This window comes from Triturus cristatus, chromosome 10, assembly GCF_964204655.1.
Source record: "Triturus cristatus chromosome 10, aTriCri1.1, whole genome shotgun sequence".
Lineage (NCBI taxonomy): Eukaryota > Metazoa > Chordata > Amphibia > Caudata > Salamandridae > Triturus > Triturus cristatus.
The window spans coordinates 398,426,230-398,570,408 of NC_140593.1; positions in this window are offsets into that span (position 1 = coordinate 398,426,230).

Consider the following 144,179-nt stretch of genomic DNA (forward strand, 5'->3'; position numbering starts at 1 on the left):
GTTAATAAAGTTTGTGGTGCAGTGTGTTTAGTTAACGGTTGCATGCTGAAAAATAAAGACATGCAAACCAGAGCTCCGTGTGTGGTGTGGTCTGTTGCATGCTCCTGGACTGAGGAAGATGCTACAACTGGCAACGGGATAGGGGATACGTGCCCCTCCGACAGTAGAAGACTGCTCTCCCTGAGAGTTTGCAGTGGCCCAGCAAACTGCTTTTATGTGCCTCGTGCACCTCAAGAAGTGGCCAACAGTTTGCGCATGTGGAGTCATAGCGCAACTCCAGCTTTTCAGAGGCCCTCGAAGTGAAGGTCCTACAGAGGAGCATAGTCAGTAAGTCTGCCAAACAAAAATCTACTGGCAAGACCGAAAGAAGAGATACCGTACCACAGCATAACACAGATCCAGCACCAATACAAAATGGACACACTAAAGACAGTGATAAACAGGTACGAAGAAGTGCTAATGACAGCGACAGCCAGGTCAAAGTAAGAGCTAGATGCAGAGACAACTGGGTGCAAACAAATGCTAAAGGCAGTGAAAACCATGTATAGAAAGTACAAATGTACTTGCCAGCACAAGCCAGGGAAGTGCCCCACAACCTCAAATTGGGTGTGACGACCCAGGCCGGTTGAGCCGCTGATGCGTACAAAGTGGCAAGTAGCATCTAATACACCGAAAGGCCCTCGGAATAGTGGAATTTTTCAATGGCTGCAGAGAAAAGCACCAAATACGGCACAGCCACATTCCTGAAACCACCACTGCCTTTCGATACCGCCAAAAAGCAGAATATTGGCACCAGATCGGCTGCCTGGATTGAAACATTCAATGACTTAATAAATGCTATAGAAGAAGCCGATGGCAAAAAGATCATCAAAAACTTAAAGAACCACGTTGTAGGTGACAGAGTAAGAGGTGATAAGGAAGATATCACAAGCTGGTGAAATATCATACCATCAAATCAAGGAGACATTAGAGGTCCAGTTCAATCCAATGCCGAATGTCGACTATGAAAGGTACACTTTCAACCGAACAAGACAGCAACCTGGTGAGACGATTGATATGTTTGTTTGGAGACTTGATACGCTTATAAAGCACTGCAAGTTCAATGAATTCAATGATGAAAACGCCATGTGTCTTACAGTTATTGATTGTTGCCTCTCCGACTCATTCCGACAATGCATGCTGAGAGAAACACTCAGTTTTGAGAAAGTGCTCATGGCTGCAAGAGCGGAGGAATGTGCCAATCGGCAAGCTGCTGATATAGTATCTGGAACAACCCAAAATGAATCAGCATTGATCATGAAAAGTAAGCAAAAATACAAGGAAGAGGCTCACCGAGTGATGTCACAGAAGAAAAAGAAATTGTGTTTTCACTGTGGATTCTCCTTTCCACATGAAGGTAAATGTCCTGCTAAAAGACAAATATGCAAAGGCTGTAGGAAGGAAAGGCATTTTATACCGGTTTGCAAAACAAAAGAGAAACTAAGTGCATCACGAAGAGATGAGAATATGAACGCCAGAAAGTTCCAGAACCACTCTAGCCACTCCCACAAGGCCAAACTCAGCATCAACTAAGGCAAGTGGAATAAAATACGAACTTGATCGTTATCAAATACATCATCCAATGGGTCGTTGTTGTTATCATCGAGGGACGATGAAGAAAATGGATGTGTGATGGTGATGTCAGTTTCAGAAGATCGCTTGTAAGAAAAAAACACATGTCTGAAAAGAATTACCACTTGAAGCTACAAATTCCTTCGGACATATTTCTAAAATTGTGCTCAGGGCAAATGGGTGCCTAACAACTTTCATAATAGACAGTGGTACCTCGATAAACATTATCCCGGGAGAAAAGTACAAAGAACTATCTCCAATACCACCTCTCACACTGTCAAGAGCAAAGGTGTACATTTGGGAAGGTTCTACACCCTTAAGGAGTAAAGAATTCTTTGTTGGGACCATACGGCACACAAAAACGACAGTGCAAACACAGATTCACATCCTCCCAGGTACTTTGTCGAGTGCGTGCTTATTAACTTTCGATACTGCTACTGACATGGGACTGATCTGTTAGGTACAACTTGAATGCCCATTCTGAAATAGTGAATCAATTACCAAAATTGTTTCATGGACTTGGGAAACCTAAGACGATGAAGGTATAGATTTACATTAATGAATATATTCACCCTCTTGTACAGCGACACTGTTGAATTGCTTTTCACTTACAGGAAGCCGCTGAGAAAGAACTAGACACCCTGATAACGCATGACATCATTGAGCGCTCTACTGGCCTAACATCGTGGGTTTCACTCATTGTGGTGGTGCTGAAAAAGGACAGTGGAGGTTCAGTATGCCTTTTGTATTGATATGCGACAGGCCAACAAAGCAATCATAAAAGAAAGACAGCCAGGTCCACACATTGCGACATTATCACACAGCTGAATGGTGCCAAAGTCTTCACCCGCCTTGATCTGAAAAAAGGTTACCATCAACTTTAATTGGAAGAAAACTGTCAGTACATTACTACTTTTTCAATGCATGTTGGTTTGTTCAGATATAAAAGATACAGTTGGGGTGTCGTCAGCTGCAGAAATCTTTCAAGATGTCATTCGTCGAGTAATTCTGCCTGCCACACATGCTTTTAACTCAGTGATGATATACTAATTTTTGGGGCTACATGAAAGGAACATAACAAAGTACTCACACAAGTATGCCGTTTGCTTGTTGATGCAGGTCTCACACTAAATGCTGAGAAGCTTGAATTTCACAAAAATAGACTTAGAATTAATCCATCACATCATACAAGTATACATTACAGATGGTGACCAATTCACATTAAAGGGCGGGACAACCCATCTCATATAATCTAGTCTTTCTGTTGGTTCCATAGATATGTTGAGAAAGGTTCCCAGATATCTTTGGGTCGTGAGGCCTGAGGGAGCTCCTCAGCTTAATATTCTAATTGGTCCGGACAGTAACCAGGTTGAGTATCCAGCGTTCGTGTTTGGGGCTTCCTTTCCCTCTCCAGTGAATCAAAACCCTCCTTTTGGCCAGTAGCAGGGCAATCGCCGTAAGTTTGCGGCTGATACGTTGGATGTCTTTGGTTAGACCAAGGAGGCATACCCCCGAGGAGCATTCCACCACCTCTCCCACCATTTCTGATATTGTGTGCGTAACCTGTATCCATTAATGGTGTATCTTTGAGCAGACCCACTCTAACTGCATAAATTCAGCGTCCAGTGCTCTACATTCTCTCTGAGGCCATATCTGTTTAGTCTTAGTGGGGTATAATACATTTGGTGTAGGATTTTAAAATGTATGATCCTCAAGTTGCACACTGGTGTAAGTTGGCTGGTGAGTGCGCAGCATGCATGCCAATCTTCCGTTGTGATTGGTATACAGAGTATTTCATTACATTTAGTGAATGAGGTGTCTTGTGTTGAAAAGGCATCTGTCTGGGACGCATTATATAATCATGTGACTAAGTGCTTACGAGTGTCGGTCGTCAGAAGCAGCTGGATACTTCTAGCGCAGGCGGTTCCGCAGGGAACTGTGAATACGAATTGTAGTCCACAGCTCTAAGCCTGCAGTATAGGAAAGTGAGCATGGGGGATCTATCTCCCTCGCAATGTAGGTCAGTCAGATTTATGAAATTCACTCCTCGATATGCGTCTCCCAGCCTGTGTTTCCCTGCTCCACCTAGGGTAGCAAGTAAGCCCGCCTCTGGCAACACCGATATCCTCGGATGATGGGCAAGTGGTGAAGCCGGTGCAAAGATTGGTGCTACCTGTGCTCTTTGTCCAAGGACTTTCCAGGCTTGCGTGGTACAGTATATCATGTTTATTTCACCTTTTATAACCTGCTTGCATTCATATGGGATCATATCCCGAGCTGTAATGGATACACAGCATCTGCTTCAACTGCTACATGTGGCAGATATTTTGGGGCTTGTAGCCAATAGTGCGCGTAATGCGCCTGGGCGCATAGATAATGGAGTTTTAGATCCAGTGCTGTAAATCCTGCCTGTGTGTAAGGTAGTGTTAAAGTATCCCATTTTAATCTGGGTTGCTTCCCTGCCATTGCCAACCTGATCAGGTGTGAGCGTAAGGTTGTGAAGAATGTTTGGGGTAGGAATATTGAGATATTTGTGAACAGGTAAAAAAAAATCTGGAGTATTATCATTTTCATTAACGCTATTCTGTCCACTATGGACAAAGGAAGGTGCATCCACTTCGATACCTGCTCTTCAAGCCGGGACACCATGCTTCCATAGTTATACTGTAAAACTAAGCTCACGTCTCTATGGATCCATATACTGCGGGTACTTAATCGGCTCATCACACCACTCCAGGGGAAATTCCAGTGGCACTGGAGTCGTGCACTTTGTTAGAGGGAGTATAGTTGATTTCGACCAGCTTATCCCCAAGCCTGAGTGTCTTTCGTAGCATATATATTTCCTAATTAAGCATTCCAGATTAGCCCCGGGGTCCCTCACATATAGCACCATGTGAAATCACTAGGGGGCGTTGGTGAAATCTCAAGGCAGTTACCGCATGTCGTTATCGCAGAATGCATGCCAGGGGTTCTAATGCAATAGTAAACAGCAACTGCGACAGCAGGCAATTCTGTCTTGTGCCCCTGCGTATCGCAAAGGCTTCAGATGTGTGGCCATTCACATGTACTCAAGCAGTTGGTTCTTTATATAGCCACTGTATCCAGCGCGTGAAGGTCGTGGGAACTCCCATACGGTGGAGTATTGTGAATAGAAAGCGCCATTGGATGTAGTCAAAGGCCTTAGCGGCGTCCAATAGGACTGCCGCAGCAGGCAGTGCTGGGTCCAGCTGGTGTAGGACTGCAAACAGAGTTTGCAGGTTATGTGCGGTAGAGCGCTCTGTTAGGAAGCCAGTTTGGTCAGGGAGAATCATGACCGGCAGTAGGAGTTTAAGTTGTGCAGCCAAGGCGCGTGCAAGAATTGTTGCATCTGTGTTTATGAGGGATAGCTGCTGGTATGCTTCGCACAGTTGAGCCGGCTTATCAGGTATTTAACAGCGTGACTAAAAGGGCCTCACGGAGTGTCAGTGGTAGGATTTGTTTTTGATATGCTTCTTCATACATTGCATAAAGATGTGGGGCTAATAAATGTGCATACACATTAGAAAATTGGCAGTTTGTTTATTGACTCTTTTATTTCATCAATGGTAAGTGGTTGTGACAGAAATTCCCTTTGCCCCTGGGAGATCCATACCAGTGCGATATCCTCTAGGTAAGTTTGTGTTCCAGTTTCCTTGGCAGAGGCACAGTCAGCATGCATATGCTCATAGTACTTAACAAAGGTTTTCAGAATATTTTGCATGTCATGACAAGAGGTGCCCTCATCCCTTACCAAATCCACAATATAGGTTCTCGCCCAGGGCTACACTATCTTCTTTGCTAGTGCATGGCCCAGCCTACCTCCCTCACCGTAATTCAGCACTGTCCATCTGTGCTACATATGTTTAACCTCCTGTTCTGCTGTCTCATCATTTTCGGTAATCCCATTGCGTATCTGCGCTAGCACACTAGGAACGGGGGTGTATTCGTACGACCTTTCCAGATTTGAGAGCGTCGATTCAATCATTTTCAAGCGGTGACATATTGACTTCAGAACCCCAGCCTGGAGCCCCATACATGCCCCTTGGATTGTTACTTTGAACGCCTCACATAGGGTGGCCGCACTTTTGACTGAGCCTATATTAGTATTGAAGTATCTGATTATAGATTCTTGGATCTCTTCATGGAAGACCTGGTCCAGCAAAGCAGATGAGTGCAGTCTCCACTGGAATTACAGTAGGTCCTGCCCAAGGATATCTATCGAATATAGCACGTTACAACGCATGCTTTTACTCCGCGGTATGTAACAACGCGGTTGTTACAATGACCACGTTGTTACAACGCGATGCCATTACTACGCAAGTCATTACATCGACTTGCAGTAGATGGCGCCGTAACATTAGGAATGTATAATTTACTATTCCAACTCCAGCCCACGCAACAGTAGGGATGGTGTTGGAATAGTAAATTATACTATTCCTTATGTTAGAGCACCATCTACTGCAAGTCGATGTAATGACTTGCGTAATAATGGCATCGCATTGTAACAATGAGGTTGTTGTAACAACCGCGTTGTAAAGGCACTGCGGTCTAATGACCGCGATGTAAAGGTTGTTTCCCCTAACTAGTGTATTAAAGTTCAATATAATAAAAAAAAATCCACTATCACCAACAGTTTTATTTTTGCTATTTAGTAAATTTATTCAAAATTTGTTTTACTAATGTAATTTTTGTAAATAAAAGTTTGAAAGTATTTAATGCTTTTTAAATACAATATTAAATTATAAAATAGAATATGTAACTCTTAATTTAGCATATTTTAACGCAAAAAAATATTTACTTTAAAAGTCAAAATAGTTTAATTCTTTTAACTTTATCTCATCTACAGTATTTTTTCGCCTCCTTCGAATATTTTCTGTGGGAGTTTGTGAGTGGCCATGTGTAGTGCTGTACACACTCCAAGGATGGTCTGGAGTACATATATATGTTTTCTGACCAGTTATGTACCCCAATCTAGGCCTAAGTAGCTAGACAATCTTTCACCTGCATAGGTCCTACCTTGCTCTGCATAACAGTTCTAGCACTGACCTTTTACCCAGTTATGTGCTGAATAAATGTTGATCAGTTTTGTTGAAACTGGCCTCATTTATTATGCATGAGGATTCTTAGAAAAGTCCCCTACACATGAGGTACATAACAGGAATAACATACTCTGTATATATGACATGGTCATCTTCATCCTAGGGTGAAAGAACTATTTTGCATAATTGCAGGTTTTTAATTTTGGGCTCATTTACATAATTGTACTCACAACATATCGATTGTGTAAGGAACCTCGAGGCTATCTTTATGGTATAATAGAACCATACCTTCCTCAGATAGACAGAAGAGAACCTTCCATGCTAACACAAGACGCTGAGGCCCTGCATGGAGAAGCTTCAGCATGCAGTGGTCTGACATATCTTGCAGGCTGTCCAACTCGAGACCAAGACGGGGTCCTTCAATCTCTCCCATCACATAATGGGGTTGGCTCTTTCCTGGGGGATTCTTGGCTTCACACCCACAAATATGCTAGGTACACTTAAGTACACTTGGGCAGGCTCAGCATTGTAGGAGTATGCTTGACTATGGTCATGTTTATATGCCTGCATATATTTACTGTTTTAGCACCATGGTAGAATTCTACATTTGATTTACTCTGCTGGTAATCTTTTACATTTGCTTCTGTCTAATAATTATCGCAGCAAACATGTTTTATACTAGAATGATGCTGGTTCAATAAATGCTTATTGAAAACGTCCTCATTGTTTATTCTGTATATCTCTCTGAGACACAGTGAGCAAGAGTGACTGAGCGAAAAATACAGTACTGTTTCCACGATCCCTGAAGGTTCAAGGGTTGTCATGTTTGATAGCTGCTAGAAACTATTCGCTCCTTGGTAAGGTTAGGGAGCTTATGGTGGCACTGTGAGCTAGCTGGTCTAAAGGCTAACATATCCTTCAGGGGTGTCTGGAATCAGTCTAGGCACCAATCCCTTGGTTTATATTGTCCCTCTGTCTAGGTCCACTCTCTCCCCGCAGCTCCGGTGTGCTGTCTCTTGCCTCCTGACCCCCATCTCGTCCTTGGGAAGTTCGAGGTTGCTGCCTGCTCCTGCGCCTGCCGCCCACTCCAACTGGGACCAGACTGCCTGCAGCCACTGTAACCGTTCTCGGACATTTTTTTTCTTAATTTTTCCCTGTTGTGCCACTGTTATTGTGCCCATCTGTGTCTTGTTCTAATTCCCCACTGTTTTTCTTTTCTCGTACCTGCCTTTAGCCGCTGCTGCCCCTGCGGCCCCTCCCCCCCGTAAAACCCCGCCCCCGCCTCCCAGCCTCTCCTCCCTCCTGACTCTCCTACTTAATGGCGGCTATTGTGCAGTCGCACCGCTGGCACGCCAAAGGCAAGCCCATCTGCGCCCGTCCCCGGCCCGACCGCGGCCAGCGCCAGAAACCCTGGCTCTCAGACCATTCATCGCTACGACACCACCATCCTCCTCGCACTCCACCCCGGAAGACTTAGGGAATGCCAACATGCCTCGCCGAACACGACCCACGGCCAGTTCTCCTGCCTCCACTGCCGCCGGGACTCCAACACCGTAAGGGGGCATTCCCCAGGTAAAAACAGGGAGAAATAACTTAAAATTAAACAAAAATAGAAAAAACGGGTAACGATTAAAATATAGAGGAAAATGCACAGCACGCCTACACCACAACGCTTAGTGCAATGGCACACTAGTAATCATAGGTACCTTGTCCAGCTGACCCCCCTTGATGCACCGCCTTAAATAGGGCGTCCGCGAGTGATCAGCACCACTGGGACACTCAAGATGGCGCCCAAACTGTGTCACCCAGTCCACTCACAATATGGCGGCCAATTCCCTCCCAAACTTCCTGAAACCCCGGGACCGGACCCGCTAAGCAGCGGTGTTACAACAAATTACAGTGCAGGTAAGGGGGCATTCCCCAGGTAAAAACAGGGAGAAATAACTTAAAATTAAACAAAAATAGAAAAAAAGGGTAACGATTAAAATATAGAGGAAAATGCACAGCACGCCTACACCACAGCGCTTAGTGCAATGGCACACTAGTAATCATAGGTACCTTGTCCAGCTGACCCCCTTGATGCACCGCCTTAAATAGGGCGTCCGCGAGTGATCAGCACCACTGGGACACTCAAGATGGCGCCCAAACTGTGTCACCCAGTCCACTCACAATATGGCGGCCAATTCCCTCCCAAACTTCCTGAAAACCCGGGACCGGACCCGCTAAGCAGCGGTGTTACAACAAATTACAGTGCAGGTAAGGGGGCATTCCCCAGGTAAAAACAGGGAGAAATAACTTAAAATTAAACAAAAATAGAAAAAACGGGTAACGATTAAAATATAGAGGAAAATGCACAGCACGCCTACACCACAGCGCTTAGTGCAATGGCACACTAGTAATCATAGGTACCTTGTCCACCTGACAACCACACCTGAACATCCGACGCAAACGACACAGCCAGAGAACTCCACACATGGCTCTCCAACTGCGCAGACGAGCTCGCCCCACAACGCAACCCCGACACACAGCGCCCCAGGAAAGTCACCTGGTTCACCACCGCTCTCCAAGAAGCCAGGTGCACCTGCAGACGCCTGGAGAAGAACTGGAGAAACACCAAGACAACTGATAACCACACCACCTACAAGGATGCCATGACGGACTACCACAACCAAGTCAGAGCCACCAACAGGAACTTTATCCACAACAAAATCCTGGCCAACTCCACCAACTCCAAGGAAATTTTTTGTGTCATTCAAGAATTCACCAACCCACGCAGCGAAGCCACAGACATCACCCCATCCCACAACCTCTGCAAGAAGCTTGTAGAATTCTACCATGGTGCTAAAACAGTAAATATATGCAGGCATATAAACATGACCGTAATCAAGCATACTCCTACAATGCTGAGCCTGCCCAAGTGTACTTAAGTGTACCTAGCATATATGTCGGTGTGAAGCCAAGAATCCCCCAGGAAACAGCCAACAATTATGTTTCGTAACATAAAAGGGGAGGCAGCAGCCGTGGCCATACGACAATGATTGAGGGAAGTCACTCCTGCACAACAGAAGAGAGTACATGCCCCGATTATCGAAGAAACCTATGCTTGGCTGGGTAGAGATAACTTGGGAGCTAGACCTGGAAAACCACAAATAACGAGCAATCCTGAAAAGGATACCTCAAAGTAAGCACTTGATTCTTCTAAAAAGAAATTAGATAACAAACAAACAAAACAACAATAAGCAGAATTCATCACAATCACGTGGTGGGTCTCCTCAACAGGAGCCCTCTGATAGAAAATACAACCTTAGAAATAGTGATAATATTTAAAAAACTGACCGATATCAGAATACTGATGCTCGTTCCTTCCAGGGTTCATCAAAAAACTCATAGAGGAAAGGACGGTGAGAACACAGATCAGAAGAGCAAGCCAAGCCAGGCCTTGCAGGGTTTCCAGACCAGCGAAAGAGTGGATCCGAGCAGCCCGAGGCGTAACGGGAGGCTGATGGTGGAAAAAACAGCCCTACCGGAGAGGCAGTTGCGGACCCGCGCAGAAGGGGCACGACGGTGCACGTAGGCGTCCACCCCGGTAGTGGCGAAGAAGACGAGGGGGAACTGCATGTCGGATCAGCGATCGCTCCTGAATCCTCTGAACAAGTGAGTGCGAGGCCCGCTCCAATTCTGAAGCCAACAACCCCCGGGGGATAGAGCACACGGTCAGATGAAGGACAAAAGGGAGGGGTCTGTACTGCGGGAGGCCCAGTGAACGAGGAGGCTGGTAATCAATTGCACCAGGGCTGCTGGAAGACCGCCGGACACCGCTCGGAGGTGCTCTGGGAGAAGGCGATCTGCTGACCCGCATGAGTTGGTCTCAAGACCAGCACCGAAGACTGATTCAGCCTGCAACAACACGCGGTGACGAAAGGTCCCGCTGAAATCACCGAAGGTTTGGTCTGGGCCCGCTTCACGGCATACTCACTGCGTGTGGTTCTTCTTCTCCTCCTCCCCACCTTCCATTGCGGGGCACTGTGAGGCAACCAAAGACAAATATTGAGACGGCCCCTCAGATTTAGCCATACATTGAGTAAGACAAGTGGCCGCACATAGACTTTTGAAACTCCACTGCGACAGGGGTATAGGCACACCCTCCCGCCAACTGTATTGCGACGCCGAGAGGAGAGTCGGCAGGAAACCCGAGAGGCCGCGTGCAAAGGAAACTCGCACAGCAGGCGACAGCGACTACTGCCCTCATCCGTGACTGTGGTGGTGCTTCTGGCAAGTGGGATAAGATGGGGGCAGGGGCCCAAGAAGTCAACCAACCGCCAGACTGGATAAATACCCATACAATAAGGAATCGTCGGAGTCCTCACAGATGGATGCTGCCAGGGCAGCCGCCCCAGCAGCACATAAATCAGATTAGATGAGGTCACATTGAAAGATGTAATAGCCGCCTTGCAAACAGTCCAATCCTCCATTGGCACGATCTCCACAGATATCTCCCTAATACGGGCGGATTTAAAAAAAATGATGGAAATATTGGTGGAGGTCGAAACCACGGCGGCTGCGCTCTCCTCAGACACGGCTATCCTACAGCGACAAGTGAAACACCTAGAAGCAGATAATAAACTAATCTTGGATAAACTGGACGATCAGGAAGGCCACTCCCGACGCAATAATGTGCGCCTCGTTGGCAAACCGGAAGATGCAGGTGGACCAGCCCTAGACCTCTTTGTGGAGGACCTAATTAAGAACCAATTGCAACCCCGGGCCTGTCCAGTTTCTTCTCTGTGGAGATGGCGCATCGCATACCAGGTGGCAGACCACACCCAGGGCCCCCCCCAGACCAATTTTGGCACGCATATTCAATTTTCGGGATCGCAACGCAATTCTCCAGGCGGCAAGAATAGCCCCAAAACCCCCCCACCCCCCCGATTTGGATCGACAACTGTGCTGTCACACTCTATCCCGACTACACGGCTGCGGTCACCAAACAGAGGTGAAACTTTTTAGAAGTGAAGAAAGAGATGCGCGCCAGAGAACTTAAGTACTTGATGCTTTTCCCGGCAAAACTGAGAGTGGAGGCGGAGGGGAAGATCTGGTTCTTCGCAACACCATAGGAGGCACAGGAGTGGCTGGAGAGATGGCGCCCGGCTACAGGTTCCAGGACACCAGGGAAACATCAGCAACACCGAGTGAATGAATTGCAATTATCCAAGACGAGAGAGCACAGTGAATCGGAAGACTGATCGTACTATGACGAACAGACCCACAGTTGATGCTACAGTCCCTAACGTTAGCACCTGACAGATGAAGGGGACGGCTGTCGCAGCCATGGGCCACAGAACAAGGTTGTTTCATTTGGCAAGAACTCAATGTCTGGGCTTGATCTATCCAGAACACTGGGGCGTGGGCGGACGCTCCTTACAGGAATGAGCAGGCTATATATAATAATCGCCGTGGCAAGCTGTACATTCCAAGGGGAAACTTTTAAGGGTTATCGGAAGACTCACCGCCACTTACCATGGTACAAGTTATGGGATTAAAGCACTCTGCTCAGTTGGGGTGGCGGGCAGTTTTAGATCCGCCGGGCAGGGAGGCAGGGAGGGGGGAGGCAGTTGGGACACAGTTTGAGGGTTTATGTTTGTTTTTGTTGTTTCAGATCCACTAATTATTAGACGGTACAGTCTATTATGTAATGTTGCTTTACATGCTGCACATCCCATTGCACTGGTCGACTACAGCGCTTGCACATGGCACACACATTGACACGACCTGACGAGACGGGCACCCACTTGCTGACGCCGGAGGCACCGGGCCCCTCTCTGCCTATCATATCCTGGAACGTTATTAGCCTGGGTAACAAGATAAAGAGAGGGTTGGTCCTCCAACATCTGAAACGCAAGGCCCCAGCGGTGGCACTGATTCAAGAGTCTCACTGGATGGGATCAGCCTGTAAAGCTCTGGATTGTTGGGGATTTAAGATGGTAGCCCACTCTGCATTCACTTCTGTCTCCCAGGGAGTGGGGATACTGATACATAAAAGCTTTCCTCTGATTGTCAACGGATCATGGACTGAAAATCAGTGCCGTTTTACAGCAGTTTCATGTCAGTGGGAGGAAAGAACTTATAATTTAGTCTCGGTTTACATTCCACCCACACTCCACCAAACGACCTTTCACGCTTTGGGAAAATTTCTTTTGGCCCTCCCACAGGGAGAACTGATCGTGGGGGGTGATTTCAATGCCACTATGGACGGTACCATAGATCATAAACCCCCAGGAATCCCACCAGCACCAGTCATGCACTGAAGGAGTTTATAGACGCGCTGGGACTCGTTGATGTCTGGTGCACCAGATACCCCCTCGAACGACAATACACTTTCCACTCAGGAGGCCATAATAGTCTCTCGAGGATAGATTATATTTTCACACTCGCGGCGACCCCGGGGAGACTACTTGAGCTAATACATTTACCCAGAGGCATCTCGGACCACTCACCGGTTCAAATTACATACACGTCACATATCCCAGGTCGGAGACAAATCTTTCCACTCTACCCCGGGTATCTCAAGGTTCCCATGATCGGTAAGGGACTTTTAAAGGCCACAGGGCAATATTTGAGTGAAAATGAACACTCGGTAGTGTCCCCGACCACCTTATGGGAGGCATACAAACCAGTGATTCATGGACAAGCTCTCTCGTTAATCACCAGGCATAAGCGGGAACACCGACAACACCTGGACACCCTGGAGCAGGGAGTATTTCGGGCTGAAATTGCCCACTCTTCCAACACTAATGACACCACGGCACTTGATTTAACTCTAGCTCACCAGGAATATAGGACATACGCATAGGAGGCGGCCGAAGCTCGAAACACTGCAACACAACATACGATATATGAAATAGGGGACAAGACAGGTAGGCTTCTGGCTTGGTTAGAAAGATGGGAGAGGGCCAGCCGCTGGGTTTCCCAACTAGACTTGGACGATGGTACTACTACAGCGGACCCACAACGAATAGTTGACACGCTTGCAGCCCACTATGAACAAGTTTACACACCCACAGCCACTGCTACCATAGATGATAACCTAGCCTTTCTCCATGACATTCGATTACCTACACTATCACACACAGCGATGCAAGACTTGGAGATTGCTCTGACGTCTGACGAATTGGCGTTAGCGCTGGGCGCACTCCACACAGGGAAAGTGATGGGGCCCAATGGATTATCAGTAGAATTTTACAAAAAGGCGGCCATATCTCTCATGCCCCATCTGCTTAACATGTACAACGATAGTCTAGACCATGGGTACTCACAACCGTTCTCTCGGGGGCCAAATTTACAGTGTGGTTTGTGGCCGAGGGCTGCAATGGTGGGGGCGGGGTCAGAGGGGGAGGGGCGGGGCTAAAGCAAAAAAAAATTGTGACCATGAGGTTGAACACAGGTCCCTGCAGCAGACGCCTTCGTCCACTGAGCCACCAGACCCGGCATACACACATCTCTCTCTCTCTCTCTCTCTCTCTCTCTCTCTCTCTGTCTCTCTCTCTCTCTCCCTCCCTCCCTCCCTTCCCTCTCCCTCTCCCTCCCCCTGCCCTCTACCTCCCCTCCCTCTCCCTCTCTCCCCCTCTCTCCCCCTCCCTCCCTCCCCCTCCCTCTCCCCCAGTCTCTCTCTCCCCGTCTCTCTCTCTCTCCCCGTCTCTCTCTCTCTCTCCGTCTCTCTCTCCCCGTCTCTCTCCCTGTCTCTCTCCCTGTCACCCTCCCTCTGTCGCCCTCCCTCTCTCTCCCTCCACCCTCTGTCTCCCTCCTCCCTCTGTCTCCCTCCTCCCTCTCTGTCTCCCTCCTCCCTCTCTGTCTCCATCCCAGTCTCTCTCCCTCCCTCTGTTTCCCTCCCTCTCCCTCTGTCTCTCTCCCTCTGTCTCCCTCCCTCTCCCTCTGTCTTCCTCCATGTCTCCCTCTCTGTCTCCCTCTGTCTCTCTCCCTCTGTCTCTCTCCCGCTCCCTCCCTCTCCCTCCGTCTCCCTCCCTCCATCAGTCTCCCTCCATCTCCCTCCCTCCCTCTGTCTCCCTCCCTGTCTCCCTCCCTCCCCATCTCCCTCCCTCCCTCTCTCTCCCTCCCTCTGTCTCCCTCCCTCCCTCTGTCTCCCTCCCTCCCTCTGTCTCCCTCCCTCTGTCTCCCTCCCTCTGTCTCCCTCCCTCTGTCTCCCTCCCTCTCTGTCTCTCTCCCTCTGTCTCTCTCCCTCTGTCTCCCTCCCTCCCTGTCTCCCTCCATCTCCCTCCCTGTCTCCCTCCCTCTCCCTCGGTCTCCCTCTGTCTCCCTCCATCTCCCTCCCTCCGTCTCCCTCCATCTCCCTCCCTCCGTCTCCCTCCATCTCCCTCCCTCTGTCTCCCTCTGTCTCCCTCCGTCTCCCTCCCTCTCCCTCCCTCCATCTCCCTCCGTCTCCCTCCCTCCGTCTCCCTCCCTTTCCCTCCCTCCCTCTCCCTCCGTCCGTCTCCCTCCCTCCGTCACCCTGCCTCCGTCTCCCTCCCTCCGTCTCTCTCTCTGTCTCTCTCCCTGTCTCTCTCCCTCCTTCTGTCTCCCTCCCTCTCCCTGTCTCTCTCCGTCTCCCTCCCTGTCTACCTCTCCCTCCCTCTGTCTCCCTCCCTCCCTCCCTCTCTCACCCTCCGTCTCCCTCCCTGTCTCCCTCCCTCTCCCTCTGTCTCTCTCTCTCCCTCCGTCTCCCTCTGTCTCCCTCCATCTACCTCCATCTCCCTCCCCCTCCCTCTCCCTCCCTCCATCTCCCTCCCTCCGTCACCCTCCCTCTGTCTCCCTCCCTCCGTCTCTCTCTCTCTGTCTCTCTCTGTCTCCCTCCCTCTCTCTCCCTGTCTCTCTCCCTGTCTCTCTGCCTGTCTCTCTCTCTCTCCCTGTCTCTCTCCCTTCCTCTCCCTCTGTCTCCCTCCCTGACTCCCTCTGTCTCCCTCCCTCCCTCTGTCACCCTCTGTCTCCCTCCCTGTCTCCCTCCCTCTCCCTCTGTCTCTTTCTCTCCATCTCCCTCCCTCTCCCTCTGTCTCTCTCTCTCCGTCTCCCTCCCTCTCCCTCTCTCTCTCTCTCCATTTCCCTCCCTCCGTCTTCCTCCCTCTGTCTCCCTCCCTCCGTCTCTGTCTCTCTCTCTGTCTCCCTCCCTCTATCTCTCCCTGTCTCTCTCCCTCCCTCTGTCTCCCTCCCTCCATCTCCGCCTCCCTGTCTCTGTCTCTCTCTGTCTCCCTTTCTCTCCTTCCCTATGTCTCCCTCCCTCTGTCTCCCCCAGACTGTGCCTCTCTGTCTCCCACTCTCTGTCACCCTCTGTCAACCTCTGTCTCCCTCCCTCTCCCTCTGTCTTCCTCTCCCTCCCTCCATCACCCTCTGTCATCTCACCCCCTGTGTGTGTGTCAGCCCTCGGCCCGGGGCTGAGACAGCTTCCCAGCGCACACACACAGCCCCACTGAGACAGCTTCCCAGCGCACACACAGCTGCACCCGAGTACTTCACAGGTCTTTAAAAGACCATTTACATGTTAATAAAGCTTTGTTGTATTTCACCTCTTAGGCCCCTGCATCTCCACTTTGACAATCACTGGAATCCCCCGGCCCCACAGAGCAGAGTCTCAGAGTCCGGGCTGCTGCATCCGGCAGTGTTTGCAAATTCTTTTTTTTTTTAACACAGCCAGGTAGGATGTCTGCAAGGTCCGCGGGCCGCCAAGGAAGGCTTGCCGGGCCGCTAGCGGCCCGCGGGCCGTTCTATGAGTAAATGTGGTCTAGACAAAGGAATACTGCCGAGAGACCAACGGTTAGCCACGATTGTAGCAATACACAAACTAGGTAAACCACCGCAGAATTGCTCATCATATCGTCCGATCTCCTTAATAAACGTGGAAGCTAAAATATTGGCAAAAACGCTAGCACTCCGTCTGCAACCGCACCTTACCACACTGATCCACCCTGACCAATCGGGCTTTATGCCGGGCCATAATAGAGCCCTCAATCTAAGGCGCTTGAATGGAGTAATGACCCGCATACCTACCATACGAGAAGATGCGGCGATCCTTTCCTTAGACGCGCGTATGGCGTTTGACCTTGTGGAATGCCCATTTTTATTTGTGGTCCTCCAGAGAATGGGTATTGGCCCCAAGTTTTGTGCATGGATTCAACTGTTGTACACCAAACCCCTGGCACAGGTGGTGGCGAACAGACGAATCTCTAGAGACTTTTCACTGGGCAGGGGTACGAAGCAGGGTTGCTCCTTGTCGCCGCTCCTCTTTGCATAAATATTAGAGCCCCTGGCGGCATGGATAAGACAGGACCAGATGAACCGTGGGATGAGGTGGGAAATGGGATGGAAAGACCGCATCTCGCTCTATGCGGATGACGTATTGCTATACCTGATGTCCCCGGCACGTTCAATTGTTTGTCTACTGGACATCTGTACCGCATACGGAAAGGTCTCCAGGTACACTATAAACTGGGCGAAGTCACTCCAATACGTCCTATACGGCCCCACCCCAAGGCTACCGCAGGGCTGTCAGCTGCAAGTTGCAACCAGGCGATTCAAATATTTAGGGATATATATCACGCCCCAACCAACACATTTCATTGAGGAAAACCTCATAAAACCACTAACGAAGTTTTGCCGCGACGTGAAACACTGGAGGTCTTTACCACTGACGTTGCTGGGCAGAGCCTCCCTCTTTAAAATGATTGTAAAGGAATGGGCAGACCCAATAAACCCTTGAAGGCTTGGGCAATAAAATCAAAAATAAGTTGAGAGGTGCCTACAAGGGATTTAGTTAACAGTCTTAGTCAAAAAATTGTTTACAACGTAATCATTTCTGTTCAAACTTGTCAGTGATGAACTTGTGATTAAACACACCAAAGGGAAATTTCTTTGTTAATAAGTAAACCAATTATCGTGCAGATTTCAATTATATAACAACGGAGCAAACTTTTCTTCAGACAACATAAATGTAATATATACAAAATTGAAAACAAGGGAATTGCATTTGGAATCAACCAAACATAATGTTCAAGGTATTACAATTTAACCTACAGAACAAATATGTCAACATCTATTCCAAAACTTAAACAAGGTAAACGATCTGAAAAAACAGAAAACGGTTCCTTGAAATTAGCAAATGTAAAAGGAATTAGATGTGTTGTCGACATTTCGGTCTGTGTTGCCAATGAGACCATCAGACCATCTTCAGGACGCGAAGTTAATCGAAAAAAAACAAAAGATACCCTTCTGGGATTTCATATATCTTTTAAAGAGTAGTAGCTTCAATGAAGTCAAGGCAAGTGGAAGCGTTTTTCCATATAAAAAAGACTATCTGTAGCCAAGTTGTTTACGTTGTCAAGCAAGTGTTCAGTTAAAACTTGCAGACATCGACTGCCAAGTACATTGACTTATAAGGCGTCTTAAAAGAATCTAATCAGTGATCCGTACGCTCTCGAGATGCACAATCTACCGGTATGGAGTTTGCAAAAAAATGATGGCGTTGCCTAGGTTCCTGTATGCCCTGCAAAACAATCCATTCCCAGTTCCCCCTGCTTACTTCAAAGCAATTAACGCGGAAGTCACTACTTTACTCTGGGATGGGAAACCCTCGTGTATAGCAATGCACAAACTAGTTTGGAGCTGGTATGATGGGGGATCGCGTTACCCAACATAAAAATGTATTATTGGGCCTCACAACTTATGATTATAAACCACTGGCTGCATGCCTCGCAGGAAGAGCCTGCTTTTCGAATGGACAGATATATCCTTCCAACTGATCCCATTCTGAGAGCCCTATACACTACTACATGGAAGAACGCCCTCACGGGTCCGACAGCGCATACGGTCAAAATATGGCACACTGCGCAGCGGGCACTGGGGTGGGATGGTATATTAACGCAGGCTACACCACTCTGGGAAAGCCAGCGGCTGGGCAAACTATACAACACAAAGGGGTTCAAAAATTGGGACCTCGTTGGTATCACCAAAATAGGAGACCTTTGGGTAAAAGGGGTGGGTCATCTCCTTTGCTCAACTACGAGACTCATACGGCATGACGCCGACCGAATTGTTCAGATACACACAAATCAGACACGCACTGATGAGCGCCATTCCACCAGACACATACCGGAGGCCTCACCATTGGAAGACAGACTCCTTACTGACCACATGAGTGCAAAGGCCATCTCCCAAACTTATCGCAATATTATATACAACCAACCAGACCCCACAGCGACCCTACGGGAACGCTGGCAGACAGATGTAGGGGATATGGACAATTTGGACTGGCAGGAGGCATTAGCATCTCCACGAGAGTTGGCAATCTCCTCCAAACTCAAACTAATTCAGCTCAAAATCCTCCATCGCATGTATTACACACGCATTACTATGCATAGACTAGGACGAGCGCCCGACCCCCTATGCTTACGACAATGTGGACTACCAGGCACATTCTATCACATCATATGGCAATGTCCTCTGCTCGAACCCTACTGGAAAAAAGTTATGGATGTGATCTCGCGGGTGGGGGACGCGGTTGTCCCCACCAGATCCAAAAGGTGCCTCCTCAATATCTGGGAGCCTACGGATCTGAACCTAAGGATGCAGGACTGGGCAGCGCTGGGGATGACGATTGCAAAATGTAACATAGCCCGGAACTGGGGTTCCGGGCTGCCCCCCACATATCGACAATGGAGAAACAAAATGGATAGCGCAATGGTGGCAGAAAAAGCGGTATATACACACAGAGGATGCCCCAAGAAATGGTCTAGGATATGGGGTAAATGGAATGCATTTAGAGGAAACATATGCGAACCCCCACAGGCAGAATCAATCTCGGATGTCAGTACATAATGGGTGTCTCAGAATATTCTATCTATATTTGTGTTTTGCTATGCTGCTATACGCTATGTTGGAAATGAAACAAGGTCAAATGATTTGTAAGTGCATGTACGAGCGACAAAGACTGATATTGTACTATATAATAAGAGATAAATACGCTTTAATATGTGATGTTCACGTACAACAAGTGGTTTATATTTGGTTATGGTTTCAAAATTCAATAAAATATTATTTTTTTTAAAAGAAGAAGGTAGTTGGCCTTAAAAAAAGAAATGTCCAGACTACTGAGGATGCTACTACTGAACGGGAAATGGGCTCTGACAATGTTAGACAGCGCAGCAGAACTAACAATAGCTCACCAGAACCTGATGGAATTTCTGGTGACGGCAGCGTTGAATGAACATATCACAGTGGAAACACCAGATACAAGGATAAGTGTCCCACATCGTTTACACAAAATTAAGCTCCAAATGGAGCGGGACATACCCAGGAAAGTGAAAGGTCTCTTTTGTGAGAACCTGACATATGGATACCATATCCTTTTGGCTACAAAAGATTGGCCGCCTAAGTTCATTATGGAGTGCTCAAAGGGGGAAAATGTAGTTTTACCGTCTTCTCCGACCTCATTCCAGAGTCACTAAAACATTCATACTTATAGGAGTGGGTGTTAGCTCTAGCTCCCACTCTTTACGCAATAATGTAGGGTGGGATGCTGAGTCACCTCACCATAAAATCCCATTAAAAACTACTCCTAGTCCACAGAGACAGTACCCAATAAAACATGACGCAAAGAAGCAAGTAAGGGAGATCTTAGATCAACTTGAACACCAAGGTGTGATTGAAAATTACACCTCGTCCAAGAATAATCCTTTGTTTGCCATAATGAAACCGGATAATGCATACCGTCTAGTTTTACACTACAGGCATTAGAACACATGCACATGAACATTTGCAATACAAAATGCACACAGTGCCACACTAATGAATAAATTGTGTGGAAGAAATACAAAACAGCACTAAATATGTCAAATTGATTCTTCTGTCAGAATATAGGTATAAGAATAGCCCTGGTTGTTCTCAGCAAGAGTAACAGAGTTACTTCAAAACTGTGATGAGGAGGCATTGCTCTACTTAGGTGATATTTATCTGATGGACGATGAATTATTGGAACACTTAAAAAGGGCGAACAACATCATTTTGAGGTTCTCCACTGTGGGTTACAAATTTAACTTTAAAAAATCAAAAATTGCCCACCTCAATGTCCTATTTTTGGGATATGAACTAACAAGTGAAGGAAAAAGCCTGGCAGCTATTTGTTTTAGGAAAATGTGCACTGCTCCGACCTCCAAAAACTCTGAAAGGCTTACAGTCTATTTTAGGATACCTACATTTTGACAGAACATGCATTTTAGATTACACATAAAGGGTAAAACCTTTCTACGACCTGATCAGATCTGATTTTTCAGTCCAACATTGGGCACAGGAACACGCAGAAATTCTCTGTTCCATACAAGCTGAAATGATAGCTTCCAAACACTTACACACACGCGTAAATACCACTAATTTGGTGATCCGTGTAGTCCCGGCTAAACCAGGGTACACCAACCTCACCTTCAATGAAGGCAAAACGGTACCCATAGCATACAAATCACAGTTGTACACAAATGCTGAAATGCGTTTTGCATCCACAGTAAAAATACTGACAGTACTGCTGTAGTGAGAGAAAGAGCACTGGCACAGGGGAAATAATTGTCGTGACTCCAGACCAACCTTAGAGGATGTTACCAAAGCAAACGTTCAAAACACAAAAGCACTGCGTCCGTGATGGATACAATGGGCTAATTCTCTTACTGCAACAGATGTAGACCACAAATTTGACTCTAGATTAAAAACACAAGCATTTCTGCAGTACGATCCAGAATATCCATTCCTGAATGAAATAATGCCTTTAGATCAGTATGAATACATAATTTACACTGACGGGTCTGCCCAGCCTGCCGTAGGAAGTAAACAGCAATACAGAGCAGCATGTGTGATTATGAAGGGACATATGCGGGACAGCAAGTTCCATCCTAGAAATACACAGACGCAGTCTCTAGGAGATTGCACGGCACAGCTGGCAGAACTAAAAGCCCTGATATTGGCACTAAAGAATACGGATCAGGAATTCCCCACACTCATTGTGTGTGAATCATTTCACTGCTTCCAGTGATACAATGAATATCTTCACTATTGTGGACAAAAACGGTTTAGAGATTCCAAAGGTTGAACAATAAAGCTCAAAATGCTTTGGGAACAAGTGGCAGAGCTGAAAAAAGGGCTGCCACAGGTTCATGAAATTCACACATTGAGTCATCAGAGTGTTGGCATGCACGTTGAAGGGAATTCACTAGCTGATGAAGGCGACAGTGCAAACTGCTGCCGTTGCTGCAATCACTTGTTCTAGTAAGAGGATAGACAGACAGATAATGTTAACTGTGAACGCTACGCGCAACAACAGCTCAGCCAGGTTTTCTACTCAAGTACTCTTACAAGTTAGATGCAATTACATTCTCACCGTGGCCCTGCATTTAGCTCACGGGCTTACGTAGAAGCCATGGGAAGTTTAGATGTAGCCTTGTGTTACTCCTCTCCGTATCATTCTGAGAGACATTCTATTGTAAAGAAGAAGAACCAGGACTTAAAGCAATCTTTAACAGCTAGGGTATTAGGCTTCGATGGCAGTTGGGTCAATCACATATATGAGGTCCAGAGGGCACTTAACAACATGCCAAGAAGTTCCCTGGGGGGCCTACTCCATATGAAATACTGTTTGGGATTAGAATGTGGGTAACTGACCTCTACTGTGGCAGCACAGTGGCAGATGAAAAACCATTTGACATCAATAATCGTTTGGCTGTTTTACAGGAACTCAATGAATTCTGGGCATTTCAAACGCATCACCTCAGGAGAAGTGAAAGCTGTTCTGGCAAGACCTGCCTGGGTCCCAAAGATTGGAGACCTAATCAGAGAAAAGATTGTGGACAAAAAAGAATTTGGGCCATCCTACAGAGCGCCTGTACCTGTCCTAGCTGTCGAAGGAATAAAAACAGTACTTCATCCGCCCCTTGCTGGCAAGAAAGAAGACAAATTTGTCTCAATTGATCTGATCAAACCACTATGTGGCCGATACTGAATAGTAGGCCGTGTGGGCTCCTGGGTAGCACCAGATCTCCTCTCACTAACATACAGGAAGTTCAGATGGAAAGATTAATTAAGTTTGAAGATTCTACTCCACGACGTAAAGGAGTAACCAACAGCGGAATGCAACTTATACCTGTTGAAATTGAACAACATCAAACTACAAATGAAACACAGATCTCAATTTGGCCTAACACTAACATCTGTGTGAATATGTCTCAAACTGAGGCATCTGCCAGTTCCACAAAACTTGCTGAGCTACCAAAGGTAGATCAAACTGCGTCTGGTTACTTCATCGATTTTGATACTTTCTCATTGGATCCAAGTGAACCAGAGTTACTACCACCACCTGATTCCCACAAACAATGAATTTTTTATTTCTACCTTTGGCTGAAAAATACTTACTTTGTTTTCCCTGGCTACAGCTCTGGATTGCAATTGGCCTTCTGTTCCTAGTTCTTTTGATTGGTATAGTGTCTTCTTCCTGCTCCTGAATGGACATTACCTCCCAGAACACTCTGCAGCACAACATGTGAACTGTGTCCTGAAACCCCAAGCATCATCCCACCGTGAACAGAGAAACCTGTCCTTAGTGAACATTGCAGCAGTTCCAGTTCCCGAAGGAAGATTTCAAGCAGAGTTTCCTATGATGTAAATGGCCCTACTGAATTATTAAGAATACCACACTTGTTTAAAATTTCTCTTAGTGATATCATCACCTCTAGCATCTCTCTGATGACTGGGACATTGAAACTGTACATATTATGCTATCTGGTTTAGAACAATCTGCTGCATTTTCATATGATGACTTGTTTGATAGTATATCTAACTTTGACACCATGTTTTGTTACCAACACTATGGTCACCATATTTTGCACAAAACAAGTATCGCACGTAATGTTTTCACTTACCATCAATGGGACCATTGCCCAACACCACCAAAAGGTAGTTCAACATAATTTGCACAAATGTTTGCTTATTTCTCTGAATTTAACACTTCAGACCCGACAACTTATTAAAATATGTTTTCACCTACATCTGCACCTGCAAAACAAATATGCTCACTAAGCTGACATACTCTGCTTCCTTTATTTACCAACTGTCTTTACAAGTTTTGATTTTTTGGAGGGACACTATATACATAAAATTGGTCTGTGGGACTAAAGATTGGCAAGTTCAGGGAACTGAGGCCTTATTTAGAGCATGCCTCATACCACATCAAATGCTTTTCCTGAATGACACAGTGCAACAGACTTCCTGTCTTGGGCTGGCCAAGATCAAGGACTTGAAAACACCTCGGATTCTCTCACTTAAACAATCTGAGGATGGCAAAATTACACACAACTGAGTGAGGATACATTAGATGCCATGCTGCACAATGGTTCGTACAATTCATCTGACCCCCAATTGGAAGGGATGGTTGGTAAGGCCTATCAACACAAATAGGTGGCAGTCAAGATTCAGGGGTACCACCGAAGGGTATAGTATCCATAGGCCTGGCCAGCGCTATGTACACTCAGAGCACTCTGAGGTGACGACATCTTACAGTGTTGGGGAGTTATGCCTAGAGTGGCTAAAGACCTCCACACTGTTCCAGGTGAAACAACACTTATCTGTTCTCCCAGATAACATGGATCTTAGGGATTTTTGATAGGTCCCCAGAAACCTAGTTCCAAGAACTTTTATATGCTATTTACAACGAGCTATGGAAAATCTCTCAACAGAAGGCTGCTGAGAGACTACGTAAGGTTGATCGGGTTAACCTAGACAAGGCTTTGGCTGTGGTTGTCAATGGAATGACCACACTATCGTCCAGGATTTCTTCACTGGGCAACATTGTGTCTTCTGCTATAGATATAATGGAGCAGGATTTGTCCATTCTACAACAAGGACCATCGCAACTGCGATCCATTCTATTATTGAGCTGGACGCTACAATCATTGCATTCTGGTCACGTGCCCTGGCGTTACATTAACAGTGGGACTCTGTTTTCTGCATACAATCTAATGAAAAGACAGATGGTTATGGCACACAAAGCTGCAAAATATACAATGTTGCAAATTGAAAAATTTTACCAATTACCTTTCACCTTGACTGAGTCACCTTCCACTGAATGGTTAATCCATGGCTATATTACACTGCTGGTCACGATATTCCAATTTCAATACTGTCTACAATATCACAGAGTAGGCAGAGATGGATACTTACATGAGTACTGGGAATTACCGTACAGATCTAGATGTAGGAATGGGGGCACTGAAGTTTTTCTCAGCGGTTCAAATGTGAAAGTGCTTTAAGTGGATCTCTAGTGTGCAAAGACATTTCGCTTTATGGAGCCTGTAATGCTTCAGTTGCTAACTTGTCATGTCACTTGAAGGGTTCCCCAGCTGCCGTGATTCATCCGGTGTTCGAGTTGCTCTCAAATGGGAGCTATTTGATGCTGAATGATCAAGGCAGTTGTGGGATGGTACCAGGCATTGCCTATCAAGTTCCAGTAAGATCCAGGGTTACTTGTTGTATGCAAGTATTGTTTCCATCGACCCACGCAGTTAGGGAGGCAATGCTATGGCCTTCATTGAATGTTTACTTATACGGTTTGATTCTCTGAGCAGACTGAAAGCCATTCTTTTGCAGAAAGATGTGTCCTTAACCATAGCCCAAGAGACATTTGATCTCCGCGTTGCAAGGTCTTCATTTGAGATACAGCCACTAGTCCGTACGATATTCTCGCTTTATTTTGGGGAAATGGTTCATTGTATCTTTAACATGTCTGATACGAGGGGTGTTGTGCACCTATTTAAAAGCATAGGTTCTGGACTATTGAGCACCTTTCAGACAATCTTCGGAGTTATTCCGGTATTTATACACTCCGTATTGGGAAGCGTTTTGGAGGGCTTCAGCTGGTCCTAATACATGTAGTGGGTATCCTGGTTTTAATTTTCCTGCTACACAATGGACAGCCCAGTTCCTCGAGAGATGGAAAAAGCACTACTGGTGCGACGTTGCCGTGAACGTATGGTACGACATCTGGGCACACCTCGGCTTCAAGAGCTTAGCGAGCATTGGTTCCTATTGTTCAGATCAGTCTGGGTTGACTGCATCTTGCCTGTACTCCGCTGCCTATTCAGCAGATACAAATGAGTGTTGGACATATGTCTGACTCTTCCATCGGTTGCGCCACCGGACATAGACGTACTACTGAACCCCTTAAAGGCCCACATGTTACAGTGCCCTCAGCATATTCCCATGTTGATGATAGCATTCCTGGAGCCTCCACTGGATGCCTCAGCTCCTGTCAGAACAGATAACGGCTGTACAACAGGCTAACTGGTATCGAGTGTACCCCCAGTGGCTGCTGTGGTAACTGAAGATAATCACCTGTGCTCCATTGACCTGATACAAGAGGTGTTACAGGGACCGTCGTCAGCGAATGCAGGTGGCAGTGATGTTGCGTGCCCACATAGGACACATAAACATCTGGCTCTCCGTGTGATGGGAACGATTCTGCCCTTTTTTCAAAACAAACAAAATTGGAATGTGAAACATTGCTTTGTTTTATTTCTTCTGCTCTCACTGAGCAATATGGCTTTCAATGTGCTCAGTTGGTCTTACAGTATATTGACTATTTATCAGACTTATGGAGCATTTTTAAATTTAATAGCAGCATTTTTACATATACCATGTTTTTAGTTGTTTTTAGACATGGTTTTATGACAATGCTTTTATGCTTTTTTCAACAGGCATTTTTAAGCATTATTTGACCTTATCAACCTTCGGATTATGACTGGGTGTTATGTACCCCAATCCAGGCCTAAGTAGCTAAATTACCTTTCACCTACATTGGTTCTACCTTACTCTGCATAACGGTTCTAGCACTGACCTTTTACCCAGTTATGTGCTGAATAAATGTCGATCGGTTTCCTTGAAACTGGCCTCATTTATTATGCATGAGGATTCTTTAAAAAAAAGTCCAATGCACATGACGTACATAACAGGAGTAACTACTTTGCATAATTGCAGGTATTGGTTTAGGCTCATTTACGTAATCGTACTCACAACATATCGACTGTGTTATGAACCTTGAGGCTATCTTTATGGTATAAAAAAACATACCATCATTAGATAGACAAAGGAGAAGCTTCCGCGCTGACACAAGAAGCTGAGGTCCCTGCACGCAGAAGCTGCAGCACACAGTGGTCTGACGTATCTTGCAGGCTGTCCAACTCGAGACCAAGACGGGGTCCTTCGTTCTCTCCCACAAGGTAATGGGGTTGGCTCTTTTCTGGTGGTTTCTTGGCTTTACACCCACATATATGCTAGGTACACTTAAGTACACATGGGTAGGCTCAGCATCAGAGGAGTATGCTTGATTACTGTCATGTTTATATGCCTGCATATATTTACTGTTTTAGCACCATGGTAGAATTCTACCTTCTATTAACCCTGTTGGTGCTTGTAATCTATTACACTTGCTTCTGTCTAATGATTGTAGCAGCAAACAGGTTTTATACTAGAATGGCGCTGGTTCACAAAATGCCTATTGAAAACGTCCTTATGGTTTATTCTGCGTATCTCGCTGAGACTAAGTGAGCATGATTGACTGAGCAGAAAGTTCTGTACTGTTTCCATGATCCCTGAAGGATCAAAGGTTGTCATGTTAGATAGTTGTCAGAAACTATTCGCTCCTTGGTAAGGTTAGGAGCTTATGGTGGCACTGTTAGCTAGCTGGTCTAAAGGCTAACATATCATTTGGGGGTGTCTGCAATCAGTCTAGACACCCATCCCTTGGTTTATGTTGTCTAAACGCGCAGATCCTATGTATTTTTATGAACTACATGGCAGACATTTAGGGCTGTAGTAGTAGTAGAGAATGCAGCTTTTGAATATCAGTAGTCTTAGGGCCTTATTATGACTTTTGGTGGTGCAGGAACAGGTGGAACGCCACCGCCGCACCCCTGTACCGTCAAGAGTCACTGCTGCCCGACCGCCAGAATACAAGAACTTTTGTGGTCTGGTGGTTGGCATGGTGGCACTGCGGCGGTGCTGTTTAATGGCTCATTGTGACCCTTAAACAGTACCGCCCCAGGACCGCCAGTGCACATTCCTGCATGGGAACAAATGCACCATGTCATGCATTCCTTCCCGTGCAGGAACTGGGGGTGCATAACTACAGGGGGTGTCCCCCCTGCATGCACCCCCATGCACAGGGGTAAGAGGGGACCCTGTATGGCACCTTTTGTTGACTCACCACCACCCTTTTCATGGAAGTGCAACCACCATGAAAAGTGCGTGGAGAGGCAACTCAAATTATGCTTGGTGGTGGCGCTGTGGCAGCACCTGCATATTTTGGCCTTGAACTGCGGCCAGACAGCAGCAGGATCCTTGATCCATGGCGGTAGCAGCAGTTCAGTGGTGGTCCGACATCCACACTTATAATACTGTGGGCGGTCCCGCAGCGAGGCTGTGGTCGGACCACCACCACGACTATGCTGGTCTCATGGATCATCGTAGTCATAAGGCCCTTACTCTTTTGTGGGTGTTTATATTAGCGTGTGACTCATCATAAATCTCTCCTTAAAATTCCGCTAAAACTCTCCCATTTCGTAGCTGATATTCTCCATTTTCCTTTCAATCCTCCTTGTCCCTCCCATCTTTACACCTAAATTGCATAATTAAGTGTGAGGATATCTCTGCCACATTGGTGATCTCAACCTAGAAAACAATAAGCAGGGGGTTCTAAGTATGTTAGATCAATGTATACCTTTTGATTCCTGCGTATGAGTAGCATCACAGTAGTGCTATTTGACATACTTCTAAGTGCAGTTTGTGAATAGCCCCCCTGCATTTTTTACTTTTCATAATGCAGTTATATATCACTTCGTTTATTAATGAGAACATTGCACAATTCAGAAAACATATTTGTATTTATTGCCGAAAAACAAGTGTTTTTCTTTCAACTTTTAGGAAAAAGTCAAATAAAATCAAAATGTCCAAAATGGTAATAATGACTGGTAGATTGCTGATGCGCTTTCTTGCTTTCATGGACTCTGGCTCTTTCTCACATATTGAATTACTATCCACAATGTAGATAGGTATCAGTTTCACGTGATCAAGGAAGCTTTTTTGAAGTCAGATTTTGCAACGTAGGTCATTTCTATGTTTTCACCTTGGTCAACAGGAAGTTGCTTCTGAGCTAGTGCTCATGTCCTCTGATTTTAACTCGCAAGGTTATGGGTTCATTCTCAGTGTAGCATGATCCTATCTATTAGTAATGCTCTATTTAATAACCTGCTGTTTCAAAGATTATTCCCAGAAGAGAAAAGTCAATAGATTTCATGAAGCAACGTTAGATCTTTATGTCTATTTATGAGAAAGGTGTTGAATTAAAAAGATAATATTGACAAAACATGCCCCAAAAAAGAACATTACTTTCCATCTCTGCAAATCCTACTGCAGAAAAATCCTGTGTACGTTTAAATGTGTATTCAAATGAATGGTGTTTAAAAGTTTTCTCTAGTAAGTGGCAAGCCAACAGTTTTCATAATCAAAATCTATATACATTAAAAAGAAAGAAGTATAATTAAGAACACCGATCGTTTTGTTGTCACTGAGAAACATTTTTCCATCCATTCTTCTCCAGCAAAACAAAATAAAATTTCCTGTATAAAAAAATAAACTTTGTCTTACTCCCTATATCTCAATTTCTCTTTCATTCGCTCTCTTTGTATTTGTCTCCTAATCTGTGAGCAAGGCCACATGGCCGTTGAGTGTTGCTGCGACACAGAAATATAGACAGTGAATCTCCCTTTATACTATGGATTGAGAATTTATTAAGTATTGAAAACATAGAATAATTGTTGTCCAATTGAACTCAATCAACAGCATTTGCATTTGTTTTTAAGAAATTTAGCAGAGACACTGCAGTTCAAGCTTTTTTTCTGTGTTCTGTGCATTTAGATCACACATTAGAATATACTCATAAAAATAAATACAAATAAATGAGAATCCAGTCCACATTACTTCACGAATTTGGAAAATCAAGTTGTCACACACTGGTGACGGGGATTGTGTGGCTTAGAGCTCTGGGTGAGTGTTTGAGTTTTCTACAGAGAGTATTTAAATACAACAAATAAGAGAATGCCTTCTCACTCACGTCCTATCTCCTGTTTATCCTCTAGCCTCAATATAGTTAGGTGTCAGCTTTCATTTTCCATGAAACCTCATTTATGTCAATTTTTGTGATTTATGTCATTATCTTTCTCCCAGCTTAATCAAGAGCCCCTTGTTGGCAGGTGGTTTGTATCTCTAACTCCAAGGTGGAAGCGTAGGAATAAATCCAATGGTCACATAACGCCTCCAGCACCGCCAGCACGAGCCAGGACAGGGCAGGACCACAGCCCCCAGGCTCCAATGGGACCGGCCGTGCTTGGTCCAAATCCTTCTGCCGGGCCAGGAGGCACTTTAAGCAGCGCTGAACTCCCGCTACGCGGGACGCCTCCAGCACCGCCCAATGAGTCAGGACAGGGCAGGATCAAAGCTCCCAGGCTCCAATGGGACCGGCCACGCTCGGCCTATGTCATTCTGCTGTGCCAGGAGGCGCTTTAAGCAGCACTGAACTCCACTGCGCGGGACGCTGCCAGCACTGCCAGCATGAGCCAGGACCACAACCCCCAGGCTCCAACGGGACCGGCCGCGCTCAGCCCACATCATTCTGCCGTGCCAGGAGGCGCTTTAAGCAGCGCTGTACTCCCGCTGCGCTGGTCGCCTCCAGCACCGCCAGCAAATCAGCACGAGCCAGGACAGGGCAGGACCACAGCCCCACGCTCCAACGGGACTGGCCGCGCTCGGCCCACGTGATTCTGCCGCGTCAGGAGGCGCTATAAGCAGTGCTGAACTCCCGCTGCGTGGGACTTGCACGGGCCACGCCCGGGCAAAGCACGGGCCAAGGGCGGGCCCGTCCTTGCCAGGTCATTGCCAGGAAGAGGCAAGGCAGGGCAGGCCCACCTCTCTTGGGTTCGCATTTACTTTGCTTAACTTATTGGAACCCTTGTCTCCCGGGCCGGACTGGTAACCAAAACCAGCCCTGGCAAAACGCTCGGCCAGCCCCCCTGGGGGGGCTGAGGGGGTGCAGCCGAGCTGTTTGCAATGGCCGGTTTCAGACGATTTTGTTACCGGGGCCGATATTGCAGGCTCAAGGTAACAAAAAAGGTCCCCCAGGGTCCCAAAACCGGCCCTCACCCTGGCGGCCCACCTGGGGAATGTCCGGTGCCCGCCACGGCCAGTCCGGCCCTGCTCGTCTGCCAAGACACAAACTGTGAGTCCTGAACACTTTCCCTTAACCCCACTCCCTTTTTTCCTTACTTTGTTACTGCACCTGGTGTGCTGTTCTGTTTCCACATATTACTAAGTACTCCTTGCACTGTGCACATTTGTAATTGTTTCTAAAGTGTATTGTATGAAGTCTTAATTCTCTTTTTCATTGTAACATTTTAATGCTGGCAGAATGGGGAAAAGGAAGTCCACTGCTAGTGAGGGGGTTGGGAAGTCTGATGGGCCCCGTTTGAAAGCTAGAAGAACAAAAGTTGCCCGTAGATCAGAAGCTAATAACTGTGTGTTAGATCGCATTGATGATCTATTGAATGAGTGCCAATGTATATTGGCCCCTGAACCTATCCCAGTCGCCACTGGTAACTCACACTCTCTTGTCAACACTTCTCCCCACAGTTCATATTCCAAATCTGCCATACGAATTCCTTCTATCTTTACCAAACGCACCACAAGGAGTACAAGGAATAAGCCCACCAGTCACAGCAGCGCTATGCAACCTGTAGCGGTATTCGATGATGTAGAACCAGTGATCTCTAACTCCCCCTCGATCATGGATGACAGTAGTCCAATAGCTGTGGACACTGGCATCACTGATAACAATGACATGTCTATCAACATCCTCCTGGCCAATAGATTCTCTCCCTTACAAGATCTAACTGATGATAATGTGGGGAGGGTGGTTGAAGTAGAGATGGTACCATGTCCATCAAGTCTAGGTATTATCCATGAGGAGCATGAACTAACCAACCATAGAAAAAAGGACCAGCTAGGAGTGTCTAGGGAGGGACACGATTGCGATCATCAATGACCTTAGGCCTGAAGTTCCGTCTGATAGACTGAGTGCTCCTACATTTAGCAGGGGAAGCTGTAAGAGCAGTATCGATTATATAATGGTATTTATCAACTTCTGGCCAAATGTCCATGATCTAATAGTTGAAATTAGAGATGATAGTGATTATTATCCTTTGTGTTTAACAATAGCAGGCTCTCTCTTTTGACTTATGAATTGGAGAGACAATGACAATAACTCAATTTCAACCGAACTCACAGTTAGTAACAACGTAGAGCCTTGAAATGGCCATCAATAGTGGGTAAAGACGAGGTTATGATAAGGATTTATAACACCTTTTCAGATGTCATCTCTCCGTACATCGATCTGCCTGTTGCAGAGATCCCTATAGTATAGATCCACCATATAATGGTAGGCAAATTAAAACAGATCTTGAGTAGGATCCCCGGGAGAATGGAGGGGGGAACAGCTGTTAATAGCTCAGCTAATCAGAGGTACAATAATGAGTGCCGCAAAGTTAAGAGTGAGCTTATTATGGCAGCCAAATCAAATGATGTCAAGACACTAAGAGACAAAAGGTCCGAGAACAAAAGACTATTAGCGCAAACCAAGAAAAATTAGGACGATAGTGTCTGGACGGAATTGATTATTGCAGCCAAAACCAAGGATCACGCAGGCTTTTGGCGATTGATAGCCAAAGGTAACAAATTGGGAAGAAGTAGTAAGGATCTTTTCTCAGACTCAGGTACTTGGGTCAACCATTTTTCTAAACTGCATTCAGGGACCATAACTGATTCAGTAAATAACCAGCTAGGACATATAACAAACCCTGCAATAACTATCAATAGGGAACATACTGAAACCCCGTTTTTTAGTCTAGAGGACACCCTAGCAGTAATCAATACAGTAAAGCCTGGGAAAGCCCCAGGCCCAGACAAACTACCAGGCGACCTGCTGAAGCATGATAAAGCTGTTTGGGGGCCATATATCAATCTTCTCTGTAATGCAGTGGCGGAAGGCGCCCCAGTACCGGAATCATGGAAAGGGGCTGAAATTATTACTATATTTTAAAAAGGTGACCGCCAAGACCCTGCAAATTGCTGGTCTATAAGTTTAATTGATATTTTACAAAAGATTTATGCTAAGCAGATTTTATAAAAATTAAATGACTGAATCGAGGAGAACCATATTTTATCACGATACCAGGCTGGGTTTAGAGCTAGAACCAGTACAATTGACCAGGTCTTTAGACTCTTCTGTATGAGTTGGAAATATACGATTTAAAAAAAAGGCCACTTGTACATAGCTTTTATAGATCTGAAGGCTGCCTTTGACCTCATCCCCAGAGATCAGGTCTGGAGTTCTTTAAAAAATCAAGGTGTACCAGAGGATCTTCTCGTGCAAATAATAAGATTGCCTGAAGATAACTATGCGAAAGTTAGATGGGGTCCAAGGGGAGAGGATCCCCGTAAGGAGGGGTGTAAGACAGGGCTGTGTACTGGCACCCACCCTTATTTCACTATATGTAAATGATGCCCCAAAATATCTTCTGGGGTGTATACATGACTCACCGAAGTTAGGTGAGGTGCCAGTACCAGCTCTTTTATTTGCGGACGACACTATTTTAGTATCTCAAACTCCGAAGGGACTTCAATGTCTATTAGACTCCTTCAGCGATTACAGCGATTTAAAGGGTCTAGAAATAAATTTTAGCAAAACAAAATATATGGCAGTTAAACCACATAAATCATTCAAGAAGAACATAACCGTCCAAAAACAGAAGCTAGAATATGTGTTGAATTTTAATTAATTAGGTATTACACTCGACACTAAAATGACTTGGTACCCACATCTGCACAAAAGCAAGACCATCTTGCTCCACAATTCCTCACCAATACTAAAAAAATTGCGAATAGTATTACTAAGGCAGTGTCCCCTGCACTTGAAGTGTATGAACACAGGGCACAATCGGCAACCCTTTATGGTGCGGAATTATGGGGGGCTACTTGTAGGAACACTTTTGTGGGGGAAGAAAATAAGTTTTTGAGGAAGCTGCTACGTCTCCCTGTGCACACACCTGTCATTCCTATTGTCATGGATTTGAACACAAAATGCATTGACCATCAGGCTACACCGAGACCATTGTTGTTCTGGGTGTGATTGTGGACCAAAACTGAACTAGCAAGTTATAAGGAAGGGCTAGAAGAGAGTCTAAGGTTTGACCAGGGTACTAGCCTCCAGTGGGTCAAGCATGTGCACATATGGTTTTGTAAACTTGGGTTGAAGCATTTCTCGGAAGCACCTACTTTATTGACATCAGCCTCCCAAAAAACATTGAAAACCGCTTTTTGGGCGTATATGCAAAATAGTGTACCCCATAGCCCAGATATTGGTAGATTAACGTCTCAGTTCCTTCTAATAAAACCAACCCCGGTTTTTGAGCAATATCTGGACAAAGTCTAGCCCCAGTTGGCAAACTCTTTGTACATGAGATTTCTCTATGGCGTTTTCCAAATCAATTCAAACACAGCAAAATGGTGTCGAAGATTAGGAGAGAATAACGAGGACTGTTGTGTACTATGCCAATCTAATGCACGAGAAAATGATCTACATTTACTATTCTTCTGCCCAGCATATGCCATGCCAAGGCAAAAATTGATTAAACCCATTTGTCGGAATTTGGGAATTAGGTCTTGTTCTGAGTCGAAAAGAATACTAAAAACTGACACTTCACAGAAAATTGTTTTTAGTGTTGGTAGATATTTATTCGCTGTGGGTATACTAAGAGAAAAAAAGGCTTGAAATGCTAATGTTCTAATCTTATGTGTTGTCTTAACTACTAATATGCACTTACCTGGATTTGCACTTTAGAACTGTCCAGAGATCAGGCATTAAGCATTGCAGTGTACGCTACGTGCTGCTCAAGTTTGCTTATAAGCACTTCTAAAGCACTTGCACTTTTGTTTGCTGTTCAGAATCTATGAGAGAAAGCTTTATTCATTTACATGTACCCTTCTAGTATTTGCACCTTCTTAACCCAACCTGGATTTTATATTCCCTTCAATGTTTTAAATATATCGGACTGTAAGCTTAGCATTTTTATCACACCTTACTTGATATATCGATTGCCGGTATTTTATTCTAAATGTAAATATTTTAGTAACTGCATTTGTCTAAGGCGGCACCAATGGAATATTTTGCATTTTAATTGTTTTTTACCAATATGTATGAATTGTTTATTTTGTATCTTTTATGTTTTTTTTCGTACCGAAATAAAGATTAATGAATGCATGAACTTGTGCATGCTTAAATGTATATTCAATAACACTTTGTTTCACAGTTTGCTGCAATACTGCAGTACAGTGGAAATTCGATAATTTCCATAATGCCACCAAATGTCCAAATGATTTATTAATTTATAATGAATACAATAATTTAATGGGTATCTGAGAAACATATTTTTTCATTTTCCATTTTTTGCCCTAAATAAGAAAATGACTTTCCATTTAAGCTTGCACTCACTCCTCACTTCCACAGTTTCTCTCTTCTTCCTTTTCAGAACATATGTCAATGTTAGCTTCCAGTCCCCTTTGAGCATGTATGTATTTGTTTAATATAGTTTAATAGGGTGTTCCTTGTTGTCTCATGATTAAGGTCTCAGAATCTCGGACATTTATTGGTTCACATCCTGCTACTGCATGATCATGTCTGTGCCTAAAATCTATTCAGATGAATGCTGTTTCAAGGTTTTTGCTGAAAGTTTTCATGATGTGCACTTGATGGGGAGAGAGCTTTGCCCTTTACCTCCGAGCTATTTTCTCCAAGTATCAGCTGCAGTACAAATTGGAAGGCTAATTATGATAGGAGTCTTTCAAAATGCAGTAGGAACTATATGGTCTAGTGGACACTTACCACACACTACCTATGGAACTCCCTGCCCTAAATTCCTGATTAACTAGTACTTTGAAGAACACTTATTGCAAAAACTCCTCACTTCTTAATTCACACTCAAGTAAACTAAGTCAAGTGATACTGGAAACACCTCAAACTCAACCAATTCTCATTAAAAAGAGAGCAATGTGCATGACCTAACCCTAACCTCACAAACATCAAAAATAGATGATCAAACTATGGTCATGAGCGAAATTTCCACAAACATTGTATTAATCAACAGAAGATTGCACGTGATGGAGAAAGCAGTAATGTATTTACTAACGAGTAGACCTACATCAGGCGATCTTGCAAACTGCTTGCAGGTTTAGAAAGACTAAGTGGAGTCCCAGAAGTGATACACTCAATCCTACCAGACTGCAAAAAGAGCTTAAAACACATTGGGCCCAGCAAGCTGGGACTACAGGTTAAGAAGGACTATAACGCTGAAAGCTGCAAACATACCACAAACTGGACTGGTCAAGGTCACGCCATAGAACAGCAGTCTTTTCCCCTCAAATCTGTCACTTCCACTTCCTCTAAAGCAATTTTGATGAATTGACACATGGGTAATGTCCAATGACAGGTGGTAAACCCCATAATGTAGTGGGTGTATTTGGTGTCGGTGTGGTTGTCCTTGTGTGGACTAATCAGTTACTACTACTAGTCCCACATTTAAAAAAGAATGAGGGGAGTGCGCAATTGTTACTAATGGTGTGAAGGATATTCCATTTTTATTAGATTACCTTTTTTACTTTGAGACAATGAAGAAGGTGATTACACAAGTTACCCTGCCTGATTTACCACCTGTCACTTGGCACTAACAATGTTGCAGATGTTCTGTGTCTCCATTCACCAAAGCCTTAAAAGAAATCAACATTGAAACAGATCACCAGTGGGTATTTAAAAATCCCACTAATTGTAATCGTGAAAAATATTAGGTACATGACTACATGTCCATGTGAGCTCAGATATGTGGCTGTGACTTCCCAAAAAGCATAAAAAAGGAGTAATTCAATTCACAATCTTTATCCGATCTGATTAAAAATAGACCATAAAAGCACATAAAATCTCATACAAATCCATGATATATCAGTAGTATAAGAGCAAATTTACGTTAATTTAAAAACAGTTAAAAATATGTTCACATTAGTCTAAGTTATTTTACCAATTTCGCCATACGGACAAGTAAAAAAAGAACATAAGCACAATTTCCATTAAAATGTTTTTAACATCACTACCCACATCACAGTTGGCCAAGATTAAATAGAGATAGTGCTAGAGAGGAGAACAAAAAACACAAATAGGGTCCGCCATGTACTCTTAATAATACAAAGATGAAAAGGGAAGCCTCAGTCTAACTCCACATGTCAAAAGCGGGTTCAATGCGGGTCTTGACTTATTTAGCGTGGACACAAAAGCAAAGAAAAGAAAGAATTCACATAGAGATTGACCAGCTAAATGACCCATGAAATGGTTATAGTTCAAAATGTTAACCTTCTATAGTTTTTCCAGCCCGGATGGCTGCTTTCAAGAAGGTACAGACAAGACAGGTGGTTTCATGTGAGCATAAAAACTGTAAGTGGATCAGAGCTACTCTGCACCGACGAAAACCTAACTTGCATAACAAAGGTTTCAAAAAGCGCTTACATGCTAGAATATAGTCTACAAAAAAGCAAAGTGAAAAAGTGATTGTGTAGATTGTTTATCGCAGGGGCAGATCGATGCTATGTTTCCCTCTAAATCTGGGGAATTATAAAAAACGAGGACCAAAAAATTGATCCTGCCCTAAAACAAAAAAGAAGTGATAGCTCCCGCTTTGTAAGATCTAAAGATAAATACACAACAAGTTCGTCTGAGAGTAAAGATCTACAATAATTTAAAACTGAGTTTTTTGCTAGCTCGGTTTTCATTCTTGTATCTGCACAGTGCTCCATAAATGCTGCTTTCACCTCTGCCTTCGCAATTTTAGAGATACTGTAGGTTCAGTAAAGCAGGCAGATAAAACAAAGATTCTTAGAGTGACCCGAATATAGCATAGCCAATGGATAGAGTGGACCTTATCCAGTGCAAAGCAATCAAGTATAATATCCCTACAAAGCTTTGCCGCTGAGTTCATCCAGACGTTGACCCATAGTAGGAGTGCTGCAGAACAGACCATGTCCGATATGAAACCCTGATTTATCTCTGAGTGAGTAATAAAGCTAGAAGTAGTAGGTGGTAAACTAAGAAACCGCCAGAGGAAACGATTTTCCTCGGTCTGTAAACAATTACATTTATTAAAACCCCAGACACCTGCGCCATAAGTGGCTGTGCTAATAAACTGTGAATTGTACACCTTCAACAGGGGAAGAACATACCCTCTAGTGTCCCCTTTAATCAAGTTACAGACAGTCCATGCGGTTCTACTAAGCTTTGAGCTGGCCCGTGCAAGATGAGGATTCCAGGACACTGACGAGCTAAAAGTGAATCCTAGGTAACAAATGTTGTCAACATTTGTTAAATCCTGCCCCTCTAAACTTATTTTATTCAGCCTTATTTACCTGGTCTACAGAACATCTTGTGCGACTTGATATAGTTTGTTTTCAGATTCAAGTTTCGCATAAAAGAGACAAAGAGGTCAACCTGGAGCCTCAATGTATTCGGGGTAAGGACTAGAAATACTACATCATCAACGCACAGTAACACGGGGATCGGAGAGCCTGCTATTCTTGGTATGCCTGAGGGACAAGAGGTTAAATGGGCCATTAATCTATTTATATATCAAATTAATAATAACGGGGCCAATGTGCACCCTTGTCGTACTCCACTCTGCAAGTGAAAATCAGAAGAAAGCTCACCATAAGAATTTAAACGCACTCTGGCAGAGAGGTCTGAGTTTAATGAGAATAAAAAAAGGGACAGGTGGGTGGTCTACTCCTTGATCCAGCAACATTGGCCATAACTTGATTCTGTCCACTGAATCAAGGGCATTAAAGAGGCAAAGAGCCATAAAAGCAAGGTAGATGGGAGACCGCCTGGCATTGGTGTACTTAGAAATTATCAAAGCCAGGTTCAAACAATGTTCGTTAGTACCTAGGTTTGGACGGAAACCAAATTGAAAGGGGAAAAGAATGTCCTTGTCCACAGCCCAATTAACTAAATGGTCATAGATGCCTATGCCAATGATATTAACCGTACTGTCAATAAGCGAGATGGGGCAGGAACATTTTGGGGACATGCCGTCCCCTTTTTAAGTATTGGCACTATTGTTGCAGTGGCACAGGAAGGGGGGATATTAGTTGGTAAACATGAATTAAATGTGTTGATAATAATAGGATCCCAAATCTTTGGCATGGATTTCAACAAATCCATAGGCACCCAGTCTGGGCCTGGTGCTTTCCCTCCCTTTTCCGTGTTGGATGGCCGATTCTACTTCCTGCAATGTTATTAGAAAGGGTAAGGAGGTCTGTAATCTATTGCATAGTAATAATAGCGTACTAAGATCTTCATCAATAGAATAGATGGAAACAAAATGAGTGACCCAATCTGAGCCTAAGATGTTATTTTGCAGAGATGGGTTGGTAGGGGAATTTCAAGATCCCAAAATGTTTTACTATTCTTCCCCAGGGCTTCATTTTCTAACAGCTTCCAACCCCATTTGTAAAGTTCACTTTTCCAATTTGAAAGCACGGTTTTATACTCTCTGTGTGCCAGAGAGATCTCGCTCCTATCCCTAGGTCATACATTTAGGGCATTCCTCAGCTTTCGATTTGCCTTTGAGCAGGACTCATCAGACAATCTGGGATCCATGTTGCTTGAGAGGATTGGCTTAAGCATAGACTCTCTAATTGTGCCTAATAACCTATGGTAATGCATAGCCATCTATTCTTACCCATACTCAACTAAACAGTTGAGAAAAGTGTGATTTGAGAAGGATTGGTAATGATTCTATGGGTTTTTTCAGGCACCAGACTAGTCTTAAACCATACGAGGAGTGGAGTGTGATGGATACGAAATTGCTATTATGAGCGAGTCCCTTAATCGGTAAAAGCATAAAGAAACACAGAGTGTTATGGCCTCCCCACTCTGTAGGTAGGATCTCCCTTTCATAAAACCAGGGCAAAAAGTTGGAACTTACAAACATATAATCTATTAGTGAGGCCCCCCCCCCTCTAAAAGATGGAACCGTACTGTTGGCACCACCTAATGTGTCATGTAAGTCAACCAGGCCGTGAGAAATGAGGTACGTATGGAGCTCTACCCCTCTTCCAGGTTACAAGAGGCTACATGTGGTTACATGGCCATCTATATGGGTATCTTGAGTCTGTAAGCTCCCACTTAGCTTTGCATTGCATTAAAATCACCACAAATAAAGAAGTATACTAGAGAATATCTATTGTCAGTCTTGTTTGTATATCAGATAAGAAATTAAACAAACTGGTAAAATGTGTACAAATAGCATTGGTGAAGTCATTGTTATAGAAATGTATCAGATCAAAAACTGTATTTGTGTTTGGAAAGCGAATCGTTAGTGACAAAAAAGATGGTGACCCCGAATTAACCTGCAGTACATCTACCTTGAGGCTTAGACTAACCCAGCTAGCTAGCCCACCCATAGCCAGGCCCCAATCGATGGAATAGCATTGCGGGAATAACAGACATAACCCTCAAAATGCAATGTGGTGGTAAGCCAGGTTTCTTGTAGTGCAATTATATCATACTTTGACACAGACGCCCGCCATTCGCTATTGTTACTCTTCCCCTTAAGACCTGACACATTCCAGCTAAGTAAAGAAAGAGATCTGTACTGTGTGGTCAGAGTGAAATAAGTATTTGCTGATGGCTGAGAGATGGTTGGGGCAGTAGGTGTTACTAATAATTTAGCAGCCTGAACTGCAATGGGGGGAGAAGAGGTGTTATAAGACCCTTGTTACCCATACATCAATCCAGGTTAGAAAGTGTGTCAAACCTGTTGGATATAGGTATGATGCACCGGGGACATAATGTATATGGTGCATAAACGTATAAAACATTCATAGAGGATGTACTGACAATGCGTGGGGGATTAGAATTAATTCAACATAATTTATTAGGCCCACGATAAGTAGAGGAGCGCATGTCCAATACGCTCTGTCCATTCTCGAGTAAGAAATTACATGACTGCTGCCATAAAAGAGGAGGAGGTCTATATAATAGTAACCAAGTGGGCCGAAAGTAATGGAACTACTTGGTAGGATGTTACGCCTAGAGTTAAAAAGCATATAATACACCAAATTTAGGGATCTAAAGTTTACCACAATACAGTCTTCTTGAAGTTCTGGGTGTTTTAGCCCTATCCATGCACATCTCCTTGCATGCAAGATATCCCCTGCATGGAAGTGAGTCATACTTCTATGGCGAACCAGCCCATCTAGGGTTTTATTAAAGAGTTCCATGTAGAATTCACGCGGATCATGTCTTAACGAGGTTGCACCCAACAAAACAGCCACATCCGGGCAGGCAGCTGAAGGGCGATTATTAATCCAAAATTGAACAAGTGGCTGCACTGGTGAAATTTGAACCCCTCCCCCCCCCCCCCCCCCGGCTCCCTTTGCGGGGCAATGAAATCCAGGGACTAAGGTTAACGGGAACGGGTGTTCTACGTCTTGCCTAACTAATGTAGGATTATTACTCGATTGTTCTATACCACCTGATGGATTACAGGGGACAAAAGGAGAATAAATTAATGGGCGGGGATCCACCAAACGTGTGAATCTGCTTTGGATATGATGTCCTGCCCATTAGATTTGTTAGTAATACTACCTGATTGGGGTGGTGAGTGACCATTACTAGATAAAAGAAGGGCTAATTTAGATTTTATATTGTCCAAGCGAGAACAGAGGAGAAAGTACTGCACTAAACATTGTATGTAGCGTCTCTGAAAAAGATTCCAGGTGAGTAGCCAGTAGTTTATGAAAGGAATTAGTGACTCAAGTTCTTTCTTGCAATGATAGATTAAGTAAAGGTGTTGGGCTTGGTATTAGAACTGATATATTCTTGGGCTCTTGTGGAGTATCTTGAAGGGAGGGGCTGGGCTGACTGTCTGCTTGCGTCCCTTGCAATGTTTGGCGGTTTCTGATGAGCAGTCTTGATGCCTAACACAGATCTGGGGAGGCTGGAACAATGATATCTATGGAGGGAATTACCTCGCAGTTTACATCGGGACCTTTAATAGGCGAAGAAAAAAAACATTTGTAAGAAGAACAGGGGATGTGTCCAGAAGGGACCGAGAGGAGAGGCTGGATGAACCCCCCACTATCACCGCCTGGGTTTAAAGAGTGTCTCCGCTCTGTACGAGCAGTTTCATCACTGATGACACTGATCCGGTCTATTGGCGTTGGTTTTGTTAGGGGAGTTGTGGCAGAGCTCCCGTCTCCAACTTTTTTTCTTCCCATCTTCAAACAGTAACATTCTTAAATATCAAGTTCCAAAGTAAATGGGATGACTATTCACTCACAGCTCCAGAGTTGAGGAAAAGCCACAATAAAAACGGAGCAATAAAACGAAAACAGAACCTCCACGTAGTAGATCTATTTCTACAGCAATTAGCTTGGTAGCCCGACTTCAGCTGCCTGGATCACCATGCCTGAGAAGTTAAAGGTACAAAATCCAAGGGCTCATAGGGAAGGCCCAGCCTCGGTCGGCTGCGAGCGGGCGCAGATGTGCCTGGTCTTGGCCTGGGCACGACCTGTGTACATCACGCACTACAGGATTCCTCCGATATGCTTAATGCGCTCTGTCGCCCGGGTGCAGCGTGAGCGTCATGTTGTGGCCCAGAATGCTGGGGAGTGTAGTCCCTCTCCACACCACAACTCTCCAGGCAGCAAGGTGAGCAAGGGTCCTTCAGAACTAATGAACACTAGAGTAATATAATGTGGAAGAAAAGATCTACAAAAATAACCAGCCACCATTTAGGGGGCAAACCTTTTAGAGAATAAGGTTAGTTGGGTAATACTGGAGTAGACAGTCACCAACCCACATAAGAACACATTACAGGTTCTGCTCAACAGCATTGGGTAAATCAAAAATATATGCCCACGTCCATGGCCTCAATGATGATATACCTTGTCTACAGGTTTCTCCTTGGCATTTATATGTCAGAGAATAAGCGATAAGGGAAAGCAAATCCAGACAAAATATATTTTATTCCATCTGTACAGTTAAATGTATAAATATAAAGTGCAGATAATATTCACCAAATGCACGACATTACTGTAATGGCGCCGATGCAACAGTGCACAATGACCAAACAGGTCAGGCACTAGGACCGGCCTGAGTGGGGACCAGGGCGGGCGGAAAGGGAGGAGCGGAGGGCTAGGGACGGCAGTTAGATGTTAGCCCTGAAAGAGGATTGACGTAATAAAGGAGCTGACCAGCAAGAACCCTGTGTCCGTGTCTCTTCTTTCCACGGGGATACTACAACTGGCGACGAAGGTTTCGAGTTCTCCACGTGTGCGTGAAGCTATCTCCGAGACACGTCAGCTCGCCCCGCGTGTGGGGCTGAGAGCGCGACGACAGAAGTGCCCACCGGGAGTCCACCCCGGCGGCAACTAATCCGGAGCTCGCCCCGCGTGTGGAGGCTAGAGCGTCAAGCCCAAAGAGCCAACCGGGAGCCCATCCCGGCGGCGACTGGCCCGGAGCTGCTCGCCCTGCGTGTGGGGCTGGAGCGCGATAACTGAAGAGCCTACCGGGAGCCCACCCCGGCAGCAATGGTGAAAAGTGCCCAAGAAAGAAGAAAATAACCTCACCTGGCGTGGTAGTGGTGCCCAAAAGCGGAGCCCCGGTGAGTGAAAGCAAGCGCTGATGAGCGCGGTGTCTCCGGTGATTTAAAAGACAAAATCTCGCTGCACACGAGATTCTCGCGGCGGCCATTTTGAGGTCAGGCGCGAGATTTTGCCCGATCCCCCTGTCAGGGACTATCGGCGGCCATTTTTAAGTCCGGCAGCTGAGCCAAACAGCAAACAAACATTGATAAATGACACGGAAGTAACAAACAAGCATTGGTAAATGCAATAGAAGCAACAAACAAGCATTTGGTAAATGCAACAGAAGTAACAAATAAGCATTGGCAAAGGAAACAGAAGTAACAAACAAACATTGCTAAATGCAACAGAAGCAACAAACAAGCATTGGTAAATGCAATAGAAGTAGCAAACAAGCATTGGCGAATGCAACAGAAGTAACAAATAAGCATCGGCAAAGGAAACAGAAGTAACAAACAAACATTGGTAAATGCAACAGAAGCAACAAACAAGCATTGGTAAATGCAATAGAAGTAGCAAACAAGCATCGGCGAATGCAACAGAAGCAACAAACAAGCACTGGCGAGTGCAACAAAACTAACAAACAAACACTGGCGAGTGTAACGGAGAGCAAACAAAGTCTGTAAAAGCAATCAGCAATAACAGTCGAACAATGCCCGACCCAGCTCCCACAAGCATGTTTAGAGCCTCATTCCTGTACCGCCCTGAGCCTCTCGTTCTTGAATCGGTGGGGGCATGGGTCCGCGATGGCAAGAATGGATAGAAGATTTCAAGGACTTCATGAAAGCGTCCAAGATGACGGACCTTGAAGAACAACTGTTTGCTCTCAAGAACCTGATTGGCAAGGAAGTTGGACGAATCATAAAGGAACTGCCTGCTGAGTCCTCTGGTGCCTATGATAAAGTCCGCGAAGCACTAAATCGCAAGTTCCTACACAAAAGGAACGTTAACTACGAGCGGTACACCTTCAATCTGGCCGCGCAAGAGAAAGGTGAGCAAATGGGGGTGTTCGTCACACGTCTGAGACGACTGGCGAGATACTGTGATTTTGACAAGTTTTAAACCGAAGACGCCCTTCGGCTGAGGGTCATAGAAGGTTGCCTCTCGGAACCACTGAGATGCAAATTGCTCAAGAGATTGAAGAGATGACGAGAGTAGATGAACAAGCCGATGAACATGCGAAGAAAATAGAAGCCGGGAAGGGTGAGAGACGGGAACAAGCATTCAGGATGCAGTCTTGGCAAATGCATGGAAGATCGCCACCACAGGTGCATTCCTCCAGATCCAAGAAACATCACCACCAGTCAAACAAAGGACACAAAGGCAGAACCCGCACCAGGGAACGATCAGACAGACAACTCAAATGCTACAGATGCAGCTATGACTTCCCACATGCCGACGCATGCCCAGCAATAGGACAACAATGCCGGAAGTGTGGTAGAGACAACCACTTTGAAAGCATGTGCGGGGCGATACCCAAAGGTGATTAACAGGGAAGGCACCGGCAACATCAGCCTTCAAGCAGTCGTCACCATGTCAGAGCAGTCCAGGATAGACGAGACTCATCCACTGGGTCGTCACAATCCAGCTGCCACTCTTGCAGGACATATCAATCTCGACGGTCGTCATCAAGAGAATCCCGATCCATATCACCCATCTCTCAAGACCGAAAGGAATATATTTACTGTGTAGCCGACCATGATCGGCTGAAAGAGTACCCGCAATTGGACATCAGAATTGGTGCTCACCCCACAAAGTTCGTGCTAGACAGTGGGGCATCACTAAACTACTTGCCCGTAACGGAATACCAACGAATGAAGTCACCTCCCAAGCTGGATAACGCACATGTACGAGTATACACGTGGATGTCCAAAAAGCCACTAACGTGTCTTGGGAAATTTGCAACCGAACTGTCGTACGAAGATCACACAATATCAGCCTACATCCATGTCATCAAGGGGCCTGAGGCCGACTGCCTCCTGAGCCTGGCCACCGCAGAACGACTGAAACTGGTTGACATCTTATACCGAGTGGCTGACAAACCAGCTATCATCCAAAAATTCCCCAAGCTCTTTCAAGGCCTGGGAAAAATGAAGGACTGCCAAATAAGACTACACATAAACGAACAAGTCACACCGGTAGCACAGCATCACCGTAAAATCCTGTTTCACCTGCAAGAAGCCGTGGAGAAGGAGCTCCAAGATCTACTGGAAGCAGATATCATAGAAAGAACAGACGGTCCAACGCCATGGGTCTCCCCGGTGGTGGTAGTCCTGAGAAAGGGGAAACCAGCCGAGTCCGCCTATGTGTGGATATGAGGGCGCCCAACATGGCGATAGAGAGAGAGAGACATCCTGGCCCTCACATCAGTGACATGATCACGTCACTCAATGGAGCCAAGATATTTTCAAAACTAGACCTCAACAAAGGATACCACCAGCTAGAATTGCATGAAAGGTCAAGATATATCACGACATTCTCGACACACCTCGGGCTATTCAAGTATAAAAGACTAAGTTTCGGAGTGTCATCAGCAGCGGAAATATTCCAAGAGGCAATCAGGAGAACAATACATCACATTCCACATGTCCTAAACTACAGCGATGACATCCTCGTATATGGAGCAGCGACTCAAGAACACGACAAAGCACTAGATCAGGTCTGTCATGCACTCATGGAAGCCAACCTCACACTCAACAGAGACAAGTGTGAATTTCACAAACCGACGCTAACATTTTTCGGCCACATATTCTCTGGAAGTGGCATGAAACCAGACCCAGAAAAGGTAGCAGCGCTAAATGACACACCAAGCCCAGACGACGTGGGTGATGTACGATCGTTCCTAGGCATGGCCAGCTACTGTTCCAGATATATACCTGACTACGCCACGTTAAGTTACCCTCTGAGGATGCTCACCAAGCAAGGACAACCTTTTCAATGGTCCACCCAATGTGAAGGGGCGTTTAGAGAGATCAAAAGAACTGTAGAGTCGGCCAAAAATTTGGCTTACTTCAATCCGAAAAAGAAAACAGAGATAACAGTGGACGCCAGCCCCATAGGACTAGGAGCCATCCTAGCACAATATGAGAGAGAAGAAGATCAGCGACACATAGTAGCGTACGCCAGCAGAAGTCTAACAGACACGGAGAGAGCGTATTCACAGCCAGAAAAAGAAAGCCTGGCCATTGTCTGGGCGTGTGAACACTTTCACATCTTCATCTTTGGGAAACACTTTACACTAGTGACTGACCATCAAGCGTTGACCACAATTTTTGGAAACCCGCGAGCAAAAATGCCACCAAGAATAGAGCGATGGGGCCTCCGACTCCAGGAATACACCTACACCATCATTCACAAGCCAGGAAAAGCTGCAAACCCCGCAGACTACATGTACCGGCACCCCATCAGATCCAGCAAATCAGAACAATCAATCGCGGACGAATACATTCACTTCGTAGTAGACCAAGCGAGACCTCCGGCTGTTCCACTGGAAGCCATTTGTGAAGCGATGCAAACAGATGCCACCCTGCAAGAGGTGAAACGTCGGATTCAAACCAACAGCTGGAGACACATGCAAAGCAGTGAACAAAACGACCAAGAAATGGCGGCATTCAAACATGTCCACGACGAACTGTCAATAGCAACAAATGGTTTCGTTTTACGAGGCACCAGAATAGTGATCCCACGACAACTGAGACAAGGAGTCATCAATTTAGCGCATGAAGGGCACCGGGGCATAGTAGCCACAAAAAGAGCACTCCGTGAAAGAGTCTGGTTTCCAACACTAGACCTGATGGTAGAGACAACCCTGAAAGATTGCCCGCAATGTCAACTGGTGAGCAGTCCGGATCCTCCTGCACCGCTACAAATGTCTCCACTACCGGAGGGTGTCTGGCAACACATTGCCATTGATTTCTTTGGGCCAATAAAATCGGGCCAATATGTCCTGGTCATCATGGACGAGTACTCCAGATTCCCCATCGCACAACTGTGCTCATCCACGAAAGCATCGAGTACCATACCGATACTAGAGGAGGTCTTTGCCGCATGGGGCATTCCCCTAGTGGTGAAGTCAGATAACGGGCCTCCATTCAACAGCCACGACTTTGCTGCTTTTGCTCAACACCTCAACTTCAAGCACCGCAAGATCACACCATTATGGCCTCAGGCCAACGGAATGGTTGAACGCTTCATGTCCACAATCAAGAAAGCCATTCAGCAAGCAGAGCTCACCGGAAAGAGCTTTCAGATGGCACTCAACGAGGTATTGCGAGCATACCGAAACACGCCTCATTCCACCACAGGCAAATGTCCTGCCACTCTCATGCTGGGAAGCCCAGTGCGCACCAGACTACCGATGATGACGATGGCAGCGAACGAACAGTATCCTGACTCTGACCATGAGCAGATGGCAGCCATAGACAAGATAAAGAAAGAAAAGATGAAGGACTATGCGGATGAACGGCGACGTGCTACGTCCCCTCATATACAAGAAGGAGACTGGGTGCTGGCACGACAAGAGCAGCCCCGGAAGACTGATAGCAAGTATCATGAGGTTCCGCTGAAAGTGATCCAACAAAAAGGAACTATGATCACTGCAGAGACCGACGGAAGAAGACTCACCAGGAACGTGACGTATTTTAAAAAGTGCGGACCCAACATTAAGGAACTACTGACTGAACTGAAAATAGAGAAGAGCGAACCAGAGACACTGCCGCACCACAGTCAGGCATTGATGGAAATGGCCGACGAGAACGAGCGTGATAATCCTGAACTCCAGGCACGCCCCAGACGGGTCATCACAAAACCGTCTCGCCTTATTGAGGAACTTTAAAGAGACAGCTGCTGTGTTGGTCATATTCTGTTTTTCTTATTTACAGAGGGGGGAGATGTAATGGCGCCGATGCAACAGTGCACAATGACCAAACAGGTCAGGTACTAGGACCGGCCTGAGTGGGGACCAGGGCGGGCGGAAAGGGAGGAGCGGAGGCCTAGGGACGGCAGTTAGCCGTTAGCCATGAAAGAGGATTGACGTAATAAAGGAGCTGACCAGCAAGAACCCTGTGTCCGTGTCTCTTCTTTCCACGGGGATACTACAATTACATACGTTGTTCTGGAGGTCAGTAATTTGAGATCAGTATGATTTACTCCTTTAGGGTTTTTCTCTGCCATAATAGATGGATAAATGTGTGGCACCTTTAAAAAACTGCTTCTCCAAAACATTTAATGTTGCCTTTATCAAAAGAACTAGCCCATCCTCCCATATTACAAGACGTCATTCAGAAACTATATTTCACAGAAGTATTACAGAAGCACAGCGCTGCAACATCATGACACGAGCGTCTAATGCAACACACAGTATGAAAGGGAAGCCGCTCTGCACCGGACCATCACTAAGAGGAAATGGTGATCTAGGTGCTGCAGCAGTGAGACCTTTGACGAAGTAAGTGGGCAGTCAACATTGCATGTCTTTTATGCTTTTCTCTGGGGTTTCCTTTTACGGTACCTCATGCTAAGTGCTTCAGTATTGGAATTCTTTCTCCACAGAGTGAGACTACAAGGATCCCTTACTTGTACTCCTCCACTAACGCCTGAGGTATTAGCTAGGGTAAATCAGTATGTCTGTATGTATGAGTGCAAAACATCAAGATTGTATTGCATTTTGGCAGGTTTTCCACTTCTTGGCAGTGGACGCCCACTTTTGTCAAGTGATGTGGTACTAGCTGAATACAGCATGTAATGAGAAGCAACAATCTCTTATTGTATTGTAAGTACAGTATGTCTTTTGTCACAGAATCTTATGTGTACAAACTAAACGATTCTCCTCCGTTTATGCACTGCAGGATCTCTAGAATATTGCAGAAATAAACAAATTGATTCCTAGCAGGAATTTATTAATGGGTATAAAATGTATACATACTGGTATATGAATAAACGAATGGTAACAGCAATCTAGAGGAGGAAATTAGTGATCCAGGTCCTGACAAAAGCAGGGACCCTTTCCCATGGCCAACTTTAAGACTTAAACATGTTGACCCATTAGCACTCCGATCTATCACCTATGGTTGTGATTATCTTGCTGCCATTCCAACATCGAAAGGGGAAGGCAACCAGTGATTTTACTTCAAACTGGATCCCCCTCCACACCTCTAGAGAAGTACCCCATGCAAAAACAGAGAAATATTTTGCGAGCGAGGCTGGCCACTGATGAAGCATGCCACCCAGGGTTGTGTGTAAAGCTGTACTTTACACATTTTTGTATTTCCTTGGTCCTTTTATTGAAACATATTTTGACATTTGGATCCAGAACAGAAGGAACCTTGTCATAGTGATACTTAGTCATATTTGCAACTGTATGCTATAGACTGCACAATATATGTATGCATAAAAGAATTGAGGTGGTTTCTGACCTTCATCAACTTAAAAACAGCCTTCTACTTTATCAACAGGCTACTCTAGTGGCAGAGTATGCAAGACCTTTGACTTCCAGAGAAGCTTGTTTCTATCTTGAAGCAACTCCATCAAGAAAACCTAGATACACTGAGATATGGGTCTTTGAGTGAACTTATGCCCAGTTTTGACATATATGCCGGAATCAGGTAAGTCTGTGTTTTACCACTGGCACTAGTTATTCTTTTCAACAACGACATTGGCAAAAGCCTTTCAGCCTTGAATCTGCACATAATCACCATCGGCAGAGACAAAATATCCATATTTTTGTTCAAATTTGCTGCAGTGTTGCCGACCTGCACTAAATTATCCATGCACAGTCTACTCAGAGGATCCGAAAACTATTGCACCATCAAAAACCTCACAATTTACACTGAAAAAAATTAACTTATGATAATAAACACAAGACACAGGCCGAAGAACATAGTTAAAAATCATGGCAGAGCTTTAGACTTTCTGGGCTGTAATTGGCCAAGCAGAAGGCAAAAAATAGAAACCATTCTAAATCCACATGCTAATGTTCTCCAAACAACTATGGTTGTAGATTCATTGAACCTGCCCTACAATCTTATCAAATAAAAGCCTTGACTGTTGGCTGTTATTGGGCTGAACTATGGAGCACAATAAGGCCACCGGAATTGTGAAAATTGAGAACGAATTCCTGCTGCGCCTATAATATCTAGGACCCTATCTAGGACCCTATGGCTGCACTGAGGTTAGTTTTAGACATGAAGACAGTTGAAGCTGTTCTTGCACTCAAACAGATTCTATACTGATTCTGAATCTGAACAAAACCTGAGTTAGCTACCTATCTAACCTTCCTGCACAAAGCAACAATTTGAGCAAACTCACATGCTTTAACATGCTGCAAGCACTATGACTGACATAGGGTGCAGAGAATTCTGGAGCAGCCCCGAGACGATGGCCTCCTCAAGCCTGGAACGAATCAAGGGGAAATAATGGTCCTGCCAGAAAGCTAAGCAGGGAGTTTAATTAATGACAAGATTCTAGGAAATTAAATATTCCGCCCTCTGTGAACATTACACTGACCAGTTATTCCCAGACATAACAAAGAGCACTATATAGAAGGTTCAGGCTAGGTACTCTTCCAGTAATAACTTATACTAACAACTGGTCAAACAAAATCCCATGCTCAACCACCTGCAATTGCAAGCAAGTAGGTGACAAAACTGTTTGAAACTTATGCTGCTTTGCACAATCTCCCTGCAAGCAAGGAGGCTCCACCTCCGGACCTCTTTTTAAGAAACATAAGACAGTGCAAAGCTACGATGTTCTCTATGCCTTGGAACTTATTCCGAAGCGATTATTTATCCTGGTTGCCACCCACATCTATGCCACTTGGAAAGCTACCAGACCTTTTTTTTCATAACTTTATCTTGTTCTTTTAATCTAAGAGTTCTGTCTACTAGGATATGCTGCGATTTAGCAAAGAAGACATTTCTTTTTGTTAATTTAATATTTTTCCAGCAACGGGGACATGAGATGTTTCTGCTTTGTAATCTTATTACACAATTCTAACGAGGGCCAACTGACCCTATAAACTCTTGCACTTTACATAAGACTAAGCGTATTTACACACTATAGGCGGAATAGTCAAGATGCATATGCACCCTAAGCCACATGCTATATACTAACGCAGAGGCCCACGCCTGCAGTATGATTATAGTATTTAGATAGCAAGAAGAGGGATGCACCGCAAAGCAAATTCTAGGCAGTAACTATTGTTGGAAAGCCGCCCTGGGCACGCCCGACTTTTTACTGACTGGTACTGGTGGTAACTGACTCTGACAGGCCCTAAGCTCTGCCTAACCAGGCCCAGGGCCAGTGCTATGCTGAAAGACTTTAAAAAGTAAATTGTGCCCAAACTCGACTTTGGTGTTTGGGGCACTTAAAAATGGATACCTACAATGTTTGGTCATATTAGGTACCCCCAGGGCCTCCCCTAGGTGTCCCAGGGGTGGGGGATCAGGTATTTATAAGGAGGATCCTTATAACATGAGTTTTATATGCCCTGGGTTAAGTGAAATTGTACATTTCTCTCCCCACGTTGTGATACAATACTGCCCAAAATCAACTTTGGTAGTAGGAGCACTGTGGAGGGAGGATCTGCAATATTTGTACATATTCAGAACCCCTAAGGTCTCCCCTCGGTGTTCCTGTGGCAGGGGTCCTGTAGATATATGTAGAGTACTTATAACATATGTTTTATAAGCCCTGGTGCTGGAAAATTGACCCAAGTAATTTTTCCCATTACAAATCCCCTGCCACATAGGTTAACATGGCAGGAAATTATAAACTAATAACTCTTGATAGGAGAAGGCTAAAAGTACCATTCAAAGACTTCCCAGAATGGTATTAATAGACTCAACAATATATTGTTGAATTTCTCCTAAAATGTACATACAAGAAGTTATAAGACTTTCTTGTTTGTAAGCCCAGATTCAGCCTTTCAGTGGTCTGTCCTGATTGTCAGTGTTAAGTGGACTAGCCAGGCTGCTTTAAAGAGGTGATAAAGAGTCCATGGGGTTGATCATCCCTGCTGGGAGGGTAGTGTTCTGTTACACAGGAATGCAAGAGCAGAGGGAGGAGTCGTAAACGTTGGACTTCAAGCAAAGGGGAAGACACCAGTGTCATTTACAACTCCACTCTTTTGACCCCCAGCCAGATGCTAGGATTAAGGAAGGAATGAGCAGATGCAAGGGGGAGAGACTATGGAGATTAGCCATCCTAGGGGTGTGTTAGCTAGCTCTTCTCTGTTGGAAAATCAGCCATTATGAATTTGGCGGAATTGGTGCACTCTGGGACAAAACAGTGCCACACTCTGCAGGAAGTGGTCAGACCTTTGGGTGGTACCCTGCAGCCCATTGGACAGGAGTGACCGCCTGCTTGAACCAGAGAAGTTGGAATAAGTATCTGAGAAGGGCAGAGCCCCTCAGATCTGCTGCTTGAAACTTCAGAAAGCAAGACGGTCCATGCTGGAAGTTTGATGTGCAATTCCTAAGGCCTGAACTCTGAAGATTGCACCTTCTGCACCATCTGAAACTGCAGCCTGTGGATTACCTTGCTGTAAAAGGACTAAAGAGTAGTCTTCCTGCAAGCTACAGGTTAACAGAGCTCACCTGGAACATCACCACCAAGGATCATCAACCTGGAGAACTACCAGTGGATTTGTAAGAGTTTTGACCAAGTGGATTGTGGGAACTGAAGTCCTCAACTTTCAAAGACCATCTTGGAGCTTCCAGACCCTTGGAGTGAGTTTGATACACTTTGTGACCCTTTGGGGAACTTCAGGAAGACGTTCCAGGAGTTTGGAGAACTTTGGAGCAACTTTGAAAAAAACTCCATAAGGGGACCGACTCAACCTGGCCAGCCAAGCCGCCTGGCTTCAACCGCGAGTCGGCCTGCAGTCCAGGTTTGTCCCACTGAAAAGCTCTGTAGGTCCTACTTACAGAGTTTGACCCGGAGTAGGCGAAATCCAAGGCCGGCGAACCCTCACTGAATCCGGCCAGGTGAAGATCATCGACAGACCCCGCGAGAAAAAGCTCAGTAAATGTTTCTAAGTGCAAACGAAGAAAAGGTGACCGGGAGCAACCGTGAAAGCCAAGCCGCCTGCCTTCAACCGCATGTCAGCCTGGATCCTTGGTTTGCTCTGCTTCAAAGCTCCACAGATCGGACTTCCATAAGTTTGACCGGGAGTTCATCGCAAGGCAATCCGGCAAACCCTCACCAAATCTGGACTGGCTGAGAGCTTTGAGACACCCCGGGAAGAAAAGCTCCGGAAAAGTTTATAAGTCAGAAGGTAAAAACTTTGACCGAGACCTACTGTGAGGGGTAGCCGCAGAGGGCTCCATCGTGGTCGGCCTGAAACTTTGACCAGGTCTAACGCGACCAGATGTCCCGATAAGGGGCTATTGGTTCCTATGTGCTATATAGTGCTCAATATTCAAAAATTCATATCTCCAGTTCTCAACATTGGGTTTTTGTCATTTTGCTGTCATTTTAAAGAGGAAAATATTTCCTAGTCTTATAAATTGGTGTTGGGTTTTTATTATGCATCGTGTCTTAATTATTTACTCAAATTGTGTTTTTAAATGCTTTACAGACCTGTCTTTGAAGTTAAGCCTGCCAGCTTGCGGCCAAGCTCCCAAGAGTTGAGCATAGGAAAACATTTCTAAGACCTATTCTGAGCCCATTACTGTGTTAGTGGCCTTATTGCCAGTGGCAGATCTACATTTGCCCCTACCAATAATCCACTTTCCAACAACAATGTACTGCAGTATACTGTAAAATCTAGAGGCCTTACCAAAATCAAGGTTGTATGCACTCTTTTTAGGTACTTCACATATTGTAGAGCCGTGCTCCCACAAGTTTAGAAATTGTACTGTATTTCAATAAAGCTCTTGCGCTATAAAAGCCAACCTTAAGACCAGTATATCTGCATATCAGAAGGAGGAGTGAGAGAGAGGCATTTGCATTTTAAGACGTACTGCTTACATCAGTCGAGGGGCCTACGTCCTTAGTATTTCCATGCAGATCATGACCACCGTAGTTACATAACAAAAGGAAGGTGGTGCCTTGAAATAAATTCTAGACGATGATGCTGCGTTGCAGTAATTATATAATAACCATTGTAAGAAGAGGGAGCCATCTTGAAGTGAATTCTAAGCAATGAGGAAGCATCACAGTATTTATGTAAGAGCTAGAGTCCCTGTTAAGTAGGGCTCTTGACCGGTTTGAGGAATTCATGCAATATTGCACCCAATTCTTTCTAGCCTATGGTCATCATATACATTGAGGAGCCACATTCCTACAAGCTTGGAAATTGTAACAAATTATCGGCCTGTCTAACTGCAAAATTGTTTGTTTTCCATTTGCTCATTTTGAGTAGCATACTGGCACACCAAAGGGAATTGAGTGATATGTACTTGCACTTTAAAACACATGGTCTACAACCATGTAGGAGCCCCCGCTCGTAGTATTCCTGCATTCAATCATAACCACAGTAGTAAGAGGAAGAAAGTGTCTTGAATTAAACCTTAGACAATGATGCTGTCTCGCAGTATTAATGCAATAACTAGAGCCTTCGTTAAATGGGACTGATATCAAGTCCTCGAGGATCCCGCGTCATACTGTAATGGCCCCATCCTAGCTTAAAGTAACACTATACAGAGTTGAGATGCGTTTCCGCAAACTTTGTAATTAAATTGTATTCCCACCAGTCTCAATGATCGTTAGCCTACCAGATATATCATTTTTTTAGACCTAACATCTTCTTAGTTGTAGTCCTATCAAAAAATAGACAGCTGATTTAGAGTTTGGCGGACGGAGTAGGTACCATCGCCATCGAGTACTTCACTCTCGCCATGACGAAGGTACTCCGCCTGCCATATTTAGAGATGTCCGCAGGCCAAAAAGACATCTCTTGCATTTGCAGGAACAGCCATCAGGGCGGTTCCTGCAAATGCACTGAAAGTTTGGCGGACGGTTCTGTCATCGAGCAGGATTTTGTTTTGAAAATAAAAACAAACAATGACCCCCCCCCCCCCCCTCGCCCTAGGAGTTTTCTCCCATTGTGTGGAGGTCATTTTGCAGTTTTCACTGCCCCATGGCGTCAGGTTTTGCCCTGTGGGACGGGACATTGAAAAATTCCCATTTTTTCACCCACTCCAAATAAGGTGGGCAAATGGTAAAACCTGCAACTACTCTTGCTCTGTCATACTGTTGGAAGTATATGTCAGTGACATAGACGGAGTAGGCTCTGCCATTTACATACTGAAGGTCGGTCTAACTCTAAATGAGGTGGATGGACCTTCAGTTTGGCTGAGAGGGTACTCTGTCGTAATGGCGTATCCTCTTCGATACATTCTAAATCAGTCCACAATTGTTTTTCAGTGTATGTTCCTATTAGGAGAAATATAGCTCTATATTGCATAGCATGATCAAGCATGTTGTCTTATGATTTGAACATGTATGCCTGAGGCTGATGCAATTTGTCCATATTCCATGTTTCACCCCTACAAACCAGAGTAATTGACTTACTTACCTGCATCACATTGCAGGATAGTGGGCACAAAATCTGAATGATATAGATTCTTTCCATTGATGAAGAGAATTGCAAGCCACACTGAACTTTTTTACTATTAGCGACATCGTTGAAGACATTTCCAATAACATGAGATGAACAGCACACGTGGATGAGCTATATTGCACATTGTGTATTTTAATGCTTTTATTCTATTTTATGACCTGCATTTTATATTGCATGGCTTACATTTGTATGCTGAAACAATAAATATTTTCATACGGCTGCTATTATGTCAACAATTTTCTTCAGTAGGAAGATTACAATTTAAAAAATAAATTAATATGTATTATTGCAAAGCTACTTTTTCTTTCCACTTTTAAGGAAAACTGCAAATAAAAACTTATTTCAAATAAGAAAATGGCTTCTCACTCATGCTCTTTTTACTATTTACCTATATATCTATATATATATAAATACCCGTGAGTGCGAGTAGATTTCTTTCCGATGGGAATAACGTGTTGAGAAAAAAATATATATATATATATTTTTTTTTTTTGTCAGCTACCAGTCTGCTTTGAAACCTTGATTATATCTATTTTCAGAATGCACATCATTAATGTTTCCACCCTGTTGAATAAGAGAAGTCCTTTCTTTCTGTTTCTATTTCCCAGAATGTTTATAACGCGTGGCTAACCGATGGGCCTCCCAGCACTGGTAATACCCTCCACTCTAGTTGATAAGTGTCTCATAGTCCCTAGACTAGATGGGATTTCAGTAGCTTCCTAAAACAAATTTCTGATTTCTCCTGTCTAAAGTGCCACGGGCACGCATTCCATAGTTTGGGAGCTAAAAAGTGAACGCGCCCCCCTTACTTTCTAAATCTTTGGGACAAGAAGAAGATTCTGAACCTTGAATCATAGAGTATGTTTAGGGGCGTACGGAGTTATGAGGCTTTGGATCAGTTGCGGTCCTTTTCTGTTTAAAGCTCATTGAAGCAGGTAGAGGGATTTAAACTGTATTCTCTTCTGGATTGGCAGCCAATGACGTACTGCCAATGCAGGAGCTGCTGAGGTATGCTTAGGGATTTTAAAGAGCATACGTGCTGCCGTACTCTCCATCACCTGCAATCACTGGATGACATATTTGGGACTGCCTAAGTAAAAGTAGTTCCCGTAGGCCAGGAGCGAGTTGATGAGAACCTGTACTACTACTCCACGCATCTGGAGCAGGAGCCAACTCAAAAGACTTTGTTAGGGTGCAAAGAAGTCCAAAGCAGCATGCCACCAACTTCTTGCCCTTGACTACCGTGGATAGCCTCTCATCTACCCAGAACCCTACGCTCTTGACCGATAGAGCAGGTGTCAGGAGAGATCCTAACCCGGCCAGTTGAGTTCTTTCCAGAGGGAGGGATTATTCCCTACAACCAGAACCTCCGTTTTATCTCCATTTAGTTTTAGATATCTGTCCGACATCCAGTTTGTAACATGCTTAAGGCATGCATTTAACTGTTGTGAGGTTTTCTTGATATCTGTGGAGAGTGAGATGACAATGTTAGTGCCGTCTGAATTCGATACAAGAGCAAGCCCATAAGCTTGTACTATTTCTGCCAGAGGGCCTATGTGAGAAGTTGGCCTGGCATATGCTGGTCACTAGTTATAGTGGCCACCTTGCACCAGTCCAATTCGACTCTTATGGTAGATAGGTTTAAGACAACCTTTTAAAGAAAGCTATCCTAGTGGTAGCTGTGGAGAGCAGCCGTCAGGCTAAGTCTCAGAGGAATGTAAAGCAGCTTGTTTTACCTTATAATCTCTTGAATTACCAAATGAAAGGACACCACACAGGTATATATATCAAATATATATGTATTTATTTCTAGACACACTCTACTAACCTCTTTATGAGATTAGAAGCCAGGAACACATTCAAATATCAACGTTTCACAATAAGTTAAGCACAAATATGGCTGGGGCCCTAGGGGCGTACCAGACCATATACTAAACAAGCATTGGCATAGCCAATAGGTCTCGCTTTTGGGACCTTATAAGTATTTAGTTATGCAGCACAATATCCTTGGTGCAACAACAACTGTTGCATGGCTAAACACTGATAAGGTCCCAAAACCGAGACCTATTGGCTATGCCAATGCTTGTTTAAACGTTTTGACGTCTCCGGGGACCTAAAAGGGCCAGGCTCACCAAGCCCAAAAAACAGATATAAGAATTTTTTAAATCCTGACGGTTACGGGCCAGCAAAGGAACTAGATTGTAGAAGCAGAAACAAAAGAAGGATTAGAGAGAGTTAAGAAGGTACACAGGGTTGAGTGAGGAAAAGAATAGTATGTGATGTAATTTGCATTTGTATAGCGCTGCTCACCATTGTTATAGCATCTCAGCACTTTAATCGTTTGGACGCTCTTAAGGATCTGGAAGTCCATCACTTGAGCTGCAAGAACCATTGTGTGATAGTGTGTGAGGTTTTGTTGGCGTTTGGTTACACCTAGCTCCGGGATGTAGTTGAAGGAGAACAGTGTACAGAATAGGGGCGTTGGGGCAGAATGAAGAGGCAGGACAAAATGGACGGGGTGAAAGTGAAGAGAGGGCAAAGAAGGGAGAATGGATTGAGATGCAGATAGAGAACAGAATAAGGAGGGTGAAAAGAAGGAGAGAAGTAATCCGAATAGGTAGCGGGGAAGAATAAGAGAAAGAGATAGGTTGGGTGGAGGAGATTCAATAGAAAACCCGGGAGAACAAAGAGGGCAGAGTTAGGGGAGAAGGCAACAATGAAACAGAAGAGGAGAGGAAGCGTAACCGAATGGGAGAAGAAATCTGAATAGAGAGCTAAGGCAGAAATCGAATTGGGGTCAGAAAGAAATGGCAGCAATTAAAGAGAGACAGAATACATGGCGAGTGGTGGAAACAGAATGGAGAACTGGGGAGACATCAGGCCTCGAGGCCAAAGAAGACAAAAGGAGAGATGGCAGAAATACAAACTGGGGCAGAATGGAGAGCAAAGGCAGAATGAGAAGGGGAAGAGAGGCTGGGTGGAGGGGTCAGATTGGAAAGAATGGGGGGAGAGAGGCAGGAGGAAGAGAAGGGAGACAGACAGGAGCAAGAGGGGAGAGACTGCAACAACAACGTAGAAAATAGGGACAGCTGGCAGTATACGAGTTGAGGTTAGAATGGAGGAAGGGGATAATGCAGTGGAAAGGGAGAGACTGCGGGGCAAAGACAGAGAGGGAGGAGTAAAGACAGAGAGGGGAGAGAAAAGACAGAGAAGAGGGAAGAGCGAGAAAGGGAAAAAAGGGCCAGAGAAGACAAAGAGACAGACGGGTGAGGTGGCAGAATACGAGCTAGGGTCAGAGTAGAGTCAAATGGCGAGGGAGAGAATTCAAGTTGGATGGAGGGAACAGAATGGGTATAGGACAACAAGGAAGTAAAGCAGTGATTTAAATGGGCAGGCACTGTCCGGTACTCAGTACCCGCACTTCTTTAATTTGAAAGAAGTGCAGGTACTGCATTTCTCAGCACTGCTGCAATACATTTGACGGGAAAGTACCAGCCCTTCTCTGGAGCAAACAGGTATTTTAAATCACAGGTATTTTAAATCGAGAGTAACTGCACGTCTGTATTTCCATTTTAAGCACTGGAGTAAAGGGCAGGCAGATAAATAAGGGAGCGGCTGCACATACTATGGTGAAGACTTGGTACACTGCGAGATTCTGAAGCATCACAAAATAGCAAGAGCATGATCATCTCTGAAAAGGCGAAGGGGAAGGACATGAGCGGTGGTGCCAAGAGCAACAGAGCAGACAACTGCACGCCGAGCTGAGACCCGCAGCAACCCGGGCAGGGAGTTACTATTAGCAATAGACTGCTGTAAAGTGAAAGCAAATTTGTGTGCGCGCTTGGCGGGGGCGGGGGAGCGCATTCCAGGCGGGGGAGCGGACCCTTTGAAGTAAGATGCCAAACGGATTGCATGGCGGCACGATGCATGTGATTGTGCGCGTGCTCGCCATGCAATCCACTGTTGGGAGCACTTTTGGGAGCCCCTTACTAGAGTCTCGCATTGCGATTGCTACGCAATAGCTAGGCGAGACCTAAAAAGAGGTTTAGAAAAATCGACTTCCAGAATGACAAGGCCTAGGGCCTGTAGAATCGCTGGGGCTTCACTACTGCAGTGAAAGCAGGTAAGTAACAGACCCACAGGAGACGCATGCAGTTTGTGAACACAGCCGCGGGTTCCCTACTGATTACAATGGAGCAAGTCGCGGTTTGATTTTTAAAGTTTTAGGGTACTTCGAGGAAGTCTACAAGCAAGCCACTTACAAGATAAGTAATTCGAGGGCCAACACACACTAGGGCACCGGAGTGCACGAGTTACTTCACCCAAGGAAGCCGGGTCTTTTGGTGTCGAGTCGCGTCGCTGTTTTCTATGGAGACCACAGAAGATTTGCTGCTTGCGAAGACTGAAGAAGTGTCCGGTGGAATCCAAGGCTGGATTCTAGATGCATATGACCTACAAATTGAAGGGACAGTGTTCACAGTCACTTGCCAGTGACCCGGGGCCAGGAAGATGGATGCCCACGGATGTCGGGTGATTTCAGGTGATCAAGGGTATTTTGACTCTTCGCTCACGAGGTCCAGGAGAGATTGACGATGATCAGCAGCTGGATTCGGAGTGTCCCATGACGTCTGCAGTTGATGGCGGTATTGGTAATCGGATTGGAGCCAACAAGCATTGGTAACTGCAAGTCTCATAGAAAGTGAATTTAGTCAATGGTGCAGACCAGCAAGGTCTGAGGGACTCAACCAGTGAGGGTGAGTGAGGGCAGGCCTGGAGCAACCAGGGAAGCCCTTTTAGTTGCTAAGAAAGTCTTCAGGGGACCCACAAGCCAATGGGCAAGGGATCGGGAAGACGCCTCTTGAGGAAATGCTTCACACGAGCCCACGGTCACTCAGGACAGGGTAGGCCTCTGGTTTTTGCTGCAAAACCTGATGGAGGCTTGGGCCACAAGCGGTCCAAAGCACAAGTTCGTAGAATGTCGTGAAGAGGTTTCACTTGACAATAGTGGATGGTTCCCAGGTATTGCAGTTCCTCATCACTCGTGGGGTCTACTCGCCTCAGCTCTGCTGAGAACTCACAATGGCTGTCGAGAAGTCAGGAAATCTACTTCTGGGGCTGCAGGGACTTCGGACTCTGCCGGGAGTGGGGAAGTTTGCGACCATTGATTCAAGTTTTGGTGCCTGTCAAGCAGGGGAGTCACTCCTTGACTCCAAGGGAGATTCTTCCGTCTTCCAAAGGTAGTGGAACATCAAAGGACCAGGATTCTTCTTGTAAAGCGTCGTCCAGGGTTATCTACCTTGCAATGGCAAGGTTTCCTATCTTATACTGAAGATAGGGGAGGGACTAGCTCTATGACCACTCCTCTGGGAGGGTCAGGGTAGGGGGTGGTTACACCCACTTCCCTTTGTCCAGTTTCGCGCCAGAGCAGGGACAGGTAGCCCCTGAACCGGTTTGAGCTGGCATATGCACAGAGGAGCCTACTGCTTCCCCAGTGCAGGACTTCAAAGCACTCTAGAAGTGCACCCACCAGCCCCAATACACTAAATCCTGTCGGGAAGGTGGTGACACCTCCCTGTGACAGGATGCCTATTGTTGGGCCTCCTCCACTGCGAGTTTCAGTCAGCAGCAGGAGGGCAGCCCAGTGTCTGTGCTGGTGGCATCCATTTTGTGATGCCAGGGTTCGTTCAGATTTCTACCGTGTTACCACAGTAGGCACATGTCGTCCCCTCTAGAAGGGTGGGATCATGCTCCCACATCATGGACTGATGTGGGGGTATGATTCCAAGTTGTTTGACACCAAACACGACATGTTTTGATGCAGTCATTACAAAGTTAGCATTTATAATGCACTTAAGAGTACATGGTTTAACCGCATCCACAAACAGCCACAAGGAATAGACCCTGCCAGCTGCAGAGGGGCCCTGCTCAGGCGTAGGCACCCCCTCACATTGTTAACCAAGCACCCTGCCCTCGGGATTGATAGGGCCTGCCTTAGGGGTGACTGATAGGTTTATATGTGTGTGTATGGTGAGATATAGGAACCTATACCTCAGTGAGGAGTGCTAACACTACCTCACCCAGGCTGCAGTAGCAGGCCTGTGGTGTCAGATTTTAGTCTGCTTCCCAGGGGTGGCATAATACATGCTTCAGCCCCTGGTAGGCCTGTGAAGTGCCTATGCCCTAGGTACCTAAGGTACCATATACTAGGGGCTCATAAGGTACCACAGTATCCAATCACTAGTGCATCTAGTATGCACTCAAAGTTGTTTAGAGAGAACAGAGAGACTGGGGCCCTTATTAGCAGGGACCCAGCCAGACTATAGCCAGAAACGAGTGTATACATCAGAAAAAAGTGGGCGCAACATAAGTGCAGATCCTACTCTCCTAAAGCCTATATTAAGATTAAAAGAGTGGGACTCAAGGAAGATCCTGAGGTATCCCACAGTTTAAAGCATAGATTGTAGAGAGGAAGGAGTCCTCCTGGACTTGGAAGCTTCTCAGCTCTAGGAAGTTGGATAGCCATTTAATGTCAATTCCATTTATTTCTGGCTCATTTCGTCTATGAATGAGGACTTGCTGAGAAAACTTGTCAAAGGAGGCACTCAGGTCTAGCAAGATCATTGCTGATGAGTTGCCTTGATCCAAAGGCAGCCTAAAGGTTTGAGCCTAATACTCTAAGATGATGGTTAATGGCTCGGTCAAGCTGTCATAAACCCTGTGTATGTGTAAAAGATCCAGTCAATAACATGGATTTTCACAGATCATTCTACTGTGTAAAAATTCAATATTTTTCATAATGGAGCTAAATATTAATTGTGCTGCAAATGAGAAAAGACTACAATAAAATATATTTATTGAGACACATTTAATATTACTATTACCTCAGCATAACTTCAAATAAAACATACTCCAAATAGAAAAATGATATCCCATTCATGTAATTACCCTCTCTTTACTTCCTCTTCCCAAAACATATACTTATCACCTTATAGTCCTTTCTGAAGCTTCCCTAAAGCCCTTTTTAGGTCTCGCCTACGCAACGTGCATGCGCTGCTTAGGAAAAAGACCTTCAGTAATCGGCACAGCTTTTCGTCCAAAAACATGCACACGTTGCATTGCTTCCAGTGGCAACGCATGCACATCTGGCGATTCCCTTGCGGGAGCGAGCTTTTTTGCCATGTGTTATCAATTATCTCTCCTTGCGCCGCTCGCTCCCGCAAGGGAATCGCTTTAACTTTTGCCGCGGCCGCTTTAAGCTGATTTTGTTTATAAATGTTTGCTTTCACTTTTCACGCGGCTTTAAGTTGACTTTGTTTATAAATGTTCGCTTTCACTTTTCCCGCGTCTTTAAGTTGACTTTGTTTATAAATGTTCGCTTTCACTTTTGCCGCATAAATGTTGAAAGCGTGTTTCCCCTTCTTCAGAATCCTGCTTTTCTTTCCATTTTGCCGCGCACTTGTTTGTAATGCTAGGGCTTTAAGCGCAGGTTGGCAATGGGAAAGCAGATTAAATCCCTCAATCGAGATGGCTTAGTTTTCAATGTCGGCAGGACCTTGAACCTTTCCGATCAATTGTGCTCCTATTCCTCTAACACAAGGAGATTCCATTTTCAGAGTCATTGCTTTACTCGACTGCTCTCTGCCTGAACACTTTTCCAAGCACCCAGCACGCTGTCTGCATATGAAGTGTTCATATGACCATCTGGTTTTGTAAGCTTTCTACCAAGATTCCCCGGTAGTGGAAGCTGAGGTGCATATGAAGATGTTTCACCAACACCAATTAAGCACTGTGCCCTGAGCTCGCGCACATTCTAAATTCCCCCCCCCCAAAAAAACAGCGCGTTTTGTCATTCACTCCCCTGCCTCCTGCACTCTCGCTAACTTTAGTGCATATCTGTGACACTTCTCAATAAAACACAGGCAGATACTGGTAAAATGTGCCCCACACCCAGCTCCTCTGTATCCAGCAACAGGCCACGCAAAATGGAACACTTACACCATGGCACACAGTGTTTTAGAAGTGCATGGAGCTCGCGCACAATATGTATTACCCTCCGTTTCTTTGTAAAATACATTGCCATAGAAGCGCATGGAGCTCAAGCACATTTTAAATTATATTTAAAAAAAAATACAGTGCGTCTTTTCGATCACTCCCCTGCCTCCTGCAGTGTCGAGGACTCGAGTGCACATGTTGAACATCTCTTAGCAAAACACAGGCTGATATTGGCAAAATGTGCCCCAAAACCCGCTCCGTTGTAGCCAGCAACGGGCCCCACAAAATGGAACATTTACTTGAACCATGTTACACAGTGTTTTGAAGCTGGTGGTTCACGGTGCTTAGCACTGGCATTTTATAACAGAGGTTGCTTTTATTTACACTGAGGATGGAATGATGTTGTTGAAAACCCTGCAGCATCCACCGCAGAAGTCCTTCCATTCCAGGCGGATTTACTTCGCTCGGGCAGCCTGGGCAGATCGATTGGGAATATTCACCTGCCCATTAAGTGGGGGCAAATGGAACACTTACTTGCACCATGGCACAGAATGTTTTTAAGCGCCTAAAGTGCGCGCACAACATATAATACCAGCACTTAATTGGAGCCGGTGGTTCACAGTGCTTAGCAACGGTATTTAATATTTTACACTGGTGTTGCTACGGCCTTAAGCGCAGGTTCGCAATGGGAAAGCAGATTAAATCCCTCAATCGAAATGGCTTAGTTTTCAATGTCAAAAACAACAGTTGATGGCCAGAATGCAGACTTTCCATGTCGGCAGGACCTTGAACCTTTCCAATCAATTGTGCTCCTATTTCTCTAACATAGGAGATTCCATTTTCAGAGTCATTGCTTTACTCGACTGCTCTTTGCCTCAACACTTTTCCAAGCACCCAGCACGCTGTCTGCATATGAAGGGTTCATATGACCATCTAGTTTTAAATTGGTGATTTTTCACGTGGCAGGTTGTCTGTGTTTGTGACATTTCTGAAAGCAGGACATCTCGAAGTACAGTGCACAGTGGTGCCCGAGACATGTCAGACTGCAGTGCACTGGTTGTACATGTGAGATCTCAGAGTGCAGTGCATTGGTAGTGAGAATGGGGTTGCGGTTAAAGCCTTTTGAATGTGTCAAATTTTATCCTGAGGCAAGCATGTATTCCTGAATCAGGCTCCTCATCCAGTGTGTAGTAATTGTATAAAACTCTCCAGTCCCAGGTGGCACACCACCCAGGATAATGTGCTGCATGGCTAAACACTTATAAGGTCCCAAAAGCAAGACCTATTGGCTATGCCAATGCTTGTTTGGAATGTAGTTTTTAGGTCTCGCCTGACCCAGCGCATGCGCTGGTCTGGCGAGACTTATTGAGGGGGCTCCAAAAAGTGCTACCAGGCCAGCCTAGCGCTACAGTGCATGTGCGCGGGCGCGCGCGCCGCGCTTCAACGCAATTACTTTCGCTTTCGCGGCCGGCCGCACGGCCGCTTTGATGTTTGATCGTGATCCCGCACGGCCGCTTTGCATAGCCAATAGGTCTCGCTTTTGGGACCTTATAAGTATTTAGTTATGCAACTGTTGCATGGCTAAACACTTGTAAGGTCCCAAAGGCGAGACCTATTGGCTATGCCAATGCTTGTTATGTTTTCAGCCAGTTCAACTGGGAGTTCCTCCTTGCCTTGTGGTTAAATTTGCCGATTCTCAGGTGGAAAGTTAATGGTTCAAGTCCTGCAGGTGCGTAATCCTACAGGTGCTTAAAGGTCTGTCCATAGGCAGGATGATTCAAAATTCAGTCTAATTCAACAGTTTTCATAATGAAGTGTATAACCACATTTTCATCAATGAGAAAAAAGTAATTAAAGAAACATTTATATTTATTTTTAAGAATCACATTTTTTCCTTTCAATTTTTTTACAGGAAAAACGTGAATAAAAAAAATCATGTCTGAAACAGGAATATAACTTCTCACCTGTGATCTCCAGAAGGTCTGCTCATTTTCTCTCTTCATGCCGCTACAAAGAATTTGAGAGCAGGCACACATGCTTTAAAAACAAAAGCCTTTTCCAAACTCCCCTTCATAGTCTGGGTATCAATACAAGAGCACTTCCATTGGTACTGAATTAACAAAGCTGAAACTGCAATGGGCCGGACCAGAAATATGCTCCTGACTTACAAATTGTGCATGCAGAACTGCGAGGGATTGTGGAGTCACACAGAAATCCTTATGAACAGTCAGGTAGCTGTGGGTAATTCTTGTGAGGGAAAAGTACTGAGTTTGTGTTATTTGTGGGTGCTTATCTCAGATGACTCACACTTATTTATCCTAAATACCTGGGGTTGCTGCATTTGGAAATGTTGGCAATTGGAGAACATGGTTCTTTTCTTTATTCTACAGTGAATCTTGAACTTTGAATCCTGAGGCTTTAGACTTCTTCCTCACACTCTGTGATGAGCACCAGAACGGCTTTAACAGCTCCTGTTATTCGATGAACGAAAAGAAAGTTCTATCTCACTTCTCTCCACATTAGACCAGCAACTCCAGTACCTGGCTGCCAAGCAGTACCAATCCCAATGTCGACATTTATCTCTGGAGGACTGCAGAAAATAAACTAAAGTCAGTCATTGACTTTAGTTATTTAAAAGGAATCTTAATGACTCTCAGAGCATGCGTGGTGAGGTAATGATGTACGTAACATCATCAGAGCACCTCATCACTAGAAGAAACATAGTGACGAGCACATGACAACATCAGAGCTTCACCTCACCAAGAAGAATACAAGCGGACTTGCACATGTAACAGTACACATCTTCTCACTACACAAATATGTCAAGCTGAGTATTGTTTGCAAGACTCACATTAAGGAACACTGTTCAACAGAGATCTGTTATTTGTTTCCAGTGTACTTGCTGTTAAAAGAGTTGGCATCAACACCAGCAGGTTACGTACACTCACTGTTCACTTGAAGGAAACAAATTATGTGCCTACTACACTTCTCCTTTACAAGGCATGTTAGCCACCACAGTAGAGTCTGTATGTGTTTTCCAAGCCTCTGGTTATAAATTCTCTGTTGTTTTGAATTATATTTAGGAACTCGTTCTAAGCCTCTAACGAGCATTTCCAGTTTGGAAAACAAAAATGCATCTCTTTACATACGTGATAGTTGACAAAGCAGGAAGAAAAAATCAAATAGGCGAAACGTTAATTTACACTTTACCCGCTCTTTTTTTCAGAGTTCATTTAAAGCACCATGTATATGGGGGTAATGGCACCATAGATTTATTATGGCAATTGACAGTCGAATGGTTGATGCTGAAAGGAAACTGGTATTACTTTACACACGTTTGGAGGATGAAAGTCAAACATTATGGGATATTTTTCTGGAAATACCAAATGCTGAGTCAGTTGGAAGATGGGATGAATTTGAAGAGCCAATACAATGTTAAGAAAAACATTTTATAGAACAGTCGTACTGAAAACACTGTTAAAAAAATAAGTCAATTGACAGATGACGCAAATCATGGCATCTTTGAGGATTCTTGCAGCAACACTGGAATTTGAGTTTGTAGCCCAATATTTAAGGGATCAAACTGTTAACAGCTGTTTACACAAGAAAGGCTGTTGTGCTGTAGGAATACATCTTTGAATGAAACAATGACTTTGGCCAAAGGAATAGCGAGATTCTGGTATTCTCCAAACCAGCTTAATGAACCCAATACTGCAGAATACGTAAACACATTACTTATGAAAAGTGAACTTCCAAAGAAGTCTCAGTTAAGGAGTTATACATGTGGGTCAAAATCACTAAGTACATTCAAAGTATTGTCTACTCATTGCCAAACAGTGTACAAAATGCAAAAAGGTTGTCCATTTTTCAAAAGTATGCTGTAACCATATGAAATCTATTTCTGTTAGTACAGTGCACGAGGTCAATGCAGCTACTGTAGCTTTATGAAACATAGAAAGTTGTATTGACGATTAATTGTAAAGGCGTCCCTATATGTAAAATGTCAATATAAAAATTAATCGCGACAGTAGATTTAGGTTCACGCATCAGGATTGCTGAAACTTTTTAACAAAAAATGGTCAAATACTAGGTTGATTACCACGGTTGTAAATACTCTTGCTTTTGGTAAACAAAGCAATACATTTATAACTTGCTGTCCCAGCTGCGGCTGTAACTTTGTCACTGTGATGAATGCTGTGATCAGGCATTAAAGAAGCAACCGTTTTGCCCACATACTGTTAACATCTTCAGCTGATGTATTGCGGGGGATGGGTTGTGGTCTACAGCGGGAAACAAAAACATTCGAACAGGGCTCGAAGAATAATTTCTTCGCTATCTTGAAGTTATAAATTGTTTTGTTTATTCAGACAATTTCATGTTTGTATAACCAACATTGTTCTCAAAACAGCTGTTATTTCATACCCTGTTCTCTGTGTAGAAGATTCTGTGGGGGAACTATAAGCCTGATGAACAAAAGTTTACTGGTTCGCAAACTGATTTGCTGCTGATAAAAGAGATGTTCCCATTGTTCAAACTGCTGTGACAGACAAATAGCTAATATAAATTTCACATTGCTGAGAATATTTTTATAAGTTGCAACTAGTATTGGTGATTCCTTACCTTTAAACTCACAAAAAAGCATTCTAAATGTATTAAGAGGTCAAAAAATGGAATCGTCCAAAACATTTTAAATACATCATCAAAATCACGTCAACTGGAAGCCGGTAATGGCCGGGTGACAAATATAAAAGGGGTCATTGAAAATCACTTGCAGTGGTAGCAGTCCAGTCTCTGGTATGGTGAATATGCCTTCTGGCAGCACAACAGAGAAGAAAGAGAGAGTTAAGGACATTATATGAGCAGACACAAAAGGAAGTATATACAAATCACAAACATAAAAAGCTGGCCATTAAGGCTTTTTAGATGATCTGGAACCCATAACTGAGAGGTCAACTCAGTGAAGCAGACCCTACCGCCTAATACCCAGGTTCTGTCTCTTTAACTCCTTTTCTCGGGTTACTGCCAGGAGCTCAATGCTGTTGCAAGGGTATAGTCTAAAGTGCCCTTCCAAGACTTCATCCAAGGGGGTTGGAAGGTTTCTTAAATCATCAGTGATTCAGTCAGTGCTTAATTTGGAGCTGGTGGGGGCCACATGCACTCATTTTGGGACTATGCATATTTTTCATCTGATATTTCCTGAGAGCGATGAAGGGGAAAAACCCACCAAAGGGAGAGGAAGAAAAGAAAGATGGAAAATCAGTCACCAAGGGAGAAATCAGAAACCTGCAGGAGTGAAATAAACAGGCAGGGAATGTCTAATGGTCAATTACATTTGGCAAATCAAATTCAGCACTGGATTTAGTACCAAAATATCCAGGGAATACCTGTCCCCTTCATGCTTTGCCATTCAGCCCCTTACAACCAGCTAGTGACGGGAGAGCTGGGTTGCTTTTCTGCTAGGTAAATTGTCACACAAGTGACTTGCTGTAATACTATACAGCAGGTTTCATTCCCCCAATGGCCACATAGTTTTTCTACAGGTGAAGGTGAACATGTCATCTACCCTTGGATAATGGAGTGCAGATACAACACCACACATAAGGACATCCACTCTGTGATAGAATGGATGTGTGGGATATTTAAAGGTAGATTACATCTGCACAATATGGAGGGGCATTGGTGTACACCCATAAAACCGGCTATTAAAAAGCAACCTATGGAATGTTACACAGCATAGCTTTGCGAAGAGACCATCCAGAGGGACCTGAAAATAAATCTGATGAAGAGGAAGAAATCCCCTCACTCACCACAACCTGGATAAGATAGTACTAAAAAGCAGAAGACCGGGCATGCCGGAAAAACATAATTACTTCATCGGTGAGAAATATGACATAAAATAATTTTGTGCTTACACCAGTATTGTATGTTTGAACCAAAATCATGTGATAAAAACACTTGAAAAAAGAAATATACTACATTAAATTCCTGTGAAAACTTCTGCAACCAAAAAATAAACACACATTGAAAGTAATCTGTAAGAAATTGAGTTACTGGTAGGGTGGTGAGTGGTAAAACTCTTCTCAAGCAGCAACCACAATCCTTGTCAGGGTAATGCAAATGCCAAATTAACCTGTTTTCAACTCCCTGGTAGTTTGCACAGAGCAGTCCGACTTATCTTAGAAGCAATGTGTAAAGTATTTATGCAAAACTTAGTAAAACGATAAACACATCACACTAAAAAGTCCCACACAAGGCTAAAAAAAATAGAGCAACATTTTATAATTAAAACAAGACCATAATGCAATCAGTATAACTTGTTATGAATTTTTTTAAGACTTTAGTAAAAATAGGGCCAAAAATACCAACGAACCAACTCAGGATATCTGGTGGCCCTGGACCGGTTCAACGTCACAAGTTCAAGCTGACTGCAATGGAGGGCATGTTGGTTACAGTTCAACATAAGTCTCATTGGAGAGAGCGGCGGGCCGCAAGAAGAGTGTTGCAGGCAGTTGTCAGTGCGAAGAGCAGGCCAGGCGGTGCGGAGGAAGTGGGCTGGAGCTTTGCCTCGGCGGTCCCACGCAGACTTTTGATGCTGCTGTGTAGAGAGATAAGCTGGCAGTGGAGAGCACTGGATTTCTGTGCAAGCAGCACAGTCTTGGGGCTAACGGGCCCAGTCAAGAGCCCAAAAGCCTGTGAGCTACACCAAGGGTCCAGGACCGGAGAGTCACCACTTGGGGGGTAAGGAGCTTGCTGCAGCTGGGTCCAGGAGCTGGCTGGGGAGCCTTTTATATCCCTGAGGGTCAGATCAGGAGGACAGTAGAAAAGCCCTTGGAGTCACGCTGAGGTCCAGAGTTCAAGATAAACTTGCAGGTCCAGTTCTTACCCGGGCAAAAAGGCAGTAGACAGCAAGTCAGGGCAGCAGTTCCTTTAGAATAGTAGTCCAGCAGAGTGGCCATCCTTGTAGCAGCACAGCAGTCCTTCTTCTTAGGAGAGTATCCATAGGTCCAGAAGTGCACTGGGAGGTTGGTGACTGAGGTCCAGTATTTATACAGTTGTGCCTTTGAAATGGAGAGAAGCTTCTAGAGACATGCCTTTGAAGTGCGCAGGTGCCCTGCCTTCCCCACTGTGGCTCCAGACTAACTACAGGGGATATGAAGCCCTTTGTGTGGAGGCAGAACACAGCTTATTCAGGTGTAAGTGGGACTGAGCCCAACTCCTCCCTCCCATCCTGCCAGTGAAGGCCCATCTAGGCACACCTGAGCTCCCAATTGTGTGTGGCTGTCTAAAGGGAGTACACAAAGCTCAACTGTCAGCTACACCCAGTCACTTTACCCTATACAGGCTATAGTCACCAAATGACTTAGGCAAGCAAATGCAAACTTTATACAAGTGGCATATTCAGAATGACAATTTTAAATCAGACTTCACCAAAAGTTAGTATTTTAAATTGTGACTCAAGAGACACCAAATGTGAACTGGTTACCTCTTCCCATTTGGAAATTGCACTTATGTAATAAGGCAACTTTAATGTTATCCTATGGGAGAGCTAGGCCTTTCAGGAGTGAAAAACGAATGAGAGTTTTTCACTACCAGGACATGTACAACTTGAAAGTATATGTATGTCCTGCTTTATAAATAAGTTGCACCCTGGCTATTGGGGGGGGGGGGCAGGGCCTACCCTAAGGGTGACATATGGATTACAAAAAGGAAGGTTTGGTTCTGGCAAAGGGTTTACTTTGCCAGGTCGAAATGGCAGGTTAAAACTGCACACACAGGCTCTGCTATGGCAGGCCTGAGACATGTTTAAAGGGCTACTTAAGTGGGTGGCATAATCAGTGCTTCCGAACCACTAGTAGCATTTTAATTTACAGGCCCTGGGTACATGTAGTACCACTTTACTAGGGACTGACGAGTAAATTAAATATGCCAATTGGGTAATTCCACCAGGTTTTAAACAGATAGCACAAGCACTTTAGCACTGGTTGGCAGTGCCACAGAGTACAGAGGCCAACAAAAACAAATTTGGCAAAATGGAGGAGTGAAGGCAAAAATAATGGGGATTACCCTGCAGAAAAGGGCCATGTCCAACAGAATCCAACTTTGTTCATATTTTTCTTTTTTTTCGCTACACGTTTTCTCAGTGGACAGCTGTGTGCTTCATCCTCAATGTTACCACCCCTGCACCTTCTTGGCCTTCCACCAGCAGACTCTGCTGCAGACATGCTTCCCATACTTGATGTCTCACCGGTGGTAGTGCTCCACAAATATAGGTATTAGAGGTCTGAAGTACCTCTAGGGCAAGAGTGACCTGGGTAAGGGTTCTTGGCAAGTTGTTTCAACAGTGATAGTGCTCTGCGAATAGAGGCATTGGAGGCCTAAAATACTTTTTAAGCAAGAGTGACCTGGACAAGGCATCTTGGCAAGTTGCTACTTTGTCTAATCAGATCCACGTGTAGGTTAGTGGCACATCAGCATGTGGTTCTTGAAGAGGCCAGTCGCTCTTCAGACCTGCTAAATACTTGGTGCTGACTTGCATGGTGTTCATCTTGGTGAATAAGGACAAATCTTTCATTTCAGAAGTGCCACAGGTAGCTATTGCCCAAAACATATCATTAACACTGTGCCACTACAGCAAAACCTTCAAATGCGTTTTTGTTTACCCTCCCCAACTCCGATTATTATTTACTCCACACAAGGCCTTGTTTTGGCTTCTTTCTCTCAGAATCTTCGATTCTATTTTTTGAAATTCTGTTGGCGATGGTGTGTCAAAAATTGTGTGACTGTATGCTGATTTTCATTTCAGTAGTACAATTAATCAAAAATGTGGCCTTAAGCACAAGTAGTAATGCTACCCATATGAACAACTCTATCATGTAGTGTTATTTAAGTCGAAGGACTTTATTGCATAGCTTTGCCTAGTGGTGCACAATCACCTTCATACTATGTAGTTGTACCCTGACACATTGCACTAATGGCTACTGGAAAGAATTCAACGGCTCTAGGAGCTGCTTCAGTGTTTTGCTAATCGTTTGAGATATTGGTTGTAAAGCATGTAAGTATAATGTGTGACCTTCCTAAACTCTAAATCCCCTTAACCCCTTCCATGCTGCGCAGATTCCGCCGCTGTGCTGACGGAATCTTGCGCGGGCGTGGTCATGACGGAACGGTTCCGTCATGAGCACAGCTCAACCGTGGCTCATGACGGAACCGTTCCGTCATGAGCACCGAAGGGGTTAACATATATGTCACCAAACCTTTCGCACATTACACTTACCTTCTGATCTTAGTGTTATTGGTGATGTGTCTACTCTGCTAACACTAGTTGCAACTTGTGGCAGGAGAAATGACTCGGCGAGTTCCTCCAGGGGGGTCGGTGAAGGCACCCCATGCCTTCTTCCAGGTAAATTGTTTTTTAGTATACAAAGAGTGTGCCACCATCTGCAAATTCCTCACAAACTCCAGTTAATAACACCAACAGCACTGATAATCCTCTTTTGTACACAGGAACAATCACTGATACAGTGAAACCACGCCACACTCCTCAGAAAATCTCTCATCTCTGAATTTTCTATAATGCTTCCTGCTACCATCACCCCATGGATCTGGCTGCCATGGTGCAGGATGGGCATATGGCAGCGGATGTAATCTGGAGATTTAAAGTGATTTTGAGCCACATGTATCAACATTAGGTACCGCGATTACCTAATTGCGATGTTCTGCAAATCACAATTAGGTAAATCGCTATTCCTAATGTATGAAACTCCAAGAGTTTCATTTAGCGATTCCTAAGGAGTAGCAAATCGACAAACCTCATTAATAAGGTAGGTTGCAATTTGCGACCCCCTATGAATCACTAAAATCATGGGGATGGTGGCCTGTTAGGGCCAGCAGACTAGGTCTGCGATTACTTTTAAATAAAACAACCATTTTTTAATACAGCCTGTTTTCCTTAAAGGACAAAGGGTCGTGTTTAAAAGAAAATAATTAAGTTTTTGCCTCCTCTTAAAAAACACGTTTTCGCCACCATTCCCAGAGGGAAAGCAGTCCCTTGGTGACCCCTTCCCATTTGCGAATGGGTTACCACAAACTTGAAGTTGTTGGTAAAATGTGAATGTTTTGCGACTGCATCCACGGTCACAAAACATTCATACATACCGCTGTGATTCGGTATTTGGAAGGGACGCCCTAAACACGGCCCTTCCAAATATCTAATTGCATACTTATTTTATTGATTCTATAACAGGCCGAATCACAAAATAAGGTTTGATACATGGGAAAGGCCTGTTTGTGAACACAAAATAGATTCATACATGTGGCCCATTATCCCCTGGCCCACCGCACTCCTACAGGCTCATGTGCTAATTCGCTGATGTAACTAAGAGAATGAGCGGCATTTGCCGTTTGCAAAGGATACGGATGCTAATATTGCGACTGGTTAGTTTGAAAAATCAAATTCTAAGGAATTACTATTTCAGGGTTTGTGCCTTTGTACAACACACTTCGGGATTTCTCATTAGGAAATCACTATTTTACTAAGAGTCATTACGATGGAGGACGGACGGATGTCCGTACGCCATCGTGACGGGGCCTGGGTCCATCCGCCTGTATTGTGGCAGTCCCGCAAATCAGATTATGATGTGACCACCATCGTGGCAGTCGTATCGCGTACCTCTGACATTGCAGAGGGTGCTGCTGGCTGCAGCACCCGCTGCAATGTCCAAAATGCACTGTTTGCATTTTCCTGCACTACGTGGCAGGCACCACAGGTTGCCTACCTCCTGGTGCAGGAAAATGTAAGGGGGTACCATAGTGCACACCCACCTCCCCCCAACACAAGGGGGGCCCGCTACAGACACCCAAATGCAATTCCCGCCAGCCTGTGAATGGCAGTTTCACCACCATACACCGGCTGGTAACGATTGCCTCTGGCGGACCCGTGGCATACGGACTTTGCGTCCGCCAGCACACCACCCACTATTGTAATTTGGTGGTGGAGCAGTGCCTAACGATGGCAGTGAAATCACCACAGGCAGGCTGCCGGTGGTGGTTTCACTGCCATCGTAATGACCCTCAAGTCCCAAAATGATTTTTACATCAAGTTGTAGTAGTTAAAAAAAAAAATCACAAACATGTTCCAAACTCCTAAAGTCCCCAATTGTGAGAAATGCTTGTATTGACATTCTTGAATTCTACTGTGCTTTCTCTCATTGTTCCGCTCCCCACGGCTATTGAGCTACAACTTCTTTGTATCATAAAATGTTCTCTACGGTTATGCATGCAGACACTTTTTGGGAAGAGGCGCTTCCATAGACCCTTTATTGTGAACAAAGGGTAGCCCCAAATAGAAAGCAAGTTTTAAAACATAACCAGGATGCTCAGAGCAAAGTCGGCATGCTTTTCTTTATTTTTAAAGAAGCACATACACCAGGCACGTCTGCTGAGGGCCACACGATGATTTACATCAAAGGAACTTAATCTCGGTGGCTGGAAAGGCCATCGCTAATACAACTGTGTTCCTGCAGCTCCAAACATAAAATAATTGAGATGTTTTACCACATGGTTTGCCTTTCTCTTGATGCAGAATTTGGTCCCATGTGCCGCATAATTTCAGTGGCCTGTTATCAGCAATAAAATCAATCACATAATGGTTATTTGAAAGTCATTATTGACAGTACAAGTTCCGCATTCTATTCTTATGAGTAACTATTGGGGGGCATTTGTTAAGAACAAAAATGTTAGTTCACTGATTGCTGCATCTACTAGTGTAGGCACGCTTAAAATATATTTTTGCATCCTAGAATTACAAAAGCCGAATTAAACTGACAAATGCACTAAATGCATGGATAGTGGTTTGGATATTATAGAAGTACAACGCTATTCACATTTTTTTTTTAATCAAAATCCTGCAATATAATGAGTTAAACGTAAATTATTGTTGTGACACGTCTTACAACATTAGCAGAAAAAAATGATGCCACAAATTCTACCCCACCAGAAATTAATGTAAGCCAATTAATGTGTCGCAATGTACAAGATAGTGGGAATAATCGTGTGGTGGACGTACAATGCCCCACAAAAGGAGCCTTGCAAGGTGAAGACACCCATTTATTTTGTGCTTCTTAAGTCTATACTAAATAGACTAGAAACGTAGCTTGCATCAATGAGTGCGTGGTGCTTCTTTGCCAATATCAGTTGTGCTAAAGCAACTGCAGCATCTGCATTTACACTCGATCATGTGATCTGAGTGAGTGATGAAGTCGAAAAGGAGTAAGGGCACAGAGACAGAAAGTGCAGTTTTATGTACCGAGTGCAATGACTGACACACATACATAGTATATCATTACAAACGCCATGACTTACTTAAACAAACGTTGGCAAAGCAAATAGGTCTCGTCTTTTTGTCCATGCTATGTAGCATCACAAAAAAAAACCTTTTAAACTGCAATGAAGTAGTTGCAGCTGGCTGCCACGTCATTTCTTTAGGGGGCACGTGTGTTATGACACATGCGCCATTTGTGGGATTTTTTTTAATTGAACTTAGATGGAGAACGCCGCTTGAATTAGTACAAATAATACATAAATTTACTCGTGCAAAAGCGTGTTGTAGACTGCAGTCTAGCAGCAAATTGTAGCTTTCAGGCCCACCCCAAAAAATATTTATTTTAAACCAAGGACTGAAAGTTTTGGAGCGATCAAGAGAAGGTGGGGGCAGCAACAAGGAACGTGTGTGGGGGGGGGGGGGGATAACAAACACACTAAACGCTGGGGGAAGGAAACAATACAGAATGCATGGGGTTCAGGGCAGCAATTACATTAGAGGCAGCACTTATAAAGAACAAGTGTGGGAAGCAGCATGGACTGTGCAAGAGGGAAGGTACTTTTATGGGGTGGGGTGGGGAGAACAGAACAAGAAACACACAGCCTCATGCAGCGCTGAAATAAAAAAAAGTAGTTCCCTGAATGCAAGCAGTGGAAGGGTACAAGTCAGCCAATCAAAAAGGACGGTGAAGTAAATCTGCTAGGTGGGGCGAGGGGGAGGGGCAAACACAATAAGAGGAAGGCCAGCCAATGAGGGTAAAAGTTATGGGTGCCATTTAAGGGCCATGTAATTTTTTTTGCATGGTGCACAAGAGGATTTCACCCACAGACGGCTAAAAGATCTCTGGTAGGCTGGACCAACACGCGTGACTAAAAGATTAAACATTTATCCACTAGCTACAATACATTTCTCACTACCCTTCTATGACCTAATGACACATTCACTCTCACTCACCCCTTGATCAAGCCACTCATTCACCTATTCATTCAGTCCCTCGCTCGCCTGCTCAGCACTAATGTATCCAGTGTCTCGTTTTTATTACTCACTAACCCAACCAACTAGCTTTGCGACTGTATTACCCTCTGAAACAATGCACGCAGCCTCAAACCATTAGGTAGAAAACACCAAAATGTCATTTTAAAATGTCAGGTAGAAGCGCGTTACAAAAAGGGAAACTGGGTAATATAGTTTGTTACTGTTGACTCACGCAAGCGCTCTGGTGACCTCACGGATGCCAACAGCGACGTCATAGCGGGTCAGTTTGCATAATAAGCCTATATAACTTCAGAATGATGTCGTCAACAGTGACGTATTTTGATAGATCAGTTTGCACAATAGACCTATAACTTGAGACTTATTGAGGTTTTGAACCGTAAATAGAAACGCCCCAACAACTGCCTTTTTGTATTTCTTGTGCAGAAGTTGTATATATCGCCACGACAAACAAATACAAACGTACATGGGGCATTTTGTTTTCTGGCATAGTTGGATTTTAAGGGATAATGTGGCAACTTCTAGACTGCCCCCATACCATTTGGCAGCTTGAGTGTGTGTGGGCGGATAAGATTCAGCGTAGGGCTTCATTTTTTCCTTTAACTATAAACACATACATTGATGCAAGATGCGCTCGGTGACTCAATTGGGCCGTCAACAGCTCCAGCGAGATCGGCGGATTTCAACATTAACTTTTAGTACACAACAAAAACAACCATTCTTTGCCAGAAATCCTACGGCTGCATGACATCTAAGAGGCAAAACACCAACAAAGAAAACGACCCCTCCGGGCACGAGGAATGTATGTGCCCGCAACACAGCCCAGCTCTTCCGAAGGCTCGAGCCCGCTCCAGTATTAGACACCTTCCGATAACACACTTGAGCTACGAAGTGACTCGAGATCACGAATCAGCACTATATATATTTTTTTTTTGAGGGAGATGGAGTACAGAAAGTATTCTAGAGCGTAATGAATTCTGCATCGATGCAATGTATCGGTTTTTATTTTACTTTACCTGGTACAGCGTAGGTGTATTTAAGTAAAAATCGCTGGATTAGAAAAATACAAGATACAATGAAACAATTCGCATCTACTGTGGACGTCGAAAACACCAACAATGTATCATACGACGTCTTCCAAGCAGTGAAATAAACAATAAAAAGAGATGTGTCTTCAACAAAGAAACAACGGATCGTGATGAGAAACAATGTCTGGTAACGGGCAGGCGCGGGAACTCGGGTGTTCCTGCACTTACTCACTTCGAGCGTTTTTACGAATAAAAATGACTAGTTTCACGGCGGTTGGAAAAACTACCTCAGATTTTTTGAATAACGCATACGACTATTTAGTTTACAGCATTGTTTGTGAGTAGATGTTAAATGATAATTTTACTTCGACAAATATTTCATTTGTGAGAACTTGGAATCAACTTCATAACTGGAGAACTACCCCACAGAGATCTTAACAGCTTAAAAAAAAAAAAAAAAAAAAAAAATCGCCATTTGCCACTGCGTGCATGCCGCTCTTTTTGAAAGTGAGCTGCAGCTCTCCGGTCACTGTTCGGGATACATTAAGCATGTTGCCCTCACGCTATAGTCCTGCAAATTATTAGCGACTGGGTTGCATTTCGATTCAAATGTTACTGTGCGGCGGAATTTTAATCTCGGGAAACTGATGTGAAACTTCGAAAGGCGGAGAGTTCCGGTGCTGCGCCCTCAGCCGCAACAAGAAGTCCTTCCGAATTTGAAGCCGGCATGTTCAATTGTTTTAACGCCTTACGGGTTTGAAGGACGAGGTTTAGAATTGTATCACTGACTTGTGAAACTTACACGTGTCGAGCCCGGGTCTTGCGCGCTGGACGTTTTTCCTCGCACACAACTCTTCAGATGAGAAATGCATCGCTCAGGCGATTAAAGTGGAGATTGAGACCCGGCTTGTCATATATTTCAGACAACGATACAGGTTAGCAATTCGAAAAAAGGCTGCTCTAATTGGACCAGCATTTCCCTGGAAGCGGACTGTTTAAGTAAGGGGCTTGCACACGTGCGTGGTAAATCTGCAAATAAAGTACAACGGGTGCTGAACCGAATAAATAGTACCGCGGGCTTCCCGGTCACATTCTCTTTCACCCATCTCTTCCTAACCGGACCCGACACTCAAATGTCCCCGTACAGAAGTCACCCCATATATCCGAGACGTCTCTGCTACAACAAAAATGTAATTTGCAAGGTTATTCTGCTGCTCCCTAGCAGAACAGCGCTTGGAAGCATGCGTGGGTAGCCAGAACCTTAATTAAGCCTTCTAACGCAATCCTATTTGTGTCAAGAATGGGTCCACGTAATACTACGGGCGTTTGCACCAGAGTATCTGCCCAGCTCCAAAGTGATCGTTAATTCAGCCTGCTGTCAAAACAAACATGAGTAGCCCTACTGTAACCCCCCCCCCCCCCCCCCGATACTCATGCCGTCCAAAGCATTTTCACGTATGATCAACATTTCGAAGTCTGTAGACCCTCCTCGCGAGTTTGACACGATTCGTAGACACGTTTGCATTCTCTGCTCTCCGTCTGACTCATTGCTTCCTCCCCTGCACCACCGGACAGCGGCAGCAGACTTCTGAGGAATCCATGGGTCGCGCCAATCCGCAGAAGAACCCCAAAATGCTTCGGCCTTTTCCAGGGAGGCGCGCGGCGTCCTCGCGGAGCAACCATGGGCGAGCCCCAGTCAGGTAGAGAAGCAGCACGAGCCGATCCTCTCCCTGGCGCGCGGCTCGGGTCTGTTCTGCATCCACTTCCAGCCAGCAGCGTGAAGTCCGCGAGAGAGGAAAGGGAATCCCTCGCAGGCAGCACTCCCCCGGAGCCAATGACATCAGCCCCCAGCGGCAGCAGCAGTCGGTTCACAAGGACAACAGCAGCCCGCTCCCCTCCCCCTTTCCGTAGCGCTGCCAAGGTCCAACCCCCAAGGCTGGATTCCCGCTCCCACCCCGTTGGAGTGCCTGGCTTCGCGCACGTGTGCGCGCCCCCTCCCCCGCGGCTCCATTCGAAACCTCAGACCCCCGTCTCCCCCTCTTTTTTGTGCGTGCCCCCTCCCCCACATCCTGATCAGCTGGCCCATCCAGCTCTCTGGCTGCCCGCTCCCATCCCCCCACCCTCGGCTTCCCTCTGCTGCCTGCAACCAGAAACGCCCCTGGACACAGAGTTTCACGTTCCTGCTTCCATTCATGAACTCCTTGCCTCGGAGGATTTAAGTGATTCCCTCTGACAAATGCGACCAAATAAATGCTCTGTTAAAAACCAAATCTGTTTAGGGGCGGGAAGGGCCAAAGGCGTGGAATCTATGCACGTGGTGGTCGAAGCATCGGCTAAAAAAGCAAAAAGAATTGCGAACTGATTATTAAGAAATGTCCCGGGAGGACGTCCTGTTATTAGTCCACATTATAATAACTGCTTCATAATCGTCAATTTTTGTCCGAACTACAGAATCACTGGAATTGTGCGGCTGAGGAGGACTAAATTATGAGGCAGGGTAGACTAAATTATGCGACGATAAAAGCCTGTTTATGCAGCGTAATGCGGCATCTTTTGCGATAAAACTGCTTCATTGTTTTGTACTTTTTACACTGTCTGTGGAAAGTGTTCACCCCATTATGCGGAAAATGGCAGAATTCCTTAATTGCAGAGTCCCTACCGAACTCGCACTATAGCACTCAGTAACCTATGTAGCGTATTTTGAGATCTTTTTTTTTAGCTCACTTTTTTGTAGCTTTCGCGGCAGTGCTAGAATTAAGTAGAATTGGTCCAAAGAGGAATTATGCAAATTCCTTCTAAAAACACTCGCTTGTAAAATCACGCAGATGTCTTTTCCAGATGTGCCTTTCGGAAGAGGGCGCATCCGGAGCACATCTCTACCTAATGTATCCAACATTTCGCCAACCTCCACATAAACTCTGTTACAAGGAAAGGACGAGTGTCGGGGGGTACGGACGAGCTATTTCTCCTCAAATTTCCGTTCTAATGGCGGGTCCTTTCTGGTGTGTTCGTAAAGCATGTTCAATTTACGGCCAGAACCACGAAGGCAGACGGGCTTTTCAAGGGGGGTTCGTGGAACGGTCCGGGCGCTGTTGCCCTTTCCTAGCGTACACAAGATAGAAGCCTCTCTCCAGGCACTAACCCAACAAAACGCAAGAAAGTAAAGGAGTGAACAGGCAGTCCGTTTTTAAAACAATAATATCCCCTTTTCACGTGGCTGTGATTGGGCTATTCAGCTCTTCGGCGCCCACAGTCCCATTCTGAAACGTTACCCCTCCAATTGTAAACATTAGAACTGCGAGCCACATTTTACGTTTCCCTCTAAAAGAAGCCTTTAATAAACCGTATTGTGTGGGTTTCCTTAAGAAGGCATGAAAGAAGGGATTGTGCAAAAGCATCTGTTCAATCTGAGTGTAAGAACAAAGGCAAACCCAGCGACGTGTAGCCTCCCCAAAATGCGTCCCTCCCTGCTCTGGGAGGAAAGCTCCCAGGGCGAGCCCCCTATACCTTAGGTTGATATTCAATCCCCGGTTTCCGCACAAAGACACGTCTTTCTGGTCGCACATAAGCGCCATTGAGATGTGACAGCATTTCTGGTTCTAGCCCCACAGCGGAAACCCAGAGCTTAGAAGCTGCTTTTCAACCTTCTCCTGGCCCGAGCAGAGGCAACCGGCAGAAAATCACATTTCCCCCACCACCGCAAAGCATTTCCCATACATTCAAATGGAGGCGGAATCCTCATGCCCGTATCCAAGAGCAGGAGAAGGACATTTACAAAATAAAAACAAATGTAATGCATTATATATATATATATATATATATATATATATATATATATATATATATATATATATATATATATATATATATATATATATATCATTGCAGATACATGTGACCCAAAAACAGGAGCAAATGTACTAATAAATATGCATTCACACGAGTATGTCTATAGTGCAAAAGTAAAATTTAGATTTACTACCACAGTACAGCAAAATTACACGAGAAAAACACATTAAGCGTCACAGATTGCTTGGAATAGCATATTCTGCACATCTGCATTATATAAATATATAAATAGACACACTTGGCAACTTTTTCTTTGTGGCAAACAAATACGTGGTTTCAAAACTCAAATTTTACTTGGATAATTTCATACCTGTGAAATATTTTCCATAATTCACTAGAATGACATTAATCACGCGAGCCTAGTGTCCATCTGATATCCTTTTCACTATCTAATTAGTCTCTAAGCGGCTGCTGAAATTACCTAATGAAAGAATCAAAACCTACCGCCCAGCTTCAGCATTAGCGCCAGTATAACCAAAGTTGTCTACATAAAAGGCAAACAAAATTGGAGCGTTGTACCTGCAAGCAGTGCTCATTGTTTGATGAGCATTGCCGACAGCAGCTCCAAATCCTACATTCTGCACCCAAAAAGGATTTTTCAGTGAAGCAGAAATGTTTTAAAAAAAATACCTTCGGAATAAAAGAATTGAGCACTGTGCTGTTTTTCCTGTTTTTTTTTACAAAGTGTATTATCCAGTATTTATATTAGCCTTTCATAACCATCTTCTGCTATGAAAAAAAGATGCTGCCTGCTAGCTGCAACAAAATAAACAAGTAATATTAAACTACACAGTTTTGATGTGTATTATTGTTTCCCGAATCTATCTGGGGTTCTGCTGACATTTCCAAGCAATGCATCATTGAGCTCCGCAGTTTACTACGTCGCCAGAGCCTCTATAAGCCATTATTGGACCATAAGATGTTACTCATCATATGGCTAATCAAAAAAATATATATATACATATTATACATATATATACACAAAACACACGAAGGCAATGGAAAGACGGCGTGGGCACACTGTTGCAGTACTATGAAAACAAATGATTAAATGATTTAGTCGTTTCAAAACTAAAAATGTACCATTTTGGTGCCGTCCGCATTAACTGTGTTTCATAAGCATGACACAATTCAGCTGATCACACATCCAGCCCACTGAGATCTATAGAAACTGAGTTTCTCTGATGTATTTCGTTCTCACGAGGCAATTACCCTCCAAGCAGGACAATCCCAAGATGGGTGTGCGCTGCCCGATGCATCCTGTCACTTTGCTCGATCAGCATTTTCCCTGTGTAATTAGAACAAGACATTCAAAGCAGACCCCTATATGTTGCTAACTTAGCATTACTGACAGCTGTTGCAAAATCCTTCTTACAAACAAGGTCTGCTCTTAATACCCCGGCAAGTGAGTAGTAAATGTGCACCTACTGCTGCGCAGTGGCTGCAGCCGGCATTTGCTTGAAACTCACATGTCCATTCTTCTTTTTTTATCCTGGAAAACCTGCAGGAAGCTCATCAGGTAGTATTCAGAGGCACCTTCCTGTTTATCTCATCCTACACATTCAAAGTGCTCAAGACTGTGAGGGTGCCTGCATCTTTGGCTGGCCCCTTCTACACAAGCCCGATGAACCAGCACCGTTTTTAGGGCCAAGTCGGACTCTCTGTTAAGGGGTGCAGCTTGGGAGAGTACCCAGGAACTGCCTGTGGTCTCATTTCCAGGGGTGCACTCTCCAACAGCTTGGACCTATTGCTCTCTTTTCTTCCTGCCATTCTAGGAAAAATGGCAGAACCTTTACTTCTGTGATTTCACAGGGATCTGATCGCCATTTTTAATGTAATTTTCTTTTCCTTTTAACACTGTTATGCGAATTCCAGGTACAGCTAGATTTGGTAGACTTGCATTAAGCCGTGAAGTGACCTTATCTCCGAGACCCTAGTCTTACTTTTCTCTTGGAGGTCCTCGGAAAATATGCTGCTCTCATTTGTGTTCCTGTGTCAGTATTCCACGAACTTACTGCTCTCTCCTCTTCCAGTGCAGCACGCCCCAAATGGTGCACGTTTGACAGAACATGTGTATTGGCCTATACAACCGAACCCTGCACGGAGGGTTCCCTGAACACAGTAAAATATCAAATTGCTGGGTATTTGTGATACGTGACTGAAAGTACTCTTAATTCTAAAAATTGAGATAGTGTTACTTACTGTGCCAAAGTTATGCCATTTTATCAAAAGCAATATACTCTTAATTTTTTTTTTTTTTTTTTTATCCTGGCAGGCTTGCATGTTGTTCAATGTGTAAAACTAATCATCTGCAAACGGAGCCAGTAGTAACCAGTTACAACTGGAATTTCCACCAGGCTTTAATCAACGTTTTCTGAGCTCGCCCCTCCATTGTGTGATGAGCTATTTCTTTCATGTCATTATGTCTCATCTCAAATCTTTGTTTATTATTGCAGCTCAGCCCTCATGCATGTCCTGTTAAACCCTCAGGCCCAATGTTTTGTAACTATTGATTGCTCTCGTCCATCGCATGAGGCTAAGGTTTAGGTATGTAATGGTATAGTCATCTTTAAGAGTAAAAGATTCTAACATGTTGCGCACTAGTTTCGTGCACCGGCCTGACGCAACGTTATCATGCGTGCGCGCGGGACCACTGCGTAAACACGCACTGCGGAATATTCTTCCATTCATTTTTCTAGAATTGACAATTTCCTTTCTCCTTCCAACTGTTTTTTTAAATCAATGTGAGCATGTTTCTTTTTCTTTTCTTTACTGCTTTACGTGCAACCTTTTTTCTTCACAGAGCTATAATGAAATAACAAGCGATTTAACGCCCCAGTGAGGCATAATTAGACGCCACCAGATGGCTTGCAGAGTTACCTGCAGCAACGGGCGAACGCGCACTTGTGGCCACACTGCTACAGTACTCATAAAATGGTTAACCAGGTCCACCCCGGAGATAAGCATTGTTTGTGTGTGTGTTTATTTTCACTTGAAAATCAGAACTGGGGTTAGTCCCCCTTTCCCAGCTGCACAAGTGGAGAAATCGATATTCCGAAAGAAAACTCTTGGGGTATTATAGCCGGCCCGATTTACCATTCTTCTGAAACAGAATGAGATCGGGTGTTATTGGCGAGTCACTTCATTGCAATCGATGGAGATGGAAGTATCTGGCGGGGTGAGGATGGCTTGCTTTCAGGGCGGGCGATCCCTTTCCAGTTTATGGGGGAGAATGTTGCTTGTTTGTTAAAGATGAGGTCAAAGAAGGTGGCAACCGCTAAATAAATGAGCGTGAATAGAGAGGTTTCATTTAGAAAACATATTACAGTTTGCTTTGCAAAAGTACGTCTAGCTCCTGTGGTGTTCTGTGGGGACACGGGGTGATATGGGAGGCCTAGGGGCATGTAGCACAATAAGGACGCGCCAGCCGGGGTTGCTGTGTGGGCCGAAGACCACGAGCGGTCTCGCGCCCCTTTATTTATACCGTCGGGCGTGCCCGCCCTCCGGGTGCGTGGATGCGTGAACGTCGTGTTGGAACGGGCCGGGTGGCTCCGTTACCACATCCCTCCAATCTTTCAGATACAGAGATCATTTCTCGCTGGACAGTTCAGTTCTTGCGCACAACACGCAAAGTCTCTCAGTCTCTTACTAGGGGCCGGGTTTGGCCGAAGTCCATACGGCCGACTCCGTGGAACATCTCCTCGGCCATTGGGCGCCTCGGCCGCGGCGGGGGCCCCGCCTTCTCTCTCGTTCGCCCCGGGCAGTGGGAGTGCATTCTGTGACGGGCTTGCCGGCAATCCTGGTGAGCCGCCCCCCTCCGGGGCCTCAAACTCTTCCTCCTCCTGGTCGGTCTCGGGGACGCCAGATGTTATTCGTTTGAACCAAGACGCATTTCGCGTTACCGTCCGCGTCCCTCTCCTGGCTGACACCATGGTGCCGCGCACTCCAGTCACTTCCCACACCTCCGGTTCGAATGGGGTACGATACTTCCAATTCGGGTACCGGTCTTTCAGGATGACCCTGTCTCCCACCTGGAGACTCCTCCCCCGGGCTCTCCTCTTCAGACTGGCTTTCTCGTTGGAGGTCCTCCTTCTTCCTTGCGCCGCCTCTTGGTCTAGCGGCGTGGGCAGCCACGCATGACTCGCCGGGATATTGTCCCTGGGGGCCTTCTTGAACAGAAGGTGCGCTGGTGCACACCTGGTTGTACAGTGGGGGGTCCGCCGGTAGGCACTTAGAAACTGCGAGAGGCACTGATCTGCGTCTTCTCCTTGCTCGACTCCAATTCTCAGCGCCCGGTTCATCGTGCGCATGAAACGCTCCACTTCCCCATTCGCCTGGGGCCACTGCGGGGTAATTTTCCTGTGTCTGACCCCTCGAGCCGCAAGGTATTCCTGGAACTCCCGCCCTTGGAACGGGGGCCCGTTGTCCGATCGGACTTCCTCTGGCAGGCCCATCATGGCGAATATGCGATCTAGCGCCGCTCGCACCTGGCTGAACGCCGTCGATGACACTACTTCCACCACCGGGAACTTGGAGTGTGAGTCCACCACCACTAAGGTGTGTCGCCCATCCGGGAACGAACCAAAGTCTATACTCAGTTTGGACCAGGGTTCCAGACAGGGTTCCTCCGTGATCACTGGGTGAGGCGTCGGTTCCCCCCCCGTGATGTTGCACGAGTGACAGCTGCGGATGGCTTCCTCAACCAGCGCGTCCATCCGCGGGAACCACACCTTGCTCCGCAGCCTTGCCTTGGTCTTGGAGATGCCTTGGTGCCCTTGATGTGCCAACCTGACCACCTCTCCTTGGAGACTCATCGGAATGACGAGAGTTGCTCCTCGCAGGACCACCCCGTGCGGCCCCTCGCTGAGCTCACTCCGCGCGTTCCACACCTGCTGTCGATACACTTTCTCCTCTTCGGTGAGGGCCTGCACTCCATCCAGGAAGTTCCGCCAGTGGTGGGTCGCCAGCGTGCGCTTCACCTTCACGAGGCAGTCGTCCAGTTCCGTGGCTTTGCCGATGTCTTCCAACGTGAGTGCCACCGGGCACGCGGCTTGCGACACTAGGCGGACGAACTCCTCCGTCTCCGCCTCCTCCGCCTGATCAGGGCGCGCCGGCTCCGGGTGGCGGGACAGGAAGTCCGCCGGGTTGCTGGCTCCTGGTCGGAACACGACCTCAAATCGGTACGCTTGTAACTGGACCGCCCATCTCTCGATCCTCGGGGGCCCTAGCCTCGCAGTGCCAGCGAAGAGCGGAACCAGGGGCTTGTGGTCGGTGACCACCCGAAAGTCGTGCCCATACAGGTAGAGATGGAAATGCTGGCAGGCCCACTTGATGGCCAGCGCCTCGCGCTCGATCTGCGCGTACCTCATCTCCGTAGCCGTCAGAGCCCTGCTGGCATACGCGGTCGGGACCCATTCCTTCGCCTCCGTCTCCTGCATCAGGACTGCGCCCAGCCCCACGGGGCTCGCGTCCACCACCACCTCTGTCCGCCGGTGGGGCCTGAAGTACGCCATCACCTTGTCATCGATCAGCGCGTCCTTGACCGCTTGGAACGCCATATCTTCCTTGGCCGTCCAGGTCCACGGATGCCCACTCTTCGTGAGAAGCCGGAGCGGCTCCGACAGGGACGCCAGATTGGGAATGAACCGCCCGCAGTAGGTTGCCATCCCCAGGAAGCTCCTAACCTCGGTGGCAGATGTGGGCCTCGGGGCAGCGCGGATCGCTGCCGCCTTCTTCGGATCCACTCTCAGGCCTTCCCTCGAGAAGATGTAGCCGAAGAATTCGACCGACTCCTGGTAGAAGGAGCACTTGGCCTCATGAAGGGTGAGTCCACTATCCGCCAGCCGCTGCAGCGTGTCGCGCAGATGCCGATGGTGTTCTTCCAGAGTTCGTGAGAACACCAGAATGTCGTCACTCAGGTTGATGACTCCCTGGAGACCTGAGAGAGTCTCCCGAATGGCGTTTTGGAAAACTTCGGCCGCTGACGAAATTCCGAAGCTCAGCCGCTTATACCTCCGCAGGCCAACGTGGGTGGAGAAGGTGGTAATGTTGCGGCTGTCGGGGTGGAGCTCAAGCTGGTGGTACCCCGCGTTGAGGTCCAATTTCGTGAACCACTGTGCGCCGTTGAGATCGGCCACAATATCGTCCATGGTGGGCGTGAGGTGTCTTTCGCGCTTGACCGCCTTGTTCGGGAGGCGCATGTCCACACAGAGTCGGATGGCGCCTGGTTGCTTGGGTTTGGGCGCCACGACCAGGGGGGACACCCACGGGGTCGGACCCGATACCTTCTCAATCACCCCCAAGTCTTCCAATTTTTGCAACTCCTCTTCTACCTGTGGTCGCAGGAGGAATGGAATTCTCCGGTGACGCAGCGCCATGGGCCGGACCGTCGGGTCCACGTGTAGTCTGAACTGCTTTCCGCGTAGGCACCCTAGACCTTGAAACAGCATCGGAAAGTCCTTCAGTATCTCCCTTGCATGTAGCTCGTGCACCTGGTTTGCGAAGAATACCAGCGCCAGATCTTCGGCGGTGTGGCAGCTCAGCAGGGTGCCTCTCTTGCCTTCCGCCACGTGGAATGTCGTGGCCAACTTCCGGCCTTCGCTGACGACTTCGACGTCGATCACCCCTCGCAGAGACAGTGGCCGGTCACTGTCGTACGTGAAAATTTGGGCTTTGGAGGGTCTCAGGGGTGGGCGTGGCGACAACCTCTCATACTGGCAGCTGTCCATGACGTTCACCGACGCCCCCGTGTCAATGAGAGCACTCACCGGGGACCCGGCCACCATGATGTCACACATGGGCGGCGGTCTTCTCCTCGTGCCTTCTCGGCCTACGAACGACACGAAGAAGACTTCCTCTTCTTCTCCCTCTTCATCGAACTCTGGCTTAGAGTTTTCACGCAGGGCGGCGGATTCCTCCGCGGTCAGCTGGTGTACACGCGCCGTTGCTCCCCGTGGGCCGGATGCACCACCGCGCCCCCTGCGGCCACCTCTGCAGACCTTCGCAAAGTGGTTCGCTCGGCCACACTTCAGGCATGTCTGTCCCATCGCGACGCACCGGCCGCCAGGTGGGTGACCCAGGCCGCAGTTGCCGCACGTGCTGCCCTGTGGAACTCTCGCGGCTCCTCGCTGTTGACCCGGTCGCTTCTGCAGCGCGTCCACTCTCTCTTCCTTGACCACTGGCGGTTTCGGGGCAGTCGCCGGCCGATTGAGGGCCGCCTCCATCGCATCCGCCCGAGCATTGGACAGCTCGTGAGACCGGCCAAGGACCAGGATGTTTTCAAGGGTGATACCTGGCTCCCGCAGGATGAGACGTCGCAACGGGACCGACCTGCACCCCTGTATGAGTTGCGCCCGAATCTCTGCCCTCTGGTCAGGCAGCACACAGGACAGCGAGAGTTTCCGCAGGCGTGCATAGAAGACGTCAATGCTTTCGTTTTCTTCCTGTCGCGCCTGGCGAAGCTTGAACCATTCGAAATCCGGGTTCGTTTGGGGATCAAAATGGCGGTTCAGGGCCCTTAGGGCGCCCGCATAGTCGTCGTCGTTCCCCCGGTCCGGCAGAGTTTCGAAGAGGTCGTACAGCTCTTCACCCCCGTAGCACATGAGGAGCGATCGTTTGACCGTGTTGTCCGTCTCCCGCACTCCGACAAAATAGTGCTCCAGCCGTCCGATCCATGACCGCCACCGCACCGCCGCCGTGGCGGGGTCCGACAATCCGCTGAATGGCGGCAGCGGGGCCACCGCGCTGTGTCCAGGCGCGGCGGCCGCGGGCTGCGCGGCGGCTGCCGGCGGAGGCTGCTGCGCCGTGCCACTTCCGCTGGGGGCCGGGGTCGTCATGTTCGTTGTCCTTCACTGCTCGCGCCCCCAGACCGTCGCTGCGTGGCAGGTGTCCAGGCGAGACCTCTGCCGCTGCTGGAGCTGAGCGTGGGCGAGACCTGCGCTGCTCGGGATGCTGCGCGTAGGCGAGACCTGCCGGGTATTTTTTTCTTGTGCAGTGCTTTATTGGTCTCTCTCCCCCTTGGATGCTGCGCGTAGGCGAGACCTGCCGGTTCCCTTTTTTTTTTTCTGTCTCTTGATCTGGGCTTCGGTTGTATTACTCCCCTCAGGCACCGCCGAGGACGCCTCTGCTCCACACTGCCTTCGGGGCCTTCCCCGGCAGACCCAGAGCCAGCCACGAGCTCACCTGCAGAGCGCCAGCTGCCCTCCAGCGCGAGGACGCGCGCGGCGAGGTCCTCCTTGTTCCGCCTCTGCGGAGAGCGCCGAGCACCCCCCCAGGCAAGTTGTTGGTGCTGGAGAGGCGAGGCGCGGGTAGGCTCCGCCCTCGTCGCCAATGTGGTGTTCTGTGGGGACACGGGGTGATATGGGAGGCCTAGGGGCATGTAGCACAATAAGGACGCGCCAGCCGGGGTTGCTGTGTGGGCCGAAGACCACGAGCGGTCTCGCGCCCCTTTATTTATACCGTCGGGCGTGCCCGCCCTCCGGGTGCGTGGATGCGTGAACGTCGTGTTGGAACGGGCCGGGTGGCTCCGTTACCACAGCTCCTCACCCTTGTTGCTGCAAATACCACTGCTGCAGGTCAAGAAATTCTGCTTTGTCCATTCACCAGCAGCATCACATTACAAATAGTTTGCAGATTGTTTGAAAAACAGCAATACCTCTCTGAAGTAGCTAGGTGACACGTTGACAGTACATAAATCTCTCTTGCCTTTGCTCTCTGTCTCTTTATAGCTCTCTCTTGCTAATATATAGATCTTTCTCTCTCTCTCTCTCTCTCTATATATATATATATATATATATATATATATATTTTTTTTAAAAAAATTTTTTTGTAATTAAACCCTCGGATAAAGGTGGGAATGTGGTCCTATGGGACGTAAATTTGTACAAACAGGAGGCTAATAAACAGCTAATCCTCTCAGGGAACTACGAAAAATCAAGTAGAGATGACTACATCTTGGCAGCTAATGCTTACTACAATAAACTTGGGGAATGGAGGAAAAAGGGACTATTAGAGGAGTGTGAATACAGATTTCTCTATGTGAAACATCCAGTAGCACCGTGTTTCTATATGCTACCAAAAGTCCACAAGGACAAAACCAATCCCCCTGGTAGACCAATAATTTCCGCCAAGGGCAGCCTTCTAGAAATTACATCAATTTTTCTTGATGCCTTCCTCTCTCCCTATGTGTTGAATCTCCCATCATACTGTAGGGACAGTACTGATTTTATCAATAAAATTGAAGGGATAACGTGGCAGGAGAATTTTTGGCTTGTCACTATTGATGTGGTATCCCTGTATACCTGCATAAAGCACTCTGATGGTGTGCATGCATGTAAACACTTCTTTAGGGATAGGTCCATTTTCTTATATGATCAAACCAATATGCTTCTGGATATGCTGTTATTCTGTTTGAATAATAATTTTTTCCTTTTTGAAGACAAGTGGTTTAAGCAAAAAGTTGGTACGGCGATGGGCAGCTGCTTTGCGCCGAGTTACGCATGTATGATGATGGGATCGTGGGAGGAGCAACTAGTGTGGACGGATGTTAATGAAACTTTAACGAAAAATATTGTCTTCTATACAAGATTTATAGATGACATCTTTCTGATTTGGGATGGGTCGAGATCTGATCTTGATAGATTATTTGAAACCCTAGATAAGAATGATGTTAATCTTTGCTTTACACACAGATTTGCCCAAGATGAGATGGAATTTCTTGATGTACATATAAAAATTGAAGATGGGGTTTTAACTACAGACCTGTATAGGAAATCCACAGCTGGCAATAGCATTTTACATGCTAGAAGCCATCATCCTCCCAAATTGAAATGGAGCATCCCATATGGAGAACTCTTACGGGCCAAAATAAACTGTAACTCTGAATTTGCATTTAAAAGGGAACATGAGATTATGCTACAGAGATTTAGAGCAAGGGGTTACCCAGAAGATGTTCTAATAAAGGCTAAGGAGAAAGAATTACAACAGAATAGAGCAGAACTATTGGTGAAGAGACCCGAAATTGTGAAAAGTGATAACAATATCAGAATGATCACCACATTTAGTGTGGCAGCCAAAAATGTGAGTGATACGCTTAACAAGCATTGGCATTTGGTCAGAAATGACCCGGTCATAGGTTCAACTGTGAATGCGTATCCTCAGATAACATATCGTAAAGCTCGTTCACTAAAAGACATGCTTGTGAGGAGCTACATGGGGGCAAGCAAAAAGTTGACATGGATACAACAGCAGAAGGGTTTTTTTAAGTGCGGAAAGTGTAAGGCATGTGGTACGAGTAAGAACATTAAGACGTATCCTTTGCCCACAGGGAGGATGGGTGTCATAAAGAAATTCATGAATTGTAACACTGATTTTTGTGTGTATGTCATAAGATGCCCATGTGCCAAAATGTATGTTGGAAGTACGATTTTCCCTGTGAAAAAACGAATTTTAGAACATCTAAGAGCAATCAGAAATGTGGATTTGAATTATTCAACTGCTAGGCACTGGCTGAAATATCATGAGAAAGATGTTAATTGCTTTTCATTTTTTGGCATTGACAGGGTGCCACCAAACCCCAGAGGGGGAGATCGGGAGAAACAGTTGAGAATCCTGGAATCACAATACATCATCCTCTTAGAGTCCAAGAACCCTTTTGGTTTAAATAAAGATGAGGAACTTTTTGTCCATATTGCATGAGTTTCCATCTGGTTTCATTTTCATTACCATCTCTCTTCTGTTTTTTACATATATATATATTTTTATATGTAAACTTTTTTGATCATGCCCTTATGTTTTTGTGAATCTATTTGTCCCAGTGATGGGTAATTGCCGTAGCACAATATTGGTGATTGGAAAGATTTATGAAATATTAATATTCATTTGTAATGCTGTGAGGGTACACTGTCTGTGCCGATGCGCAAGTATGGTGTGATCTCAATTAGGTAATTATGAATTAGGATTTATATGGATTGTTGACTGTGAGCACTCACCTGTGAAGCTCCCCTTGACTTTCTCGGCTGCGTAGAAAATTTCCGTATAAATGTTTTGAAAATTTAAAACTTTACACTTCTCACCAATTTGAGGTCTAATGTAATGAATTTTAATTTATTTTTGAGTATGGCTTAAGGGCCACATGGCCTTTAAGTTTAAGGGTTTATACCAACAGACGGTTTCTAAATCTACATTGTGAAGAATTGGTTGTGATGTTCATGTGAGGATTCTCATAAAAGGCCACTTGGCCTTTTGTATTAGAATGCAGCTGCTTACTTTTTTATATAATTGTTGGCAAATACTGTCATTTATGCGTTGACAAGTGCATGATTTATATATATATATTTTTTTCATTTAGAATGGAAGTCTGTTGTTGATCTCTATGCCCGGATCACAAATTTGGTCCATTTTCTATGTTGTTACCCATTAATAATGGTGGTTGAGTTAGTTGTAAACATGGCTGGTGAAGAAGAGCGCTTGCTCGAAACGCGTTGCCATTAAAATTCTCTTTAAAAAGAGCCTTGGAGTGCGAGAAGTTTCCTTTGTTGATTTACTGTGGGATTTTCGGCAATATATATATATATATTACCTACTGGCGGTCGCCAGTAGGTAGTTATAGTTAGGACCACGTTTCCATAGGAAATCCGCAACATTCTATTTTGAATAACTTTGGCGCCGGTCGACGAATCCTCGCGAATTTTTCAAAATAGGTGGGGCGCTACGCTCCGCTCCTACCCTGAAAGTCTCGGGGGGATTCGTCAAGCGGGGGCTGAGATAAAAGGGGGGTCCCAAAACGCGTTTTTCCCATGCATTTTTCCATAGGACCTTTAGACACAGCTACAGCCCGAACGGCTGAACAGAATTACTTGAAATTTGGCAGAGAGGTAGTCCTCAGGTCAAGGAAGTGCCTTTTGTAGGTTTGGTGTAAATCTGTTCAGTAGATTCAGAGAAAATAGCCTTTAAATCAATATATATATCTGAGCCAGCTTACGGTGCGCTTACGGTGCGCTTACCGTACGCGTACGGTGGTGTGCGCGAGCGCGATTTTGATTGGCTGTTAGATCTTAGTAAACATTCGAATCGGTCGAAACCAGGAAGCGGCGGCCGCCATTTTCAAATGTCTAAAGAGGCAGTTTCTTGAGATCCTAACCACCCAGCATTGATATAGGGGTCCCCAAACAACCCCCAAGCCCAAAAAAAAATTTTTTTTTTTTTTTGGAAAATCGCCGATTACGCTTACCATACGCGTACGGTAAAATTTTTAAAAAAAAAAAAATATCCACACCCTCCCCACCCCGTGTACAAATGGTGCCCGAAGGGCACCATTTGTGCATGGCTTATTTGAGGTCAGAAATAAACAAAGAATACATTTCACAAAGATGCGCATAATATGTCCCCATGTGCGCACGGTGCGCGAAGCGCATCGTGCGTACATGGCCCATCCCGCATAACGTGGGCACGCGGTGTGCACAGCGCACCGCGTGACCACCGTGCGTGCACGGCACTAACTGCGTAAAGTGGGCGCGCGGTGCGCGAAGCGCACCGCGTGCTCACTGTGTGCGCACGGTGCGCGAAGCACACCGTGCGCGCACGGAACGAACTGCGTTAACTGGGCGCGCACGCCACGAATGGCGTAAAGTAACTTAGCATTTAAAAAACCGTACAAATTCACTGAAAAAACCATAGGTTTCACACACGTTATAGTTAGGAATTAGCATTTAAAAAACCTTGCAAATTCACTGAAAAAACCATAGGTTTCACACATGTTATAGTTAGCTGGACATTTTATTGATAAAAAAACAATGAAATTCCCCCGTTATAGTTAGTGCAGGCAACTATAACTCACGCGACCGCAATCTTCTGCTGATGACATATGTGTCTTTATGAAAAAAAAATATTTGTAATATATGTATAGCTAAAATTTAATGGAAGAAGACATGGGCAAATAAGTGTCTAAATACAGTATTAGCATCAGCAGAGGATTGCGGTCGCGTGAGTTATAGTTGCCTGCACTAACTATAACGGGGGAATTTCATTGGTTTTTTATCAATAAAATGTCCAGCTAACTATAACATGTGTGAAACCTATGGTTTTTTCAGTGAATTTGCAAGGTTTTTTAAATGCTAATTCCTAACTATAACGTGTGTGAAACCTATGGTTTTTTCAGTGAATATATATATATATATATAAATATATATCTATTTATATGTATATATATATATATATTCACTTAATATTATATTCACTTAAAAACTTGCGCGCCCACAATAAACTGCTGATGACGTCACATATTACATCACTCATGACATGGTCAGTGACATCACTCATGACATCAATGATGACATCTGAAATGACACATTGTGGATTGCGGTCGCGCAAGTTATAGTTACCTGATCTAACTATAACGTAGAATTTCATTGGTTTTTTACGAGTGAAATGTACAGCTAACTATAACTTGTGTGAAACCTATGGTTTTTTAAGTGAATTTGCAAGGTTTTTGAAATGCTAATTCCTAACTATAACGTGTGTGAAACCTATGGTTTTTTCAGTGAATTTGTACGGTTTTTTAAATGCTAAGTTATGTATTTATTTTTAAATTTTTTTTCTGGTTTTTCACCGTGCACACACCCTGCGCGCACCGAGCGCCCACGTTGCGCATTTCGTGCCGTGCACGCCTCGCCATTTTTTAGAAAATATCAATTGTTTTTTTCTCCATTGGGGGTCCTTACATTTATATATTAAATGTGATTCTTAATTCTTTTTTTTTTTGTTTACCGTACGCGTACGGTAAGCTTACCGTACGCGCACTCCGCGATTTTAAAAAAAAATTATTACATTTATTTTTCGTACTTTTTGGTCCTTCGTGGACCCCTGACAAACGCTAGGGGGTCTGCAACTCTCTTCGTTGCCCCCTTTTCACGTTATCCACATTTGTTTTTCAGAGCGAGAGACAGAAAATGGCGGCCGACACTTTCTGATTTCGACCGATTCGAATGTTTACAGTCATGTAACCACCAATCAGAATTGAGCTCGCGCACGGCACCGTACGCGTACGGTAAGCTTACCGTAAGCGCACGGAGCGCGCTTACAGATATATATATTGATTTAAATGCTATTTTCTCAGGACCTACTGAACAGATTTACACCAGACCTGCAAAAGGCACATCCCTGACCTGAGGACTACCTGGAAAGTTTCTGGGTGATCCGTGAAGTGGGGGTGTGGGGGGTGGGGGTGGTCATAAAACACAAAATACCCATGCTTTTTCCAAAGACATCTTTAGACAAGGCTACAACAAACACTGCTGAACATAATTACACCAACTCTGGCAAAAAAAATAGGTCTTGGTACACAGATTGTGTTTTTTGGAATTTAGTGAAAATCCTTTCAGTAGTTTTTGAGAAATTAGGGGTAGAAATAATTGCATATCTAGATGGTTGGATCCTTGTGAGTCTCGAGAGACTCAGTAGCATCAATTTAAAAATTGAGCATTCTGATTGGCCCAGTGAGCTTTATTTCCCTTGGGCCATCTCACTAGCGAGCGCTCTGAATGGCTGCCAGGAACGTGCGAAAAATGTTGCTGGCAGTCATTACAGGACTCAAGGACTTTGTCCCTTGTCTTGAAATTGAAATGAAAAAGGACCCATGAGGTGGACCCAGAGAGACCCTCCATGGGGCCAAAAATGAAAAAAAAATAGTTGAAAAATGCTGCGATCTTGCTAGACTCTCATAGGATCACAAAAAAAAGCGTCCGGGCTGCATTTAAATACCCTACTCCCGGGAAGCCCATCCACGGGGCTGAATTCTAAATGGGGAGGGAGCACGGCTTTAAGTGGGCCAGGTCCCTTTGGGTATCAATAGTAATTTAAAACAGGCTTTGAAATGGGCCCCTTTCGAGCCCTCTATTCAAGACCCTAACTTTTCAAGCAAAACCTCTGACCAATTTCTGAACAATGGCTTTAAAAAACATTAAGGTAATCCATTTTGTTCTTGCATATATTTCATATGGTTTATGTTAGAACTGGGGGTCTCTAGTTGGCTGAGGTAGGGACCTTAGTCCAAATAGGGACCCTTGCTTCTAGTCAGGGAAAGGAGGGACCCACTCTTAGATAACCCCTGCTCACCCTCTGGTAGCTTGGCAATGTGTAAAGTATTTGCAACCACACTCCCAGTAACACAGTGATAACACCACAAATGGACACCACACTGATTTTATAAAAATAGTGGTATCTTTATCAAAAGACATACGATGAGACCAAACAATAGAAATCCAACATATGCATATTCATAATATTTCACTTTGCCGGTTATTAGGCCAACAATCACTTGTAGGTTCTTGCGGTATTAATGAGCAGTTCACGATGATCCAATGCAGTCCTAATGCAATGCAATGCAGTTCGTAATGCAGTTCGTAATGTAGAAATAAGACAGTCCTTAATGCAAGTACTAATGCAGTTCGTAACGCAGAAATAATGCAGTTCATAATGTAAGAATAATGCGGTTCGTAATGCAAGAATGATGCAGTTCTTAATGCAAGAATAATGCATTTCTTAGTGCAAGAATAATGCAGTTCTTAGTGCAATAAGGCAGTTCGTAATGCAAGGACTAATGCTATAAGCCAATCTGCGTGGTCAGCTCGGGCACCACTAGGCCCCAACAACAGAGACAATGGTTGTAAACTTAAAGGGGTGGCCCCGGTACTGCTGTACAGGTATGGGCCGCTCGGGGACTCAGCGCGTCTAACAAGGTGCAGCAGGAATGAGATCGGAGCACTCCTGTACTCCTCCGGAACGCCTCCCTAAGCCACACACGCTTGCAGCTCCCGACCGGAGTCCAAGCCTTACCTGGGGGGTGCGCTGCCTCTCTCTCTCCCCGCTCATTGGACGTCCTTCTGGTGGTCCTGATGATGTTACAGCTCCGTTGCTAGGCGGTGCTGTAGCGGGACAGGTTACGACGCTGCCTGCTCCCTCATTGACGATCTTGGGCAGATTCCTCTTGGCAAACAACGATCACGATCCCTTTCACCTTGCAGCTTCCTTAGCTTCAAGAAATCCTTTAGCACGTTGTAGCTCAGACCGGCGGCGGCGATCCTTCCTCACAGCCTCAGTTACGATGATGGCTCGGGCCACAAACAGCAATGCAGCAGCGTGGACGATGTTTCACGCTGCGGGGGCAATGCGGTCACGGGCACCTCATAAACAGCACCACAGATCACACAGCAGACTCAGGCATTCAAAAGCACATGCACCAAGCGTCGCTGCGACACGGTTGGAAACTTTGATGTTCCAGATGTTTCCACAACAGGGGACCAGCTCTCCTCGGGCCCTTAGAGACAAGTTACTTCGGGACACAGCACACAGCAAAGTCCTTTCAAGCAGGGGGACACAGCACACAGCAAAGTCCCTTGTCCTCTCCTTAGTCAAATCAGCAAAATGCAGGCCAACCCCAGAACAAAAAGCAAGGGCAGTCCTTCTCTTCAGTCTCTTCAGCTGTTCTTCTTTGGCAGAGGTTCCTCTTGATCACAAAGTAGTTTCAATCCTTTTTTAGTCTTGAGTTCAGTCTTGAGTTCAGTCTTCAGCTCTCACATTTATACCCCTAAATGCTTTTGAAGTCTTTGTGTTCAGGGGGCTCTGAGCCCGGTCCAAACCAGTTCTGGGTGTCTTCCTGCCAGTGCACACCCTCTTCCTTTGATAGTGAGGGTCTGGGCCTCAGACACTCCGCAGGAGGTGGAGTCATCCTTTTGTGGCAGCAGCACCTCCCACCACACCAAATGCAGGCCAGCCTGTTGCTGTCTCATCTATTCCTCCCTGGTGTCAGGACATCTCCCCAGACCCTGTCACATCCAAACCCAAACAGTCAATACACAACCAGGCAGAGGCACGCAGTATGGTTAGGACAAGAAACCAGCCACTTCTAAAAGCGTGGTTTTTAAACACACAATTTAAAAACCATCTTCAAAAAAGATGTGTTATTAAATTCTGAGTTCAGGCACACTAAACTCCATCTCTCCATCTTATGCCGATGGGAAGATATGCTGGAAACATGTTACACAGCATTCCCCATTTTGTCCTATGGGCAAGATGGCCTTGCAACAGTGAAAAACGAAATTGGCAGTATTTCACTGTCAGGACATGGTACACAGTCACACCTCAGTACATGTCCTACCTTTCACATACACTGCACCCTGCCCAGGTGGGTACCTTGGGCCTACTATAGGGGTGTCTGATGTGCATAAAAAAGGGAGGGTAAGGCCTGGCAAGTGGGGGCACTTGTCAGAACAACAAGGCAGTTAACAAAGTTCGAGCAGGCACTGCAGTGGCAGGCCTGAGATCTCTTTTTAGGGCTACTTATGTGGGTGGCACAATTAGTGCTACAGGCCCACTAGTAGCATTTGCATTACCAGCCCTGGCACACATAGACAAACATGCCAATTAGGGACAACCAATTACCATAACCCTTTACACAGAGAGCAAATGCACTTTAGCACTGATCAGCAGTAGTAAAGTGCCCAGAGTCCTAAAACCAACAAAACCAGGTCAGAAACAATACAGGAGGAAGGCAAAAAGTTCAGGGATGACCCTGCAAAAAGGGCCAAGTCCAACAGTTTACTTAATCATGCATTCACTATGAGCATTTGCTTTTTCCAGGATGTTGTGTTACTTTGTTTTCAGGAAGGATATTACTCTGGTCTAGTGCATAATTGGAATTGAGCCGCATCCAGGTGTTTATAATGGAACACAATTGAGTTGTGTCTGAAGGCAGTATGAGCTTGTCTTAGTGCCTGTCAGGGGCAAAAAGTTGATAAGAATACGTGGACAATCCTTAGCCTCATTGCAAGGCGCACAGAGCAATGGTCACGTATGCCAGTTGCAGTTGTGATTCTATGCAATTATGTGGGTAGGGTGGCACTCTTTGCAAATTACAGTCTATATGTGTTAACCATGCCCTTAATTATATAGGCCCTGCCCATTTCATGGACCCCCTCTCCAGTTTTTTAATCGCACTTAATGCCCTGGGAGGGCGGCTGCATGGACCCTCTTCCCGAGCCTCCGAAGGCCCTGTAGAGCCTTCCCCCAGGACCAACATTTATTTAGAAGGGGTGGTGAGGCAGCACAGCCCCCTCCCTGAGTCTCCAAAGGCCCAGCGGAGCCCATGCCTAGGGCGGCCAAAATGTGGGATAATGGGGAGGGAGGCTGTGTGGTCCCCCTTCCTGAGCCTCCAAAGGCCCTGGGAAGCCCACCCCGGGAATTTAAATGTGTTTATAATGGGAAGGGGGCTACATGGTCCCTCTCCTGAGCCTCCAACGGCCTGTGGAGCCCCCCACGGGGCCAAAAGGTGTGTATATGGGGTAGGCGACTGCGCGACCCCACTCGCTTAGCCTCCAAAGGCCCTGTGAGCCCACAGAGATTTAAGAAATGGGAAGGGGGCAGTACAAGCCCCCTTCTTCAAGCCTCCAGAAGCCCCGGGGAGCTCACCCCCCCCCCCCCCCCCCCGGGCAGAAATTTGAGAAAATGTGGATGGGTGCTGTGGAGGGGTGCCACGCGGCCCCGCTCGCTGAACCATTAAAGGCCTGGTGATCCCACTCCTGGGACCGATTACGTGAAGGGAGGAGGGCCTCATGGCCCCCCTTCGTGAGCCATTAATGGACCTGGGGACCCCATCCGCCGGGGCCGGGTCAAAAGCTATATCCCGTGGAGCCTACCTCCAGGACATATTGGTTTCCCTGCTCACAGCAGCGCAGGCAGGGAAACCTGTGTTTGCTCTCATTCGGCAGGATAATTTTCAAACCTCTAGCCAAGCAGGAGCAAACACCAAGTCCACTCCCAGTGGGAGATTTGAAAATGCTCCTGCCTGCTGGGAGTGGACTTTTGATCTGTTTCCCTGCCTGGAAACAGATCAAAATATTGCTCCCACCCGGAGGGAGCAGCATTAGTAGCTGCTCTCTTGGGGCGGGAGCAATACCAGCTCGCCTGTGTGCAAGGAGCTAACATGGGCTGCGGGGCCCTGGACCTCCCCCCACGGCCCCAACAGGAGTATGATGGGAGCCCTGGGTGTGCACCAGGGCACCCACCTTTAACTGTGAACGCCCTGGGGGTTGGGTGCCCAGGGCCATAATCAGCTTGGGGAGGGTGCGCCATGTCCCCCTTCCACTGATAGGACACTGGGCCCCAGAAGATGGGGTCCCTAGGGCTGAAATTGGCCCATGGGAGAGGGGCTGCGTGCCACCTCCCCTTCCCCTAAAAAGCACACCAGGGCCAGGGGATGAGGACCCCAGGGCTGAAATCGGCCACGTGTACCCCTCCCTTTTATTTAAAGGAGATGCCCTGGGGGATGGGTCCCCAGGGCCTAACAAGGCTCAGTGAGCGGGGCTACGTGGTCCTCTTTCCATGTAATAAAAAGCATTGGCCCTGGGGAATGGGGTCCCCAGGGCATATGAGGCTTGGGGAGGGGGCCTCATGCCCCCTCCTCTTTAATAAAAAAAGGCCCTGGGGGATGGGGTCCCCAGGGCCTAATAAGGCTCTTGGAGGGTGGCCAACATAAAGAGATTATGGACGGAGCACTGAAACTTTTCAGAAATGCACTCCCTGTCACAGATCTGGGTTGAATCCATCATAGTTCTGTAGCTCACTTCATCACCCCAGTTCAGACTCAGCCATATGCAAATCAGTCTTGACCCTGTTCCTCATGGGACAGTCCAGCCCGAACTGCCAAGCCAGGTCTTCCTGGGTCCAGAAATAAGCATCCTGGGACCGGTTTCGGGGTAACACCCCTCATCAGCCAGGCTGACTTGAATCCAGTGGCAAAGTGAGCAAGGGACTCACGTCTGGACATACCCTGCCTACATAGGGTGAACAAGGCGAAAAGGCAAACACAAGGAGATGATGGACAGAGCGCTGAAACTTTTCAGACACTCACCCCCAGTCATAGATCTGGATTGAATTCATCATCATTCTTTAGCTCACTTCACCACCCAAGTTCAGACCCAGCCATATGCAAATCAGGCTTGACACTGTTCCTCTTAGGAACAGTCTACCCTTAACTGCCAAGCTAGGTCTTCCGTGGACCGGAAAAAAGCATCCTGGGACCGGTTTCAGGGTAACACCCCTCTTCAGCCAGGCTAGCTTGAATCCAGTGGCAAAGTGAGCATGGGACCTAGTCTGGGCATACCCTGCCAACTTAGGATGAACAAAGCAAACACAAGGAGAAGATGGACGGAGCACTGAAGCTTTTCAGACACTCACCCCCAGTCACAGATCTGGGTTGAATCCATCATCATTCTTTAGCTCACTTCGCCACATCAGTTCAGACCCAGCCATATGCAAATCAGTCTTGACCCTGTTCCTCATGGAAACAGTCCAGCCCGAACTGCCACGTCAGGTCTTCCCTGGACCAGAAACAAGCATCTTAGGACCGGTTTCTGGGTAACATCCATCATCGGCCAGGCTAGCTTGAATCCAGTGGCAAAGTGAGTAAGGGACCCACATCTGGGCATACCCTGGCAATGTAGACCCAGCCATATGCAAATCAGGCTTGACACTGTTCCTCTTAGGAACAGTCTACCCTTAACTGCCAAGCTAGGTCTTCCGTGGACCGGAAAAAAGCATCCTGGGACCGGTTTCAGGGTAACACCCGTCTTCAGCCAGGCTAGCTTGAATCCAGTGGCAAAGTGAGCATGGGACCTAGTCTGGGCATACCCTGCCAACTTAGGATGAACAAAGCAAACACAAGGAGAAGATGGACGGAGCACTGAAGCTTTTCAGACACTCACCCCCAGTCACAGATCTGGGTTGAATCCATCATCATTCTTTAGCTCACTTCGCCACATCAGTTCAGACCCAGCCATATGCAAATCAGTCTTGACCCTGTTCCTCATGGAAACAGTCCAGCCCGAACTGCCACGTCAGGTCTTCCCTGGACCAGAAACAAGCATCTTAGGACCGGTTTCTGGGTAACATCCATCATCGGCCAGGCTAGCTTGAATCCAGTGGCAAAGTGAGTAAGGGACCCACATCTGGGCATACCCTGGCAATGTAGGGCAAACAAAGCATACACAAAGAGATGACGGATGGTGCGCTGAAACTATTCAGACACTCACCCCAGTCACTATTAGATCTGGGTGGAATCCATCATTGTTCTTTAGCTCTACTCGACACCCCAGTTCAGACCCAGCCATATGCAAATCAGTCTTGACCCTGTTTCACATGGAACAGTCCAGCCCGAACTGCCAAGCTAGGACTTCACTGGACCGGAAACAAGCATCCTGAGACAGGTTTCGGGGTAACACCCCTCACTAGCCAGGCCAGCTTGAATCCAGTGACAAAGCGAGCAAGCCCCCCTTCCTTTTAAAATAAATAAGACCCTGGGAGATGATGTCACCTGGACCTGGGCCTGTGGCCAACCCCACCCCAAGCATGGCAGAAGGCTGAATGCAGTGTGGATTTGGTTGCCTTTTGTGGGGGTTGGCCACAGGGACTGACCACGCACCCCCCCTTCTAGAGTCATTAATAATCCGTGGCTGGCAAGGTATGGCCTGGAGTACCCACCTATAGGACATAGTGGTTTTTCTACCTGCAGTGGTGCGGACACAGAAACCTGTGTTTGTTCTCGCTTGGTGGGAGCATTTTCAAACTTGTGGGAGCAAATACCAAGTCCTCTCCCAGCGGGCGGGAGCTTTGAAAATGCTCTTGCATGTTGTGAGAGGACGTTTGATCTGTATCCCTGTCTGCACTGAAGCAGGCATAGTGAGCAAAAGAACGATGGATTACACTTGACTGGGTGTGAGTGGTTGAAAAGTTGCAGCACTCCGTCCATCATCTTGTTGTGTTTGCTATGTTCGCCCTAAGTGACTAAGTGGCCAACGGTATGCCCAGAAATGGGTCCCATGCTCTCTATGCCACTGGAGTTAAGCTAGCCTGGCTGATGAGGGGTGAAACCCCGAAACCGGTCCAAGGATGCTTGTTTCCGGTCCAGGGAGGACATGGCCAGGCAGTTTGGGTTGTACTGTTCCCACGGGGAGCAGGGTCAAGACTGATTTGCATATGGCTGGGTTTAAACTGGAATGTCATGGGGAGCAAAAAAACAATGGATTTAGGCCCAGATCTCTGTACTGGGGGGAATGTTTGACATTGTTCAACATCCTGTCCATCAATTTTTGTTTTGCAAATGTGAGGCCATAAGCAGTGCATGGCGCGGCACAAGTTCTAGTTAGCTTTGCTAACTAGCTGTTGAATTGCTGTGTTTTTTAAAATTCAAAACGTTAATGTTGTCACTGACATGATAACATAACTATAATATTACTTTAAACTTTGTTTTTTTCAGTGAATATATATATATATACACACACACACACATATATATATATTCACTGAAAAAACCATAGGTTTCACACATGTTATAGTTAGCTGGACATTTTACTGATAAAAAACCAATGAAATTCCCCCGTTATAGTTACTGTAGGCAACTATAACTCACGCGACCGTAATCCTCTGCTGATGCTAATACTGTATTTAGACACTTATTTGCCCATATCTTCTTCCATTAAATTTTAGCTATACATATATTACAAATATTTTTTTTTCATAAAGACACATATGTCATCAGCAGAGGATTACGGTCGCGTGAGTTATAGTTGCCTACAGTAACTATAACGGGGGAATTTCATTGTTTTTTTATCAGTAAAATGTCCAGCTAACTATAACATGTGTGAAACCTATGGTTTTTTCAGTGAATTAGCAAGGTTTTTTAAATGCTATTTCCTAACTATAACGTGTGTGAAACCTATGGTTTTTTCAGTGAATTTGTACGGTTTTTTAAATGCTAAGTTACTTTACGCCATTTGTGGCGTGCGCGCCCACTTAACGCAGTTCGTTCCGTGCACGGTTTTTATCAACTTTAATAAGCCCTGTACATTTGGTGGCCTTCGGCCACCAAAAGCACAGGGGGTGAGGTCAATGTGGATAGTGTTTTTTTTATTTCGATTTTATAATTTCATGTTGCCAAAATTACGTTTTTTTTCTCTATTAATAAGCCCTGCACATTTGGTGGCCTGCGGCCACGAAAAGCACAGGGGGTGGGGTAAGTGTGGATAGTGTTTTTTTTATTTTTTTACCGTAAGCGTACGGTAAGCTTACGGTAAGCGTACGGTAAGCGTACGGTAAGCGTACCCCGCGAAATTGCCGAAAAAAAAATAAAACCGTTTTTGCTCTTGGGGGATGTTTGGGGACTCCCTCAACATGACTATGTGGGAGGGAGTTGTCAAAACAGCCCCGTAACATGTTTTTGGCCATCATGTTTGAGAAACAACACTCAGTGCGAGAGACAAAATGGCGGACGCCGCTTCCTGGTTTCGGCCGATTCGAATGTTTACTAAGATCTAAGAGCCAATCAGAATCACGCTCGCGCACGCCACCGTAAGCTTACGGTAAGCGTACGGTAAGCGTACGGTAAGCGTACCGTAAGCGGGCTCAGATATATATATTGATTTAAAGGCTATTTTCTCAGAATCTACTGAACAGATTTACACCAAACCTACAAAAGGCACTTCCTTGACCTAGGGACTACCTCTCTGCCAAATTTCTAGTAATTCTGTTCAGCCGTTCGGGCTGTAGCTCGTTCTAAAGGTCCTATGGAAAAATGCATGGGAAAAACGTGTTTTGGGACCCCCCTTTTATCTCAGCCCCCGCTTGACGAATCCCCCCGAGACTTTCAGGGTAGGAGCGGAGCGTAGCGCCCCACCTATTTTGAGAAATTCGCGAGGATTCGTCGACCGGCGCCAAAGTTATTCAAAATAGAATGTTGAGGTTTTCCTATGGAAACGTGGTCCTAACTATAACTACCTACTGGCGACCGCCAGTAGGTAATATATGTGTATATTATGTGTATATTACCTATTAAAGGTATTGGGGAGAGGGAGCAGATTGTCTGCTGAGAGGGTTGCCTGGCAACGATGAAATCCACCATGTAGATCCCGCAGAATAAAGGGAACAGGCGAGTCAAAAAATGGCATTATCATGTGCTAGGGCGGGTCACTGTACCTTGCTCTGTATTTTAGACTGTCTTGTTCCTGACAGCGGGAGCCTGAGCACAGCAACACGAGGATCGTTGGGCAGGAAAGCGGCAAGTACTATCTGGAAGAACTTTCTCTGTCCGCTTTCTATTGCCACAACCCTCAGCCAATGAGAATCCTCGGCAGGATTTTTAACAAAAGCCCCGCGAAAACTTACAGCTTGGAGCACACAGCAAACACCCGGCATTGAGGAAGGCAACCGCCGAAACGCGTCTGCCAGGGGCTGGTAGTGTGGACATCGCGAAGATTGCTTTGTGTATCCTGGTGGCATTAAACCTGAGTTTGACAACCCCAGCATGTGTCAGACCCGTTTTTAATTAAGCGGGCTTGGAGGAGTATGTGATAGCGGAGGTCGGCTCCGCTTTCTGGCACGCCCCTCGTTCAGGAGCTCCGCGTATGCCGGCAAATCTTTTGGTCTATGGTGCATGGAAAGCACAACGCGGCGCCCCCCCAACCTGGACTGTTTAAAGGTATTGGGGAGAGGGAGCAGATTGTCTGCTGAGAGGGTTGCCTGGCAACGATGAAATCCACCATGTAGATCCCGCAGAATAAAGGGAACAGGCGAGTCAAAAAATGGCATTATCATGTGCTAGGGCGGGTCACTGTACCTTGCTCTGTATTTTAGACTGTCTTGTTCCTGACAGCGGGAGCCTGAGCACAGCAACACGAGGATCGTTGGGCAGGAAAGCGGCAAGTACTATCTGGAAGAACTTTCTCTGTCCGCTTTCTATTGCCACAACCCTCAGCCAATGAGAATCCTCGGCAGGATTTTTAACAAAAGCCCCGCGAAAACTTACAGCTTGGAGCACACAGCAAACACCCGGCATTGAGGAAGGCAACCGCCGAAACGCGTCTGCCAGGGGCTGGTAGTGTGGACATCGCGAAGATTGCTTTGTGTATCCTGGTGGCATTAAACCTGAGTTTGACAACCCCAGCATGTGTCAGACCCGTTTTTAATTAAGCGGGCTTGGAGGAGTATGTGATAGCGGAGGTCGGCTCCGCTTTCTGGCACGCCCCTCGTTCAGGAGCTCCGCGTATGCCGGCAAATCTTTTGGTCTATGGTGCATGGAAAGCACAACGCGGCGCCCCCCCAACCTGGACTGTTTAAAGGTATTGGGGAGAGGGAGCAGATTGTCTGCTGAGAGGGTTGCCTGGCAACGATGAAATCCACCATGTAGATCCCGCAGAATAAAGGGAACAGGCGAGTCAAAAAATGGCATTATCATGTGCTAGGGCGGGTCACTGTACCTTGCTCTGTATTTTAGACTGTCTTGTTCCTGACAGCGGGAGCCTGAGCACAGCAACACGAGGATCGTTGGGCAGGAAAGCGGCAAGTACTATCTGGAAGAACTTTCTCTGTCCGCTTTCTATTGCCACAACCCTCAGCCAATGAGAATCCTCGGCAGGATTTTTAACAAAAGCCCCGCGAAAACTTACAGCTTGGAGCACACAGCAAACACCCGGCATTGAGGAAGGCAACCGCCGAAACGCGTCTGCCAGGGGCTGGTAGTGTGGACATCGCGAAGATTGCTTTGTGTATCCTGGTGGCATTAAACCTGAGTTTGACAACCCCAGCATGTGTCAGACCCGTTTTTAATTAAGCGGGCTTGGAGGAGTATGTGATAGCGGAGGTCGGCTCCGCTTTCTGGCACGCCCCTCGTTCAGGAGCTCCGCGTATGCCGGCAAATCTTTTGGTCTATGGTGCATGGAAAGCACAACGCGGCGCCCCCCCAACCTGGACTGTTTAAAGGTATTGGGGAGAGGGAGCAGATTGTCTGCTGAGAGGGTTGCCTGGCAACGATGAAATCCACCATGTAGATCCCGCAGAATAAAGGGAACAGGCGAGTCAAAAAATGGCATTATCATGTGCTAGGGCGGGTCACTGTACCTTGCTCTGTATTTTAGACTGTCTTGTTCCTGACAGCGGGAGCCTGAGCACAGCAACACGAGGATCGTTGGGCAGGAAAGCGGCAAGTACTATCTGGAAGAACTTTCTCTGTCCGCTTTCTATTGCCACAACCCTCAGCCAATGAGAATCCTCGGCAGGATTTTTAACAAAAGCCCCGCGAAAACTTACAGCTTGGAGCACACAGCAAACACCCGGCATTGAGGAAGGCAACCGCCGAAACGCGTCTGCCAGGGGCTGGTAGTGTGGACATCGCGAAGATTGCTTTGTGTATCCTGGTGGCATTAAACCTGAGTTTGACAACCCCAGCATGTGTCAGACCCGTTTTTAATTAAGCGGGCTTGGAGGAATATATATATATATATATATATATATATATATATTCACTGAAAAAACCATAGGTTTCAGGGGCGTTATAGTTAGCTGGACATTTCCCTCGTACAAAACCCTAGAAATTCCCCTGTTATAGTTAGTTCAGCTAACTATAACTCGCGCCCCCGCAATGCACTGCTGATGACGTCACATATTACATCACTCATCACATGGTCAGTGACATCACTGATGACATCTGAAATGACATCACTGATGACATCACTGATGACGTCATCCAGTGAGTGTGTGTTTCTGTAAATTTTAAATATGTTTAATATATATATAGGGAAAAACCTATGGAAGAATGAGTGGGTGTATAAGTGTGTGAATGGATGATTTAGTAGGTGCGTGACTGACTGTATAAGTGAGTCATTAAACGTATCTTACTGCAGACTAGTGACTAAACTGTGTGAAGGTTTGTATCTGTCTGTCTGTTGGTGTATAAGCGGCTGCATGGTTTTGTGAATAGCTATATGAGTGTCTCTATGGGTTATTGATTGGTTGTCTGAGTATCTTTTGGGTTCCTGAGTGTTTGTGTGGGTGGGGTGTGTGTGACTCTGTGCATACATGTGTGAGTGGGTGATTCTATGGGTGCATGGTTTTAAGAGTGCATCTGTGATGGACTGTATGGTTGGGTGAGTGTATGTATGGGTGTGTTAGTGATTGAATGTGTATCTCAGTGGTACATGTGTAAGTAACTACATATGTGAAAGGCAGTATATATGTGTGTAAGAGTATATAAGTGGGTATATGTGAGAGTGTGTGATTGTGAGAGTGGCTGTATGGATGAGTGTGTGCTTGTATCAGTGATTGTATAAGAGCGTAAGAATGTGGTACTATTTTTATGAGTAAGTGAACTTGTGTGTGTATAACTGCATAGGTGAGTAAATGGGAGTGTGATTAATTATTTGCATGACTGACTAGGTGTGAGAGTACCTCTATGGATGATTGGTGGTGTGTGAGTGTCTATGTAGGTGTATAAATGCATATGATAGTCCTGTACTGAGTGACTGTAAGTATGAGTGACTGTACAGGTGAGTGAGTGGATGTGTGTGTAGATCTAAGAGTCAATGAGTGGGTATCTAGTTATTGGTATTGGAGTATCTATGGTTTTGAGAATGGACGTCTGAAATTTTGATTGAGTATATCAAAGGGTGTGAGAAGATGCACTCATTTATCACATGGATGATATCATCAGTGATGTCATCAGTGATGTCATTTCAGATGTCATCAGTGATGTCATCAGTGATGTCACTGACCATGTGATGAGTGATGTAATATGTGATGTCATCAGCAGTGCATTGTGGGGGCGCGAGTTATAGTTAGCTGAACTAACTACAACAGGGGAATTTCTAGGGTTTTGTACGAGGGAAATGTCCAGCTAACTATAACGCCCCTGAAACCTATGGTTTTTTCAGTGAATTTCTAAGGTTTTTTAAATGCCTATTCCTAACTATAACGCCCCTGAAACCTATGGTTTTTTCTTTTTTTTTTTTTAATTTTTATTGATTTTATTGAGCGATTCAGTGAAGTCACAATAAATTATTAACAATTCATATTATACAAAGTAAAAACAAAAATTGGAGCAAAAAGTACATACAGAGAGCCAAAATAAACAGTCCATGATTTAGCAGGGTTATGACAAAATAAAAGTCCTTAAATTATATTACTGTACCCAATTTCTTATCGGCTCCCATATTGTGGCACCCAATTTTTTCTTTGCCCTACCTTTTAATTTATACAGAGCGGATTCCAAATTATATATTGAAATGACCTTAGCCCTCCAATTAACAAATGATGGAGGCTCGGGATCGAGCCACTGTGATGTTATACATAACTTCAAAACCGACATACATATAAACTTAAGAGCTCTGTGGGATCTCGGTTGCCTCCCCAAATCTGTGCCAAATTCTATTCCGAACAAAACCAAGGATGTTGTTACAGTCATCGGTATACCCAAAGAGCTTGACATAAAACATTCAATATCCAATAAAAGTTGGTGAAGTGCAGGGCAGGAAAAACACATATGTGTCGAATCTGCCTCAAAAAGACCACATCTGGAACACTTAGTCCCCCTTACCGCCTTCCATTTTGCAATCTTTGCTGGCGTATAGTATAAATTAAACATGGCCATATAGGATTGGCTTCTTAAACTGCCAGAGAGCAAGATAGAGCTGGCGGTCCTCAAAATTAACTGAAAATCCAGATTAATTAATGATAATTTCTCCTCCCATGCTTCTTCATGTCTACCGATATCATCAGATTCTATTAAAATAATTTCCCTATATAGCTGACCTATTTTACATTTCCCCTTTAACAAATCCAACATTCGAATCTGTGAGACCTGACATCTCCCCCTCACAATTGTGGCCTGCAAAAAGCTTCTAAGTTGGAGATATTTAAAAAAATCAGACTTTCCAACCCCAAATTTCTCTTGTAAAGTTAGAAAAGAAACAATATTGCCCTGCTCTTGTAGGTCCCCAATTGTTCTAATACCATACTGTGACCACCTACACATAACCGAATCATGAAATACGGTAGATGACAAAGTAAACGAGTCTAAAGGTGTGTACCATGTAATACAAGGAATAGATAATTGTTTCCTAAGCCTCTTCCAGACTGCATATGCTGCCTGAATAATTTTAAACCAAGTCTTTTTATAGTAACTTGGCTCCAGGGTTTTGAGGAGTAACCCTGTCTCCAAGACACCACTCATAGATAGATGGAGAAAAAGCGGGGTCCAAAACCGCAACCTTCCCACAAACCAAAACACCCATAAATTGTAGTAGCGTAGCGCAGTAATATAAATAAAAATTTGGAAGAGCCAAACCTCCCCGCTCTACCGGCAGATATAACCATTTCATCGCTCTTCTAGAACGGCGATAACCCCAAAGAAACCGTGAACACATTCGCTCTATTCTCTTAAATATAAGATTGGGGAACATGATTGGAATGGCCCGAAACAAATATAAGAATTTCGGGAAAATCGTCATTTTAAGGACATTACCTCTTCCAAATAAAGAGAGATGCAGCCGATTTAATCGCTCCAGGGTATTATTTGATGATACAATCAGTGGTTCGGCATTAATCCTTGGAATATCTTGAATTTTAGGGGAGATGATCACAACTAAATACATTGCCTCAGTGACTACCTCCACCTCCAATGGTAGTCCAACCTCCGTGTGTAGCACCTGTGTTTTATCCAGATTTAATTTATAGCCAGATACTGAACCAAAATTGTTAGTGATGACCACAATTCTTTTCATAGCCTTGTTCATATCCGTAGAGAATACCGCAAGGTCATCAGCATATGCCAACACTTTCACTGAGTGTGTATACGCTTTTACCGGGCAGATTTCCAAATCAGCCTCTAACCTAGTAATGAGGGGATCTATAAATAAAGCAAACAGAAGTGGGGAGCAGGGGCACCCCTGCCGAGTGCCTCTGCTAACCAAAAACCTCTGTGATTCTTCCCCCCCCAACCGAACTATTGCATTTGGCATAGAATACATTGCCTGTATTGCCCGTTTAAAGCCATTAGGGGATGACTTCCATCTCATCACTGCCTATAAAAACTCCCAGGAGACCCTGTCAAATGCCTTTTCGGCATCCAACAGGGCCGCCCCCACCAGAACCCCCGTTCCCTGTGCCCAATCAAATATGGATATAAGACGCCTAATGTGATCCGTAGTCCCTCTCCCAGCTATAAATCCATGTTGTCGTGATGAAACTAGAGGGGTAATGACTCCTCCCAGTCTCCTTGCCAAGCATTTCGAGTATATTTTGTTGTCGGCATTTATAAGAGAGATTGGCTGATATGAGGAAAGCTCACAGGGATCCTTTCCCTTCTTCCTAAAAACTATTATAACTGTTTCCGACCAAGAGGCCGGAGGGGCCCCATTAAACGCAGCCTGAAATACCAAAATCAATAGCCCTGCTAGATACTTCCTAAACTTAATGTAAAACTCTAAAGGGATCGAGTCCGAACCCATCGCCTTCCCTGAGGCTAGTGACAGCATAGCAGTTTTGATCTCTCCCCGAGAGATCCCTTCCGCTAATACACCTTTATCCACCTCCTCTAATTCCACAGAGCCCATTTTGTCTAAATACTGTTCAATTCCTCCAACCGGTTCTGCCATGTATAATTTTTCATAGTACTTTTTAAAAGAATCACGAATCAGGGAGGGGGTCTCTAATAGATTCCCATCCATATCTTTAACCTTGGCAATCCTAGAGTAAACCTCTTTTTGTCTTAGCCTTTTAGCAAGAACACTCCCAACCTTTTCTCCATATTCATAAAACTCGCCTCTGTGTACTTGATACTTGGCGGCTGCTACATCTGCATACCCTTGGTATATAGTTGATCGAAAGGCAGCAACTTCCGCCTGAGCCTCCCTAACCCTCCCAGCACGGTTTATCTCAAAGACTAACTTTTGCTCGAGTCTGGAGAGGGCCGCGAAGTCATTTATAGATTTCAAACGCTCATTTTTCCGCTTCCTTGCTACGAACCTTACTGTCTCACCTCTTATGCCGGCCTTAAGCGCGTCCCAAACAACCTCCGTCCTGGCAGAACCAATATTCAACTGGATAAACTCAGGGATCCATTTCTTCATCCAGCTACAATAGTCCTGATCTAACAATAACTTCCTATCAAACGACCATTTTATCCTCTTAGACGTTAACCCAGTACATTCAAACTCTAATACTAATGGATTATGATACGATATAACCTTTGGGAGTATATTAATAGAGGCCCTTGAAAGAATAATATCAGAAACCAAAAACAGATCCAATCGTGCCAACTTCTCATGTGGGGCGGAAAAATATGTAAACCCGTCTTGACCTGGATTTAGCTCCTCCCATACATCATACAGGCCTTGATCTTGCACCAACGCCTGCAGGCTCCTAAAACCTCTTGGTTTCCTGCCCGTATAGGATTTGGCTGTTCTTATATTTAACTGTGAATAGAGATCTATATTTAGGTCGCCACAGACTATCATAGGCTGTGGAAATAAAGATAGTTCTGTATTAATAATTTGAAAAAAACCTGGATCATCCACATTTGGTGCATATATTGAGCATAATGTAAAGACTTGCTGCGAGACCACTACCTCCATCACGACCCACCGACCAAATTTATCCACTTTATGTTTTTTAACCTCCAATAACCCCCTTTTGGCCAATATTGCAACTCCTTTCACGTTGACTGACTGAGAGGTGCATGCCAACAGTTCCAGCCCTAAGGAGCTAAACCAGGCCCTATTGGACCATGCTATGTGCGTCTCCTGTAAAAAAAGCAGGTCCCATGAACTTGAATATATAACTCTGGCTAAGACACGCCTTTTCTTGAAGTCATTCAGACCACAGATATTCAACGTGCAACAAATTAATTTCCTCATCCAAAATCATATTTATTCTTATAACCATTAGCATTATAGGGTTTCCCCCGCCCTGCAATTTCTGCAGTTTCCTTACTTAATTTGAACCTGGTAGCGTCCTGTATAAACACTGTATAATCCTTGTACCTCACTGAATCAATTACACCCTGCCCCCACCACCCCCTCTCTCCATCACCACACCCTCCACCCGCACCCCATCCCACCCTGTACCCCCCTCATAGAGCATTGGGAAAATCTTCCCTAGTGATGGTAAAGCCCAGTGCACATCCTCCCCCTCTTCCACCCTCCCGTACCTACAAAAACAACAAAAAGAAAAAAAAACAACAACGAAAACAACAGATGACGTATTTCAGCACAAAGCTGCGTAGCAGCACTTCAGCTCATATATCATACATCATCAATACTCTTCATTACCCAGCTCAGCAAATAATAACCATCACCCACCACACAGTATAACATAATCACAGTGGTTCCTAATGGGTTTTTTTCCCCCTCCATAACCATAACCATAAAGCGATTCGGGCTGTAGCTGCGACAACAGATCCTATAGGAAATTGCATGGGGAAAACGTGTTTTGGGACCCCCCTTTTTTCTTGGCCCCTGCTTGACGAATCACCGCAAAACTTTCAGGGTAGGAGCGGAGCGGAGCTGGCCAAAAGTTTGGAAAATTTTGCGAAGATTCGTTATTCGGCGCCAAAGATATTCCCAATAGAATGTTGCGGATTTCCTATGGAAAATAGGTCCTAACCAATGTTCCCTCTAATTTTTTTCCTCTGTGTGCGGCAGTGTAGGGTCTCTGTGCGCTGCAGCCATGGCTATGTGCGCCAGGAACCAGACCGTGCGTGTGTGCAGCGCCAAATATCACTCCAAACTTTTGCTTAAAAATCTGAGAAGATGGTGCATTTCCACACATACAGTGCCACGTGGGTCTTAAGGCAAATTTGTAATTTGGATACACCCGCCACGACATGAGTTGGTTACACAGGCAAGTACACTTCAGGTTTACAAAAGCACAAGACTCCAACGGTGGTGCCATCATAAGATTTTACTAAAGATTCTTAACTGGAGCACTGTTCATTGGGTGGGTACATTTTGAGAGCCTACACAAGATTACATATACACAATAAGTTGTGGAATGGAATCTTTTTGCTGTAGCCTGCAGCGTTCACCTTCATTTAGCAATTTCAACTATTGCCAAATACTGCGGGATACATTGCTTAATTTGTAAAACAATAAGTGCCGGGGCTCAAAGCTTAGCTCAGAAGATGTGCATTGTTTTCTGTCTGTGGCCCTGGATGAAAGTTTGTTGAGGAAAAATATGAAATGGTCCTCAGGGTGCGGTAATGATGGAATCCGCAAAGGTTTAGTGGACTCTGGTGCCCCAGAGTTGTCCCTTAGAAGGTCTGGAAGGAGAGCTATCCCACCTGCTTACATAGGGGAGTATTTAAGATAGATATACTCTTCACATGTTAAGAAACTTGCAACACGAAATCTTTTCCGCATTTATCTTTTCCCATGTATAAATATATATTTGTATTATAAGTTGCGGGTCAAAAAACGTATACGGCGCCAGCGGATCTTAGACTGGTGCGGATGAAGGACGCCTTCTTGGGCATTTGGTAAGTTTTTGTGCAGGCACTCCCGTGGCACAAATTTGCGTAAGCGCAAAGGATTGCGTCTATTTACTTTTCATCACAAAAGCCCTTCATGGCATCGCAAAACCGTGCAGCCCCCCATGAGCGCCAGCACACCTGTTAGTGTATTAAGGGCTTGATGTCTTAGACTATTGGAATTCTGCAAGATTTATTTGGAAGAGTGAAGTTGCAACGATCAAATAATGGTTGGAATAAGCCACCTGCTCCAACATTCTAGCGAGTGTCATCATTGTGGCATTCCCCTGTTTAATTTAGAGCATTGCTACATCATTGACCGGAACGTTGAGATATCATTATAGCCGTTCTGCCTCGTCTGTCACATTTGCTACATTCTCTGTCCTCTCGCTTCTGTCAATAACTCGACTAGAGATCATTTAATGATAATTGTAACCCCCTATAGTGTTGTCATATGCAATATTAGAACGCTGGAAACTTGAGAGCTTTATGGAGAAAATGGGAATGTCAGCTAGTGGTAAACTGTATTAAAAAGAAACCAGCGCCTTGAAAGTTCTAATGCTGTAATGCGTAGAGCCGCAGAAGACACACTTTGGAATTGCTAACGTGCCCTAAAGCCAGGGAAACGATGTAGCTGGGTTGGCGGTAGAACATGAATTGGTGAAGTTGGCGGTCTGGATCGTATTATTAAAAAAAAACAAAAGAAAGTGACCCTAAATTGTGGTAGCCCTCTAACCTGCCGCAAGAGGCCAAGTGGACCGTTTCTGGTCCCCTCCCTTAATTTTTGCTCTTGCCTTGAAATTAAACCTAGCATTGCGAAGCAAGGCTTTAGTTAGCAGCTTAGACCATAGCGGCAGGTTTTAAGACTATATCTTATCTGCTATGAGCTTAGCCAGGTGACGGTAAAGAATGCTGCTGTGATGTCCTCCTGTGCCATTGGGGCAGATTGGCATAGCGTTATAAAAAGTTTTTTCTTGATATGTAATGAAAGAAGAAGTTGAAAATAGTGTTTGTAGGTGTCACAGAGTTGTTGCAGAAAATTCCTGATCTGAACAGGAAGGGAACGGACAGAGTTGCATTTGTGGAACAGCTAACTGCTATAAATGGATGCTCCTTTCTTCATTTGAGGAAGGGCTGGAAGACGGAAACAAACACTGAAAGTTTCCATTCCTATTCTGATGAATATTAGGATAAAAACTGTCCCAACAAGTAATGAGTCCCCAGTGAACGAAATCCTCTGTACAGGAAACATAAACCGTATTTTGGATACTTTGATAGTGCAGAGATGCCTAAAGGTTTGTAGGGCCTGGAAAAGTTGCATACGTTGAAACCGGGTGGTAAGATGAGGTGTTGTTCATGTCAACGCTTTCTTGGGCATTCAGGGTTCATCTCAAAGTGAAACTTTCCGTTATATTCCGTAGCAAATGGATACCCAGTGGGGTGATTAGCGCGCTCTACAAATACTTATTGATAGCTTTTGCGGGAGGTCTTTCACGACGCGTGACCCTTGGTCGAATGCCATCGTCTTGTTAGGCTCGTAGATGTGAACTGGGGAAGAGTTCCTTTGTTCAGGGAGACTAAAGACATTGTCATACATATGATCTGTGGTCCAACATTTAAAAATTTAAAGGTAGCTGGTTGCTACTCCTTTTATTTCCACGCTTGCAACCTTGCCTGGTCGCTTCTCATGCACCAGCAATCAGTGTGACTCTTTCGGCAGATTGACAGTTCATAATCTGGACCAAATATTCTGATTGAAAACGGTCTTCCTGCACAGTCTTGTGGAACCTGCAGTTTTGTGACAAGTTTTCCCAATTTTCCTTCTTGTAAACCACTGCAGTAATCAAAATGAGTGCAAATAGCACTTTGCCTTTGAACATGTAAATCGCTTTCAGATAGGAAGTGGAACATCTTGCAAAGATATTTTAGGATGAAACTTCCAGAAAAATCTGTCTTGGCTCGAGCATCGTAATCAAGGCAGTGAACACGAATACACAGTTTTGGCACAGTATGATGTGAAATCAGAGCGCGGGTGCGGCTTTGCTTCGACAGAGTAAGTGCTCTGGTGATTCAGTCTGATCTGTAGTAAAAAACACACTCTTCGCGCAGTCTGACTATGCATAGCCATCTTGAAATGGTAATAGTGCTCATTTAGTGCAGTGCAGAAAACTGTGGAAGTAGCGCTAGATTGTCTTTGCTGTGAGTTTGCCAACTGGTTATCTTAATTTTTCAATAAGTAAAAATGTGTTTGTTGCTGGGAGCCAAAGCACAAACAAAACTATGGCTACCCTCTGTTTACCTGATTGAACTTTAACTTTCACACTGTATTCCTCTGTCTGTTTCCGGAGCAGAGAGCAGGGAATCCGTGTGTGTCAGGAAAAGGCAGGCTGAATGTGATTGGTTGCTGATTTCGATTATGCAGATTTTTAAAGCAGTGAGTCACCCAGGATCTACTGAGAATGCGGTATTGCGAAGAATGCATCTGCCTGTGCATCTTTGGATTTCTATTTTATGATGTTATACAGCCATATGTTTTTGTTGGAGTTGATGATGCCGAACCTTTTCTTACTGTACGTAAGAAGGGTTTTTACTTTTTCTGTCCGTGTGAGCTGCAATCTCGTAATCAGACATTGCGGACAGTCATGCGTTTACAGTTGCTGTTTACTTTTGACGTTGAAGACCGTTCATCTCTCCCTTACAGGAGAGCTGGGGAAAGGCAACACAAAGGGTCTCAAGCAGTCTCAAACGACATGTACTTTAACACATGCAGTGTTTGACAACTCATTTTCATACAGTGCCCAGCTGGGGCTGATCGGGCCCCTTTCAGTTACAATTCATGAGCCCGTGTGTGCTGCAATGAACAGGAATACTTATTTTAAAGACCCCTCTCAGCCTCACAGCTGTGCACTGCAAGACGTCATCTCCCGCAACGAGGAAATGGCAGTTTTTCGCGCCGCTCGCATTTTAAACGCGGCGGCGCGAGTGGAGTCGCGGGAGTGCGCGCTAAATACAGCACACTGCGCGCTTAGGGTGACTTCTGTGCGCGCGCGCTCACCCGCGCAGCTTATTGGGAACAGTGGTCCTAACTATAACTATCTACTGGCGACTGCCGGTAGATAATATATATATATATATCACACACACCCTACCCACACAAACTCTCAGGCACCCATACAGATACTCAGACAACCAATCAATAACCCATATAGACACTCATATAGCTATTCACAAAACCATGCAGCCACTTATACACCAACACACAGACACATACAGACATTCACACAGTTTAGTCACTAGTCTGCAGCAAGATACATTTAATGACTCACTTATAGAGTCAGTTACGCACCTAGAAAATCATCCATTCACACACTTGTACACCCACTTATTTTTCAACAGGCCTTTCCCTTTATATATTAAACATATTAAAACTGTTCAGAAACACATACTCAATGGATGATGTCATCAGTGATGTCATCAGTGATGTCATTTGAGATGTCATCAGTGATGTCACTGACCATGTCATGAGTGATGTAATATGTGACGTCATCAGCAGTGCATTGCGGGGGCGCGAGTTATAGTTAGCTGAACTAACTATAACAGGGGAATTTCTAGGGTTTTGTACGAGGGAATGTCCAGCTAACTATAACACCCCTGAAACCTATGGTTTTTTCAGTGAATTTCTAAGGTTTTTTAAATGCCAATTCCTAACTATAACGCCCCTGAAACCTTTGGTTTTTTCAGTGAATTTCAAAGGTTTTTTAAATGCCAATTCCTAACTATAACGTGCATGAAACCTATGTTTTTTTCACTGAATTTCAAAGGTTTTTTAAATGCTAATTCCTAACTATATCAGACCTGAAACCTATGGTTTTTTCAGTGAATTTCAAAGGTTTTTTAAATGCTAATTCCTATCTATAACTTGTCTCTGAAGATATCATGTTTAATGATTTTGATTGGATTTCTATATTTTTCAAATTCAGTGTGTCATTTCATTAATTACATTTTTAAAAAAATACTTTTTTATCACCATTTTTTAAACTTATTTTTTCAATTAATACTTTTAAAAATTAAAAAATATTATTTGAACTTAATGGGTTTTTCAAACATATTTTTTTATATTTGTCAAAATATTTTTTTAGCTATATGTGCAAAACTTTATTTTATATTTTTTTTCTCCATGTTTTTGGATCCGCGCACCCAACGCGAGAGGATCCGTGCACTAAACGCGATAGGATGCGCGCACCGTGCGCGCATTTTGCCGGTTTAAACAAAAAAAAAGGGGGCCCCAGGGGGTTCTTCTGGGACCCCCTAAGCACCTCTAGAGGGTCAGAGTATTTCCACTCTGCCCCCTTTATATGTTTTACACACTTATTCCCCTTACTTAATCAGCCTCGCTTCTACCGAGGCAGAAAATGGCCGCCAACAGTTCCTGGTTTCGAATGTAGAGAGACACTCGACAGCCAATTAGCATTCAGCGCGCGATCGGGAGGGTGTGCGCTCGGTTCGGGGAGGGTGCGCTTACGGTGCGGCCATAGATATCACTAACTTTTTTACCCTAATTTTCTCAGGAACTACTGAACAGATTCACACCATATATGCAAAAGGCACGAGTATGAACTGAGGACTACCTCTTTGCCAAATTTGGTGTCATTCCGTTCAGCGGTTCGGGCTGTAGCTGCAACAACAGATCCTATGGGAAATTGCATTGGGAAAACGCGTTTTGGGACCCCCCTTTTTTCTTGGCCCCTGCTTGACGGATCACCGCAAAACTTTCAGGGTAGGAGCGGAGCGGAGCTGGCCAAAAGTTTGGAAAATTTCGCGAGGATTCGTCAACCGGCGCCAACGTTATTCCAAATAGAATGTTGCGGATTTCCTATGGAAAATAGGTCCTAACTATAACTATCTACTGGCGACCGCCAGTAGATAATATATATATGTATATATTTATATATATATATATATATATATATATATATATATATATATATATATTATCCCAAAACTTGCTCAGATTTGAGGCCGCAACTCACCCGCAGGCGGCTCACAAAGCCCTTGTATAGCTCATTGCAGTTTCCCATACCAGTGTTTAATCCTTTGGCCTGACGCGCGTTTCGAAGCCCATTCGCTTCTCATCAGAGGCCTCACGCAAGACAGTTCGTTTGTGCCACATCTTCCCAGCATGCTTTTTCACGACCACCATTGGTCTTCTCTTAAATTAGAGTTCAATTTTCACCAGTGCCTGCTGGGATATGTAGTTTTGGGCCATTTCACTCCCCTCAAGTGGGTTCCGTTCTTGCATGACATTTCAGGATTCATTTAAAGCCCTCCATTAGGCTCCCGGATGAGATTGTGCAATGTCAATAATGCTCCCCGCTGGTGCCGATCAAAGAGGAACGTTACCTCTCTGTTGGTTCCTGTAACACTTTCAGGCAGCGCGATCCCTCCACGGCCGAAGCCGCCGTGATATTTATTATCCCAAAACTTGCTCAGATTTGAGGCCGCAACTCACCCGCAGGCGGCTCACAAAGCCCTTGTATAGCTCATTGCAGTTTCCCATACCAGTGGTGAAAATTGAACTCTAATTTAAGAGAAGACCAATGGTGGTCGTGAAAAAGCATGCTGGGAAGATGTGGCACAAACAAACTGTCTTGCGTGAGGCCTCTGATGAGAAGCGAATGGGCTTCGAAACGCGCGTCAGGCCAAAGGATTAAACACTGGTATGGGAAACTGCAATGAGCTATACAAGGGCTTTGTGAGCCGCATGCGGGTGAGTTGCGGCCTCAAATCTGAGCAAGTTTTGGGATAATATATATATATATATATATATATATATATATATATATATATATTCACTGAAAAAACCATAGGTTTCACACACGTTATAGTTAGGAATTAGCATTTAAAAAACCTTGCAAATTCACAGAAAAAACCATAGGTTTCACACATGTTATAGTTAGCTGGACATTTTACTGATAAAAAACCAATGAAATTCCCCCATTATAGTTACTGTAGGCAACTATAACTCACGCGACCGTAATCCTCTGCTGATGCTAATACTGTATTTAGACACTTATTTGCCCATGTCTTCTTCCATTAAATTTTAGCTATACATATATTACAAATATTTTTTTTTCATAAAGACACATATGTCATCAGCAGAGGATTACGGTCGCGTGAGTTATAGTTGCCTACAGTAACTATAACGGGGGAATTTCATTGGTTTTTTATCAGTAAAATGTCCAGCTAACTATAACATGTGTGAAACCTATGGTTTTTTCAGTGAATTTGCAAGGTTTTTTAAATGCTAATTCCTAACTATAACGTGTGTGAAACCTATGGTTTTTTTCAGTGAATTTGTACGTTTTTTTAAATGCTAAGTTACTTTACGCCATTTGTGGCGTGCGCGCCCACTTAACGCAGTTCGTTCCGTGCGCGCACGGTGCGCTTCGCGCACCGTGCGCGCACAGTGAGCACGCGGTGCGCTTCGCGCACCGCGTGCCCACGTTACGCTAGATGGGCCATGAACGCACGATGCGCTTCGCGCACCGTGCGCACATGGAGGACATATGATGAGCATCGTTGTGACAGGTAAAATATATGTTTTGTTTAGCTAAAATAAGCCATGCACAAAAGGTGCCCTTCGGGCACCTTTTGCACACGGGGTGGGGAGAATGTGGAGATTTTTTTTTTATTTTTATTATTTCTTACCGTACGCGTACGGTAAGCGTAATCGGCGAAATTTTCGAAAAAATTAAAATTGCCTTTTTTCACTTGGGGGATCGTTGGGGACTCCCTCGACATGGCTAGGTGCTTGGGAGCTGTGTAAACAGCCCCTTTACATGTTTTTGCACTTGGTTTTTCAACCCCCTGTCAGAGTGCGAGAGAGAAAATGGCGGCCGCCGCTTCCTGGTTTCGACCGATTCGAATGTTTACTAAGATCTAAGGGCCAATCAGAATCGCGCTCGCGCACGCCACCGTACGCATACGGTAAGCGCACCGTAAGCGCACCGTACGCTGGCTCAGATATATATATTGATTTAAAGGCTATTTTCTCAGAATCTACTGAACAGATTTACACCAAACCTACAAAAGGCACTTCCTTGACCTGACGACTACCTCTCTGCCAAATTTCAAGTAATTCTGTTCAGCCGTTCGGGCTGTAGCTGTGTCTAAAGGTCCTATGGAAAAATGCATGGGAAAAACGCGTTTTGGGACCCCCCTTTTATCTCAGCCCCCGCTTGACGAATCCCCCTGAGACTTTCAGGGTAGGAGCGGAGCGTAGCGCCCCACCTATTTTGAAAAATTCGCGAGGATTCGTCAACCGGCGCCAAAGTTATTCAAAATAGAATGTTGCGGATTTCCTATGGAAACGTGGTCCTAACTATAACTACCTACTGGCGACCGCCAGTAGGTAATATATATATATATCCAGCAAACACCCTCCGATTACCGGAGCCCCAGACCCTTCAGGGCGGCCTCTAAAAGCGATGGGCACGGAGCAGCCCACCCAATTTATCCAAGGCAACAAGAAAAGAGGCCCGATGCTGGCAACAAATGCATTTATTCATGGCTTGGCAGCACAGAAACAGCCTCCGTCTCCTTACGCATTTCGGCGGTCAATGCCGCCTTGCTCACAGGTGGAGGCAATATCACAGGCAAGGTGCAAATGTGCATGCTTTGAAATAATAAGTCACATGACCAGTCAGTTAAACTTCATATCCCATAATGCAGGTAAGTTCGTTTTTCAAAAATAGATAGGAAAATCCTGGTCTTATTTTACCCGCATTATGTGGAGTGGAAAATATTCAAAATACAACTGTTCACGTTTATTTACAGTTTTTGCAAAGTGCTCACTTGTTCATGTAAGCCTCGAAAAATTGCCTGTTTCCAGCACGATCAGAAAAGAGAGTTCTCCTTTCCGAATCCCTTCCAAACGCTCTCTGTATCTTCTTTAGTAGCACAATCCTTCATAGGTTAAGAGAGGGCAAGTGGGTCATGCTCCTCATTCAACATCCAGCAAACACCCTCCGATTACCGGAGCCCCAGACCCTTCAGGGCGGCCTCTAAAAGCGATGGGCACGGAGCAGCCCACCCAATTTATCCAAGGCAACAAGAAAAGAGGCCCGATGCTGGAAACAAATGCATTTATTCATGGCTTGGCAGCACAGAAACAGCCTCCGTCTCCTTACGCATTTCGGCGGTCAATGCCGCCTTGCTCACAGGTGGAGGCAATATCACAGGCAAGGTGCAAATGTGCATGCTTTGAAATAATAAGTCACATGACCAGTCAGTTAAATTTCATATCCCATAATGCAGGTAAGTTCGTTTTTCAAAAATAGATAGGAAAATCCTGGTCTTATTTTACCCGCATTATGTGGAGTGGAAAATATTCAAAATACAACTGTTCACGTTTATTTACAGTTTTTGCAAAGTGCTCACTTGTTCATGTAAGCCTCGAAAAATTGCCTGTCTCCAGCACGATCAGAAAAGAGAGTTCTCCTTTCCGAATCCCTTCCAAACGCTCTCTGTATCTTCTTTAGTAGCACAATCCTTCATAGGTTAAGAGAGGGCAAGTGGGTCATGCTCCTCATTCAACATCCAGCAAACACCCTCCGATTACCGGAGCCCCAGACCCTTCAGGGCGGCCTCTAAAAGCGATGGGCACGGAGCAGCCCACCCAATTTATCCAAGGCAACAAGAAAAGAGGCCCGATGCTGGAAACAAATGCATTTATTCATGGCTTGGCAGCACAGAAACAGCCTCCGTCTCCTTACGCGTTTCGGCGGTCAATGCCGCCTTGCTCACAGGTGGAGGCAATATCACAGGCAAGGTGCAAATGTGCATGCTTTGAAATAATAAGTCACATGACCAGTCAGTTAAACTTCATATCCCATAATGCAGGTAAGTTCGTTTTTCAAAAATAGATAGGAAAATCCTGGTCTTATTTTACCCGCATTATGTGGAGTGGAAAATATTCAAAATACAACTGTTCACGTTTATTTACAGTTTTTGCAAAGTGCTCACTTGTTCATGTAAGCCTCGAAAAATTGCCTGTCTCCAGCACGATCAGAAAAGAGAGTTCTCCTTTCCGAATCCCTTCCAAACGCTCTCTGTATCTTCTTTAGTAGCACAATCCTTCGTAGGTTAAGAGAGGGCAAGTGGGTCATGCTCCTCATTCAACATCCAGCAAACACCCTCCGATTACCGGAGCCCCAGACCCTTCAGGGCGGCCTCTAAAAGCGATGGGCACGGAGCAGCCCACCCAATTTATCCAAGGCAACAAGAAAAGAGGCCCGATGCTGGAAACAAATGCATTTATTCATGGCTTGGCAGCACAGAAACAGCCTCCGTCTCCTTACGCGTTTCGGCGGTCAATGCCGCCTTGCTCACAGGTGGAGGCAATATCACAGGCAAGGTGCAAATGTGCATGCTTTGAAATAATAAGTCACATGACCAGACAGTTAAACTTCATATCCCATAATGCAGGTAAGTTCGTTTTTCAAAAATAGATAGGAAAATCCTGGTCTTATTTTACCCGCATTATGTGGAGTGGAAAATATTCAAAATACAACTGTTCACGTTTATTTACAGTTTTTGCAAAGTGCTCACTTGTTCATGTAAGCCTCGAAAAATTGCCTGTCTCCAGCACGATCAGTTAAGAGAGTTCTCCTTTCCGAATCCCTTCCAAACGCTCTCTGTATCTTCTTTAGTATATATATATATATTCTCTGAAAAAAACAAAGGTTACAGGGACATTATAGTTAGGCGCCGGTTTCACTCATACCAAACCAGTGAAATTCAGCAGTTATAGTTAGCTGACCTAATTATAACTCACGCTCCACAATGCACTCCTTATGACCTTTTATATTACATCACTCATGACATGGTCAGTGACATCACTGATGACATCACTGATTACTTCTCAAATACCATCACTGATGACATTATCCAGTGACTGTGAGTGTGTTAAAAACATTTATGAGTATTTTATATATATATATATATATAAATATATAAATAAATATATATATATATGTTATGTTATGTTATGTTATGGCGATTTGTAGAGCGCGCGATTACCAAATAGGTGTCCTGGCGTTTTTCCACTCCTCCCTTGACCGGTCAGGCAGAGAAAACTTAGTTCACGAACAGCCAGGTCTTCAACGATTTTCTAAAACACAACAGGTTATCAATGCGACGTAGGTGGAAAGGCAGCTTATACCATAGCTTGGCAGCACCAAAGGAAAAACTGCGCCCACCCCAGCGGGCCTTTTTTATCCAGGGGACAGTAATCAATTTTGCATCTGATGATCGGAGCCGACGCGGAGGGGAGTACCATTTAAATTGTTTGATCAGAAAATCAGCGCCTTCCTCATGTAAGGCTTCAAAAACCAGGCACAGTGCTTTGAACTGGATTCTGTTTTTAACTGGAAGCCAGTGCATATCTCGAATAGCCTTCGAAATAGAAGCAAATTTGGGGGTGCCTGTTAAAAGTCTAGCAGCAGCATTTTGCAACAACTGCAATCTATGCAACCTATTTTCCTGAATATTAAGGTACAAACTGTTGCAATAATCTAATCTAGATAATACCAGGGCCGTGACCACCGTTTTACGGCATTCAAGTGGGAGCAGGATCAATATTTTTTTCAGAATTCTCAGCATGTACCCTGTTTTAGAGGCTACCGCTTTAACCTGTGCGGCCATGGAAAGTTTGGCATCCACCAGCATCCCGAGATTTTTTACCATAGCAACCGGGATGGGGAGGGCCCCCAAAGCTGGCGGCCACCATGAGGGCGCCCAGAAACACAAAAGGTGTACTGGTGAATTATTGAGTGCACGTGTGACTGTATGAATGACTCACTGGATCTTTGACTACATGTATATGTGACTGATTAGGTGATTAGGTATGTTAGTGAATGTATGGATGAGTGAATGCTTATATGAATGTTTGTGTCAGTAGGTCAGTTGGTGTCTAAGTGGCTGTATGGGTGTGTGAATGCGTACATGAGTGGCTATTTGTTTGAGTCATTGGTTGTGTGGGTACCCGTATGGTTGTGTGAGTGTCTGTGTGGGGGGTGAGGTTGTGTGTGACTGCCTGTGTGGATGAGTGAGTGGGTGAGTCAGTGCCTGTATGGGTCAGTGGGTACATGTGTGAGGGGCTGTATGGGTGAGTGAGTACATGTGTCAGTGGTATATGGGTGAGTAACTGGGTATGTGAAAGGTAGTATAGGTGTACGACGGGGTATATGAGGGACTGTATGGATGAGTTACTGAATATGGGAGTGGCTATATGGGTGAGTGTGTGCATGTGTCAGTGACTGTATAGGTGAGTATATATGTGTTAGTATCTGCATGAGTAAGTGAGTGTGTGTGTGTATCTGTCTGGGTGAGTAAGTGGTGTGTGATTGACTTTATGGGTGAGTGAGTAGGTGTGTGAGTAGTTCTGTGTATGACTTCCTCAGTGTGTGAGTGACTGTATGAGTAGATATGTCAGTGTCTGTATTAGAGAGTGAGTAGGTGTATGGCGGGCTGTATGGGTGAGTGAGTGGATGCATATGTAGATTTATTAATCAGTGAGTGGGAATGTATGTACTGGTATGGGTCTGTGAATGGGTTTGTGAATGATTGTGTGGGAGTGGATGCATGAACGTTTTTGTAGGGGTGTGAGTGGGTGTGTCAGTGATTCTGTGGATGATGTCATCAGTGATGTCATTAGAGATGTCATCAGTGATGTCACTGACCATGTCATGAGTGATGTAATATGTAAGGTCATAAGCAGTGCATTGCGGGGGCAAGAGTTACAGTTAGGTCAGCTTACTATGACTGCTGAATTTCAATGGTTTGTATGAGTGAAACCTGCACCTAACTATAATTTCTAAGTTTTTTAAAATTGTTTTTCCTAACTATAACGTCCCTGTAACCTTTGTTTTTTTCTGTGAATTTCTAAGGTTTTTTAAACTTCTGTTTCCTAACTATAACATCCCCGTAACCTTTGTTTTTTTCAGGGAGTTAATAGGTGTTTTTTTCAATTGTATTTCCTAAGTATAACATTCCTGTAACCATTGCTTTTTAAAGTCATTTCCAGAGCTTTTCTAGCATAGCAAAGAGCTGACCCATAGTTAGTTATATGTAAGAAAAATTTTATATTTTAAAAATCTTGTTCAACTATACTATGTCTATAACATTGTTTGACAATTCTGAACAATCTTATCACTTAACTGTATGGTATTGAATCATGGTGTCCATTCCAAGTTTGAGGCTGATCTGTGAAGGTTTGCTAGTGAAAAAGAGAATTGGGGGAGAAAGAATGTGTATTTTACTTTGTGAATTTCATTAGCATATAGAAATACAGTTTCATAGCTAAAGAAAAGTAATTCAAACAGTTTAAAGTATTGATTAAAGTAGCACCACATTTTGAATTAAAAATATTTTATTGTTTTGTAAATATTATTTTTACTAGATTTCTGTTTCCATGGCGCCGCCGGCATTTACGATGTTAACTGCATAGCTGCATGGTTTTAAACATGTTCTAATAGACAAATATTTGTATAGTGTAGGCGATGTTTGCCTTTAGGGGTTTACTAGTGGACTGCTTTAACTAGTATTTTTCTACATGGCTTTCGTAAAATGTACATTTCTAATGTATTTTCTTTGTTCGCGGCACCGCTGGAAGTCGGAGTGACACCACCATCTGCGAAGAGCACATGGTTTTCAACATACTGTTTAATACATATATTTGGATAGTGTACATGATGTTTGCCTTTAGTAGTTTGCTAGAGGGCTGCTTTAACTAGTATTTTGGTGTGTGGTTTCATAAGATGCACATTTTTAATGTATTTTTATTGTTCCTGGCGCCACCGGAAGCCGCAGTGACGTTGCCATCTGCAAAGAGCATGTGGTTTTAACAAGTCTAAAAATGAAATATACAGTTATATTGTGGTGTAATACAAACATTGTACTAATTTACACATTCTCAAAATTAATATGTTTGTTTATGTGTGATTTGAAATGATTTATTACCATTACAGATAATTGCGAAGATGTCGGTAGTTGCAAAGATCATGTGATCAGGACAAAAAGTGATGTGATTATATAATACACTTTCATAGTATCTTCACAGGAAGACCCACCCGTATCTTTTTTCTTGAAGGTTCTTCACTTTTCAGCAGCATTCAGACAATATGGTTGTGGTTTCTGCAAAGGGAGAGATTTCTTTTTTCCCCAAGTGCAATGTTGGGGAATATGTTCAAAAGAAGGAGAAGCAAACCTGGTCCTTCAGGAGGCAGAGGAAATGTGGAGGTAATGCATGGAGGTGATTCAGAAGAAGATAACCCTCCTCCAAAGAAAACAAGCATTGCTTGGCAATTTCTTGTATTTCCATCTGGATGGTCCAAAACAGTAGCACAGCTTGTTAAGTGCTCTGTGTGATAGAGTGTTGTCAAGAGGAACCAGCAAAAAGTACAGCTGCGTGACAACTTCTATGATTTATCATTTGAGGACTTACCACAAAACTCAGCTAAAAAGAGCAATGTGTGAAAGAGAGCTTGATGAGCCATCTACAACACTTCAAGCAACGTCAACACCTTGACAGAAGATTCCTGATGTAGCTGAGATCCAAATCCAAGAAATGGCTCCTGAATTTCAACATGTAGCCATGTACTGTATGGAGTGTGGTGTTATAATATCTACAGGAGAGCAGGTTATTTCAGGGATGCGTGTTGCAGCCAAAAACCACACATTTTAATTTTGTTTTGAACTTTATTTTCTGCACCTTTTACTAAGTGCATGTTCTATTTCTGCAACCTGTTGTTTAAAAAACAAAACCCACCAAAAACTACTAAGTGGATGATTGAATTAATGTATCTGTATTGTATGGGTGATTGCATGAGTGCATGGGTAGTGCCTGGCTGGTTGTATGAGTGCATGTGTAGTGCCTGGGAGACTGGATGAGTGAATGCGTAGTGCCTGGGAGATTGGATGAGCGCATGTGTACTGCCTGGGTGAGTAGATGATTGCATGAGTAGTGACTGGGTGATTGCATGACTCCATGGGTAGGGCCTGGCTGGTTGTATGAGTGCATGGGAAGTGCCTGAGTGGTTGGTTGACTGCATGTTTAGTGACTGGTTGATTGGATGAGTGCATGTGTCCTGCCTGGGTGATTGGATAAGTGCATGTGTAGTGCCTGGGTGATTGCATGTGTGCATGGGTAGTGCATACCCAATTAGATGAGTGCATGTGTAGTGTTTGGGTGATTGGATGAGTGCATGGGTAGTTCATGCATGATTGGGTGAGTGCATGTGTAGTGCCTAGGGGACTGGATGAGTGAATGCGTAGTGCCTGGGTGATTGAATGAGTGCATGTGTACTGCCTGGGTGAGTAGATGATTGCATGAGTAGTGACTGGGCGATTGCATGACTCCATGGGTAGGGCCTGATTGATTGGTTACTCCATGGATAGTGCCAGAGTGATTGGATGACTGCATGTAGAGGGCCTGAGTAAATGGATGTGTGCATATGTAGTGCCTGGGTGATTGGATCAGTGCATGGATAGTGCCTGGGTGATTGGATCAGTGAATGGTTGTGCCTAGGTGAGTGTATGACTGCAAGCATAGTGCCTGGGTGAATGGATGAGTGCAAGTGCAGTGTCTGGAAAATGGGATTAGTGAAAGTGCAGTGCCTGGGTGATTGTATGAGTTCAAGTGCACTGCCTGGATGATTAGGATAAGTGCAAGTGCAGTGCCTGAGTGAATGGATAAATACAAGTTTGGTGCCTGGGCGAATGGAAAGTGCAAATGTGGTGCCTGGGTGAATTGATGAGGGCAAGTGCAGTGCATGGGTGATTGCATGACTGCATGAGTAATGCCTGAGTGATTGTATGAGTGCAGGTATAGTGGCTGGATGATTGCATGAGTGCAAGTGCAGTGCCTGGATGCCTGGATGAGTACAAGTGCAATGCCTGGGTGAATGGATAAGTGCAAGTGTAGTGCCTGGGTGAATGGCTAACTGCAAGTACAGTGCCTTTGGCAAATGGATGACTACAAATGCAGTGCCTGGGTAAATGAATAATAGCAAGTGCATTGCCTGGGTGACTGCATGACTGCATGGGTAGTGCCTGAGTGAATGTATGACTCCATGGGTACCTCCTGGGTGACTGGATGAGTGCCTGGGTAGTGTCTGGGAGATTGGATGAGTGCAAGCGCAGTACCTGGGTAACTGGATGACTGCCTAGGTAGTGCCTGGGTGAATGGATGAGTGCAAGTGAAGTGTTTGGGAGAGGGGATGAATGCAAGTGCAGTGCCTGGATGACTGTATGAGTGCAAATGCACTGTCTGGATGACTGGATAAGTGCAAGTGCAGAGCCTGAATGAATCAATGAGTGTAAGTGTAGTGCTTGGGTGAATGGATGAGTGCAGGTGTGGTGCCTGCGTGAATGGGTGAGTGCAAGTGCAGTGCCTGGATGATTGCATGACTGCATGGGTAATGCCTGAGTGATTGTATGAGTGCAAGTGTAGTGCCTGGATGAGTGCAAGTACAGTGCCTGAGTGAATGAATGAGTGCAAGTGAAGTGTTTGGGTGAATGGATAAGTTCAAGTGTAGTGCCTGGGTGAAAGGATGAGTGAAAGTGTAGTGCCTGGATAAGTGCAAGTGTAGTGCCTGAGTGAATGTTTGAGTGCAAGTACAATGCCTGGGTGATTGCATGACTGCATGGGTTGTGCCTGAATGAATGGATGAGTGCATGTGTAGTGCCTGGGTGATTGAAAGCATGCAAGTGCACTGCCTGGATATTTGGATGAGTTCAAGTGCAGTGCCTGAGTAAATGGATAAGTGCAAGTGCAGTGCCTGGGTAAATGGATGAGTGCAAGAGCAGTGCCTGGGTAAATGAATGAGTACAAGTGCAGTGCCTGGTTGATTGCTTGACTGCATGGGTAGTGCCTGAGTGAATGGATGACTCTATGTGTACTGCCTGGGTGACTGGATAACTGCAAGTCTATGCCTGGGTGAATGGATGAGTGCAAGTGCAGTGCTTGGATGAATGAATGAGTGCAAGTGCAGTGCCTGGGTGATTGCATGACTGTTTGGGTAGTGCCTAAGTGAATGGATGACCCCATGGGTATTGCCTGGGTGAATGGATGAGTGCCTTAGTAGTGTCTGGGAGATTGGATGAGTGCAAGTGCAGTACCTGGGTGTTTGGACGACTGCCTACATAGTTTTTGAGTGATTGGATGAGTGCAAGTGTAGTCACTGGAAGATGGGATGAGTGGAAGTGCAGTGCCTGGGTGATTGTATGAATGCAAGTGCACTGCCTGGATAATTGGATGAGTGCAAGTGCAGTGCCTGGGTGAATGGATGGATAAGTGCAAGTGTACTGCCTGGGTGAATGGATGAGTGCAAGTGGGGTGTATGGGTTAATGGTTGAGTGCAAGTGCAGTACCTTGGTGATTGCATGACTGCATGGGTAGTGCCTTAGTGAATGGATGAGTGCATGGATAGTGCCTGAGTGAGTGTATGAGTGCAAGTTCAGTGCCTGTATGAGTGCAAGTGCAGTGCCTGGGTGAATGGATAACTGCATGTGCAGTGCTTGGCCAAATGGATGAATGCAAATGCAGTGCCTGAGTAAATGATTGAATGCAAGTGCAGTGCCTGGGTGATTGCATGGGTAGTGCCTGAGTGAATGGATGACTCCATGGGTACCACCTGGGTGACTGGATAAGTGCCTAAGTAGTGTCTGGGAGATTGGAGGAGTGCAAGTGCAGTACCTGGGTGATTGGATGACTGCCTAGGCAGTGCCTGGGTGATTGGAGGAGTGCAAGTGAAGTGCCTAGGTAATTGAATGAGTGCAAGCACAGTGCATGGGTGAATGGATAAGTGGACATGTGATGCCTGGGTAAATGGATGAGTGCAAGTGTGGTGCCTGGGTGATTGCATGACTGCATGGGTAATGCCTGAGTGATTGTATGAGTGCAAATGCTGGTCATGGATGATTGCATGAATGCAAGTGCAGTGCCTGGCAAATTAATGAGTACAAGTACAGTGCCTGGGTGATTCCATGACTGCATGGGTAGTGCCTGGTTATTTAAATGAGTGGATAGGTACAGCCTTGGTGATTGTTTAAGGGAATGGTTATTTCTTGGGTGATTGGATGAATGCATGGATAGTGCCTGCGTGGTTCAATGAGTACACAGGTAGTGCCTGCATGATTGGAAGAGTGCATGTGTAGTGCCTGGGTGATTAGATAATTGCATGGGTGGTGCGTGAGTGATTCACCAACTGCTTAAGTAGTGGCTGGCTGACTGTGAAAGTACCTCCATTGCTTTTAGATACATAACAGTTGTCAATATATGTGTGAGTGATTGTTTAAGTCCTTCTGTCAGTATCAAACTACGGGGCATATCATCAAGGAGGCGATTTAAAATTATCACCGCTTTTGTGTCCGTTTTCGGACGAAAGCGGTGATAATTTTATCGCCTTATCAGCAAGGTCACGCTATCGCGTGAATCCTTGCATTAGCTCCCTTTCCCGTAACGCCCACCTTTGCATCTCTAATGAGATGCAAAGTGGGCGTTCCGTCCCAAAATAACAGGAGAAATGTCGCTAACCGACATTTCTCCAATTATCAATGGGCACGCTAACAGGCATAGCGATAAGAAAAGTAGCGCTAACCTTGGTTAGCGCTACTTTCCTTACGCCTGCTTTTAGTTTGACTTAGCCATTATATCCAATGTAAGGTGGATATCATGGCTAAGTCTACCCTGCCCTATCAACAAGCTATCGCCAAACTTTGTAAGATTATCGCTGGATTTCCAGCGATAATCTCACATTTGGCAGTTAGCGCTTCGATTTTATCGCTTTTGAGATAAGCGTTGCTAATAGCACGCTATCTCAGTGATAAAATTCCACGTTACACGGCGATAATTATCCTAGCGCTAAGTGCGCTTAGCGATAATTATCACTGGTCCTTGATGATATGCCCCTACCTGTTTTAGTGTATTTATCCTTTTCTACTGAGCTATGTGTGAGAGAAGTCTAGATATCACACTTGACATATAATTGGATGTTTGGCTCTGTTGGAGAGTACATTGCTCTGTTACTCAGTGTGCACATGCATCAGTAAGTTGCTAAAACTGAAAACAAGAACCGATACTTTTTCAAAACAAATCCCACATCATTTCTCAAATATTTGATGTGTGTTTAAAACATGTATTCAGCATTTCTCAAAGAAAAATTACAGGCCAAGTGAAGCTACGATAAGAACTCTCTCAAGACACTCTGCACTACTAAACCTCCTCAATTTTAAACAGAGCATGTTTAAAGAAATGCACCATCCTCACCATACACATGACATTTTCAACAGCCTTAAAGAACCTAGATCATCATGTAAGCATATGTGCGATTTCATAATAGATATACACCTTCAGGCCATCTATCCAAATATATCTGGTTCTCTGCATGTTTAAGTAAACCCAAGAGTCTCATCGTACATATAACTATCTGCAACCACAAAAACCAAATCTCACCATCTAAGCATATGCAAATCAGTCATATAAGTTACAAACCACATTGACAAACACTTCCTAATATATACCTAACAAGTATTAGTACTCCATAATTCATATACAGGTACAGCACATGTTCTTATCTTTTATTTATAACTACACTACTCCTGTTTAATAATGTGAATAAAGTACTACCACACCCAGAATGCAACTAACATACATCTGTCTATTTTGCACATGATGCTTAGACATTTAAATCATTGTCATTGTTAAAGACATTGCTCAGTGTAACTTTCAACAGTACTATACTGTTGTTTTTCTATAAAGTACACAATGGAATAAAGGGGCACAAATTCATTTTCCTCTTAGTTCCCAAAATATTCGGTACTAACATCTTAAAGACATACTCTACAAGTAACACACACTATATATAAGTCACCTATCTTAAAATACGTAAAACCAAACACACTGCCGGTCACAGTTCATCTCATATATTCTTTTCATATGACTGTTATACCAATATATATATCAAAGTTTCATATGCATCTTAACTTTTTATGTAATTTTATTATCGATTAAAATGTTATGTACGTGCCAGTGAAATGAGTTTTTTTATATTGTATTGTTGTTTTTGCTCTTTTTGGATAGTTTTGACACTTAGGTTTTGTAAAAACTAAGCATAAGAATGGTACACCACTTTCATAAAAAGCAACCATAAAATGGCAACCTCTTTAACTTTGCACTCTGTGATAATGCGAATAAAATCATATCTTTAATTTTAAACTACATTATGTCCATTTGTGACTGGTTAGTATCTGTTAACCCTTTCCGTCTCTTTCAAAAAGAGATTCCTGTCTATGCATGTTCGAGATGTCTTTGTTATCATCATAGAGGAATCACGAAAAAAGAGAGGGGGCCAAACCTATATTTATCTTCAGTTTTTTTGAAAATCTAAATACAGCACAACAGTTTATTACATAGTACTGAGTTAGAAATTAAAGTTTACAATTAGTTAAATTGAGTCACAACTCCTATACTTAAAAAAAAATTTCTGTCTCTTTAAAACCCTTGCCATAATACACTCTTAGCTCAGTGTGAATATCAACCAAGTAGAACCAGTAGGTCAAAAGTTCACAGCACATTCTAGAAGACCATGCTACTTACAAATGAGGTGCAGCAGGTGTGGTTTACTCCACAGATTCAAAAGCATATCCATGTCTTTATTACATTTCTTTTTTAAAACAGTCAATAATAGGACTTCTTGCTAATGCATCCAACACACTCCCTAATTTTATTCACCTACATGCTGACAACATCCAACCAAATATATGTTTTAAAATAAAAGAAAACACCTCCATTTCAACTGATTTTTATTTGCAAAACTGACCCATTCAGTTCCAGCCTTCTCCTGACTGCTATTTCTCCTTCACTTCAAAATGCCTGGAGTGTGGATTGCTGGCCACAGCTATGTCTATTGGGCTAGAGAGACTGCAAAAAAGAGAGGTATTGCCAAATGTGGAGATTACTTGTTTTGGCTAGAAAGGGTTAAAGTTTCATCATTTGCTGGTTTTGGTTAACACCTTGTGGATTGCCAAGCTCCTCACCTCATGATTGTGCACTGTGGTGGAAAAGACCTAGACACACTGATTAGGGTAGGGCTGGAAATCCTAAGGAAGGATACCTTTGCAGAACTAATGTCACTTTTCCCTCACACTGTCTTGGTGTACTCTAATATATGCCAAAGACAAAAATGGGAGTAGGCAAATCAATTCTGTCCACAGAGCCAGGATACAGGTTAATAAAATGGTTTCTACATTCCTCAGACACCATAGCATGGGCTGTCTCTATAACAACAATTTGCGTTGTGACATGAATGAAATCTGCAGAACTGATGGAGTGCACTTTACCGATGAAGGCAATAGGGTATTTCTATGCAACCTGAAGCTCTGCATCAAGATTTATCTGTATCTGTAACATACTCAAAAGTAACCACAAAGGCTCTTATCAGAGTCACTCTAATGCACAAATATATTAAACCCTTTCCTAACATAAACTTCTATCTTTTTTTTTATTTTTATTTGCGAATATGCCACGAATACACAAAACAGAAGCAGACATTCAATAGCCAAAAGCACTTTTAATTTTTTTATCTCTAAAATGCATTTTAAGAGGGGGCATGCCCAAGATGGCTGGGGTGAACAGACGTGCTTTGCTCGAGCTCCGTCCCCGCCGGGCCTATGACATCAACATAGCGTCTACATCCCCTTTACAAAGGCACTGGAGGTTTCCCCAAGCTGTGGGGTGCCGGGAGCTGTGCGGCGTTGCTTCGCGGCAAGGCCCGATACCTTTCCCAGCCCACCAGATCGTAGTCCGGGCATCCCGCGAGCGGCCATTTTGAGCAGTCGTTGATACGGGGAGCGCCCGGCTGCGCAAGTGGTGCGACCTCAGCGGCATTAGTTGTCCATATTGGTGCCCCGGAGTGGAGGCTGGGCCTGATTCTGTCCTCATTACCCCAGGGACAAGGCGGTGCCGGTACGAGGAGGCGTGCCGCCTCGGAGGTGACAGATTGAGGCGCGAGCCTGGGCCTGACAGCCGTGATCTGAGCAACAACGTTGCTGGAGGACTGGTGCGAGGTATTACAGCATTGCTCATTGTGCTACCTTTGGAACTGATAGTGTTGACATGGGGGGGCTGCGAACTCTGCTGAGCCCGGCGCCACTTTGAAAACACTTGCAGCGTGGCCTGGAGCATCAGCTTGATAATGAAGACCCCCCTCTTGGACTGCTAGCGGCTGCCCGCCCAGTGAGGGACTGCTGCCTAGGGTGTGGCTGCAGTGGATCACGGCGGTGGCACAAGAAGACGGGTTCGAGGCGCGACCGGCGCTATAGCCCCAGAATTTACCTAATGACGGACAGCCGGCCTTGGAGTGCCCTATCTTGGGTGTCTGATTGTGCAGGTATGGAGGATTCACCTCGGTGCAACGCCTTACGGACCCATGCCCCTCCGCAGGTGGAGTCCCAGGCTATCCCCAAAGCGCGGTATTACCTGGGACGGCTGTCCCCATTCACCTGCCATGGCGTTGCCATCTGAGACAAGGTTGAGAGGAAGGGCCTAGAGGGGGGAGAGCTTAGCGAAACAACTGTTCGACAGGACCTGGGGAGCCTTGTGGTGGCCTGGCTGGAGGGCCTTGGGAGCAGGGCAGCTTCATCCTATCTGGTAGAGCACTGCTTGATTGAGGCCTAGAACCTCAGCACCATCGCCTTGGTCCTAGTGCCTTGGTTTCGGTTCCCGGGGTTATTGGCCCCCAGTACCCCCTCGCTGTTTGCTCCTAGGAACTAAATAAGCCTTTGGTGAGTGAGCAGATGGTCCTACGATACCTGGCTCAGCTCTATCTCTGAGACGAAACGACATCTGGGTCATTGGACTGAGGGGGGGATGTGGACTTTGCCGGAGGGAGTGGCCCTTTTGAGAGCTGATCAAGCAGCACTGTGACTAGGGGAGGTCGGGCCTGTTTCGTGAGCAGAGGACTATTTACAGGCACCACCAGTCATTGCTCTGAAGTACGCGGTCCTGGAGTCGTTCATTGCTTGGATTACACTTCTGTGGCGGCTATAGCTGGTGCTACTTTTATTGGCCCTTATTGTTACTTGGCTTGCAGGAGCCGCCCGAGTCGAGACCATGGCAGCGCAACCTACTTCTGAAGAATACAGGAGACCCACAAGGCCTGAGGCAGGCCGGAGCTGGAGAAGGTGCTGATGTTGCAGTGACCCATGAATTTTTGATATATTTGTTTGCTTCTCTCCGACAGGCAGACTTAAGTGAGGTGCAGCGTGATGTAGACACGGTCGGAGAGAGAGTGGCTGCCCTGGAGGAAAGCTCTGTGTCTAGGGAGGAGGAATTTGCGGCGCTTCAACAAGAATTTATCTGTTTACAAGACCAACAAATCGATCACCAGTTGTATGCAGAGGATCTAGAGAATAGATCAATGTGGAATAATATTTGTATCCGGGCGGTTCCTACTGGCGCAGGAGGAGCAGACCTGGAGGGGTACGTGCCGGCCTTGTTTAACGCTGTTATAGGCTCCTCTTGAGAGAATGTGATTAAAGTGGACCGATGCCACCAGGTGGGCACCCCACGCCAGACTAACCGCCCTCCTGCAGACATCTTAGACTGCATACAGGACTATAAAATAAAAGAAGCCATTCTGAAAGCGGCCAATCAAAACAATTTAGAGATCACTCTCCGCAACGATTCCAGGACCTTGCGGTAAGCACTCTACAGAAGAGGAGAGACTTTCGGCCTGTGACTAACTATCTGTGATCTTCTGGCATAGCATACTCTTGGGGCCACCCTTTTTGCCTCATCTTTCGATACAAGGGCAAACTCCACCAACTTCGCTCCCTGACAGAGACCTGCAAGCTTCTTAACCTGGCTCTCAATGAACAGGCATTGCAGAGCTCTTCTACCGGGGAAGGGGTTCCACTCGGTCGTCGACGTGTGTCTAGAGCCTGATTCAGACTGGACCGTTCTCGCCCTGATCCAGCTACCATTGTCAAAGAAAGGTCTGTGGTGATCCGTTCACTCTCCGGGACTGAGTGTGACTTTGCTGATCCTCCAAGCTGAAATATTTCTAGGTGATGGGGAAATTTGCAATGTTGGGCTTGGTGGGGACGGGGACAGCTGACCTCAATGCTGGTGAGTGTTTTTTTGCCTTCTTGTCTGCCCCCACTTATTTGGACCTACCATTACTGATGGACTCCGAACATTCTTTGTTAACTCATATGTTGTTTTATTTTTGTTGTAATGTTGGGGTTGTAAATGTGTTGTTTGGGGTCCCCCTCCAGAGAGTCAATTCCTTTACACCTTTTACTCTCGCCTACCACTAGCAGACCGTTCCACAGATTACACTGCCTTAATACCTCATTTGGGATTACCAAAGCACGAACTTGGCCTCTCAAGAATTGTCTTGGTTCTTATGCCTGGTGAGACTAAGATAGTAAGCCTCAACGTGCGAGGCCTTAATAACCCTACCAAGAGAAAGGTGTCATTATCCTTGCTAGAGCAGTCTTTGGGGGGATATGCTTGCTTCAGGAGACACACCTACTCCCTAAAGATACACACAAATACATGCTAAAGGTTTTTTTTCGCAGCAATTTTAGTTCTCTGGGAAGGGCAAGAAAGGGGTGTGGCTATTCGGTTTTCTAAGCATTTTACTGGTACTGTCCTTGGGCCTGTGGCCAAAATTAAGGGTCGATTACTGGCCCTCTGGGTCCAGATGGATATATTCCATTTTACATTCGCCTCGATTTACTCCCCCAATGAACATCAAGAGGCCTTTTTATTGGACGCCCTAGCTAAGGTACTTCACTCCTTAGACGCGGCTGTGTTGATTGGCGGAGATCTGAATGTAGTAATGGATGGAGAATCGGACTGCTCTGGCCAGAGGGCGGTGGTGCGGGCGCCCTGTCAGTAGGCAGCCGGGAATGGTTGGAAGAATGTGGACTGCAGGATGTGTGGCGCGCCCTACACCCTGGAGAGCGGGATTACACCTTTTACTCCACTGCTCACAAGACTTATGCCCATTTGGACCATTTCCTAGTCTCCCATTGCGCCTGGGAACATGTTAATTCCTCTACTATTGAGGCCCGCTCGCTCTCAGATCATGCACTTGTCGATATATACTTCTTCTGCCCGAAGTAGGGCTCCCTCGTGGTGCCTTCGAGAGACCATGTTGTCGTACCCAGCGACAAGGACCGCACTTAGGAACACTATAAAGGGATATCTATTGCTAAATGATGATTTCACCACCGCTCTGTCTTCGGTGTTGGAGGTCCAGAAGCTGGTAGCCCGGGGTGCTCTTATTGCTAGGACGGCACATGACAATAAAAAGAGGAAGGCCGAGAGAGAGGAGCTTGAGTTAAAGGTAAGGGAATTGGAGGCTTTTCATAAGCGTTCTGGTGCTCCGCGGATTTGAAGACAACTTGAAAAAGAGCGGCTTCACCTTAAACGCCTTGATTTAGATGGGGCTGAGCAAGCGATAGTACATCTGAAGCATAAATATTACGTAGGAACTAATAGAGAGGGCCGCATGTTGGCGCACTGTCTCCTTAGTAAACAATATGCACAGGCAGTTAAAGCGATCTGTAGCGATGCAGGAGCGGATGCCACCGAAGCCACTGGTATCGCAAACACTTTTCGAGCTTACTACTCGGAACTATATGCAAACGATGCTCCGATCTCTTTGGATCCGGAAGCCTACTCAGATGCTGCTGCGATTACCCCTCTTCCTGTTGGCGATTCTGCAGCTCTTGATGAGCCTATTCGCACCGAGGAAGTCATCTCAGCGATCGCACGCCTGAAACCCCTTAAAGCGCCTGTACTGAATGGGTTCAGCGCTGCCTTCTATAAGACCTGTTGTCCGGAGCTAGCCCCCATACTCACCCACCTGTTCAATTCTTTGGCTGAGATGGGAACGTTTACTGAAACGATGCTCCAAGCCTCGATTATAGTCATACCAAAGCCAGGGAAGGACACAAAACTTTGTAGCTCATATCGCCCGATTTCTCTATTGAATATAGATGCAAAGTTGTTTGCTATTTTTTTAGCTCAGCGCCTCAATTTCCTGATGCCTGGCCTTGAAGATCCAGACCAAGCAGGATTTATCCCAGGTCGACAGTATGGTGACAACACCAAAGGCCTTTGCCATTTGATAGACAAAGTTCAGCATTCCCGTGAGGAGGCTTTGCTCTTCGCAGTGGACGCAGAGAAAGCTTTTGACAGGGTGCATTGGCCCTATTTGTTCACAACTTTTAAACGTTTTGCCATGGGCACACGCTTTTGAAGCTGGATCGCGAGCATCTACAGCTAGCCCTGCACTTCAGTTAGACTAAATGGGGTCAGATCCAGCGATTTCCACATTGGATGGGGCACAAGACAAGGGTGACCTCTCTCCCCCCTTTTGTTCGCCTTCTACATGGAGCCCTTTGCTCAACGACTCCGCGATAACCTCAGGGCTAAGAGCATTTCCTTTGGCGCTGAACAGCATTTGATTAGTCTTTATACTGATGACGTCATTTTCTCTATTACTCACCCAGTAACCTCACTCTCGGCTATTGTGGCGGATCTACAAACATTCAGACAGATCTCGGGTTTCCAGGTTAATTTACAAAAATCTCAAATTTTGAATCTGACTCCCAATACACACACAAAGGGTGCTTTGCGTTCCCAGTTTGATTTCGATTGGGTTACAGAGGACCTGCCGTACCTAGGCCTGGTGCTCAGTAGGAATATGGCAAAGACCGCTGAGTCTAATTATTCCAAGCTGCTCGCCCTTATTCGCAAGGATCTGCTCCAATGGCAGCAACTCCGGCTAGTGTGGTTTGGCAGACTTGAGGCGGTAAAATAAACATCCTCCCCAGAGCCCTATATATTTTTCTGATGCTATTGCTACTGCCACCCCTCGGCTTGCTTCACAAGCTCCAAAGGGAGATTGATCGCTTTATCTGGGAGTTTGTAAAACCTAGGTTGCAGAAATAACTTCTGCAGCATTCGAAGCGGGCCGGAGATATCACGATACACAATGTGACCCATGAATACCAAGCTGCTCTATTGTGCTACTTGGTGGAGTGGAATCGACCACTCACGGAGAAGCATTGGGTTTTTATGGATCAGACAGTCGCGGGATGACACATTTGGAGAGAGGCGTGGCTACCTAGGTCTTCTAGAGCATGGGGGCTGTATTCTTCCGCAATAACGCACCCGACATTCCAGGTCTGGGATAAGGTAGTAATCTCTGCGGGCCTCACCACGTTCCCCTCTCCTCTGGCCTCCTTATTCTCAAACCCAGACTTTCCTCCTGGCATGGCAAAGGGTGCTGACAGGCATTATGCGGAGGCCGGGTGCAAACGGCTTGGATGTCTCTTTGATCTCAACGGCCCTATTCCTTTTGCTCAACTTGAGGAAGACTATGGTTTGACAGATCGGGACCAATTCTTCCACTCACAAATGTTACATTGTTTGCTTGGCGCGTCAACAAGGCCCCAGGCAAGCAGACCTATGTTCCCCTTTGAAAAATGGTTGTTCCTCAAGAAAGACAATAAAAAAATCTTTTCGGAAATGTATTCTCATCTGTCAATGAAGTTTCACAAAGGTAGATCCCAGGGCCAGATAAGGTAGGAGGAGGAGCTGGGTCGAACATTGTCAGATAAGGAATGGAATGACATTTTTTATAGAGCATACCACACAGCATACACCATGGGGCATACAGCGACTTCTTACAAAATCATTTCCTATTGGTATTACACTCCCACCTGGAAGCAGAAATGGAACCCTCAGTTTGATGGCCTGTGTTGGCGGGGGTGTGGCAACCCTGGCACATTACTCCATCTCCTTTGGCACTGCCTGAAGCTCACTAGATACTGGGAGCAGATTTTGGACGAGGTTGATCGGGCCTTTGACACTACTATCTCCAGATTCCCTGCTTATACACTCCTTGGTCTGCCTAACACTTTAACATTTCCGCTTTGCTCTATAAAGGGTAGACAGATGGCCCTGGCACTCAACGCTGCCCACCGAGTGCTGTTGTCCAAATGGAATTCCGGGATCACCAGCAGTGGCTTCAACAGTTGTGGGTCTTATTATGCATGGAACGTCTGTCAATGGCAACCCTAGGGGATACATCAGATTACACTAGCATTTTGGCCCCCTTTGTTTCCATCCTCTCTTGGGAGTTCCGTGAACTGATCTGCCCGAAATACCTGCACATATTGAGGTTGATCCCGACTGACCAGGAGGCGGAGGAGGCTACTAGTGTCCACTTCTGATCGCTATGCTTCGGTTTAGCTCCCTGAGTGTGATACAGCTAAGTTATTTGGCTCGCTGGGGCAGGGTTGGGGTGGGGGTGGGAGGTTTTGAGGTTTTGCATTCCTCATTTTGGGGTTTTCTTTTGTTGTTTTCCTTTTGGAAATGTCAATCTAAAAGTGGTCCAGCAGCCACCTTTGTATGAGGTTGAATATTGGGGGTTGCTCTGCAAAGACTTTTGACTTTGATCGTTATAGTGGAATCTTTGCGATTTGTCTGCTTCCTCTGCTCTCTGGATGACACGGCCGGCCCATGATTGGTTGTAGGTGGCTTGCTGTGCAACCTGTATGAACTTTAATGACTTGCTGATTGCATTTACCTTGTTGGTACCACCATTGGGGCTGGCCCAAAAAGGTTGTAGGTGGCTTGCTGTGTATTGCTTGTATTATGCGTATTGTCAATAAAAAATGACTTAATTCTAAAATGCATTTTAAATTTGTATGTTTGACGGAATGGATGGATAAGAGTGTACGATAATTACAGATAAGGTGCATCAGTGCAAGTATAAGCACCTGAATGACTGTCTCAGTGTCTGTATGAATCAATAAATGGATGTATAAATTCATCTATGAGGAAGTTATTGGGTGCATTAGTCCATGTATATGTAAATAAATGGGTGGACCAGTGCATGTACGAGTGACCGATGATGTGCATCAGTGCATATTTTTCTGAGTAGATGTGTGGATGAGTGCATAGTTCAGTCTCTCAGTCGATTTCTCTCTGGGCACCTCAGAGTCTCAGTGCTTTTGTCACTGGGTGCATCAGTGAGTGACTGGATCTGTAAGTGGGTGTGTTAGTGTCAGCCTTTGAGTTCATCTGTGAGTCACTGTGTCAGTATCAGAGTGGGTTTGCCACTGGGTGTCTGAGTGGGTCCTCGAGTGGGTGTATCAGTGCCTGAGTGAGTATATAACAGGGTGCTTTAGTGTCTGACTGCGTCCACTTTTGAATGCAAGAAGTCAGTGAAACATTTTTGTTGGTGCCAATATTTGCAAATGCGTCTTTCTCAGACTGGGTTTGAGAGCGAGTGCATGAGTGTCTCAGTAGCTCTCTGAAGGGATGCGTCAGTCTCTGGGTGGGTCTGTGAGTGCATGCATCAGTCTCTGAGTTCGTCTAGGAGATGGTCCATCAGAGTCTGAGTGTCTCTTGAGTGGGTGCATCAGTGTATGAGTAGGTCTGTGAGTGGGTGTCTCAGTGTTTCACTAGGTATCTGAGGGGATGCATGAC